Source organism: Rana temporaria, chromosome 4 (assembly GCF_905171775.1).
Source record: "Rana temporaria chromosome 4, aRanTem1.1, whole genome shotgun sequence".
Lineage (NCBI taxonomy): Eukaryota > Metazoa > Chordata > Amphibia > Anura > Ranidae > Rana > Rana temporaria.
The window spans coordinates 113,229,141-113,373,319 of NC_053492.1; the positions used below are offsets into that span (position 1 = coordinate 113,229,141).

At 44.0% G+C, this 144,179-nt stretch overlaps 2 protein-coding genes across 4 annotated transcripts in view; one reads left to right on the top strand and one right to left on the bottom strand.

The window, feature by feature from the left end:
- The first annotated feature begins 18,204 nt into the window (after nucleotides 1–18,204).
- SLC16A14 (solute carrier family 16 member 14) lies at nucleotides 18,205–84,706 on the top strand. Of its 3 annotated transcripts, none has more exons than XM_040348813.1 (5): nucleotides 18,205–18,481; nucleotides 61,338–61,605; nucleotides 65,544–65,687; nucleotides 70,096–71,055; nucleotides 82,531–84,706. In XM_040348813.1, the coding sequence occupies exons 2-5, from the start codon at nucleotides 61,344–61,346 to the stop codon at nucleotides 82,680–82,682; spliced, it is 1,518 nt and encodes a 505-aa protein (XP_040204747.1). In that variant the 5' UTR covers nucleotides 18,205–18,481; nucleotides 61,338–61,343; the 3' UTR covers nucleotides 82,683–84,706. The 3 variants fall into 3 exon arrangements, with proteins under 3 accessions (XP_040204747.1, XP_040204748.1, XP_040204746.1); XM_040348814.1 differs by having other exon boundaries at nucleotides 18,205–18,470; XM_040348812.1 differs by lacking the exon at nucleotides 18,205–18,481 and adding an exon at nucleotides 34,594–35,274.
- Nucleotides 84,707–97,257: 12,551 nt separating this feature from the next.
- FBXO36 (F-box protein 36) overlaps nucleotides 97,258–144,179 on the bottom strand; it is a 71,401-nt gene continuing 24,479 nt past the window's right edge. Inside the window, exons 3-4 of the mRNA XM_040348826.1 lie at nucleotides 131,297–131,469; nucleotides 97,258–97,829 (exon numbers count right to left, since the gene is read on the bottom strand). Coding sequence (XP_040204760.1) covers nucleotides 97,638–97,829; nucleotides 131,297–131,469 — 365 coding nt within the window. The 3' untranslated portion in view covers nucleotides 97,258–97,637. The remainder of the gene's footprint in view (nucleotides 97,830–131,296; nucleotides 131,470–144,179) is intronic.

Sequence of the window (144,179 nt, forward strand, 5' to 3'; positions counted from 1 at the left end):
CACTGTGTTGCTTTAACTGACAATGGCATGGTTGTGTGACATTGCACCCAAACATAATTTACATCCTTTTTTTCCCACAAATACTGTAGAGCTTTCGTTTGGTAGCATTTGATCACCACTGCGGTTTTTATTTTTTGCGCTATAAACAAAAAAAGACAGACAATTTTGAAAAAAAAAATATGTTTTTTACTTTTTGCTATAAAAAATATCCCAAAAAAAAAATGTTTTATCAGTTTAGGCCAATGTGTTTTTGTCTACATATTTTTGTTAAATAAAAACGCAATAATCGCATATTGATTGGTTTGCACAAAAGTTATAGCGTCTACAAAATAGGGGATATATTTATGGCATTTTTATCATTCATTTTTTTTACTAGTGGCAGTGATCAGCAATATTTAGTGAGCCCGCAACATTGTGGGGGAATGTTTTGACACTTTTTTGGGACCATTGACATTTGTACATCGATCAGAGCTAAAAATAGCCACTGATTACTGTATAAATGTCACTGGCAGGGAAAGGGTAAACACTAGAGGGCGATCAAGGGGTTAACTGTTCCCTAGGGAGGTGTTTCTAACTGTGGGCGAAGTGTACTGACAGGGAGTAGAGAGAGATGCTGTTCCTGATCACTAGGAACAGCAGATCTCTCTCTACTTCCCTGACAGAATGAGGATCTTTCTGTTTACATTGACATGAATAAGTTTAAATGATGAGCGCAAAAATAAGTGAATGGTGTATGTGCACACAATGATAAAATAAATAAGATCCCCAATACCAGGGAAACAAATGAGTGAATGAATTACGGTCTGAATAAGTACCATAAACACTCAAAGCATTGTGACTGTGATAGCAAACAGTAAAGCAAAAAGTCCTGTGTTAAATCGCATAAAATAATAATAGCAAATAAAATATAAATGAAAGTCCCAAGATGGTCAACAATAATCTTGTGCATCCAAAAAAATGTTAAACTCGATCCCACCGGCAGCTGAGCTCACGGAGCGCTTACCTTCTTGATGTATATAAACAGCATGTAGATGCTCAGATGGAGACTTAAGGACCTTCCTTCTGTTCAGACGAGCTGGTGCAGTCCTCTATCCTCTATATTTTTGCTTTATTGTTTGCTATCACAGTCACAATGCTTTGAGTGTTTATGGTACTTATTCAGACCGTAATTCATTCACTCATTTGTTTCCCTGGTATTGGGGATCTTATTTATTTTATCATTGTGTGCACATACACCATTCACTTATTTTTGCGCTCATCATTTAAACTTATTCATTTCACATTCTTTGTCGTTAGTACATTACAGATTTGAGCTGCATTTATTTATTCACTCACGTTATTGTTTATATTATTCATTCCTCACGTTGAGAGTATTGGCCAGCGCTTTAGTTCCCCCTTTTATACATGTTTACATTGACAGTTCCCCCTTCTGAGTCTCTGAGGAGCGAGCGATCGTGGGTCGCCTGCGGGCATCGTGGCCACCGGCCCCACCCCGCGTCACACTGCGGGCTCACCCCCTAGAGCTATTAAAGGGGCCGACGTAAACCTACGGCGATTTGGGCAGCCGTTCCAACCAGCCGCAGTATAATGATGGTGGCTGGTCTTTTTTACACAAGAAATTATGGAAATACTACAGAGGTGGTAAAAGGGTGTTTTTTGCCAATGAAAAATCACTTATATTGTGTCTCCTTTCACATAATAGACTGTTGGGTTTGTGTTTTGTGAACCCTAGTGAGTGAAACAGCTACAAACAATGTCATTCATGTTGAATTTTTACATAATGACTTTCTTTGTGAAACCGCAATAACAAGTCAAAGCAGGTTTCCTTTATAACCACTGAGGAAATGAATGTCAGAATTTTTGTTGGTGGCAAATATCACCTTTTGCAGATTAATAAGCAGAAAAAAAATGTCAAATCGCATGGTAAATCAGCGGCAATTGCCGGCAATGGCACTACCCGAATCAGTGCGATGCCACTGGGTACGATTTCCATAGACATCTGTGCAGCAACTCGCACAGATGTCTCTGAAATCGCCTGCCAAACTCGCACTGACATGCAGGTATGAAATCAGACGAGTTTAGCTGAACTCGCACGCTTTCATTCCCGCTGTCAATGTGAACCTAGGCTAAGTGAATTATATATATATATATATATATATATATATATATATATATATATATATATATATATATATATATCACTGAAATGTATACACTGAGTGCTTTTCCCTAACACTGTCATCTGTAAACGAAGAATGTTCCTTACATTGGTGATCAGTGGGAAGAATGTCCCTTACATTGGTGATCAGTGGGAAGAATGTTCCTTACATTGGTGATCAGTGAGAAGAATGTTCCTTACATTGGTGATCAGTGGGAAGAATGTCCCTTACATTGGTGATCAGTGGGAAGAATGTTCCTTACATTGGTGATCAGTGAAAAGAATGTTCCTTACATTGGTGATCAGGGGGAAGAATGTCCCTTACATTGGTGATCAGTGAGAAGAATGTCCCTTACATTGGTGATCAGTGGGAAGAATGCTCCTTACATTGGTGATCAGTGGGAAGAATGCTCCTTACATTGGTGATCAGTGAGAAGAATGTCCCTTACATTGGTGATCAGTGGGGAAAACAGGGGACCCCAGGATCTCCTATTGCCCGGGGGCCCCATGAGTTCTCAATGCGCCCCTGCTTACTGTTCACCATGCTTGTCCTAGGGGTCCTTTTTGAAGAGTTACAAATGTCCACACCAACACTTTGTTTCTTTTTCCTCAAGGGTTTTATTAAACAATTTCCGTCAGAGGGACGGAGGGGGTAGGGAAGATTCAGGTACCTTGCGGATCACGGGTATGATCTTGGATCCAGAGGACAAATCGTTTCCACACTGGATTCAGCAACCACCGGATAGGTCTCTCTCACTGGCCTAGCAACCGGTGCGAAGCTTGTTTAAAAGTCTCTGCCACAGACTTGGTGAATGCCGTTGAGTCGTTACACGGTCCTCTGCCACAGGATCATGTAACCACACTCACACTTTGCAAAGTTCCAAAGAAATTACACAGCTCACGGTGCCAGGATCTTTCAGCCAAGCCGGCCGAACAGTGAGGTAAATTGGCCAGGATGTGTTCTCCAATTGGATCCCAAATTGTTTGGCTTCTTCCCGCAGGCAAGACAGCACTGGACCAGTAGGCCCCCAGACACTCCCGGGCCTACTCTCAGTAGCGGAGCATCGGGCCAGCAGGCCCCCTGAAACCAAAAGGCTGCTAACACATCCCTGAGGCCAGGAGGGCCATCAGGTTCGGATCGGAAGACCCCGCCAGAACGGTGTCTGTCCCTTAAGTACGCCTCCCCAGAACATGCAGATGAGCTGCTTCTGGGCAAGAGGCACCCAATACACCCAGCCCATTGCATTTCCAACCTTGACTCCTGGTGACAGCGACACCCACAGTCAGGTGGAAGACGTGCAACGCAGCTAAACTGGATCAGAAACCCATAATTTGGCATAAAATTCTGAGCTAAACTACAGCTCAGATAACTAAATTTACAAATAGAGCCTACTCAACAGGAGCAGGGCGCTACACACTCCCCCCACCACAAAAAGATGATGTCCTCATTTGTTTATATCTTTTGCCCTTAGCCACAGCTTCACAGCTTTTCTACGCAACCTTTATTGATTTTATATGAGGTTAATCAGCACCTAAACAATTTCAATAAGGATGTTTCATTGGTGTTATCATGGATGACCTGTGTTGTCAGCAAGAAGAATGGGAACCGTATCAATGATTGTTCTCTTGGCAAAGTTGGTGTTTATCCTATGTTTATAAAACCTTGTGTCCTTTTCACCAAAACAGAGGAACCCAAATGTACGGAGCATTCAGTATGACTTCACTTCTTCATGGGTTCCCAGCTTCTTTGTCCCTCCACAGTGCACGGGTTAACAGGACACATATGCACCACAGGCTATTTTCATACACACAGTACAGTTCATCTATCATGTGCTGGCAAGTACAACCATCCAAAAAATATTATCTTTCTACTAATATTTGACTGAGTCATTAGTTTATTTTTCTAGATTATTGTATTTCATTCCCCAGGCAGAGCCCACCTTGTACTTTCTTCATGTACAGTGAGGCAAAACATTCCATTCTTCACCCAGGTGACTGACCCCGAACAGAACATATGCCAGAAAAGGGTAACAATATTCTGGCATTACATTAACATTACAGGATGTCTGAAAAATGGGAAATTCAAGATTTCTATACTGAAGAATAAAAGACATTGATTGTTCCATCTCAAATGGAACTCGCTATTATCTCCATTTTTAAGTTTTGTTAATACTAGTTCTGGAGCACTTAGTCAAAACCTTGTAAGCCAATGACTCTATTCGGGGAGTTACAATAAATTATGTTCACTACAAACTAAGTTTTTTTGAGGACAATATACTCCAACATGTTTTAAACTCAAACATAGCATTCTCTTCCATTATCAACAAGATAGAACTGTTTCGCCATATGCAGGGGGGGGGGCTGACCATTCAGGCACTGCCCGAGGGCCCCATGCCACTAGGGGGCCCCATCAGGGTTGCCAGCCTCAGTAAAATAAGGGACAGTATGTCAAAATTTGTGTTTTTTTACATCTGTCCCTGAAATGTCCCTTACCGACATTCTTTTGGTCTAAAAATCCCAAGATTATGGGCCAGATTCACGTAGAGCGGCGCAAATTAAGTTACTCCAAACGTATGTCATTTAAGTTACGGCGCCTTAATTTTGTGACGTAAGTGCCGTATCCACAGCGCATTTGCGCCCAAATGTGCGCCAGCGTAACTTATATACCGAGGCGCAAGGCGGGGTTATTGCAAGTGGGAAGGAAGTGGGAAGGAATCTGGCCCTATGTTCTTAACATTAGGGGGTAGGTTCTGGTATAGATTATATCCATTACTGATCCACTCGTTTACAGAGAATCTGATTCTGCAATAATTAATGACTTCTGTGGGAAGATGTAATTTAGCCTTTTTCTCTACATGTCTGGTTTTTGAGAGAATGTGTTTCCAAGTGAATAAAGTCATTTTAATGCTTATTAGGTTTGGGATTGTTATCTTGGGGATAATGGCGCTAGCTATTGCGAGAGAAGGGAGGTCAAAATTGTGTGTGGCTAGACGTTCAATGTTTACCCATAATTTGTCATTTGTTGGGGTAAACCAATGTTTCATCTGATCTAAGATAGAAGCACAATAATAATTTCTAACGTCTAGGAGGCCCATTCCACCGTAATATTTTTAGTAGTAAGGATCGAGAAAGCAACTCTGTTTTTTTTTTTGTTCCAGATAAATTGTCTAAGTTTGCTGTCTAGTTGTTTAAAGAACTTGGCAGGAATTGGTATGGGGAGGCATCTAAAGAGATATACAATTTTAGGTAAAGTTTGCATCTTGAAAGCGGCTATTTTACCAACCCAGGATAAGTTTCCCCGACTCAGTGGATTAAAGAATTTTAAACAATAAGTAAGTCATCCTCTTGCATTGAACACTGGGATAATGCCCAAAAAATAATTAATAGATGGTATTTAACACCATACAAGTTATCCAAAATGTATCCAACAGCATCCGACATCTGTTGGAAATGTAACGAGCAAAGGGGAAACCTCCTGCACACGCTTTGGAGTTGCAAGACTCTAAAACGTGGGGGCACAATAATCTCCTATTGCCTGGGGGCCCCATCATCTCCTATTGCCCGGGAGCCTCATGAGTTGTCAGTCCGCCATTGGTCATATGAGTAGTTTTAAAACTAATGCCACCAAATCTTAATGTCGTAACATTTATGTATTCCCTACCAACTAAAGATTGTGCCTTTCTTCAAGAAGCATTTCTGTTCCGATGGGCACCAACCTCAATTAAGTATCTGGGTGTACATATAACTGCTCAGGTTGACAAGTTGTACAAGCTCAATTATTTATCCTTGCTGGCCTCTACTCAACACAAACTTATCAGCAGGTCATCAGAGAATCACTCCTGGTTGGGGTCCTGGTTTACAAAATTGATATGCTACCTCACTTTCTGTATCTTTTTCAAACACTGCCTATTTGTGTCCCATGCCAATTCTTTTGATCCCTGCGATCCGGCCTGCTCCAATAAATTTGGCCCCAAACCTTGGCTCGGTTGCATTATGGTGAAGGGGGATTATCGCATCTCTATATTATGCTGTGGCTGTGCTGAGTAGGATTACAGATTGGTTCTTTCATAATCACTCCAAGCTTTGGGTAGAGATTGAACAATATACTGTATGTCTCCATTATCTCACACATACCTTCCGTGGATATGACTGCTATCTCATCCTCCACCACAAACCCTTCCCCCCTTTTGAGAAGAGAAGAGGAAAGAAGGTAACACAGAAGACCGGGCCCCCGCTAGTAAAAGAGCTGGAAGAAGATAGCAGAGGTGCCCGGCAGAAGTGATAAAGAACCGGACAGTGGGAGAAGAGAGCGGAGAAGTCAGAAGACCCCCAAAGTCGGAAGAAGACCACCGAAGTTGGAAAAAGAGAGAAGACCGGACCCCCGCTAGTAAAAGAGCTGGAAGAAGATAGCGGAGGTGCCCAGCAGAAGGGAGAAAAAAATGGAGAGCAGAGAAGTCGGAAGACCCCAAAGTCGGAAGAAGATCCCCGGAGCTGCCTAATAAATTAATTTAAAAACCTGTCTAGTGTTTTTTTTTCTTGACACTCCCCCCCCCCCAGGTGAATGGGTAGGGGTACGATGTATCCCATACTCATTCACATAGGGTGGGGGGCTGGCATCTGGGGGCCCCCTTATTTAAGGGCGCTCCCAGATTCTGATAAGCCCCCGCCCGCAGACCCCGACAACCAACAGCCAGGGTTGTCAGGAAGAGGCCCTTGTCCCCATCAACATGGGGACAAGGTGCTTTGGGGTGGGGGGGCCGCAGGGTGCCCCCCTGCCCCAAAGCACCCACCCCCCATGTTGAGGGCATGCGGCCTGGTACGGTTCAGAAGGGGGGGCACTAGCTCATCCCCACCCCTTTCCTGACCGGCCGGGCTGCGTGCTCGATAAGGGTCTGGTATGTATTTTGGGGGGACCCCCACGACATTTTTTTGGCATCGGGGGGTTCCCCTTGAAATCCATACCAGACCTAAGTGCCTGGTATGCTCTGGGAGGGGGAACCTATGCCGGTTTTTTATTTAAAATTTGTCATGAAGTTCCCCCTTATGGAGGCGACTTCAAGTCAAGTTGTAAGTCGCGCTGAAGTTGCCCCAAGTCGCGCTGTGATTCATACTCAAGTCGTGTCCAAGTTGCCTCCCAAAGTCACGCTGGGAGTCGTGTTGCCCCTGTGTGAATGGGCTCTCTGTTTCCCAGCTGTTGTAATCTGACAGCCTGAAGACCTCTCCGCCGTCAGCATGCACTGATCAGCATTTCTGGCTGTAGCCTGCAGCGCTGATTAAGCAGGGAAAATCTGACAGGGTGGTTGTAAAAAATTCAATCAGTAGATCAACTTCTGAACAACCTCCCTGCCCATACATAGATCAAAATTTGTCTGGCTTGTGTCTCTTTGCATCTCTTGTCTATTGACCCACGCATGTTAGGCCTCGTACACAGGACCGGATCTGTCCGCTGAAACTGGTCCGACGGACCAGTTTCAGCAGACAGATTCGGTCGTGTGTAGGCCCGACCGGACAATTGTCCGGCGGATCGGACAGTTTCCAGCGGACAAATGTTTCTTAGCATGCTAAGAAACATGTCCGCTGGAACCATGTCCGTCCGACATGTTCGGTCGTCTGTACAGACTCACCGGACATGTCCGACCGACCGCCATCCCTCGCATGCGTCGTACTGAATTGACGCATGCGTGGAAGCTTTGAACTTCCAGGGCCGCCCACGTCGCCGCGTCATCGTCGCGGCGACGGCGCGGGCATGTCCCCGCGTATTGTTTACGCGCGGATTTCTGTCTGATGGTGTGTACAACCATCAGACAGAAATCTCCAACCAGACATGTCCGCTGAAATAGGTCCGGCGGACCGTTTTCAGCGGACTGTCCGGTCGTGTGTACGGGGCCTTAGAGATTCTCGGAGGCTCTACACATGAATGAATATTTGTTCACGTGCTTAAAAGTGGTTTGGAAGTGCAGATCATATTATCACATGCACTTCTGACCCCTTTTCATGATGATGTGTACTAAATCTAATCCACATTGCAGAATAGCAACACAGCTGTTGTGCGAGTTTGCGATGCTTCATTGACATAAAGTACTTCTCAGACAATTTTATATGCTTCAAAAATCCTAATAAAACTTTATTCTTTAAAAAAATGTTTTTGATTGTTAAAATATTTTGTAATATGTCATATGAATATCAAACATTAAAAAAATTATACTGGACTTTAAACAAGCTGGCCCAGATTCTTAAAGACTTACGACGGCGTATCTCCAGATACGCCGTCGTAAGTCCGAATGGCCGCCGTCGTATCTATGCGCCTGATTCATAGAATCAGTTACGCATAGATTTGGCCAAGATACGAGCGGCGTAAGTCTCCTACGCCGTCGTATCTTGGGGTGCATATTTACGCTGGCCGCTAGGTGGCGTTTCCGTTGATTTCCGCGTCGAATATGTAAATGAGAAAGATACGCCAATTCACAAACGTACGTCCGTCGCACTTAGTTACGCCGTTTACGTAAGACATACGCCGGCGTAAAGTTAAAGCTGGTCTCTAGATGGCGCAGCCCATGCAAGGTATGGACGTCGGAACAAGCGTATCTTTTTACGTAGTTTACGTAAGTCGTACGCAAATAGGGCTGTGCGTAAGTTACGTTCACGTCGTAGGCAGTGTTCGACGTATCTTAGGCATTCTATCCGACGCATGCGCACTGGGATACGTCCACGGATGGCGCATGCGCCGTTAGTTCGAAGCGTCATTTACGTGGGGTCATGATTAATTTACATAAAACACGCCCACCTCTTCATCATTTGAATTACGCGCGCTTACGCCGACACATTTACGCTACGCCGCCGTAACTTAGGACGCTTTGTGAATACTGCACTTGCCTCTCTAAGTTGCGGCGGCGTAGCATAAATACGATACGCTACGCCCGCTCAATGTAACGCCGCCCTACGTGAATCTGGGCCACTGCTGTCTTTTACCCAGTGCAATATATACCTAGTGCATATACTGTATATAATGATCTTATCTTAGCTTTAAAACATCTGTAATTCTCTTCAGCTATTTCTTTATTCCTTTAGGGCCAACCCACCTTCTCCCAGTTTGAGACCTACTGTGTATTGAAGGAAAAAGACAGATGCAAGTACTTGGACAAATTGTAGTAAAAAATAATAATTTTTAATGGACATACAGCTACATTAAATTATTCCTTTTATAATGTGTTTAAAGTTCACCTTTGACATACCAGGCAAGGGAAAAATTTCTGGTACCCTTTCACTGATAAAGAAGTACCCTTTATTTTCTCCAAAATAACTTGACAAACTAACAAAAGTAATTGGAAAAATAAATAGTTGCGCTATACCAAGGATGTGCTACCAACAAGGAAGCACATCAAACACCCATATTAACCTGTGAAGAAAAATAGGTGCCTAAATACATAAACCTAAACAAATGATTTGAATATTGCTAACATCAAGATCATAAATACATGAATATGTCACCATGAAGTGAATAGTGTGAAACCACACATATATTATGTCCATAAAATTAACGAAAGTGCAATCAGACCATCCGTGAATGAATGGACCAATCAAAACAACTAAAAATAAATTGTGGAAAAGAAAAGTAAGTCCAAATAAATGGATGTAAGGAAAAGTTCATAAATTGGTGTGGCTAAATGAACACCCGTGTGGTTCCTATTAACGCTCCAGGCTCAAGGCTTGTTGTCTTTCTACCAAATGTGAGTTTTATACTATACTTTACTTTGTTTGAATACATTTATCCTGGTTTTACGCTATGTGAGGCTTTCCTTCTTACATGACTGGACCATTTCGAGTGATTTCTATCTGGGTTTTTGATTCAACAGCATATTTTAATAATTAAACCAAATTAAAATATCACACACAAAAATTAAAGGAGGAATAAATAAATATTTTCTTTCACAACCTTAAGGCTTCATTTCCACTGGCGTTTTTAAAAATGCCGCGGTAGCATTTTTGAGCGTTTTTTAACGTCTGGCGTTTTTACAGCTCTGCTCTGGAGCTTCAGAACGCCCTGGCCCTGCGTTTTTTTTACAGCTCAAAAACGCCTATGCCATTTGCAGCTCAAAAACGCCTATGTAGGCATGATGCCATAGAATAACATTGACAGGCGTTTTTAAGCTGTAAAAAACGCTCAGAAAAGTGGCTGTAAAAACGTCAGTGGAAATGAAGCCTTAGGAGAATTTGGGCGTGTTTTTTTTTCAGCTGCCCCCTGAACTCTCCTCTATATTATCTTATAAGTACATGTACACAGGGTAGTTTATAGTCCTTTCTAGGCAGTTGAGTTTAGAAGCATTTTTTGGAAAGCAAAAACAATGCATTCAGAATGGATGTTTAGAGGCATTTGAAATGGGAATCCCTGTAACAGCTTGTAAACGCGCGTCAACGCGGTAACTCGTGTTTAGCTGCATTTTGTTTACAGGCGTTTTTCATTTTTTACTATTTACAAAAAATAAATAAAAAGACTAAATTTGCCACTATATGTTTGTTATATTGCATAAAGGCATTATTCTGAAGACCAGTGGGAAGAATGCCCCTTACATTGGGGGTCAGTGGGAAGAATGCCCCTTACATTGGGGGTCAGTGGGAAGAATGCCCCTTACATTGGGGGTCAGTGGGAAGAACGCCCTTTACAATAATGACACTCATCACTGTACAAGGTGTGTCTAAAGTTGGTGAATGGTATCAGAAAACAAATGAAACAGAAGATACAAACAAGTTACCTTTGTTGTTGTTCAGCCATTTAGTCCGACTCTTCATAACCTCATGGACCATAGCGCGCCAGGCTTTTCTGTCCTCCACCGCCTCCCGGAGCTTGCTTAATTAAAGGGTCACTAAAGGAATTTTTTTTTTAGCTAAATAGCTTCCTTTACCTTACTGCAGTCCTGGTTTCATGTTCTCATTGTTCGTTTTTGCTCTAATGTTGCTGTAATTCTCTGTTCTGGACACTTCCTGGTTGTCTGTTTCCTGATGACCACAGTACTGGGAGATTCTAGTTTCATTTTCCAAACCATCACTGCTTTATGGCTCTTTACAGCACAGAGGCAGGATAACATGCAAAAAACGAAACTAGATGCAAAAACGAAACTAGAGGTACATTATATGATTGATTTTTATCTATTTTTAATCAATTTTAAAAGGAATCGGTTAACTATTATGTCTCTATACCCTGTAAACAGTAATTTCAGCAAAAAAAAAAAATTCCTTTAACTTCATGTTCATTATTTCGATGATGCTATCTATCCATCTTGTTTTCCGTCATCCTCTTTACCTTTTCCCTTCCATGTTTCCCAGCATTAGGGTATTTTCCAATGAGTCCTCTCTTCGCATTATGTGGCCATTGTATTCAAGTTTCAGCTTTATGATCTGTCCTTACAGTGAATATTCAGGGTTGAGTTCCTCCAGGATTGACTAGTTTGACCTTCTTGCCATCCAAGGGACTTTCAAGAGTCTTCTCCAACGCCATAGTTCAAAAGCTTGAATTCTTTGGCGTTCAGCCTTCCTTATGGTCCAACTTTCACAGCCATAGGTTACTCCTGGGAATCATGGGCGTCTGCAGAACTTTTTTCAGGGGGGCATCATTTTAAGGTCACCCATGCTTAGCCCCTTTTTGACATGTCATGAAAGGGAGGGGCTTAGTCATTATCACATAAAGCATGATAACCCTCTTTTTTTTGGGGGGGGGGGGGGTTGCAGTGGCCAAAATGTGGGAACTGTAGTTGAAGCCTCTGCTAGTTTACCAGTGGATGTGGTTGACCTGGTGTCAGTTTCTGCAATAATAATCTCCAGCATTGGTGTCAGTTTCTGCAATAATAATCCCCATCATTGGTGTCAGTTTCTGCAATAATAACCGCCAGTATTGGTGTCAGTTTAACCACTTAAGGACCGAGCTTCTTTCTGAGATTTGGTGTTTACAAGTTAAAAACATTTTTTTTTGTTAGAAAATTACTTAGAACCCCCAAACATTATAAAAAAAAAATCTAATACCCTAGAGAATAAAATTGTGGTCGTTGCAATACTTTTTGTCACCCCATATTTGCGTAGCAGTCTTACACGCACACTTTTTTGGGAATTTTTTTAATTAAAAATTAAGACAACAGTAAAGTTAGCCCAATTTTTTTTTATATTGTGAAAGATAACATTACGCCGAGTAAATTGATACCCAACATGTCACGCTTCAAAATTGAGCCCGCTCGTGGAATGGCGTCTCCATAGGCGACGTTTAAAAAATTCTACAGGTTGCATGTTTTGAGTTACAGAGAAGGTCTAGGGCTAGAATTATTGCTCTTGCTCTAACGATCGTGGCGATACCTCACATGTGCAGTTTGAACACCGTTTTCATATGCGGGCGCTGCTCACGTATGCGTTTGCTTCTGCGCGCAAGCTCATCAGGATGGGCCGCTTTAAAAAGAAAATGTGTCCCTTTAAAAGCAGTGGGTGGAAGTGATGTTTTGATGTCGCTTCCACCCTGCAATGATATGGAGACGGGTGGGGGCCATCTTCCCCTCACTTGTCTTCATGTCAGCCCAGGAGAAGGATCCGATCACCTGAGCCGCTGCCGACAGTTCCGGTAAGTGGCAGAGGGCACCGGAGAGCGGCGGGAGGGGGGACCCCTCTCCCGCTGCCAATAAAAGTGATCTTGCAGCGAATCCGCCGCAGAGACCACTCTTATCTGAAAGCAGACCGCCCGCTCTAGAAGAGGATACCGGGGTTATGGTAGCTAGCTGCTACCATAACAACGATATTCCTCTTCAAAGTAGAAACGTATTCCTGCGGTGGGCAGTCCGTAGGTGGTTAAGCATGGTGGTGGGAGTGTCATGGTCTGGGACTACATGAGTGCTGCCGACACTGGCGAGCTTCAGTTAATTGGGGGAACCATGAATACCAACATGTACTGCGACATACTGAAGCAGAGCATCATCCCCTCCCTTCGGAGACTGGGCCACATGGCAGTATTTCAACATGATAACGACCCCAAACACACCTCCAAGATGACCACTGCCTTGCTAAAGAAGCTGAGGGTAAAGGTGATGGACTGGCCAAGCATGTCTCCAGACCTAAACCCTAATGAGCATCTGTTGGGCATCTTCAAACGGAAGGTGGAGGAGCGCAAGGTCTCTAACATCCACCAGCTCTGTGATGTCATCATGGAGGAGTGGAAGAGGACTCCAGCGGCAACCTGTGAAGCTCTGGTAAACTCCATGCCCAAGAGGGTTTAGGCAGTGCTGGAAAATAATGGTGGTCACACAAAATATTGACACTTTGGGCCCACTTTGGACATTTTCACTTAGGCTTCATTTCCATGGACGTTTTTACAGCCACTTTTTTTAGCCTTTTTTTACAGCTTAAAAACGCCTGTCCATGTTTTTTTATTTTTTTAGCTGGAGCGTTTTTGCATGTTTTTGCGCATTTTTTGAGCGTTTTTTAACGTCTGGCGTTTTTACAGCTCTAACGCTGGAGCTTCAGAACGCACTGGTCCTGGGTTTTTTTTGCAGCTTAAAAACGGCTCAGCCATCTACAGCTCAAAAACATCATGGTAGGCATGAGGCCATAGACTAACATGGAGAGCTGTTTTTAAGCTGCAAAAAACGCTCAGAAAAGTGGCTGTAAAAACGTCCATGGAAATAAAGCCTTAGGGGTGTACTCACTTTTGTTGCCAGCGGTTTAGACATTAATGGCTGTGTGTTGAGTTATTTTGAGGGGACAGAAAATGTACACTGTTATACAAGCTGTACACTCACTACTTTACATTGTAGAAAAGTATAATTTCTTCAGTGTTGTCACATGAAAAGATATAATACAATTTTTACCAAAATGTGAGGGGTGTACTCACTTTTCTGAGATACTGTATATGAGTAGAGTGTACACAGATCTATGTGCTGTATACATTATATATACATAGTAGGTGTATATATCTATGGGTAGAGTGGAGTGTACACAGATCGATGTGCAGTATACATTATACAGTATATACCAGTAGAGTGGAGTGTACACAGATATACAGTGCCTTACAAAAGTATTCACCCCCCTTGGCATTTTTCGTGTTTTGTTGCCTTACAACCTGGAATTATCATGGAATGTTTGAGGATTTGTATCATTTAATTTACAGAACACGACCACAACTTGGAAGATGTTTTTTTTTTTTATTGTGAAGCAAACAACAAATAGGACAATATTACAGAAAAAGTCAATGTGCATAACTATTCACCCCCCTAAAGTCAATACTTTGTAGAGACACCTTTTGCAGCTATCACAGCTCCAAGTCGCTTTGTATAAGTCTCTATGAGCTTGCCACATCTTACCACTGGGATTTTTGCCCATTCCTCCTTGCAAAACTGCCCCTTCAAGTTTGATGGCTTGCGCTTGTGAACAGCAATCTTTAAGTCTGACCACAGATTTTCTATTGGATTGAGGTCTGGGCTTTGACTAGGCCATTCCAACACATTTACATGTTTCCCCTTAAACCACTCAAGCGTTGCTTTAGGAGTGTGTTTGGGGTCATTGTCCTGCTGGAAGGTGAAGCTCCGTCCTAGCCTCAAATCACACACAGAGTGCTACAGGTTTTGCTCAAGAATATCCCTGTATTTAGCACCATCCATCGTTCCCTCAACTCTGACCAGTTTCCCAATCCCAACTGCTGATGGTGTTCTTTGGGTGATGTGATGTGTTGGGTTGGGTTTGGTTTGCGCCAGACAGAGCGTTTTCTTTGATGGCCAAAAAGTGAAATTTTAGTCTCATCAGACCAGAACACCTTCCTACATACATTTTGGGAGCCTCCCACATGCCTTTCTGCAAACTCAAAACGTGCCATTTTCTTTTTTTGCTGAAAGCAATGGCTTTCCTTTGGCCACTCTGCCATAAAGCCCAACTCTATGGAGTGTACGGCGTATTGTCGTCCTATGTACAGATACTCCAGTCTTTGCTGTGGAACTATGCAGCTCCTCCAGGGTTATCTTAGGTCTGTGTGCTGCCTCTCTGATTAATGCCCTCCTTGCCCGGTCCGTGAGTTTTGGTGTGCGGCCATCTCTTGGCAGGTTTGCTGTTGTGTCATGTTCTTTCCATTTGGTTATGATAGATTTGATGGTGCTCCTAGGGATCATCAAAAAAATAGATTTTTTTTTAATATAACCTACCACTGACTTGTACTTCTCAACAACATTGTCCCCTACTTGTTTGGAGAGTTCCTTGGTCTTAATGGTAGTGTTTGGTTAGTGGTGCCTCTTGCTTGGGTGTTGCAGCCTCTGGCGCCTTTCAAAAAGGTGTGTATATGTAATGACAGATCATGTGACACTTGGATTGCACACAGGCGGACATAATTTCAATAATTATGTGACTTCTGGAGGTAATTGGTTGCACCAGAGCTTTTTATGAGCTTCATAACAAAGGGGGTGGATACATACGCACATGCCAATTATCAGTTTTTTATTTCTGAAAAATAGTTTTATGTACATATTTTTCTAATTTTACTTCACCAACTTAGACAATTATGTTCAGATCCATCACATATAATTCAGATTAAAAAAACATTGAACTAAATGCTGTAATGTAACAAAATAGGTAAAAAGCCAAGGGTGGTAAATAATTTGCAAGATACTGTATGTGCCGTATACCTAATATATACACAGTGAGTGCATATAATGTATCTATATATGAGTAGAGAGGAGAGTACACAGATATATGTGATGTATACATTATATATACACAGTGTATATATCTATATATGAGTAGAGTGGAGTGTACACACATCTATGTGCAGTATACATTATATCTACACATTGGGGGTTATTAACGAAAGGCAATATATGCGGTTTGCGTAAGTCGTACGTCCGGCATAACGTTAAGCCCCATATATGAGGCGCAACTCATGCTAAGGTATGGACCAGGGAACACAGCTGTCGTATTTTACGTCGTTTACGTAGTACGTGAATAGGGCTGGGCGTAGGTTACGTTCACGTCGTAGGCAGTGATCCGTCGTATCTTAGGGAGTAATTCCGACGTGATTATGAGCATGCGCACATGGATGCATCCACGGGACGACACATGCGCCGTTCATTATTCGTATCTGTCTGGCGCTCAGCCCATCATTTGCATGGGGTCACGCCTCATTAGCATGGCTCACGCCCACTTCCACCTACGCTGGCTTACGCCGAGGAAACCCAGCGTAGATTTGAGAGCGAGTGGGAGCAAGTGCATTGTGAATACTGTGCTTGCCTCTCTGCGCTGCGTCGGCGTAGCGTATATTCGATACGCTACGTCGGCATAAATATGCGCCAATGTATGTGAATCCGGGCCATTGTATATATCTATATATGAGCAAAGTGGTGTACACAGACCTATGTTCTGTATACATTATATATACACAGGGCTAGATTCAGGTATCTGCGCCCATTATTACGGCGGCGCAGCGTATCGTATTTACGCTGCGCCGCCGTAAGTTAGAGAGGCAAGTGCTGTATTCAAAAAGCACTTGCCTCCTAACCTACGGCGGCGTAGCGTAAATGGGGCCGGCGTAAGCGCGCCTAATTCAAAGATGATGAGGGGGGCGTGTTTTATTTAAATTAATGGTGACCCCGGCATGTGCCGTTCGTGAAAGAATCCCAGTGTGCATGCTCGAAAATCCTGCCGCAAATCGTCATTGCTTTCGACGTGAACGTAAATTACGTCCAGCCCTATTCGCGAACGACTTACGCAAACGACGTAAAAAATTCAAATTTCGAAGCGGGAACGACGTCCATACTTAACATTGGCTGCGCCTCCTAATAGCAGGCGTAAGGTTACGCCGAAAAAGCCTAACGTAAACGACGTAACTAAATTGCGCCGGGCGTACGTACGTGAATCTATATATGAGTAAAGTGGAGTGTACACAGATCTATGTGCTGTATACATTATATATACTCATTGTATATATCTATATGTGAGTAAAGTGGTGTACACAGACCTATGTGCTATATACATTATATATACTCGTTGTATATATATATATATATATATATATATATATATATATATATATATATGAGTAAAGTGGAGTGTACACAGATCTATGTGCAGTATACATTATATATACTCATTGTATATATCTATATATGAGTAAAGGAGTGTACACAGACCTATGTGCTGTATACATTATATATACTCGTATATATCTATATATGAGTAAAGTGGAGTATACACAGACATATGTGCAGTATACATTATATATACTCATTGTATATATCTATATATGAGTAAAGGGGAGTATACACAGATCTATGTGCAGTATACATTATATATACTCATTGTATATATCTATATTGAGTAAAGTGGAGTATACACAGACCTATGTGCAGTATACATTATATATACTCGTTGTATATATCTATATATGAGTAAAGTGGAGTGTACACAGACCTATGTGCTGTATACATTATATATACTCGTTGTATATATCTATATATGAGTAAAGTGGAGTGTACACAGACCTATGTGCTGTATACATTATATATACTCGTTGTATATATCTATATATAAGTAAAGTGGAGTGTACACAGACCTATGTGCTATATACATTATATATACTCGTTGTATATATCTATATATAAGTAAAGTGGAGTGTACACAGACAGACCTATGTGCTGTATACATTATATATACTCATTATATATCTATATATGAGTAAAGTGGAGTGTACACAGACAGACCTATGTGCTGTATACATTATATATACTCATTATATATCTATATATGAGTAAAGTGGAGTGTACACATACAGACCTATGTGCTGTATACATTATATATACTCGTTGTATATATCTATATATGAGTAAAGTGGAGTGTACACAGACCTATGTGCTATATACATTATATATACTCATTATATATCTATATATGAGTAAAGTGGAGTGTACACAGACCTATGTGCTGTATACATTATATATACTCGTTGTATATATCTATATATAAGTAAAGTGGAGTGTACACATGCTCCCCATCCCGCCACAAGAGTGTGCCTGTGAGATGTTTGCACACATGATCGTTGTTCATGTATTTTCCTGAGTGTGGAACCAGAATGAGCCGGTATGGTTATGAAGGAGTGTGGAGATGAGAGAGCGGAGGATCCGGGGATGAGGGCGGAAGACGAGGATGGAGTGAGGCGGCGGTGTCGGCTCTCCTGTCCCCCTGAACACTATGGACTCGTATAGAAGGAGCGGGGCGGCCGGGGCTGTAGCCGGGAAGATGCCGGGGACCGGAGCAGCCTGTGTATGGGAGAACATCTGAGGAGCGCGGAGCGGCCACGGGGAAGAAGGTACAGAACAGGTACAGAGCGGGTATAGAGAAGGTACAGCGCGGGTATAGAGAAGGTACAGAGCGGGTATAGAGAAGGTACAGAGCGGGTATAGAAGGTGTGACTAGCCCAGGTGAGGAGGTGGAGGGGATCAGTGTGGACACCATACCTGGATAGGTGTGTGTGTGGGACTGTCAGCCATGGGAGAAGGAAGGGGGCACAGTACCTGTATGGAGATCTCATGTATGGGCCCTTTGTGTACAGATCAGTGTGCGCTGTAATCAGATCTGCAATATACTGTGCTGGCCTATTGTTTACTAATAATATGTGGATGTTTTCCTCATCCTGCAGCTACATATGAGAATGTGCTTTGTGTGTTGTGCACATCATAGAAATCTGCATGCATACATTGCACTGTGTGTGCTTGTTGTGGATGGAGAGGTTTCCTTCCCCTCTCTGCTGATACAAGTGATTGGGACTATATACATTGTGGGAGGCTGGATCTTATAGGAAGACTGGATCTCCAGTCCCCGAGCTCTCCACCAATAGGAGCACAGCAGTGTGAGGTTACTGTCGGTTAAGGGAAGCTTTGGATACAGATGTCATTGGCACAGGGTTTTCATTGCTCTATTGTGTGCAGGGGTTTACTTCCAGGATATGAGCTGGTCATGTATCCCAGGTCATGGCCATCGTCTGTGCCAGGGAGGCAGAAAACTGGGCAGCAGCTGGTATTATCCTGCATGCCCCCATTCTACAGAACAACATGCTTAGATTGCCCCATTATTCCAGTGTCCAGGACTCAATGTGCAATCTTGAAGAAGTCTATTTTCATTTAAATGGTTACTTAGTGGGCTGGATTCAGATAGAATGGTCTATCTGTCCGCCCGGCGTAACGTATCTCAGATACGTTACTCCGCCGTAATTTAGGGCGCAAGTTCTGTATTCAGAAACAACTTGCGCCCTTAGTTACGGCGGCGTAACGTATGTGTTGCGGCGTAAGCCCGCCTAATTCAAATGGGGATGTTGGGGGCTTGTTTTATTTAAATTTGACTTGACCCCACGTTTTTGACGTTTTTTGTGAACGGCGCATGCGCCGTTCGTGAAAAAATCCCAGTGCGCATGCTCGAAATTACGCCGCAAAGCCTCATTGGTTTCGAAGTGAACGTAACTTACGCAAAGCCCTATTCGCGAACAACTTACGCAAACGATGTAAAATTTAAAAAATTTGACGCGGGAACGACGGATACGCCGCACATACCCCTCATATAGCAGGGGTAACTTTACGCCGGAAAAAACCCAACGCAAACGACGTTAAAAAAAAAAGCGCCAGGCAGTCATTCGTTTCTGAATCGGCGTAAATACTAATTTACATATTCCTCGCGTAACTATACGGAAGCGCCACCTAGCGGCCAGCGGGATTATGCAGCCTAAGATACGATGGTGTAAGACACTTACACCAGTCGGATCTTAGGGATATCTAAAAATAAAATATTGCAATATTTTTTACTTTTTGCTATAATAAATATCCCCAAAAAAGATATAAAAAAACGTTTTTTTCCCTCAGTTTAAGCCGATACGTATTCTTCTACCTATTTTTGGTAAAAGAAATCGCAATAAGCGTTTATCGATTGGTTTGCGCAAAATTTATAGCGTTTACAAAATAGAGGACAGTTTTATGGCATTTTTATTAATATTTTTTTTTTTTTTACTACTAATGGCGGTGATCAGCGATTTTTTTCGTGACTGCGACATTATGGCGGACACATCGGACAATTTTGACACATTTTTGGGACCATTGTCATTTTCACAGCAAAAACTGCTAAAAAAATGCATTCATTACTGTGAAAATGAAAATTTCAGTTTGGGAGTTAACCACTAGGGGGTTCTGTAGGGGTTAAGTGTGACCTCATATGTGTTTCTAACTGTAGGGGGTGGGGCTGGACGTGTGACGCCATTGATCATGTTTCCCTATATCAGGGAACACACGATCAATAACACTGCCACTGTGAAGAACGGGGAAGGTGTGTTTACACACAGCTCTCCCCGTTCTTCAGCTCCGGTGACCGATCTCGAGACACCGGCGGCGATCGGGTCCCGCGGCCGTGGAGCTTCGGACCGCGCGCGACCCACGGCTGGGCTTAAAGAAACACGTGCAGGTACGTTATTGTGCCCAGCCGTGCCATTCTGCCGACATATATCGGCGTAAGGCGGTCCTTAATGGGTTAAGTGGAGCTCCAGCTTGACCCATGTTTGTTAAAAGTCAGCAGCTACAAAAAGTAGCGTAACAGTAGTGTAACATTGCAAGTGTGGGCACCCGGCTGTGACAGCTTCACAGCCGGGTGCGCACTGTGCATGCACGAGTCACGCTGCGTGGCCTGAATGGCTGGGCGATCTTCTGGGACCTGTGACAAATCGATCGTGTGTGGGCCCCATCAGTTTGTTTTCCATCGATGAAAAAAAATAGGTGTTTTAAAATTTTCCTATTGATAAAAAACTGATAGAAAAAAACGATCATCTGTGTGGAACTCCATTGGAGAAAAATCCATGCATGCTCAGAATCGACGCATGCTCGGAAGCATTGAACTTAATTTTTCTCAGCATGTCGTAGTGTTTTACGTCACCGCGTTTGGACACGGTTTGATTTTTGACTGATGGTGTGTAGGCAAGACTGATGAAAGTCAGCTTCATCGGATATCTGACTAAAAAATCCATCGGATTAGATTCCATCGGATATCCGATCGTGTGTACAGGCCATACAAGTGATAAAGAGAGGGGGTTATTTACGAAAGGCAAATCCACTTTGCACTACAAGTGCAAACTACAAGTGCAAAGTACACTCGAAATTGCTCTGAAAGTGCACTTGGAAGTGCAGTCGCTGTAGATTCGAGGGGGACATGCAAGGAAAATAAAAAACAGCATTTTATCTTGCATATGATTGGATGATAAAATCAGCAGAGCTTCCCCTCATTTCAGATCAACTCCTCAGATTTACAGCGACTGCACTTCCAAGTGCACTTTCAGTGCAATTTCAAATGCACTTTGCACTTGTAGTTTGCACTTGTAGTGCAAAGTGTATTTGCCTTTCATATATAACCCCCTATGTTCTACATACAGTGGGAGCATAGGGAACAAACATAGCCACCGTCTAATAGGAATTCAGATCACAGAAAAAAAAATTGGGGGATAACCATCAAACACCAAACGAGAGCTCTATCTGTCCCAAAAAATGATAAAAATGTTGTTTGGGTGCAGCGTTGCATGACCGCGCAATTGTCATTCAAACTTACATAGTTAGTCAGGTTGAAAAAAGACACAAGTCCATCCAGTTCAACCACAAAAAAATAAACAAACAAAATAAAACACACAGTACAATCCCAACTCCATACCCACAGTTGATCCAGAGGAAGGCAAAAAACCCCAGCAAAACATGATCCAATTTGCTACAGCAGGGGAAAAATTCCTTCCTGATCCCCCGAGAGGCAATTGGATGTTCCCTGGATCAACTTTACCTTTAAATGTTAGTACAAGTGCAACAGCGCTGAAAGCTGAAAATTGGCATGGGCGGGAAGGGGGTGAAAGTGCCCAGTAGGCTAATGGTTAAGGCAATGTCTGAAACCAAGAATCATTTCCGTCCCACTATAATTCTCATAGTTGTCCCATACTGTAGGCACTTTGGCTGGGATCACATGCACACAACCACACAGATTGGTTATATACATCAGCTGTTCTCCATGCTTCAAAATGCTTTGGTTACACGCAGATTTATCAGTCTCTGTAGTAAAAAGGAGATACAGTAGATTATAAAACAGGTTTACTACTTGTGATGATGTATTCCCCCATCTGCTATGGACTCAAATCTCTGCATAGCTGTCATGTCTGCCCCAGGACTGCATGCTCAGGTTACAGAAATCCTGCTGCAAACGCTTTCCTAAAATAATCGTATACTAGGAAATCCTCATATTCTGGCTGTAACTTGTCTTTATACTCTGCAGATGGAGCAGGAAAAAAGAAATAGGAAAAAGAATCTGTTTGCACAGTTAGATTGGACCTTTGAGTTACTGAGTCTGTGTTAATGTGTCCTGTCTCCTCATCAAAGTTCTAGGTACTAGAAAAGTGTGTGAAAGGTCAGCTTTGTTTTTCTACTTTAAATTGTGTTATAAACATGAATAAATGATTATCAGGGAAAGTTTGTAAGGGCGAGTGAATCATTGGACATTTGATTGCGGGTATGCATTGAACATTGAACATTACTGTCTTCTATAGAACAATGTAGAATATACATTATATGGGATTAGAGACAAAAATGTGCAACTCTCAGCCCAGACGAGAGATGGACATTGTTGCTAGTAAAGTATAGATCAGAGTTGTGCCAGCTGTGGTTTGACAGTTAATTTTGGGCCTGACTGTAGCATATTTTTTCTGGCACAGAGAATACATTGGCCCGGATTCAGGTAGATTTGCGCATTTTTTACGGAGGCGCAGGACAACGTTTTTTCCCTGCGCCCCCGCAAATTTACTGCGCTGCCCTTGATTCACGGAGCAGTAGCTCCGTAAATTGCGTGGGCGCGCCGGAAAATGCCCGGCGTAAGCGTGCGCAATTTAAATGATCCCGTAGGGGCCGGGAATCATTTAAATTAGGCGCGTTCCCGCGCCGATCTTAGAGCGCATGCTCCGTCGGGAAACTTTCCAGACGTGATTTGCTTCAAAGTGAACGTGAATGGCGTCCAGCGCCATTCACGAATCACTTACGCAAACTACGTAAATTTGAAATTTCGCGACGCGGGAACGACGGGTATACGTAACATTGGCTGCCCCTGCTAATAGCATGGGCAGCCTTACGCAAAAAACGCCGTACGGAAACGACGTAAATTGCGTACGCAGGGCTTGCGTAACGTTGTGAATCGGCGTTAGTATGCAATTTGCATACTATACGCTGAGCACAACGGGAACGCCACCTAGGGGCCATCGCAAGAATGCAGCCTAAGATATGCGGGCATAAGAGCCTTATGCCCCGCATATCTTAGGCTGCAGTCGGCGTAACGAGGTTCCTGAATCAGGAGCATTCGTTACGCCGGGGCAAGTAAGCAATTGCGCTGTGTAACTATGGTTACACAGGCGCAATTGCTTCTTGAATCCGGGCCAATGTCATTATTGTCTTAAGCCAGGTACACACTAAGGGCCAGATCCTCAAAGAAGTTACGCTGGCGCATCTATTGATACGCCGCGTAACTTCTAGTTTGCTCCGGCGTATCTTTGTTTTGTATCCACAAAACAAGATACGCCTGAAGCTGGGCTAGATCCGACTGGCGTACGTCTTAGTACGACGTCGGATCTAAGGTGCATATTTATTGTGGCCGCTAGGTGGCGTTTCCGTCGTTTTCCGCGTTGAGTATGCAAATTAGCTAGATACGGCGATCCACGAACGTACGTCCGGCCGGCGCATTTTTTACGTCGTTTCCGTAAGGCTTTTTTCGGCGTATAGTTACCCCTGCTATATGAGGCGTACTCAATGTTAAGTATGGCTGTCGTTCCCGCGTCGAATTTTGAATTTTTTACGTCGTTTGCGTAAGTCGTTCGCGAATAGGGCTTTGCGTAGAATGATGTTCACGTCGTAAGCATTGGCTTGTTGCGGGTTAATTTCGAGCATGCGCACTGGGATACCCCCACGGACGGCGCATGCGCCGTTAAAAAAAAACGTCCTTTACGTCGGGTCAAGACGTATTAACATAAAACACGCCCCCATCACATCCATTTGAATTGCGCGCCCTTACGCCGCCAAAGTTACACTACACCGCCGTAACTTACGGCGCAAATTCTTTGAGGATAAGGAAAATACGCTGTAAGTTACGGCGGCATTGTGTATCTGAGATACACTACGTCGGCCGTAAAGAAGCGCCGATCTATGTGGATCTGGCCCTAACAGTTTTTTTTTTATGCAAGCCAGCGGGATACGCACAAAAAAAAAAAACAACTGACAGCTCTGAAAACACTGTACTAACCATGCAAGATTAGCCCAGTGATCTCCCCTGCCGAGCGATTGTGTTCTCACAGGGGACGGCCAGAACACTCCGATCAGTGCTCTTTTCCATTGGCAGAGTGCCGAACGGCCAGCTTCTGTCAGACAGACCGACGTATACAAGGGCAGAATGGTGGTCTTTTTTATTTTGAACCAGCAAATGTCTCCCAACATTGTGTAGGGGGCTTTAGAGCAAGGGTCTCCAATGGTTCTAAACAAAGAACCAGTTTATTGCCCTTCAGACTTTAGGGGGGCTGGACTGTAGCCATTGAAAGTAGAAAATGTCCTAGCATCAGTAGGAGTAAACAGTGCCCCATCTTTGGTGTCAGTGAGAGGAATTGTGCCCGATCTTTTGTATCATTGGTGGGAAGAATCATGCCCCATCGTTGGTGTCACTGGGGTAGGGTGACCAGACAACCCCCGGTTTCCGGGGACAGTCCCCGGATTGAGGACACTGTCCCCCGGGCCAAAGCTGTCCCCAGATTGGATTTGAACAGGGGCTGGGGCAATTTCAAAGACAGTTAGTGCAGAATAAAAAAAAAAAATCTGAATTGCACACCCCCGCTCCTACTAGCCGAGGGGGGGGGGGGTGTATTTTTTTCCATTATCTGTGCCCCTTTCTGATGATCATGTGCTGGTTGGAGCGGAGGGAATATTTCTTCAGTTTCGGGTGCATGCCTATTCAGCTCCGCTTGCATGTTATTCTGCCTTTGCTCAAGTCCCGGCCAGCCTGCTTATCTCTTTGCCTTCCCTGGCAGAGTGATCTTCCTCCGCTCCCCACCCAGTAGTAGCCGGGTCTCGGAGAGTGATGGGCAGAGTCGCTTGATTTCCGCCATTACTAGTAATAAATAAAAATATGTCCCAGATTTCATTTTAAAAATCTGGTCACCTTACACTGGGGGGAACTATGCCCCATTGTTGGGAGGAACTGTGCCCACACAGTGGTGTCACTGGGAGGAACTGTGCCCACACAGTGGTGTCACTGGGAGGAACTGTGCCCCTTTGTTAGTGTCAGTGATGGGAATTATGCCCCATTGTTGGTGTCACTGGGAGGAACTGTGCCCACACAGCGGTGTCACTGGGAGGAACTGTGCCCACACAGTGGTGTCACTGGGAGAAATTGTGCCCCTGTGTTAGTGTCAGTGATGGGAATTATGCCCCATTGTTGGTGTCAGAGGAAGAAACATTGCCCCAAGGGCTGGATAAAAGCAAGCAAAGGGCTGCATTTTGGAGATCACCGTCTTAGAGGAAAATAGTGTCCTGGTCCTGTGATCATTTTCCATACAATTAACATTCATCTAACCCTAACATATAACCCAACTCCTAGATTTAAACTGAACCCTTAATTTCCTCTTAGTTCCCATCAGGGCAGAAAATGCCGGTGATAAAAGTTTGATAGAGGCTCTAACCCTTCCCAAAGCTGTCTAAGAAAATACTATTTGCAGTGAAATGTAAAATAATTAGTTGCAACTTGTAGTTAAATAAGATCTGTGTCTTGTCCCAGTGACAACCTCTCCCATGTATTTCTTGTCCTGCTGTCACAGGATCAGGAAGAAAGATGAAAAGGTAAAATCCCCCCCCCCATGGTGTCATGGACAGAAACAGAAGTGATTATTCTTCCCAAATCTGCAGTAAAAAAAAAATGTTTTTGCTTGAAGTTGGCCATTAAAATCTAAGTTTAGTTAAAAATACATTAATTGAGAAATGTTTCGTGTGCTGGTGCTAGATGTCCATTGAGAAATGTCCTTTGTACTGGTGCTAGTTGTCCTAGATGAAATCATCATTCTTCTGCCAACTCCACCCCCCCCCCCCCCCCTCTCATATCTCACAACAGTAATGTTTTGGTACTTGGAGGTTCTTACAGCCACTAGATCTACCATAGGTACTTGTCTAGAGTGTAAACTATACCCCCCCCCCCCCCTCCATTCCACCCACGTCTTGCATTCATAGAGGCTGTACTATAGTAGTATTGCTTTAGTCAATAAAAATTCCATATATTTTCCAAATAGATACTAGGATGTGGCACCATATGCATACAGGGTGTTGATTGCCACCCAAGGGCACAGCAATCAAAACTTTGGCATTAACAACAAAATACATATTAACCATTCACCCCCACCCCCAAACTATTAACCCTACATACCTGCAACAACCACCAAACATTCCTATCATGGCCAATTCTCAGGCCATTCTGACAGGCAAAGTTTGGGCACATCCTCTGCCTTATGTGCATTCCTATTGGTCATTGAGACCTTCCTTCATAGTGATGGACCAGTATTTTGTTGGGGGGCCTAGCAGCAAGATCCAACACTAAGTGTTAGAGCTTTTCCCATGCCTGGACGGGTTAGGAGGATGCTGGGACACAGCACATGACATTTCCAAGCAGGGTTAAATATCACTTCTGTAAATAACACTGCACAACTTACTTACTGATTATACCCTGTCAGGCTCCTGCTTCCACCAGTTTACATTTCCTTACACTTGTTGGAACTAAAGAAGTGGCTTGGACAACCTACAAAACATCTTTAACCTGACATAACAGATCAAGTTAATTGTGACTAACATCTACTACGTAAGATCTAAAAAGTAACTTGCAATTTACTAAGAAGGGTAACAGCTCCACACACATTGATTTCTTTTAAAGGGATTGTAATGGTAAATGTTTTTCACCTTAATGCATCCTATGCATTAAGGTGAAAAAACATCCGACGGTACCGCCCCCCCCCCCGAACCCCCGTTTTACTTACCTGACCCCTCGTAGGTCCCGCGCGCATCCACGTGATCCTCTTCGGTTCCCAGCCTGGCCGTTAATTGGCTAGGCTGGATGGATTGATAGCAGCGCAGCCATTGGCTGGCGCTGCTGTCAATCACATCGGATGACGCGGCGCGCCGGGGGGCGGGGCCGAGTGATACAGTCGGCGGCTATGTTTGCCTTTAGTGTTGCTTTAACTGTTTATTATAAGAACCACATAGAAATTACAATGTAGATAGTGCACCATGGAATAGATAGAATAATGATTCAAGTCTGATTTTCCAGTGACAAATAATATATTATTACCATTACATCAAGATATAGGGCCAGATTCTCGTACGATCGCGTAACTTTGTGCAGGCGTAACGTATCTGATTTACGTTACGCCTCCGCAACTTAGACGGGCAAGTGCTGTATTCTCAAAGCACTTGCTCCGTAAGTTGCGGCGGCGTAGCGTAAATCGGCCGGCGTAAGCCCGCCTAATTCAAATTTGGATCAGGGGGGCGTGTTTTATGTAAATCTTCTGTGACCCGACGTGATTGACGTTTTTCCCGAACGGTGCATGCACCGTCCGTGGAATTTCCCAGTGTGCATTGCTCCAAAGTACGCCACAAGGACGTCATTGGTTTCGACGTGAACGTAAATGACGTCCAGCCCCATTCACAGACGACTTACGCAAACGACGTAACTTTTTCAAATTTCGACGCGGGAATGACGGCCATACTTAACATTGGTACGCCGCACTTACGCCGCCATATAGCAGGGGCAACTATACGCTGGGAAAAGCCTAACGTAAACGGCGTAACTTTACTGCGTCGGCCGGGCGTACGTTCGTGAATTCGCGTATCTAGATAATTTGCATACTCAACGCGGAATTCGACGGAAGCGCCACCTAGCGGCCAGCGTAAATATGCATTTACGATACGACGGTGTAACACAGTTACGGCAGTCGGATCTACGGGAAATCTATGCGTAACTGATTCTAAGAATCAGGCGCATAGATACGACCGTGCAACTCAGAGATACGACGGCGTATCTGGAGATACGCCGTTGTATCTCGTTTGAGAATATGGCCCATACTGTATAATACAAATCTGAATAGAATCCATGCATTTATTCCATGTTAGGCTATGACCAGCATATAGAGCAGTACCCTAAGGCAGGGGTAGGCAACCTTTGAGAGGCAGAAATCTACCTGGACAACATGAAAGAGAGCAAAGATCCCCAGGGTGCAGCACTTTAAAAAAATAAAGGTGCATTGCAAGTGCACTTGGAAGTTCTTTATCACTTGCCTGACGAAGAGGTCCTGCATGGCCTCGAAACGTTGCACTTCTTGTGATGCTTTCTTTGCATTAAAACATTTGGACGTTATATACGATGCGTGGTGTGCTGGCGAATATGTTCATTTGGTTGATTGTTCCAGTACCCAGCTGGTGATCGCTTCAGCACCCATTTTGTATTTATGAGCCGTTTCTCCAGGAAAGTGTGCGATTGGAATATTAACTACACTTGGAAGTTCAGTCGCTGTAGATCTATGGGGGACATGCAAGCTTGCACATGATTGGATGATAAAATCAGCAGAGCTTCCCCTCATTTCAGATCTTCCACTGGGATCTACAGCGACTGTACTTCCTAGTGAACTTCCAGTGCACTTCCAATTGCACTTGTAGTGCAAAGTGGATTTTCATTTTGTAAATAACCCCCAGTGTGTCACAGTGGTATTCCCTCCCCCCTTCACATCACCACCCACCGTAGAGTCCTTGCCCCCTTCACATCATCCCCCACACAATATTGTAGTCTGCCCCCCACAGTAGTGTCCTCTGCCCTCTTTCACATTACCCCACACAGTAGTATCCTTTGACCACCCCGATAATGGTGTCCTCTGCCCCCACCCAACCCCAACAGTAGTGACCTCTGCCCCCCTTTCACATCACTCCCAACAGTGGTGTTCTCTGCCCCCCCAGTAGGGATTCTGTCCCCCTTTCACATTACCCCCCACAGTAACGTCCTCTACCCCCTCCCAAAGTAGTGCCCTCTGCCCCCTCCTCCCCACACAGTAGTGTCCTGTGCCCCTCACAGTAGTGTCCTGTCCCCCATGCACAGTAGTGTCCCGTGCCCCCAAAGCAGTGACCTCTGCTTCCCCACAGTAGTGTCCCCTGCCCCCACACAGTAATGACCTCTGCCCCATAGCAGTGTCCCTTGACCCCCTTCTCATCTGCCTCTCCCCACCATAATGTCCTGTGCCCCCAAAGCTTAGTCCTGTGTCCCCACAGTAGTATCCTATGCCCCCCAAAGCAGTGTCATGTGTCCATAGAGCAGTCGCCTTCTCTGCTCTTACCTATTCAGGTGTGCAGCACAGTGGAGAGCGGGGGGAGGGAGCATATTTCTAGATGGAGGGTGGGAGCGGGAGCTGCCAGAGTTAACTTTTCATACTAACTAGCTGGTGATTGGTTATTATGACCGCCCTGAGTCCTAGCAACCAATAACCTACCAGTCAACTTAAGAAGTTAACTTGGGCAGTTCCTGCCCTCTGTCCTGAGCTGTGCAACCTCCTGATCCAATCTCTGACATGAGGGTGAAAGTGGGGGGGAAGGAGCGGCACCTAGCACAGGTCAGCAAAGCAGAGACGTGGTTGTGATCTACCCGTCACCTGCCTGTGGTCAACAGGTAGATTGCGATCGACAGTTGCCGACCTCCTCCCTAAGGAAACCATTTTTACCAAGAGCGGATTAAACTATGGTAATAATGTGAAGAGTGATTGAAGAAAAGAACAACATTTAAAACATAGGTGACACAGAAAAATGCCGCCATAACCATAGCTGCCCGTCTAGCTTTCAGAAATGGGTAAGGAGACTGTAACGGTCAGGGGTTAACGCCGTTACGATATTGAATGAATGAAAAATTTATATAGCGCGGCACATGCGAACTGAATCGCCTCTGGGCGCTTGTTGATTGTGTCTCGTGCCTTTCAGAAAAGCAGGGTCTTGATCTGCCCTCTGAAAGACAGGTGGTTTTGCTCCAACCGAATGCTGGTTGGTAAAGCATTCCAAAGCCTGGGGCCCTGGAAAGCAAACCTTCTTTCTCCTTTGGACTTGTATTTGGTTTTAGGAACCTTGACCAGATTTTGGTCGGTGGATCGCAGAATGCGGTTGCAATTGTGCGGTTTGATCTTGTCGCATAGATATCTAGGAGCCTTCCCATGGATGCACTTATGTGTCAGGCAGAGTGCTTTGAATGCAATTCTGTCTTTCACTGGCAACCAGTGAAGGGATCTCAGTGAAGGTGAGATTGATTCCCAAGATTTTTTCCCAGTCACCAGTCTAGCGGCCGTATTCTGTACGACTTGAAGACGAGCGATTTGGTACTTGGGTAGCCCGAGGTAAAGGGCATTTGCATAGTCCAGTCTGGAATTCACGATAGTTCCCACCACGACTGCTACGTCTTCTTTGGGGATAAATGGAATCAGTCTGCGTAGTAGGCGCATCAAATGGTGCGCCCCGCTGACTACTGACCCTATTTGTGCGTCCATTGTCATGAAGGTGTCAAACGTGACTCCCAGACTTTTGACTTTGGAGCTAGGGGAGATGATTTGTCCCAGGATGGGAGATGGTGTCCAGTTTGTTGTCGGTTGTTTCTTCCGACTGGCATCGAAGATAAAGAGTTCTGTTTTAGCACTATTGAGTTTGAGATAACTCTTAGTCATCCAGTTTTCTATTGAAGAGAGACATTTCTCTAATCTGAGATGATGATCCTTTTTATGGCAGATGCGAAAATACAACTGCGTGTCGTCTGCATAAGAGTGATAGAGTAGTTCATGGCTACTGATAATATCAAAGAGAGGACGAAGATAGATATTAAACAGCACCGGTGATAGGGGGGATCCTTGGGGGACCCCACATGACACCGTGCGTTTATCTGACGTGAAGGATCCCAGTTTCACTGTTTGTGATCGGTTTCCGAGAAAAGAGGAGAACCATGGTAAGGCATCTTCTGAGACTCCGGCGACTTCTGTTAGTCGTCTCAGTAGCAATTTATGGTCTACTGTGTCAAAAGCTGCGCTTAGGTCCAGCAGAACCAGGAGACACGATTCTCCTTCGTCTGCGGCCTCGAGCGCATCGTCCCATATTTTAAGTAAGGCCGTTTCTGTCCCGTGTCCGGGACGGAACCCGGATTGAAATGGATCGAGTAGGTTGTGGGTGTCCAGATGCTGTTGCAGCTGATTTACCACCACTTTCTCCATTATCTTGGACAGAGCATTTAGACTTGTTATGGGACGGCGGTGAGTTGGGTCCATAGGATCCAAATTAGGTTTTTTCAAGATCGGCAGGATTGTGCCCTCTTTCAGCAGGGAAGGCACTATGCCTTCCTTAAATGACTGATTTATAAGCTGCGTGATCGGAGGCGCCAGGACGTCGGCACATTCCTTCAGTAGCTTGGTGGGAATGATGTCATTGGGTGCTGTGCTGTTGCGCAGTGCACCAATGAATTTTTTTGTGGTATCGATGGAGATGGGTTCCAAAGTGAACTTAGTTGATTGTAGAGGCGTTCCGTCGTTGTTTTGATTGAAGAAGGGGCTGAGTGGAGTATTGTTTTGCCGAATACTTACCCGAATTTTTTCAATTTTGTTGATGAAGAAATCCGATAGTTCATTGCAGAACTCTTGGGTGTCTGAAGTGGGGACTTCTAGACATCCCGGATTCATGGTCTGGGTGACCATCCTGAAGAGTTCGCGTGGGCGATTCATTGCGTTGTTAATCACCATGGAGAAGTGAAGTTTTTTGGCTTTGAAAATTTCCTTGTGATATCGTGTTGTTACTGCTTTGTAGAAGTTGAGGCGGTCTTCTGAAGGACTTCTTTTCCAGGCGGCTTCCGCCCTTCTGCGCTCTTGCTTCAATAGCGACAGCTGGTTATTGAATCAGCTGGACTTTTTTGCCCGGCTGCGGAGTTTGCGCTTTGGTGCTGCTAAGTCGGCTGACTGTAGCAGAGCTGCATTTATGGCATCCAAAGTATCTGAGGCTGCTAGCTGAGGAGGAATAGCCCCAATTCGGTTTCCCAGGGTAGATCTGAAGAGTTCCGAGTGGAGCTTCTTCTGAGATCTAGCCCAGTGTATTGTCACCGGCTTGGGTACTTTCATGACTAGTGGAGTTCTGGGAATTATGAAGCTGATTGCATGGTGGTCTGTCCATGGCAAAGGTTCATTTCCCAAAATGTTTATTTTCAGATTTTGTCTGAAAATTAGGTCGAGTGTGTGACCTGAAGCATGCGTTGGTCCGCGTATAAGTTGTTGAAGTCCTAATCCTTCCAGGTGGTCGATGCAGGTGTCCGCGATGGGATCCTGTGAGGAGTTTGCCCACAAATTGAAATCCCCGAGCAGCAAAAGATGATTGCTGTTAAGGGAGTAGGTGGAAATGAACTCCGTTAATGCTGAAATCAACTGCGATTTGGGCCCAGGGGGCCTATAGCAGAGGAGAATGTGAACGGTCTCCTGAGAGTGAGCTTGAAGTTGAAGCGTAAGGGTTTCCATAAAAGGTAGAGGATTTTGAAGGACCGGTTTAGTGATTGCAATATGCGACTTATGAATCACCGCCAGGCCTCCTCCCCTTTGCCCTATTCTATTTTCCGTTAAGATGCGGTAGTTTGCTGGTACCAGTTCTCCGAGAATGGTGTTGCAATCGTCCGACAGCCAACTTTCCGTAATAAAGAGGCAGTCTAGATCGTTTTGTAGTAAGAAATCATGGATTTCTGATCGGTGTTTAACTGCCGATCTAGTGTTAAGCAAAGCACATGATATGTGCTTGAGCTGTGTTGAATGATTGAAATTTTTGATGATCGATCGATGATCGAATCTCAAAAGTTGATCTGATTTTAAGGCTATTGTGGTGGCGGCAGGTAATGTAGTTGCGAATTGTCTCAGACCCCAAATGGTTTCTGCAGAGTATCGCAACTTAACCATTGTTGCCAGTCACCGTGGGCGGGAGTGCGGGTGTAGGGTGAGAGAGGATTCGCAGAATCCTTGCTCAAGGGGAATTAAGTTTGGTCCAGAGGAAGGCAAAAAAAAACCTGGGCAAGCTGGCCAATGTGCTGCGGCAGGGAAAAAAATTCCTTCCTGATCCCTGAAGGCGATCGGATCAAAACCCTGGATCAAAAGACTGACGGCTATGGAGGGGGAAAGGGGGGGGGATGCTGGGTGTCACTGCTGCTGGGGTGTACCAAAAAATGGCCGCCAGGCAAAGCACAGGACCCAGGCTGGGGGGGGGGCTGTCAGCTTGGTAAAGCAATATTTTACCGATGAAGTTGCTGAACAGGGGACCTCTGGGGGTGTGGGGGTGAAAATCCAGAGCGATCTGTGCTTTTGGAAGTTAGTGTAGGGAGAAACGAACGGCGCGCCGGTAGGCCGCGGCTGAAGCCGCGGACTTTCCTAAGGTGCGGCGGCCGCGAAAAGGAGCAGGCTGCCGCGGGGGTGAAGAAACACCAAAAAACGCCGGAAATACACCCAGGGGGGGTGACTTGGGACCACCACAAACGAGGGTGGCCGTGCGGGCGATGATGCCGGCGAAAGGTTCCATTCCACCAACCCAAGACAGCTTATCCGACACTCCAACAATCCAGCAGACACAATCCATTAGAATTCCCCAGACAAACGAGACACACAGCTCTGTTTCTGGTTCCAAAACGAATGAATGCTTTAATGGTAAACTCTCAGCTTTTTATACAGTTAGAAAGCATGCTGCAGTAATCACAGGGACAATGAAACACTCCACCCAAAACATCACACAATGGGTGCTTAATGAGTTCCCCTCAATCCACATCCCAGACAGACATTCTGGCACCGAATCTACATGAATCAATTACTATAGCTGACATCAGGACTTTTGGAGTGTGTTAACTCACAACACATATTAGCATCAATAGAACTTCCACACAACACAGGGCTAGTTAGCATAGCACAATGAAATATCTTAGGAGCCAGACTCAATTAACACCTCAACAGTCTATGTACCACATTGAATGAATCACTGTCCTATTGACCTGTTGGGGTCAGAATAAACCACCTGTAATAAGTCAAGATATCCTGCAATACATGAATTATCATTACTGTCCCATCGCATGTAATCCGAGATATCATTTCTCAGTCATTAGTGAAGCTGGCACAGGAGTACCCCGCATCCTTCAAAAGTCTCTGGGTATCACGGGCCATTCCGTTACAGAGACCTAATAAAAAGAGAGTAAAAGCTTGGGTGCAAGTGGGAACATAGTGGAGCTAAGCAGATTTGTGGTTGGGAGAGGGAAATCTCAAAGGATCTGTTGCAGATAATTCCTGAAAGCAGTATGCTACCTTATAATTTAAAAAAAGAAAAATCATACTTTGGCAATAATATTAGTAAATTAGTAAAGGAAGCTTTTGCCCTAGTGGAAGAGTATGCTGTATCAGGATCATGAATAACCAGGGGCCCTTCGGAGCCTTTAAAGTGATTACTATGTTACATGTGTTTGGGGACAGCTATGTTCCCCCCTCTATGGTATTTGCTAAGATCTATGAATACATTTATTATGTTGTCCGAAAATTGTTTAGCAGACAGCAGGTTCTAGATTAGATCATTTAAGCCACACAGTAGAAAACAAGGTGCCTGAAAGCAGTTTATCTCCAGAGATAAGAGACCATAAAGTCATTTAGCTGTTAGAGACACATAAAAGTCTAGGAAATCATTGTCAATGCCTCGTCTTTCACAGAAGTGATCCTGTATCCACACAATTCATTTGCCTTTGTCGGGTGGGAGTTTGAACATTAAAATGCCAACATTTAAGACTATTACTGTGGACTTTGCATCTTGCTGACTTTGCCTTGCCAGCATTAATATCTACACCCCAGTACTGTTTCCTCAGACTTATTATACAATGTGTAAATTCCAGCAGAGGGCCTTGTGTCAACTATTGTCCATGTCCATCCCAAAACTGGGAGGATTCTGACATACTTCATCACAAGCTGCTTACTCTTCAATCACTATGTAAGATGACCAGACCAGCCTCTTAGCTCATTCCATATTATGCAGCGTCAGGTAAGTCATTGGGCAGAAATGTTCTAATGTTTCCAGCAGTAATAGATCGTAATCTGTTTTTGGTCCAATAGAAATAGAGCGCTAGGTCCAATCTCTGCCCAGTCCAGGATGATGCTTATTTGCATAAGCTGAACACAAGAATGCATTTCATCATCCAGAGTGATAATTGTCTGTGCGAAGGTCAGTATAGGTGGCAATATTTTATGGAAAGTGTTGGGTCTATTATTGGATTATTGGATTTGCATAGTTGTTTGGTTTCATATAGGCAGCATTTCCATAACTCAAGGCGCACTGCTATATACATATATATATAGATAGATAGATAGATAGATAGATAGATAGATAGATAGAGAGAGAGAGAGAGAGAGAGAGAAAGAGAGAGAGAGAGGATATGGTTGCTGACATACTATGCAGCGATGTAGGTAGGTCTGTTATGTATATGCTCTTCTAGGATTATTGATCAGTAGTAGAATGTTGTACCATGTTAAACGTTAATTAACCACTTAAGCCCCGGACCATTTTGTAGCTAAAGGACCAGGCCACTTTTTGCGATTCGGCACTGCGTCGGTTTAACTGACAATTGCGGGGTCGTGCGACGTGGCTCCCAAACAAAATTGACGTCCTTTTTTCCCCCACAAATAGAGCTTTCTTTTGGTGGTATTTGATCACCTCTGCGGTTTTTATTTTTTGCGCTATAAACAAAAATAAAGCGATAATTAAAAAAAAATGCAATATTTTTAACTTTTTGCGATAATAAATATCCCCCAAAAAGATATAAAAAAACGTTTTTTTTCCTCAGTTTAGGTCGATATGTATTCTTCTACATATTTTTGGTAAAAAAATTGCAATAAGCGTTTATTGATTGGTTTGTGCAATAGTTATCGCGTCTACAAAACAGGGGATAGTTTTATAGCATTTTTATTAATATTTTTTTTTTACTAGTAAATGTGGCGATCTGCGATTTTTATCGTGACTGCGACATTATGGCGGACACATTGGACACTTTTGAAACATTTTTGGGACCATTGTCATTTTTACAGCGATCAGTGCTATAAAAATGCACTGGTTACTGTGAAAATGACACTGGCAGTGAAGGGGTTAACCACTAGGTGGTGCTGTAGGGGTTAAGTGTTCCCTAAGGAGTAATTCTTACTGTAGGGGGGCGTGGCTTGCTGTGACACGTCACTGATCGTGTTGCCGATGACAGGGAACACGATCAGTGACAGTGTCACTAGGCAGAACGGGGAGATGTTGTGTCTACACTAACATCTCCCCATTCTATCTGTCCGTGAGACGATCGCAGGTATGCCGCGGCGATCGTGTCCGCGGGTGCGCTCACGGAGATCGCGGCGTTTGCATGCTCAAGTCCATGTAAATGTGTTAGTACATCTAATACTATCTTCTGCCCAGAATGACAATGCTGCTGTCCAAGGGTATCTCTGTTGCTCCTCCATCCAGAGTGAAGATACCAGAAGGGCCTGTTTACACCAGATGCGGTAGGACTGGATTCTTGGACATGACAATGAGCTCTCTGTACCCCAATGGCCCTCACATTCACCAGATCTCAATCCAATAGAGCATCATTGGGATGTGATGGGATGGGAGATTCACATCATGCATGTGCAGCTGACAAATCTGCAGCAACTGTGTGATGTTATCATGTCAATATGGACCAATATCTCTAAGGAATGTTCCTAAAACCTTGTTGAATCTATGCCACAAAGAATTAATGCAGTTCTGGGGGTCTAGCAAGGTGTACCTAATAAAGTGGCTGGTGAGTGTAAGCTTCAAGTGCTTTTCTGCAATCCCAGGCTTGGCACAAAGTAGAAATAAAGAGGCAAACGGAATGGGGCTGGAGGGCAACATTCTGCAACAATTCCATGTCCTATGTTGCAAGTTATGTTCACTCCTACTTGCTCCAAAGCCAGCCAGATATGGCACTGGGACAGCACAAGGACCATTCTCAGATTTACAGTTGTTTGAATGAGCAAACTCTATTAGGCATTACACAGTGGCGGCTGGTGCTCCAAATTTGGGGGGGGTGCAAAAAAAAAAAAAAACCCCATCAATTGCAGCCTCACCGTGCCCATCAAACGCAGCCACTGTGCTCATCAATTGTCGCCACTGTGCCATCAAACGCAGCCACTGTGCCCATCAATTGTCGCCACTGTGCCATCATTTGTCGCCACTGTGCCATGCCATCAATTGTCGCCACTGTGCCATGCCATCAATTGTCGCCACTGTGCCATCAAACGCAGCCACTGTGCCATCAATTGTCACCACTGTGCCATGCCATCAATTGTCATCACTGTGCCATCAAACGCAGCCACTGCCATCAATTGTCACCACTGTGCAATGCCATCAATTGTAGCCACTGTGCCATGCCATCAATTGTAGCCACTGTGCCATGTCATCAATTGTCACCACTATGCCATGCCACCAATTGTCGCCACTGTGCCATGCCATCAATTGTCACCACTGTACCATGCCATCAATTGTCACCACTGTGCCATGCCATCAAGTGCCCCCACATAAACCGCCATCCCCCCCCCCCCCCCCCCCGCCTGGTACTAAAGGCCATACACGGTTGAATTTCGAACAAATTTTCTTTTCAAAATCAGAACGTTCGTTTTTTTTGTGATCCGATGATGCCACCATTGATTTTCGAAATTTGGCCGACCAAACCTTCATGTTGCCGGGAATATTCTTTTCTCTCCGTAAATATTTGTTTCTCTCTGGGAATTTTCTTTTCTTGCACATGCACATTTTTTTTTCTATTACATTTCTCGCACGATTCTCCCATCATTGATCAGAAAATTGTTTGTTTTTCCGAAAATTTCTAACATGTCGGATTTCTCAAATTTGTTTGCCGCACGAAAATCGGCTGTTGCTGCAGCCCCACTAACAGTGCGAAATTCGTACGAAAATTCTTTGATACAATTTTCGAAAGAAAATGATTTCGAAATTCGTATCGTGTATGGCCACCTTTAACTTTCTCGGGTCAGCCATCCTCCTCCAGACCTCCACCTTCCCTCAATGTCTTCTCCCGCCCTCGATGTCGCTTCAGCCAATTAGGTTACCGGAAACCAGTCCCGGTGAACCTGATTGGCTGAGAGGCGTGTGGCTGTGCACCCTATGATTAACTATTTGGAAGCCGATTACAGCCCACAGGCTGTAATCGGGAAGCGCTGGCTCTGATAGGCACTTTCAAAACACACCCACCGCCGATCACCGCTGTAATTCAGATGGCCGGCGCTTGCCAGGGGGCCGGCCATCTAAATAGTGGGTGGCAGCAGCGCCGGTGACAATTCATACATTCATGCAATGCATGAATGTATGTATTGATTGGTGGGTGCAGGAGAAAGAGGGGGCGGCGCTCCTGTGCCCACTATGGACGCACCGCCACTGGCATTACATATTGTTCCTGTTTACTATCTAATCTGTATCAAATACTGTTGCAGATATCAATAAATATTACAAGTTATGCTGGTTATAGTAGACTTTGTTTTTCAAAAGACTTCAGTTTATCTTTCAGTGTTCCTGTCTTTTATGTGTCTGTGCACAGATAGTTTGTAACAGTTTGCATATTATATACATTTGTTGTATCAATTTGCATACTATGTACTTTTTGCCCTTGTGTTGCCTTGCTAATCTGATTGTGTTGCTGTACTTTTTGGAAGAGATAAGCTGCATGTGTGATTCTGTATTTAATGTATGTCTGGTGTATATATGGACCTATAAGGCCTCGTACACACGACCGAACATGTCTGCTGAAACTGGTCCGCGGACCAGTTTCCGCGGACATGTTCGGTCGTGTGTAGGGCCGACCGGAAAATTTTACGGCCGACCGGACAGATTTCCAGCAGACAAATGTTTCTTAGCATGCTAAGAAATATGTCCGCTGGAACCATGTCCGTCGGACATGTCCGATGGTCAGTACGACTCATCGGACATGTCCGCTCGGCCAAAATCCCTCGCATGCGTCAAAGTGATTCGACGCATGCGTGGAAGCATTGAACTTCCAGGGTCGCGTACGTCGCCGCGTCATCGTCGCTGCAACGTCACCGCGTATCCTGTCCGCGGGGAATTTGGTCTGATGGTGTGTACAGCCATCAGACCAAATGATCCCAGCGGACATGTCCGATGAAAACGGTCCGCGGACTGTTTTCATCGGACATGTCCGCTCGTCTGTACGAGGCCTAAGAATGTCAAGCTGGCAAAATGAATATGTGACTGACTGCAGATCCTTGTGGACTTTATCCTGTTCACTTTTAGAATATTTACACACAGTTCTATAGCTGATTCCACCTGTTCGTTGTCTTATATTATAACAGGAATTATAATTTCTTGAAGAGAATTGTTATCTAAAAGGACATTTCACAATTGTATTTGGTCTCAGTGTTCTTGTGTGGATGTACAGGACAATAAACCTAATTATACCATCCAAATGGAAACTTATCAGGAGAAATCTACAAATAACCTGTCTGGATGTTGATGAGAACACAAGTTTATAGGACTGCGTAATACTTATGATGGCCATAAACAGGAAAATCCGTCTAAAATTATGATTTAAAAGCTAAACACAGTGCTTAGTGCTTGTAGCAACGTCTGCATCTGAGGTTTCTCTATCCAGCTTAGAATCTTCTTCCCAGCACTATTTTTATAAAATGATACCATTCATGTAAGGAGAATGATCACATATTATCTTTATTTTAACATTTTGCACAGCACTTTACAAAACATAGGCAGACAGTACACTTGCAATACAATTCAATCTGAGAGGGATCAGAGGGTCTTGTTTCTAAGAGCTTTAACTATTGAAAAGGGAACGTAATAACTAGGGTTGTCCCGATACCGAGCATTTGCCCGAGTACTCGGGCAAATGCTTTGATGCCTAATCCGATACTTTGTAATACTTTGTCCGTGCTCTGCTCTGCTCATGTCCCCCGCCATGTATCCCCCGCTGTGTACCGCTCCTGTCCCCCGCCATGTACCGCTTTTGTCCCCCATGTACTACTCCGGTCCCCCTCCGTGCTCCGCTCCTGTCCCCCATGTACTGCTCCGGTTCCCCTCGGTGCTCCGCTCCTGTCCCCCGTCAGTGCTCTGCTCGTGTCCCCCATCGTGCTCCGCTCGTGTCCCCCGCCGCGCTCCGCTCCTGTCCCCCATGTACTGCTCCGGTTCCCCTCGGTGCTCCGCTCCTGTCCCCCGTCGTGCTCTGCTCGTGTCCCCCTCCGTGCTCCGCTCCTGTCCCCCATATACTGCTCCGGTTCCCCTCGGGGCTCCGCTCGTGTCCCCCGTCGTGCTCCGCTCGTGTCCCCCGCTGTGCTCCGCTCCTGTCCCCTGTCGTGCTCCACTCCGGTCCCCCGCCGTGCTCCACTCCGGTCCCCCGCCGTGCTCCACTCCCCTCTGTGTACCGCTCTGGACCCCTGCCATGCTCCTCCACCCCCTCTGTCATCGATCTCTCAGAAGAGAGCGGAGGAAGGAGCCCTTTACCGAAAGAACAGCCATTGATCACTGACTGTCCATTCATAACTGAGCATAGTAACTGTGTTACAATGTCTCAGTTTATGAATGGAGAGGAGCCGCTGTGTCCTTTACATTCATCTACAGTGCAGCTGAGGCTGCAGAGAAAGGTACTGGGGAATCTGTGTTCTTAGTCTCTTTCTCTGTCTCAAAGAGGAAATATCAGGGGTCTGTCAAGACCCTCAATATCTCACCAACAAAATAGGGGATCGCGCCAACAAAATAGGGGATAGATTTATGTTTTTTTGGTTTTTTTTACTAGTAATGGCGTCGATCTGAGATTTTTTTTTGTCAGGCCTGCGATATTGCGGCGGACATATCGGACACTTTTGACACAATTTTGGGACCATTCACATTTATACAGTGATTAGTGCTATACAAATGCACTAATTACTGTATAAATGTGACTGGCAGTGAAGGGGTTAACACTAGGGTGTGAGGAAGGGGTTAAATGTGTATCCTGGGTGTGTTCTAACTGTGTGGGGGGAGGGGACTGACTGGGGGAGGTGACCGATGCTGTGTCCCTATGTACAAGGGACACAGATCGGTCTCCTCTCTCCCTGACAGGACGTGGAGCTCCTCTCTCCCTGACAGGCGGGAGACATAATCCGATGGTGCTCATGGGGGGGGGGGGTAATGTAATGTATGTAGGTATTTTTATTTAAATATGTATGGAGATGTCTTTTTATTTTTCCTTTGTCATTGTTATTTGTTTATGTCTCTTCTTTTTTTTTGTGTATGTGGTGTAATTCGTTATAATAAAGAAAAGAAGCAATTATAAAAAAAGAATGATTTACTAAAAAATGAGCGTGCAAAATCTGGTCCAGCTCTGCATAGAAACCAATCAGCTCTAGGTTTTATTGTCAAAACTGAATTGAACAAGCTGAATTTAGAAGCCGATTGGCTACCATGCACAGCCTCACCAGATTCCGAGTGCACTAGTTTTAGTACATCTCCCCATGAACTCCAATAAATTTGATATCATTCACCAGGTAGAGCTTTCTTTTGATGCAATTTAGTAATCACTGTTAGGACAACACAAGCACCCCCATAATGGCTCCTTTTTGGAAAGTAGACTCCCAGAGGTTCACTCATGACTTTTGACACAATAATTTCGGAAATCAAGAAATAATTGGTTGTCGGGGGACAGACTGGAGTTTTTGTTAAATGATTTCAACCCAGTTTGTTTTGTGGTTGAATAATTCACATATGGTGACAGAATCTGTAAACACTGTGGAATAAAAAGATTGCCTTGACATTTGTTGGGATAAGATATCAGCTGTACAGTGCATTGTTTTCAATGAGAACCATTTCATAGGCTTGCCTTGTGAATAGGAACAATAACGCACAATTATTGTGTAGCACTGGAAAGCATCAGGCAGGACCTACAAATAATACGAGAAAATATGGTTTAAAAAGGCACAAGCGATCCTAGGTCTTTAGATACAAATGAGTAAGCTCACAAACACCTCATAATCCTCACAAACAATCTTTGTGAATGTTATATAAGGTATGATCAGCATTACAAACTTTAGTACCATAAATGTCTTCTAGTACAAAATATAAATATCAGCATTTTATTGGACTACAGCAGACCTAGAAAGCCACCCCATGCTAGCCTGCAATCTATACTATATACACTCATGTAATAACATACCTCCCAACTTTTTGAGATGGGAATGAGGGACACCTACCAGAAAAAGTATGCAGGCATAGGACACACCCCTTGCCACACCCCCTTAAAGGAGAATTGTACAAAAAAAAAAAAACAAGATTAGTTAAACCCACAAGTGCTTGTTTTACCATTACTATTCCTTTATATTGGCTTTTGGAATTTACAAATACAGCAATTTAGAGATCAGATGAAAGGTTTAGCTCTGGGAAACACTTTTTGGTAGATAAAAAGTGCATTTTATATACATCTGTATAGATCAGACCAAAATGAGGGACAAATGAGGAGGAATGAGGGACAGAGGGACATTGCTCCAAATCAGGGACAGTCCCTCAAAATCAGGGACCGTTGGGAGCTATGTAATAATGTATCTTTTAAATCACTTATTCTGTGTAAGAAAACTAGATGCAAAATATTTGTTGCCTAGAAACTTGCTGAAACATGACTTTGTGGCCTGGTTTGGAGTTTAGACTCCACATCTTGGAGACTGTAGATGCTTCCTTCTTGACTCATAGATCATCTACAGGATCCCTGCTACCACATGTGCTACCAAATGCGAACTAAAGCGCCTTAAGGTGATTTAGTTCGCATTTGTAGCGCTATACAAGTTACTCACTCAAGACTACACAAAAATTGTATAATAACTACGTCCAGGCTTGGACATCCATAGGTAATCACTTGTGTGTGGCTACATATGAACAGCAGAAGCCGCTGTCAGCATGTCATTCATTTATATAGGCTGCTGCTATTCGCATGACTCTGTCATCCTTGCTGCAAGAATCTCCTGCTGAGATCCAGTGGCGGCCCGTCCATAGGGGGCGCCCGGGAGCCGCCCCCCTCTTGTAATCATTAAAAAAAAAAAACGGGCCCTTTAAGGCTTTTAAAATGTCATTCTGCATTGCATGAGTGTATGTTATTGTGGCCAGCTGCCGCTGGTCTATTCAGATAACCAGACATAGGGCGCCGGCTATCTGAATAACGTCAGCTGGTTGGCTGTGCGGAAGTGCCTATCAGAGCCAGCGGTGGTGTGGGCACAGTGGCTACAATTGATGTGGGCACAGTGGGGACAATTGATGTGGGCACAGTGGGGACAATTGATGTGGGCACAGTGGGGACAATTGATGTGGGCACAGTGGCGACAATTGATGTGAGCACAGTGGCGACAATTGATGTGGGCACAGTGGCGACAATTGATGAGGGCACAGTGGTAACAATTGATGGCATGGCACAGTGGCTGCGTTTGATGGCACAGTGGCTGCGTTTGGCATGGCACAGTGGTGACAATTGATGGGTGCAGTGGTGACAATTGATGGGCACAGTGGTGACAATTGATGGGCACAGTGGCGACAGTTGATGGCACAGTGGCTGCGTTTGATGGTACAGTGGCTGCGTTTGGCATGGCACAGTGGCGACAATTGATGGCACAGTGGCGACAATTGATAGCACAGTGGCGACAATTGATGGCATGGCACAGTGGCTGCCTTTGATGGGCACAGTGGCTGCCTTTGATGGGCACAGTGGCTGCCTTTGATGGGCACAGTGAGGCTGCAATTGTTTTTTTTTTTTCATTTGTTTGCCCCCCCCCCCCAAAATTTTGAGCACCAGCCGCCACTGCTGAGATCCAAAGGATGCACCTGACAGGCCTTATAAAAAGGACCTAATTAGTATGAAACACTTTTTAAAGATGTTATTTACCTGACAGCAAATATAAAAAAACAACAACCAGTAGGCACTAGAGCTGCACGATTAATCGTTAAGAATCAAAATCGCAATCTTTTTCCCTTCCCGATCTTCAAAACAGCATGTCACAATCTTTCTAAGGGCCCTTTCACACCAGCGTACCGTTTGTCCGTATTTCATCCATCCGTTTTCAGATGAAATACGGACATACATGTATCCCTATGGGATTGCGGATGTCAGCGAATGAACATCTGCTAACATCCGATTTCATCGGTCCCCGCTATGGTCCGTTTCTGCAGACAATCCTATTTTCCTGACTGGCTCCATGGCAGCATACGTGTGGTTAGCCCCGCCTCCATAACTACCCAATAGGACCCCTCCCCTATAAATCTTAGCTGTGGGCTCTCAGCCTTGTTCCTTTTTTGTCCTCCTCCGTAGGACCATGTGTTTGGTTCTTCTACCCAAAAAAAAAAAAAAAAAAATTTTATAACATATACACAACTCATCCTTTGATCAAGCTCGGCCAATGAATTCTCCAATAAGCCTTGTCTGTTAAGCAGGGTATGGAATGCATGGAATAGCGCTGAAGTTATGGAGTCTATTGCGCAAGATTGGTATGCCTAGCGGTGCAGGTAGCCTTCTTTTATCTAAAGACCGGTGTATGTCCCTGGCCGAACGGATCACGGTGGTGATGGTGAGCAGTATCGTTTCTTTTTTCATGGCAGCAGTGTTTATGTTTGTGGTTTGTTTTTTCCTCGTTTGTTAAGTCTTACTTGCCCTGTGAGCGTCTGGTTCCCTTGCGTTCCAGCCGCCGCTCCCTCTGACTTCCGGGTTCTGTCTGCGTTCTACACAGACAGACCAGGACTGAAGCGAGGCCTGGCTCACACGCGAGCGAGGCCTGGCTAGCGCATGCGCGAGACTCGACTCGCGCATGCGCACTGGTTACGGCTGACGCGGTCATGGTGTCATACGCCCAGCCTTTAAAACAGAGCGAGAGACATGTGTACACCGGGGGCGTGCGTTCGTACGGCGGTTCCCGGTGTACTGTCCTGTCCACATCTAGGTAAGTGTTCTGGTGCGGTTTTGGGCTAAAAACCTTCCTCATGTTTCTACTTGACAGCTTGTCACTTTCCTGTTACAGTGTCTATCCAAGGCTGCATAGACATCTCTTTGCCTCTCAGTGGCCAGCCCTCCCTCAACAGGTATGGCTAAGGGGAAAACTATGTTTTTCTGCACCTGCTGGGGGGGAAGTGAGTGGAGTATAGGGACATAGTGTGACTATTTGTGTTTCTTCTTCTCTTTATCTCAGCCCTTCTAGGTCTGACCAGCAGCATAATGAGTCCCACGGTCACAGCAGGTCTTCTAGGTCACATCACCGGCACTCATCCTCCAGACACCATAGTTCATCCAGAACTGGTCATGCTAGTAGAAGTACTCCTCATCTCTCCCCCCATGATGAAAGATTGGAAAATTCTTGCTGGGGGTGCAAGGCTTCGTTATCTATTAACAAATCCCTTTGTGATCATTGTTTCTCTAAAGTAGCCAATGAAAGGGGAGGTGTAGATAAACACCTGGAAGCTCTTGTCAAGAGGGTCGTGGATAAATCCCTGCAGGAGAGAGATACTATAATACAGCAGGACTCTCCTATAGACCCAATGATTCCCTTATTGGATCAGGGACATCTACATGAGGTCTTCGCAGCCACTCAGGCCAGCCAGTCGGCTGCTTCTCCTTCAGAAAGTGGTTCAGAATTGGAGGATACAGTAATAGGCTTTGATTATGCCTTAGTCCCTGCCTTAGTGAAAGCTATTAAGGAAACCCTGAATTTGGAGGATCCAGCTACTTCCCCCCCTAAACAGAGAAAACTCTTTAAACAGCTCAACAAGGAGCGACATTATTTCCCGTTTATTACGGAGATAGGCGCCATTATTTCCAATGAGTGGAGTAAACCTGATAAAAAAGGCTCTATGCAGTCGAAGATAACAAAATTATATCCCTTCAAACAAGAAGACGTGATCCATCTTGAAGCCGCCCCGTCAGTGGACGCAGCGTTGATGCGTTTGGTGAAGTATGTGACCCTTCCCTTGGAAGATACAGTTTCTTTTAAAGATCCTTTGGAAAGACGGATCGATTCGGACCTAAAGAGAATCTACTTGACAGCAGGGTCCGCTTGTAAACCCATTTTGGCTATAGCAGCTGCCTCAAAAGCCTTAGAAGCCTGGTCTGACAGTGTTAATGATTCCTTGAGAAGCATTTCTGAGGACACAGCTAAGAATTCTCCTATCCAGGAAATTAGGCTAGCGTCTGCTTTCTTGGGGGAGGCCTCTATTGATATTACTCGCCTAGTGGCCAGGGTGATGTTGTCGGCAGTCACTGCCCGCCGTGCTTTGTGGCTCCATCCATGGTCTGCGGATGCAGCCTCAAAGCAGGCTTGGTGCCGTATTCCCTTTGAGGGCGGGTCCCTCTTTGGCAATAAACTCGATAGTGCCATCTCTCGGGCCACGGGAGGTAAGTCAGGGTTTCTCCCTCAAGACAGGCGTTTACAGAATCAAAAACGCACCTTCTTCAGACCACAGAATACAGATCGCTGGAGGGATGCACGCAACTATAGACCCGGTCGTGAATTCTCTAGACCATGGAGGTCCAGACAACCTCCCTTTAAGAAGCAAACTAAAGGCACTACTTCTAACAGCCAGGAATCTACGAAGTCTTTTTGAGGTTGGGCCCGCCCAAGCATTTCAAGTGGGGGCTCGCCTTTCCCACTTTCGGCATGTTTGGGCGGCCTCTATTCAGGACTTCTGGACCATCAATACGGTCTCGTCAGGCCACACTTGGATCTTCAACAGCGTCCCCAGGCTCAGGTTTGTTCCCACGAACCTTCCAGGCACAGAAGAGAAAAGACAAATCCTTTTGGCCTACGTGAACTCTTTATTAATTCAAGGCGCAGCTGTCAGTGTACCAAGAACAGAACGAGGCGAAGGCATGTATTCCCCTTTATTTCTAGTGCAGAAAAAGAACGGTACTTGGAGACCAGTAATAGACCTAACTCATCTCAACCGGTTTATTCGGAAAGAAAAATTCAAGATGGAATCTCTGTTAACCATCCAACAGTCGGTCCATCCAGGGGATTGGTTAGTGTCAATAGATTTGAAAGACGCTTATTTTCATGTTCCGGTGGCAATAGGTTTTCAAAAATACCTCCGCTTCTCGGTAGGCGACCAGCACCTACAGTTCACCTGCCTACCCTTTGGCCTCACGACCTCACCCCGGGTGTTCTCCAAGGTCCTGCTAGCTGTCGTAGCCCTTCTGCGGGTGAAAGGAGTTCGTCTTCATCATTATTTAAACGATCTATTGCTACTAGCCCAAGACAGAAATCATCTGATAGAACAGAGAGATCTAGTAATTACCACTCTGCAAGAGTTCGGATGGCTAATAAATGTGGAGAAAAGTCATCTAGTCCCATCACAGACCCTAGTGTTTTTGGGTGCCCTCTTCAACACATCAATAGGCACCATCTCATTACCGGAGGAAAAAGTTACCACGATCAGAGGCAGGATCCGCAAAGCATTCGCTGCTCCTCAGCTATCTGCCCTTCATTGTCTGAAGTTAATCGGTACCATGTCAGCCACAATTCCAATGGTGAAGTGGGCCCAGTGGCATACTCGTCCATTCCAGAAAGGATTTCTCCAACAATGGGTCTCCTCCAGGAAGAGTCAGCGCATCACGATCACTCAATCTATGAGAGGATCTCTTCTATGGTGGCTTCAGGGGAAGAATCTCCGCAACTGCCATTCAATTCGTCCCATCACTTGGGTTACAATAACATCAGATGCCAGCAATCTGGGCTGGGGCGCCCATTGCCTTTCAGAGATAGCTCAAGGCAGATGGAGCACACCCTCTCACGGAATTGTTTCCAACATACTGGAACTACGAGCCGCCTTTCAAGCACTCCTATCCTTCAGCCATATATTAACAAAATGTTCAGTGATGCTCAGGCTGGACAATACGACTGCAGTGGCCTACATAAGGAAACAGGGTGGAACTCGCAGTTGGACCCTACTTCGAGAAGTGGAACCAATTATGAACTGGGCCCAGAAGAATCTGGCCAACATCTCGGCAGTATACATTCCGGGGATTCAGAATGTTCAAGCGGACTTCTTATCTCGAGTCCAGTTGGACAACAACGAATGGTCCCTACACACAGATGTGTTCAATTGGCTTCTAACCTTGGGAATATCCCCAGAAGTGGATCTATTTGCGTCCGCGCGCAACCACAAGTTGATGAAGTATTATGCGAGGGGCAGGGATCCCCAAGCCTATGGGATAGGCGCTCTCACGGATCAATGGAGATTTCAAAAAGCTTACGCCTTTCCACCAGTCCCTGTGATCTTTCGGTTCCTTCACCGGCTCAAATCAGAGAATGCGGAAATCCTCGCAGTGATCCCCTTTTGGCCAAACAGGCCCTGGTTCTCTCTCCTATCGCTCCTCAGCTATCGGGACCCAATTCCTCTCCCCCCCAAACCAGATCTTCTCTCCCAAGGCTCAATATGGCACCCATGTCCAGCTCGTCTGCACCTCAGGGCGTGGTTCTTGAGAGGGGAAGACTTAAAGCACTAGGTTGTCCAGAAGAAGTCATGTCAACCCTGCTTAACGCCAGAAGAAATAGTACTAACAGAGTGTATGAACGTATTTGGTCAAAATTTTCAGACCACATGTCGTCGAGGTCCAACCCTCCTAGCTCTCCAGAGGGTCAAGATATCCTTAGCTTCCTACAAACGGGCTTGGTCTTACCTTTAGCAGTCAGTTCTCTCCGAGTGCAAGTCTCAGCCATCTCTGCGTTTACAGGGATCTCTTGGGCTAACCATTCCCTGGTTCGCCAGTTTTTCAAAGGTGCCATTCGGCTCAGGCCCCAAAGAAAACCGAGGTTCCCCAAATGGGATCTACCTCTTGTTCTGGACTATCTTACCTCGATCAGCTCTAATCCGGATAAACCTCTTTCAGCTAGAGACCTTACTCTCAAAACCATCTTTTTAGTTGCAGTCACTTCAGCTAAGAGGATCTCCGACATAAGAAATCTGGGTTCAAAAGAACCATTCCTGACCTTCTTTCCTGACAGAGCAGTATTAATTCCTATGCTGGGCTCAAATCCTAAAGTGACATCCATTTTTCATGAAAATCAGGAAATTGTCCTGCCCACCTTTGGGCTGTCTGAAGATCAAAGTGTTCATCCCCTTGATGTAGGACGCACATTAAATCTATATCTAGAAATGACAAGTTCTTTCAGGCAAACAGACTTTCTTTTCGTCCTTCTCCATGGGAAGAATAGAGGGAAGCGGGCATCAATCAGATCCATCTCAATTTGGATAGTTCAGACCATCCAGAGGGCATATAAAGAGAAGGGCCTGGCTCCTCCAGAGGCAGTAACTGCACATTCAACTAGGAGCATCTCGACTTCTTGGGCAGCCTCACGACATGTCGCACCTGAAGTTATATGCAGAGCGGCTTCGTGGTCTTCAATTAATACCTTTGTCTCTCACTACTGTATTGAACCGGCTGCTTTGTCTTCCTTAAATTTTGGTTTACAAGTGCTGTCGGTGGACAGTGTTAAATAAATTTATGTTCTCAGCATTTTTTGCCCACCCGGGTTTCTTTTTGTGAGTTATTTCCCACACGTATGCTGCCATGGAGCCAGTCAGGAAAAAGGAAAATTTATTACCAAATACTTACCGTAATTTTCCTTTCCTGATAGGCTGCATGGCAGCAGGAGTCCCTCCCAAAATGCGTGGAGTAGGATAGTTACGGAACAAGGCTGAGAGCCCACAGCTAAGATTTATAGGGGAGGGGTCCTATTGGGTAGTTATGGAGGCGGGGCTAACCACACGTATGCTGCCATGGAGCCTATCAGGAAAGGAAAATTACGGTAAGTATTTGGTAATAAATTTTCCTTTTTTCCATCCGTTATCGGATTGGGTGAACACAGACAGGCGGTCCGTGTTCATCCGATCCCCCCCATAGAAGAGAGCGGAGATCTGAGAGGGCGGTCACAGTGTGCAGGGACCGCCCTGTCATCTGCCGGCTCAGCAGGGATCAATGGAGCGATCCCCGCTGAGCAAGCGGGTGATAAAGGTACGGATCCTCACGGGATCCATACCTGTGAAAGGGCCCTAACAAGTGCAGAGAGTTCTCACAGCTGGAAAAACAAAATCCAGGCAGTCTGCCATGTAAATAAATAGAAATTTTCATTCTTTGATCAAAGGAAATAACTTGGTGTGTAGATGAAGGAAGTTTAACCATTTAAAGACCAAACCTTTTCTGACATTTGTTGCTTACAAGTAAAAATCATTATTTTCTGCTTGAAAATTACTTGGAACACCCAAACATGATATATATATTTTTTTTGCAGAGACCCTAGAGAATAAAATGGTGGTTGTTGCAATATTTTCTGTAACACCGCAGCGGTTTTTCGAATGCAATTTTTTTGAAAAAATACACTTTAATAAATAATAATAAAAAAAACTAAACAGTAAAGCCCAATTTTGTATAATATGAAAGAAGATGTTATACCGCGAGCATTGTACAAGCTGATATCCTAAATAAAAAATTGACTTGTAATTGTAAGAGCCGGTTCACACTGGGGTGACCTGGAATCCGAGTTCAAGTCACCCAAGTTGCCCCAAGTCACGCGGTCGAGAAAATGAATGGGAGTCGTCTTAATGTACACTACTGAAGTCGCTCCGACTTCAGAAAAGGTTCCTGTACTACTTCAATCCGACTTCTAGGCAACTTGTACCCATTGATTTCAATGGAAGTCGCCTCAGACGTCGGATCACTGTCTTAACTGAAGCAGCAATACAGGAAGATAACATACATTTCTCAGGCAAACCCCTCCCTCCCACAGAGCTGATTGTTGTTTGATTGGCCACTGGAAAGCCTCCGGTCCTGGAGGCGACTTGAATTTGCCTTGTACTGTCCTGGAGGCAACTTGCCTTGTAAGTTGCCTGATGAAGTCACGAGACACATGACGTAACGACGTAGGGATTCGGGACCACGTGACACCACTGCAAGCTGGAGGCCATCAGAGATACGTAAGACTGTGCTGTGAACGCCGCGTCCCATGTTCACTTTTTGCCTATGTCACTTTGACTAGACGTAAGAGTTCATTTTTATACCTGAATAAAGCACCCCCCCCTTTTTCAACTTACTTCAACATTGGAGGCATCTGTTTTTCTCTCTCTCTTCCCCCCCTTGCTCTTGTTGAACATTGAGCACCTGCATAGATCTGCCATTTATTCTGAGATCAGAGTCAGCTACAGAGGCAAGGGACCACTAAAGAGGATATTTTTGGGAAGCATTCTGATGCTCATTTCTGGATACGCTTACACCTATGCTACATGCCTATATCCTACTTCATTAAGGTGATAGTTTTGAGAGACTGGTTATGGATATCTCTGTATTTTTGTACTGTGATTCACTCACAGCCATTTTCTTGAAGATTATCCATTGGTGCCTATTATAGGTTTCCTCAGTTAAAGGACATTTTCTCTACATTTAGGACATTGTTCATCTCCATTTATTCATTGGTTCTCCTGTTTTTTTTTACCGCTTTTGCAACCACATTATTATTTATTGATTTATTGTTTCATCAGTCATTACTGTTTATTTTATGTGATGTCACATTCACTAGTCTATACTAGTTGTTGCTAGTTTGGAAGGTTATTGTGCTGTTCACTTTATTAGCCTTGTCACAGTGTGTAGCGCTTATCACTTTTTTTACATTAAGTTGCCTGATGATTCATACTCAAGTCGTGTCCAAGTTGCCTCCCAAAGTCGTGCTGGAAGTCATGTTGCCCCTGTGTGAATCGGCTCTAAGTTTGCCTTATTATTTAAAACCGCTCAAAATAACAGTTTCATGCCCTCTGAGTGCTCACACATGTTACACTGCTGTTGCCACTTGTATACACTGGTCATCATCTAATGCTAGTGTTTTAGACATGTTTGCCAAAAGACTGGACATTGTATACTGTATAGGTATAAAAAGGGAACTTGTGACTCTAAATGTGCCAAGTTTGGGAAGATTGGACATTTTTTCCCAAATTACCACTCACCACGGTCAAGGCTCTCCTGATACAGCTCCCCTCCGCGGCTTCCGTGTTAACCCGGTCTTTTCGGTTTCCAAATCTTCAGCCTCCAGATGCCGGAAACTGGAAGTGACTCAATGGTGAATATTGATTCGCTAAAATCACAAGTGGGAGGGTTTGGGGCGCAAAGCACAGAGGACATTCTAAAACAAGCCAATTAGAGCCTTGGGCTCTAATCACATGATTGTACAAAAATTATGGACCTAATAGAAACACATTAATCCTGTGCTGCACACATAGAACGATTGATTTTTTAATAAATGATAATATGAATAACATCTTTTAACTTTAAGATGTTAAAAAATGTTAGTCATATCATCAGTTACAATGTGTAGATTGTCAGTGCTATATATATATATATACACACATATTTAACCTCATATTTTGTTATTATTAATACACAGGTTTTATATAGCACCAACAGTTTTTGCACAGTGCTTCACAATTTAAAGGGGGACAGTTCAAGTCCAGACAGTTAGGAGGACCCTTCTTGTGAGAGCTTACAATCTGGATGCTATACACCTTATGACATCGGCATTATTTTCATAAATGTTTAACTACTTGCCGACCTGCCGCCGTCATTCTACGGGGGCAGGTTGGCTCTCCTGCGCAAGAGCCCGTAGCTCTACATCGGCTCTCTCGCAGGTAACCAGGGGCCCCCCGTTTGCTCCCGACCCCGTGCGCGTGCCCGGCAGGCACACGCAATCGCTCATTACAGAGCGGGGACCGGGAGCTGTGTGTGTAAACACACAGCTCCCGGTCCTGTCAGGGGGGGGGGGGGGAATGCTAATCCTCTGTTCATACAATGTATGAACAGAAGATCAGTGATTTCCCCTAGTGAGGCCACCCCCCCACAGTAAGAACACACTAAGGGACATACTTAACCCCTTCCCCGCCCCCTAGTGTTAACCCCTTCACTGCCAGTGGCATTTTTATAGTAATCCAATGCATTTTTATAGCACTGATCGCTATAAAAATGCCAATGGTCCCAAAAATGTGTCAAAAGTGTCCGAAGTGTCCGCCATAATGCAGCAGTACCGGAAAAATCGCTGATCGCCGCCATTACTAGTAAAAAAAAATATTAATAAAAATGCCATAAAAATACCCCCTATTTTGTAAACGCTATAACTTTTGCGCAAACCAATCAATAAACGCTTGTTGCAATTTTTTTTTACAAAAAAATATGGAGAAGAATGTGTATCGGCCTAAACCGAGGAAAAAAATAGTTTTTTATATATTTTTGGGGGATATTTATTTACAGCAAAAAGTAAAAAATATTCATTTTTTTCAAAATTGTCGCTCTATTTTTGTTTATAGCGCAAAAACTAAAAACCGCAGAGGTGATCAAATACCACCAAAAGAAAGCTCTATTTGTGGGAAAAAAAGGACGCCAATTTTGTTTGGGAGCCACGTCGCAGGACCGTGCAATTGTCAGTTAAAGCGACGCAGTGCCGAATCGCAAAAAGTGCTCTGGTCTTTGACCAGCAATATGGTTCGGGGGTTAAGTGGTTAATGCTAAAAGTTATATTTGCAAATTATAGCTATTTTTCAGTTAATACCATATCTTTATTAGGGATTTGCCATTCCTTTGCCTACCCTTTCTGTAGATATTCCTTTTTCAGGGAGCTATGTATTATTAATATATTAAAGTAATTGTAAAGTCTTGTTTTTTTTTTTCTCTAAAAATAACAAACATGTTATACTTACCTGGTGCGTGCAGTGTATTTGCACAGAGTAGCCCAGATCCTTCTCTTCTCAGGTCCCTCCTCTGTGACCCTGGCCCCTCCTTCCTATCAAGTGCTCCCACAGCAAGCAACTTACTATGGGGGCACTCGAGTCACAGCTCTGTGTGCCCATTCAGACACGGAGCCCCAATTCAGCCCACCCTCTCTCTCCTGATTGTCTGATTGACTTTGATTGACAGAAGTGCGAGCCAATGGCATTGCTGCTGTGTCTCAGCCAATCAGGGGGAGAGTCCCGGACGGCCAAGGCACTCATGGACATCGCTGGAGAGAGATGGGGCTCAAGTAAGTATTAGGGGGTGCTGCTGCACACAGAAAGTTTTTTTATCTTAATGCATAGAATGCATTAAGATAAAAAAAACTTCTGACATTACAACCACTTTAAATTCCCATGATTATGCCACAAAAATAATTCTCTTTGAAGGAATTCTATATAAAGATATTTTTCTGTGTGTGGCATAAATAAAATGGATTGTTACAGTATACACTTACTAAAGAGTTTTTCTAGGAAACACTGTGGATAGTTATATTTTAATTTGGATCTATGATCCACAATTCAAAAGACTCACCACCAGCTAAAGCCAACGTTGCATATAAATCACATGCAGCATCTCTCAATAAATCCTCAGTGTAAATGAATTTTTCCACACTAGTTTGTGCCCCACCCCATGTAGCCTTCATTTAAACTGAAGTTATTTATTGATTGCAAATGATGGAGAATCCATCAGAGTAACTAGATACTATTGCTTTTCTTTGTAGTCCATGGCTGCTCAACAGAACGGGGTATCCCAACATGTGAGTTATCTGAACTGAAACACCAGTTTGAGGAGAATCCTTTATTTAACCACTTCCATACAGGGCACGTATACACCTTCCCGCCCAAGCCAATTTTCAGCTTTCAGCACTGTCGCACTTTGAATGGCAATTGCGCGGCCATGCTACACTGTACCCAAACAAAATTGGCGTCCTTTTTTCCCCACAAATCGAGCTTTCTTTTGGTGGTATTTGATCACCTCTGCGATTTTTTTTTTTTGCGCAACAACTAAAAAAAGACTGAAAATTTTGAAAAAAAATACGTTTTTATTTTTTTCTGTTAAATTTTTTGTAAATAAGTAAGTTTTCTCTTTCAATTACGGGCACTGATATGGCGGCACTGATGGGCACCGATGAGATGGCACTGATGGACATGGATGAGGTAGTACTGACGGGCACAGATGAGGTGGCACTGATTGGCGGCGCTTGTATGCAGCACTGATGGGCACACATAGGCGGCACTGATGGGCACACATAGGCGGCACTGATGGGCACACATAGGCGGCACTGATGGGCACACATAGGTGGCACTGATGGGCACACATAGGTGGCACTGGGCACTCATAGGCGGCACAGATGGGCACTCATGGGCGGCACTTATGGGTGGCACTGATGGCTACTTATGGGTGGCACAGATGGGCACTGATAGGTGGGCACTGGGCATGGATGGGCACTGTGGCGTGGCACTGATGGACACTGTAGGGTGGCACTGATGGACACTGATTAACCTATGTTGCCAGTCAGTGCCCATTTGTGGGCACTGAGTGGCATCTTTTTTTTTGTAATGCTTTTTTTTTTTTACAGCCTTTTTTTCTTTTTTGAGCCTTTTTTTTTTTTATCTGCCCTTCTTTTTTTTTTTTTACAGCCTTTTTTTTTTAGCCTTTTTTTTTGGATCTGCCCTTCCCTGGTGGTCCAGGGTGGGCTTCCCTGGTGGTCCATGTGGCGATCCGAGGGGGGGCTGCGCTGATAAACAATCAGCGCGAACCCCCCCTGTCAGGAGAGCAGCCGTTCGGCTCTCCTCTACTCGCGTCTGTCAGACGCGAGTGAGGAAGAGCCGACAACGGCTCTTCCTGTTTACATCGTGATCAGCCGTGATTCGACACGGCTGATCACGTGGTAAAGAGTCTCCGTGAGAGACTCTTTACCGAGATCGGTGTTGCGGGGTGTCAGACTGACACCCCGCAACAACGATCGCCGCAATGCGCGCCCCCGGGGGCGCGCAGCGGCTCAGAATCCTGAGGACATCATATGACGCCCAGTCAGGATTCTACAACCACTTTGCCGCCGTCAATCTGTCATTGGCGGGCGGCAAGTGGTTAAAGGGGTTGTAAACTTATTTCCCCCCCCCCCCCCAAATAGCTTCCTTTACCTTAGTGCAGTCCTTCTTCACTTACCTCATCCTACGATTTTGCTTTTAAATGTCCTTATTTCTTCTGAGAAATGCTCACTTCCTGTTCTTCTGTCTGTAACTCCACACAGTAATGCAAGGCTTTCTCCATGGTGTGGAGTGTCGTGCTCGCCCCCTCCCCTTGACTACAGGAGATGGATGGACTACAGGAGATGGATGCCGCACGCAGAGAGAACACACGTAGAAGATGCTCGCTGCAGTCGGTAGCATCTTCTACGTGTTCTCTAATGCTATAAAAATGCATTGATTACTGTAAAAATTTCACTGGCAGGGAAGGGGTTAACACTAGGGGGCGATCAAGGGGGTTAAAAATGTTCCCTCATTGTGTTCTAACTGAAGAGGGGGTGGGACTGACTAGGGGAAATGACAGATCGCTGTTCATCCATTGTATGAACAGACGATCAGTCATTTCTCCCCCTGAAAGAACCGGGAGCTGTGTGTTTACACACACAGCTCCCGGTTCTCGCTCTGTAACAATCGTTCGCAGGTGCCCGGCATTGATCGCGCCCGCCGTGCACTCGGCACCAGGGGCGAGCAGGGGGGGCGCGCGCCCCTAGTGGCCGCAATGCAAAATCATGTAATATTACGTGATTTTGCGCAGCCGAGCCGACCTGCTGCCGTAAAACTACGGTGGGCGGTCGGCAAGCAGTTAAATGGGCATTAAATACCTGATATTGCTCATCCCAGTAGACTTGAAAGACACATCTCCTTAAACAATACACTGCTCATTTGTAAAAATAACACTGGGCTGGATTCAGGTACGACTTGCGCCCTCTTACGGAGGCGCAGCGTACAGTTTTTACGCTCCGCCTCCGTAAATTCCGTGCACTACGCTTCATTCACGAAGCAGTAGCTCCGTAATTTGCGTGTGCGCTCCCTAAAACTGCCCGGAGTAAGGGCGCGTAATTTAAATGATCCCGTAGGGGGCGTGGATCATTTAAATTAGGCACATTCCCACGCCGAACGTAGTGCGCATGCTCCGTCGGGAAACTTTCCAGACGTGCATTGCGGCAAATGACGTCGCAAGGACGTCATTTGCTTCAACGTGAACATAAATGGCGTCCAGCGCCATTCACGATTCACTTACGCAAACAACGTAATTTTCAAATATTCCTGACGCGGGAACGACGGGTATACGTAGCATTGGCTGCCCCTGCTAATAGCATGGGCAGCCTTACGTAGAAAACGACGAACGCAAACGACGTAAAATGCGTACGCCGGGCGCGCGTACGGTTGTAAATCGGCGTGAGTATGCAATTTGCATACTCTACGCTGACCACTACGGGAACGCCACCTAGCGGCCATCGTAAGAATGCAGCCTACGATACGACGGCATAAGAGCCTTATGCCAGTCATATCTTAGGCTGCAGTCGGCGTAACAAGCTTTCTGAATACAGAAAAGTCGTTACGCCGGCGCAACTAAGCAATTGCGCTGCGTAACTATGGTTATGCAGACGCAATTGCTTACTGAATCTACCCCACTGCTAATAAATTGACACATGGAGATATTTTAGCTTGGATGCTGTAACATTGCTGTAGCAATTCTCCCTAAATGCGTATACATTCTACAGAACGTAGTTAACATCACATTACAGTACAGCAAAAGTTAACGGACAACTTGGATAACAACCAAACAAACTCTTCTGACTTCCCCCTTAACAGGATATCCTGGTGTGCATACCACATTCACCTTGCCTTAAAACAGCATCCCACTATTAGCATATCCCTTGATACATGTTCTACAGCCCTTACAAAATATGCTATTTCCTCAAAGGAATTCCTCCTATACTCCATTGTGGACAATCCAAGGTTTGTCCTTGATTCCCTTACTAGCCTGTTCTGTCCCATCTTCTTAAAAAACAATAATCAGAGCCCCATATTTCACACTTGGCTTAGCATAAATGAATTAACAAAATGATATGGCTACTACAATCTTGACCTCTGGAAAGCACTCTTGCTCAGACACATAAACTCATAGACAACTCTTCCTCTAATTAAAAATATTCATGCCAGGGACCTTAAACTCTGCAGGCTATTCCTACAAGACCGAACTGTTTCTCAAAACGGTAACCTAATTTTTAAGTGCTCTTACACATTGATATATCAAATTTTTTTTACATTCATTTTGTCATCTGGAGCATACATTCCCCACTTTCTCACAATCTTTACAGGGAACAAACAGTTGTGTACCCCAAATTCTTCCATTGTTACTGTCACGCTTACCCAGGGGAGGGCTGGCATGGGGGGCAGGGTGAAAATCTCCCCCTGTGCTAGTGACACTATGCACAGCCACCGGCCACCACTACCAAATGCTGTTCTTGCAGAGCAGGAATATGCCTGCTGTAGCTCTGTTAACACAGGTCACGGCCGCTGCTCACCTCCCACTGTGAAGCCGTGCCTGTGTCAGCTCCGAGGTAGATGGCTGCAGAGCTGAGCTATGTCTCGTCTCACACATAGCTCAGCCTCAGCGCACACCAGCGCTGACATCCCCTTCTCTCTCTGCACAGACACGAGGAAAGATAGAGCTCATCTGCTCCTTCTCCTTCTGAGTCTGCCCTGCCCACACTCCCCGGGCATGTGTGGGCACTGGACAGGAAGTTTGAACCCAAAAAAGCATCAGACAGCCTGCCTTCGCCTCAGCCGCCATCCTGGAAAGCTCACCCTCTCTGGTCTCTCCTGCCTCCCAGTGTATAAAAAGGGGTGCTCTGTGGACTTTGTTAAAGGGGAGGGGGGCAGGCTTTGGTGAGCAGAGACCCTCTTTACACAATAGTCCACAGCATGCACCCTTAAATTAAGTTTCCCCGAACACCCCTTACATCAGATCTGATGTATATGGGGTCTGTGCGGACTCTGATGTAAGGGGAGGCCTCTGTGCGGACTCTGATGTAAGGGGGGGGGCCTCTATGTGGACTCTGATGTAAGGGGAGGCCTCTGCGCGGACTCTTGTGATCATGAAAAATCTTAGACTGTTTTCCTCGATCCATCACTTTTCCACGCTCTATGGGCCATTTGACTGGACTTGCCCCCCAGGCCTAAGGCTGCCAGCCCTCCCCTGTGCTTACCCCTAAGGCAGGTGGTCAGGCACTATAGGTAGCTTCTGTGTTCTTCACCTATAGCAGCCCCCTTTCCCAGTACTCGGTTGCCCCGAGGACTTGTACATAATGCTATAGTGTCTGGCTACCACACCAGGGCATGCGTGAACTGAGCAAAGCAAAGAGGTATTTGTGGTTGGCAGACAGACAGAGTGGTCTAATGATAGTCCCGGGACAAGGCAGGCACAATTCAGAATAGTGGAGTCAGTCCATACTCAAAAAGCAGGTAGAGTTCAGAGAATAGTAGATATCCGATCCGAGGTTGTCAATGAGGAAATCCAGTCTAGCAGAGCAGGTCAGGCAAATGGGGAGCCTGAAACACGTATTTCATACGCTATCACAAGCATGAGACTATGAGACTGAAGGTTTGGCTGGCTTAAAAGGATTGTAAAGGCAGAAGGTTTTTTATCTTAATGCATTCTATGCATTAAGATAAAAAGCCTTCTGTGTACAGCAGCCCCCGCAATATTTACACAAGCCCCATCTCTATCCAGCGATGTCTACGAGTCCCTCAGCCGTTCGGACTCTCCCTCCTGATTGGCTGAGACACAGCAGCTGCACCATTGGCTTCCGCATCTGTCAATCGAAGTCAGTTAGCCAATCAAGAGAGAGGGGGCAGGGCAGTTCAGTGGTTGCTTGCTGTGGGGGCATTCAACAGGAGGGAGGGGCCAGGAGCAGCGAAGATTGACCAGAGAAGTGGAGGATCCAGGCTGCCCTGTGCAAATCCACTGCTCAGAGCAGGTACGTATAATATATTTGTAATTTTTTGTTTTTTAAACAAGACTTTACAATCACTTTAAATCAGGTTTGGTCCCCACCCAGAGACTGACCACATTAATCACCTTTCAGGTGGACAGATAGACAGGAATGCATCATAGCCAAAACCAGAATGCTGGAATGAGACCAGCAGCAGGAGCATTACACGTTCCTGACAGTTACGTTCTGCATTTTGTTCTGTACTCTGAAATGTATATAAATAAAGAATTTGAAAAAAACATGTTAGAGTATACATCATTTCTGGGATAGAAAAGGCTTTCCCCTCATGTTATGGTAACTTATGGGCAATGCCTAGAAGTAGTTGCTGTAAGCTGCCTCTGGTCTGGGTGGCTACGACTCATAGTATGATAAAACAAGAGATGTTTGCTTTGCATTTGTCTTCCACCGTCTTTCTTTCTTTCTCATCTGATCATTGTCAGCCACATTCCGAGATATGTTCTTTTTAGCTTTGTTCATTAAATACATAGAGAATAGATAGAATTCTGAGAACATGCTTCAAGGCAGCACAAACAATATCATAACAAAGGACTAATACATCTTACTGTTACAAATCCTAGTATCAGTAATACTGACATTCAACGATTCCCTACCCAACTTCGCTATTAGTATGTATTTTACTCCTTTTTAATAATTATGTATTTATTTATGTAGGTAGTGTTAAATTGTGTAATATTATCAGAAATGATTTTGACCTATCCATTGATAAAGATTGTTGACAAGCATCAATCATGTTTTTCTAGTTTAGCTTCACATAATTATGGATGTAGAGAACATGGATCTGATAGATAAGACCCAGAAAATGCTGCTGGGTAAAGACAAACCAAATTCCTTAAAGTTTAACAAAACATGCTGTTTTTGGTTTGGGTAGAGTAACAAATGCTTAGAACCTTATTGTGGTTCTTTTTTTTTTACCTGTATCTAATAGAGCAGATTTTCCTATCCTTCCTGTTCCAAAGGCTCAAAAGCAAAATAAGAAGAAATTGAAGAAAATCCCCTCCTAGAGAGTTGACACCGTAACAGGTGTCCATTGCAAGAATTCTCCTCTACTTTTGCAGAAATCTGTAAATTTTAGAATTTTCCACCACGTTTTGGTGACAATAGTCGACCTGACAGAGAGGGCATATCTCCCTTAGCATGGACTTAGTCCTTTGTAAAAAATTATGCAGCTGAAATGTGTTTATTTATTAACCCGTTTATTTTATTGACTCTTTAATACAGGCCGGGATGTGCAGTGAAGGAGCAGATATGGAGAAGGAATTGGACAGGAAGCTAAAGGGCCGGGGAGACACACAGAAGGGGAACACTAATATTGATGGAGGCTGGGCATGGATGGTGGTCTTGTCTTCTTTCCTTGTCCACTTGCTGGTTATGGGATCACAGATGGCACTGGGCATTCTCAACATGGAATGGCTGGAAGAGTTCAATCAAAGCAGAGGTCTGACAGCATGGGTCAGCTCCTTGACAATGGGCATCACCCTAATCGTAGGTATGACATTCCAATAGAAGGACCTGACTCTTTTATACATTTCAATTACACTAAACAATGTTGTCTTTTTTTTGCTTAATCTGACTGACCCCAATCTGAACATTTGGACACTCTCAATGGCTGTTTATGTCACCTAAGATAAACTTTTCTCTTGATTTTTCCATTGTCATGTCAAGCATTTGTGTCTATGAATAGATCTGCTTTCACAAATGCCAAAAGGTTCTCTTTATCCTATGTATATGTGCTCCCATAAGGATATGTAAACAGAAGTGCTGTTCTTATTCCCACTGTATATGTACACTGAAAAAGCAATACACATGTATATACACAGTAAACATAAAAGAGAGGCAAACTGCAATTTTTACAGTTAAAGTGTTACTAAATTCAGGACCCTACATTCAATATATCTGGTCTCCCGCAGTACACAGAACATGAAAATGCAATCAATTTAGTAAATATAAGCTGCTAAATACCTTTTTCATCAGTAGTTATAGCATGCCTGTGACTTGCATCACTGTCTTCTCAAGGCTTGTAGGAGGAGTTTTCATTCTCCCATGATCCTCTGTCTGGACAGTGCTGATTGGCTCTGTGCTGATCACATACACTCTTCCCAAAAAAATACATCTAGCAATACACAACAAACTGAGCATGTGCAGTTTGACTCCTAATGCCTTGTCATATGAAGAGATGGATTGGAGTCAGTTAAAGAAGAGGAGGATGAGAGAAGACCGGATCACACAGCCTTTATGCAGAGGATTAACCCCTTAGGTTCAATGGTCAGTGGCAAGCATGCTTTACTGCATATACAGACAGATTTTACTGTTGTGGGTTTAGTAACACTTAAAATTTTAGTCAGTACCCACTGTTGTTGTTGGTATACCCTGCATGCTTAAGTCTTGGCTCAGGTTTATTCAGTAAGCATTAAAGGGTACGTTCACCTTTACAGAAAACTCTGTAAGCTGAACTTACACAGGTCCCCTTTCTCGATGTCCAATACATCCAACGTCAGGAGGGATGTTTTGGAGCATTCTAGTTGGTCAGCGCCATCACATAGGCGGTGCCGACCAATCAGCAGTCGCATAGCCCGTTATGTCAGCTATGGAGAAGACGCGTGGATGCAGAGGATTTCTAAGCCCTGGACTCCTTGCGCGGAAATACCGGGACTTACAACCAGAGATTGCAGCGGTCCAGGTCAGCGGGATCGGGGGGGGGCAAGGAGGGGGACCTGTGTAAGTTCATCTTACAGATTTTTCTGTGAACTTACACTTTAAACTGAGATCAGGTCAAACATACTGTGAATACAGGATGAGCACAAATGACTTTTGGGTAATGGATGTTGAGTCACTCGCTTTTCCAGAATTAAACAATTAATCAATCTCCACATGACAAAGCATTTCAACTTTAGTAACAGTTTAAAAAGAAAGCTGTTTAAAGGGGTTGTAACCCCTTGTGTTTTTTCACCTTATTGCATCCTATGCATTAAGGTGAAAAAACACCTGGCAGTGACCGGCCCCCCAGCCCCCCGTTTTACTTACCTGAGCCCTGGAATCTCACCTGGAGGAGACTCACTCTTCCTCTGCCCGGAGTTCTCGGCTCTTGATTGGAAAGATTGATAGCAGCCCAGCCATTGGCTCCTGCTGCTGTCAATAAAATCCAATGACATGGGGGTGAGGACCGAGGTCGGCATTCGAGTCAATGGATGCAAATGCTGGACTCGGGAGCGCGCCCGTAAGGTAACCCCCCAGGAGAGCGCTTCTCCTAGGGTGGTGATAAGAGGAGGAGCTGCGAGAGCCGCAGAGGGACCCCAGAAGTCGAGGATCGGGGCCACTCTGTGCAAAACGAGCTGCACAGTGGAAGTAAGTATGATATGTTTGTTATTTAAAAAAAAACTGAAGTCTTACAATCACTTTAAGGCAATTTCCTACTTCAACAAAAGATTTAATTAAAGTGGAACTAAACTTTTCTATCATTTTCAGCCATCTTGACATCTGTTTGATCTTCAACTGTCATGATGCTACACATGTTATTACACTAGGCTTTTGATGGTTTGACAGTTTGGTTGCAAGCACAACCAATGTGACAGTTACATTCCAGGAATCATTTTTTTTAAACTGTTAAATCAATGAGTTTAGTTCTGCTTTAAACCTTTTTGTGAGGTTTTACCTTTAGGCCCCATTCACTCCATACGTGCATAAAAACTGAGCAGATTTCACTTAGAGAGACATGAGTTTTTCATCAGTTTTCATGCCCATTTCAGTGAGTTTTTATGTGTGTTGACAGTTTTCATGCGCGTCTTTTATGCGCCCTGTTCACAACGCAATTGTTGGTGTCAGTCAGTTTTTTTCACGCAGAAAATTGCATACCCATTACAGATTCCTGTGCAGAAAAAAACTGCACATGATACCAGCTTTGTGGTGTAAACAGGGCACAGAGAGAACAATTGTATTCTTTGCGCCCTTAGAATGCGTGCAGAAAAACTGACGTCTGCACATGGTGTGAGCAAGGTCTTAGGGCCAGCTCACACTAAAAACACACTTCAGATCCGTTCTGGCTGCATTGATGCGTTCCAGTGTGTTTATGCATTTCTGGATGCATTCCAAAGGCTTTTTTACTTATTTTTTTCTGGGGTTTGGTGTGTTTTTGATGCATTCCAGCACGATTTTTATGCATTTTTCTGCGTTCCAGTACAATCCAGTAAAGGAAAAATACAGCACATTCTACTTTTTTTCTGGAACTGGAATGCCCTGTAACTGACCACACTGATGTGAACTATGCCATTGGAAACCATATAACCTACTTTCCATACATTTTTGATGCAGAAAGAAATTAACTGGACTGCATGTGGTGTGAACTGGCCCAAAGCCCCCATACACACTATCAGTTTTCCTGCAGGTTTTTCTCTTCAGGTTTACCAAAACCATGTAGTGCAAGGGCCTGCCTGATTGCATACAAATTGAAACTCTAATGCCGCGTACACACGATCAGTTCGTCTGATGAAAACGGTCCGATGGACCGTTTTCATCGGACGAACCGATCGTGTGTGGGCCCCATCGTTTTTTTTCCCATCGGTGAAAAAACGTAGAACCTGTTTTAAAATGATCTGATGGTTAAAAAAACGATAGAAAAAAACGTTCGTCTGTGGGCAAGTCCATTGGTTAAAAATCCATGCATTCTCAGAATCAAGTCGAACTTCATTTTTCTCAGCACGTCGTTGTGTTTTACGTCACCGTGTTCTGACACAAACTGATTTTTAACTGATGGTGTGTAGGCAAGACTGATGAAAGTCAGCTTCATCGGATATCTGATGAAAAAATCCATCGGTCCGTTTTCATCGGATGAACCGATCGTGTGTATGTGGCATTAAGGTTTGACCTCATATTAGATGGTTTTGGTAAACCTGAAGCGAAAAAACCTGCAGGAAAACTGATAGTGTGTATGGGGCTTAAGAGTTAACAGATAAGGGTACTAATTCTTGCAGAATATCCAGTCTAACTGGACCCATAAATTATTTTGTGTTCCTCTGCCAGAGGGAGCTTCAGCTCAGCATAAATAGATCATAGATATACAGTATACAGGCATGCCTCCCACTGTTTGCCAATAGCTACTACCTAGCAATACATACATAAATATTACCAGGCTGCAATGACCCCTAATGTATCAAAGGCAGTAAAAAATGTTTACCTTCAGAACATCTCATGCAGATATACATGGTGCAGCCAGAGGCAGTTCTTAGGCTGCAGTTAGTAATACAAATGGGCTCCTTTTGTGTAACTCATTTTATTATAGCCTAATTTAATAAACAGCATTTATATTACAGTATAGTAGCTCATGCATGTTGTGTTTATGAAAACAATGTGATTAAAGCTAAACTTCTCCTATAAGACAGCATATGTTGCTTAAAGTGACCTGGTTAGTTGTCATGTTGTTTTATTCTCCAGGTCCTTTTATTGGTTTGTTCATTAACACCTGTGGATGTCGGAAAACTGCCATGATTGGAGGGTTCCTGACGTCTCTTGGATGGGTGCTAAGTGCTTTTGCCACCAATGTACATTTTCTGTTCTTTACGTTTGGAGTGATGGCGGGTGAGTGCAATATTTGTCATCTCATAGAACAGCCTTTCTTGACATTTTAACCATGTAGAGACCCTTAAAATAGTTTCCAAGACTCAGAAAACCCTCACTAAAATGATCGGGCCTACAGCTTGTGCTGGATACAATATAGAAAACTGCTGCACCGTAGTACCAGTATAAGAACATTTTTATTCCATAAAGTGCACATTGTTAGTGTGAAACGCGTCAACCTTCAATACTTGACTGTGTCTCGGTGTCAGTTTTTTTGCACTTCATGGAATAAAAATCTTCTTGGACTGGTATTGGAGTGCAGCCGTTTTCTCTATTGTATCCAGTCTTCACAGAAGCAAGCCAGGTTCACTCAGTCCATCTGGAAATGACACTCACCTGGAGCGGCATATTGTCTTGTTTCCTGTGTCTACAGCTTGTGCTACATTAGCGTGATCAGTATTAATAATGGGCAGAAAAGAAATACAGACAGTAAACTGAAGTGACTTGTTAAATTGGTGCTCATTGTAGAAGTGACCACTAATATTGGTGATCGGTGAAAAAGTAACACCTTACAGTAGTGGTCAGTGATCAGTGTAAAAGTGAAAATAAAAGAAATGTTATTACAGTGAGGCTGTTGCCTCTTAAAGTGTCAGACAACACTCAAGAAAAATATGTATTATTTATGAAGTTAAAGCACTTCACCAGAAAAAAATGTGCCATGACCATTTAACACAAAATACACAATAATAACCACACAATAAGGCTCCATATACGCTAGCAGCTCCTAAACTTGAGTTTAGGAGCTTTTGGCATATTTTTTTTCAAAGCTCCTAAACTCAACTCCATAAATCGTTTAGGAGCTGCTGCGGTTAGGGGAGGTTCAACTCCCCAGTAGGGTTCAACCTCCCTCTACGGAATGCGGAAGAATGGCGTGTGCTCCACAGACTGTAATGTCTGCCAGCCGGAAGTGACGTCATAGAGGATCCTGAGGAAGCTGGAGGTTTACCTTGCTACATATTTACCAAGTCGTTCTTGGCCATTGCTGTCTGGTATGGTGTTGGGAGAAAATTAATATGCTTATGGACACTTTATGAACTATTTATTTGATCAATGTTGACACAGTTATATATTTAAAGCTTTTCATTGTGTGGTTATTATTCTGTATTTTTTGTTGATTGGTCAGTGTACATTTTTTTCTGATGAAGCGCTTTACCTTCATATATACCGTGTTCCCCCGAAAATAAGCCCTACCCCAAAAGAAAGACCTAGTGCAATTATCAGGGCGGGCTGCATTATAAGCCCTACCCCGAAAATAAGCCCCATCAAAGTTTACAAAAAAAACCTGTAATCTATTACTGTATACTGGTGCAGTGTCTCCGTTTATTACAGTTTAATAATATGTTTTACAGCCACTGGAGGTCCTCTTTTCTCGTCCCGGCTGATGTCTGCAGCCCCTTTCTATTCAGTGTACGAGCGGGCTGACGTCAGCGGGATCTTGGCTCTTATCTTTCATCCTCTCCTCCCCGCTAACGTCAGCTGGATCTCTGCTCTTCTCTCTTATCCTCTCCCCCGCACTGATGTCTGCAGCCCCTTTATCTTCAGTGTATGGAGCGGGCTGACATCAGCGGGATCTCGGCTCTTCTCTCTCTTCCTCTCCCCCCACTGATGTATGCGGCCCCTCCCTCTGCAGTACACGGAGGGGGCTGACGTCAGCGGGGATCTCGGAGAAGAAGAGCAGATCACACGTGAATGCCCAGGGGAGCTGTAAAAGGTATTTTTATGGTATAAAACTGTGGACAGTGGATTAGTTGACACACTAATGTAGGTACCAGTATAATATTGTTATTAAAAGTATTTGATAAGGATAAGATGTTTTTTTTTTTATAATTAAATGGACTTCTTACCTGACAGGGGGAGGGGTGGGGAGTGACACAGGAACTTTTTAATTTCTTTTTTTTTCCGACTTAAAAGTTTTTTATTTGAAAATAAACAAGACATAGCATACAGCAGATAAGGCACTCAGTAAACATGACAAGCAAGATAAGGCATCTTGAAATCAACAGACTTCAGTGAGCTGTAGTTATAATAATAATAATAGCTCAATAATGCGAACTGCTGACCAAAGTCTGTGACAAACAAAAGTCATGAATACCATATGGGTAGTAACTAGTAATGAGAAAAATCAAATTAAAGAAAAAAAAATGACAAAAATAAATCACAGAAATCACAGAAAGAAATAATATAATATATAAAAAAATAAAAAAAAGATGAGAAACAAACAAAAACCAATCTATGGTTGATCTGAGATGCGATGCAAAAACCAGGGGTACTTTTTAATTTCTTATTGATGTATTCATGATTGATTTTTAGAACATGGAGAGGGGTAAATGATGCAGCACATGCACTGTGCTATCTATCATGCTTTAAAAGCAACTGTTTTTTTTCGTTTTGTTTTTTAGGGTTACAACCACTTTAATGCTGTCATTAAATAAGCCCTAGTGTGTTTTTTGTAGCAAAAATTAATATAAGACCCGGTCTTATTTTCGGAGAAACACGGTAATATACATCAGTGTAAAAGTGACATTCTGCATTGTGGTCTGTGATCTGTGTAAAAGTGACCCTACATTGCTGGTCATTGTAGATATGACTCCTCACATTGATGGTCAGTGTAAGCAGGAGAGCATTTACTGCTCTTTTCTGAAGGAACCCCTAACATCCTCTGAAGGAGCCCTGGGGTTTCACAGAACCCTGGTAGGGAAAGGCCGTTTTAGAGACTATTCCTATAATATGAACAGGAAAATTCACACAACCTAACCATACCCAAATTCTGGCCTTTTAGATCCCATGCTTTTTCACTTGTGTTAATATAATGCTCTGTTGTTTTAGAGAGATGGTCATGGAAATATATTCACTGAAGTCCAGTGTGCAGAAGCAGAGAGGGGAGTAAGGAAAAATTAACTGAACAAGACATTTTTGCCCTGTACACACGATCGGTTCATCTGATGAAAACGAACCGATGGATTTTTTCATCAGATATCCGATGAAGCTGACTTTCATCAGTCTTGCCTACACACCATCAGTTAAAAATCCGATCGTGTCCAACGCGGTGACGTAAAACACAACGATGTGCTGATAACAATGAAGTTCAATGCTTCGGGACATGCGTCCACTTGATTCTGAGCATGTGTGGGTTTTTGACCGATGGATTTCCCCACAGACGATCCTTTTTTTCTATCGGTTTTTTAACCATACGAAAATTTTAAAACAGGTTCTATTTTTTTTCACTGATGGGAAAAAAAATGATGGGGCCCACACACGATCGGTTCATCCGATGAAAACGGTCCATCGGTCCGTTTTCATCAGACGAACCGATCGTGTGTACAGGGCATTACAGTTTTAGGTCTCCTGACATCTCTTCAGTGCATGTCATATGAGAGTGAATAAAGTGAATACAAATACGTCAAACTCATCTTATACTTACACTTAGTAGAAACAACAGTGAAACAGCTAAAAATTCCTTTACTCACAATTAAAATTTCTTACCATTGTGGGTATTAAACAACAATTATCTCATCATTATTTGTAAACTGAACAGAGGCTTAAAGGGGTTTTAAAGGTCCGTTTTTTATTTTCTAAATAGGTTCCTTTAAGCTAGTGCATTGTTGGTTCACTTACCTTTTCCTTCTAAATGTTTTTCTTTGTCTGAATTTCTCACTTCCTGTTTCTCCTCAGTAAGCTTTCCACCATCATCCAGCTTTTCCAAGCTTTTCACCATCATCCGAGCGGTGGTTAGTCAGCCAGAACAGCTTACTGAGGAGGAACAGGAAGTGAGAAATTCAGACAAAGAAAACAAAGAAAAAAAACATTTAGAAGGGAAATCAAACCAACAATGCACTAGCTTAAAAGAACCTATTTAGAAAATAAAAAACAAACCTTTACAACCCCTTTAACCTTATTATCTAAAGCAGCCCAGGCAAAGAACCAAGAGGCAGCATAGATTTGGGATGTAAGTTATGTGCGATTATTAACCCATTACTAGGAATTGGAAGTGGAGCTTACAAACCACCTGAATAATTGGAAAAAACAAGGGCAGTGTCTGCCTTCTCCTCCTTCCAGTTGAAAGCATATTGTTGACTTTAAGCTGGTCATAGACGGATCGAAATTCAGATGGTTCAGCAGGGATCTCCCAAATTATAATCCATTTATGGCCATTTATGCTCAACAGAACCCAATAAACCAATCTACTTCTGTCAAACAGGACTGTTGGGAAATTTTCATTGGATCAGCGGATGCAGCCAAATGGCTGCATTACTGATCAGTGTATTATGACCAATATATGCCCAGCCTTAGAAAAGATTTCACTCACACACATGGAGATGTTTTAACATGGACACATAAATGTTACTGTGCATGCTTGTTGTTTTCTCAGGTATCGGGAGTGGGATGGTGTACCTGCCTGCAGTGGTAATGGTGGGTCAGTATTTTCAGAAGCGCCGTGCACTGGCACAGGGACTGAGCACCACTGGGACAGGGTTTGGGACATTTCTGATTACGGTGCTGTTGAAGTACTTGTGTGAAGAATTTGGCTGGAGAAATGCCATGATAATCCAGGGAGGCATCACGCTAAACCTGTGTGTGTGTGGAGCCCTCATGAGACCCTTGGACCTTATAGAAGAATATAGCGTGGAGAAGACTGGCGCTCACAAAACAACTAGAGACATTTCCCTGCTGGAGGCTGATGTTGGGAAAGCAAACAGCAACCTACCTGAAGAGGGAGAAGACACTGCAGCACCATGGTGTAAGGAAGACTCCAGCAATGGCATTGTTAAGAACGATATTAGCAAACTGGGAATCCTAAAGTCACTGACCCGCATGACTGTGACTGTTAGATGTGGATTTTGGGCCTGGTACTCTAGCTACTTTGGGGCAGCCTCCCTCTTCACCAACAAGGTCTTTGTAGCATTTGTGGTTTGGGCACTTCTGGCCTACTGCAGCTTTGTGATTCCCTTTATTCACCTCCCAGAGATTGTGGAGCTTTACGGCATGACAGAGCAAAACAACATCTTTCCACTCACCTCGATTATTGCTATTGTGCACATATTTGGGAAAATTTTCCTGGGTTATATTGGTGACTTGTCATGTGTCAGTGCCTGGAATATTTTTCTTGCTTCCAACTTTACCATGGGTATCTGTATCCTGATCCTCCCACTTATGCAAGTATATGCCGCCCTGGCTGTGGTCTGTGCTCTTATAGGGTTCTCCAGTGGCTACTTCTCCCTCATGCCTGTTGTTACAGAAGATTTAGTGGGCATCAAGCAGCTGGCAAATGCCTATGGGATCATCATATGTGCCAATGGGATATCAGCGCTTCTGGGACCTCCATTTGCAGGTACAGTAACAGCTAGGTTACCTTCATATACCATGGGGTTGATTTACAAAAGAAACCCTGACCAAAATTAAAGTGATTGCAAACTTCTGAAATTAAACATGAGCAAGGAATCTCCTTCTATAGTGTATACTTGCCTTAATCCAAAGCACCTAGTGTGATTTCTGTCTGCATTGCCTTCCCTCTGCTACCTGCATGAGTCACTTCTGATCCATAATGCTGACACCAGAGAATTCTGGGGGACATGCTCTCCCCAAGCACACAGCTTGTTTTTGACATCCTAACCTTAACGGTCACTGATAAAGCTACTTTTTTGTATTTTTTTTTTAAATATAAAAGTAAAAGAGGCTAACATAAAACTAGTGAGATATTTGACACTCTTTTTGATAAGCTAATGCACCAATATCTGGTTCGATGGATTTAGTGGCAATTCTCAATGAATTCTCAGGCTGGGTTCACACATATGCAAATTGGATGCAGATTCCCCACATTCAATTCGCATTACAGGCGAGTTTGACCGCCTCTCAATGGAGTTGGTTCACACAACCCCGGGGCGGCCGCAGTCTGCATTTTAAAAGGGACCTGTGTGTCTTTGCCTGAATTCACACCTGAATTGGAACCAAACATCTAGACCTGATTCGCACCTGAACCAGTGAATAGGGACACATGCTGTGAACTGTGTGTGCAGCATATATTAACCCATTCTCTGCTTCCGCCAGCAATCCGCCCCTCCACTCCGCCGCTATCTCCATGCAGAGCGGGGATTATCATCAGTAATTACTTGTATGACACAGCAGGGATCTCCCACTGTGTCAGGTATTGTTATGAGAACACGATCGCTGATCTCCCTCCCCCCGCCGTTATAGGAACATTGCGCTGTCAATCTTAATAACAGCTAGGGGCGGGGCATCAGCGATCAGTGTTCTGACATACAATACCAGACACAGTGAGAGATCCCCGATGTGTCATGCAAGTGATTTCTGATAATAATCCCGGCTTTACACTGGTGGTCCCGGGCATTGTGGTCCCTGACAAGCGGCACTGGTGATCCCTGACATGGTGGTCCCTGACAAGCGGCACTGGTGGTCCCTGACAAGCGGCACTGGTGGTCCCTGACATGGTGGTCCCTGACATACAATGGTGTACACTGATAAGCTGCACTGGTTTGCATTTATATTAAATGCATTAAATGTATTAATTTAATTTACATTTAATTATTAAATTCATATTATATTAATATGCATTTATATTAAAATGCCTTGCATTTATAAGGCTGTAACCTATCATACTGTGTGTTATTTATGGCTTGCTGGCTGCAGAATGAGGGGTGTGATTTATGTTGAAGTGGGCGAGTTCACATTTACATGTACAAGCCTAGTGTACCTCCCACATTCACTCCCATCCCAATGATTTATGGGAAATGTAGGCTGATTACAATTTAGAGAGAGACAAAGGATATAATGCAATCACTGTTCTAAGAGATCCTCCCTGCCAGAAAAGATGATGCATTTTTTGAATCACAGAGCTGACTTCCTGAAAATTCAATCAGTCATATCTCTTAAAGACTTAAACAGTAAGAAATTAATAACTGTTTAGTGTTTTGTGTGGTGGGGTGTGTACTAATGGGGGAAAATCCCAGAGTTCTGCTTTAATGATTAAAGACGAGGCTGTCAGAAAACATTTGTTCTGCTGTTTAAACTCAAAATTCTAGCAATGAGAAAGTGAGACGACATGTACTGCTTATGCTTGTTCAGTACATCACTCACATGCACCGATCACTATACACATGAGCTTAGCTGATCATTGGAGGTTATTTCATGAACATTTTTGAGAATTCTAAGCCCCAGCCATAGTTATTCTGCAAGGAGGCTAACACTAAACAATCATGGCTGCTGTTTCTGCATTGCTGCCCACAATTCCCTGATTTTGCATATGCAAGGCAAGGCCATTACTAATGCCGCAGCGTCAAGTACCGATAACATTAAGTAAATAATGGAGTGCAGCCAACTCTAACCAGTTTTTACTTGTTGCTTATTACAGTACCTAAACACATTTTGTTATTTTCTAATATTGATTAGAAGGAAGTTTGTTAAAATGACAAGAGAAACATGTGGGTTGGTATCCGAATAGGGAAACGTTTTATAGTGCACACAGTTGTACGGGATAGTGAGAAAAGTTAAACGACATAATCAAAGATTTACCATTACCAAATATCAATACGTGTGAAGCGGTGTGCAAGAGTTTCTCTATTGAAAATCACCTGATCTGACTTGTATATTCTGCAGTCTGGCTGTTCTTTGATTGGCCAGTGTTCAAAAACTTTTTATACAGGTCTAAACAAGTATAAATGTACTTGTGTGCTGTAGATACAAAGCCAAGATAACTCTGAACTTGGTATACCTGTTTTGTATGCATGAATTAAAGCTGAACTCTAGGCAGATATAAAATGGCAAATTAATAACGCAGCTCTGCAATTATTAAAGAAGAAGTGTGGGATATGTAAAAAAACAAACCTTCATATATACCTCTATGCTACAGGATTAGTGCCGAGATGCAGCTGTCCCATGACAGCTCTAAGGCCCCGTTCACGCCTATGCGAATTGGTTGCGTCTTAAACCGCATCCAATTCACATAACATTATAAAATACATTGATTTTAATGAGGCTTGTTCACATATGTGCGATGGATTTGCATTGCCCAAAAATGTGTGCATTTTTTAGGCATTGCGGTGCAGCTCAGGTGCGAATTCAGGCCCATTATCTTCTATAGCATTGCATCTGATTCGCAGATGTGTTCAGTTCTCATCAGGATTTCTCTCCTTCTCCTCAATACACTTCCCCCCCTCTCCCTCCCCCAGGTCTCCAAATTCGCAGCTAAAACAGAGGTGATCTGCTGAACAGCTCTCTTATCTCATTGCAGAGATAAGAGAGCTGGAACTTACACCGCACAAGTGTGAACCCAGCCTAAGGCCCCATACACACGAGAGGATTTATCCGCAGATACGGTCCAGCGGACCGTATCCGCGGATAAATCCTCTCGAGGATTTCAGAAGATTTCTATGCGATGGCGTGTACACACCATCGCATTGAAATCCGCGCTGAAATCCTCTGGCGATGACGTGTCGCGCCGTCGCCGCTATTATGACGCGGCGACGGGCGCGACGCTGTCATATAAGGAATTCCACGCATGCGTCAAATCATTACGACGCGTGCGGGGAATCCCTTTGGACGGATGGATCCGGTAAGTCTGTACAGATGAGCGGATCCATCCGTTGGAATGGATTCCAGCAGATGGATTTGTTGTGCATGTCAGCAAATATCCGATCTGCTGGAATCCATCCCAGAGGAGATTTCTCCGCGGAAATAGATCCGCTGGCGTGTACACACCATAGGATCTATCCGCAGAAACCCATTTGCTGGGATTTATCTGCGGATGGATTCTATCGTGTGTATGGGGCCTAAGAGTAAGAAGTGAGTAATCACATGACCACTAATTGCTCAGTTCTTGATCTGCTCCGAGCAGAAAACAGTGACTGTCACTCGCCACTGTCTGCTTTGCTGTTCTAGCACTCACTGGAGCGCTCGGCTGGGGAGGGGGTGGGCACATCTGGCTCTCAGCCACCTGCTGAAAGGCGGGGCTACCTGTCAGTCAGATGAACCCCGGAAAAAAATTGTCTGGACCCTTCAAGAGTCTGCCCTGGTTGTGCCCTGTCAGCTGATAATGTGCAACAGTATGCTATCATCTGACACTGGATCACAGGAGAACTAATTAAATGTACTCCTTTGACCCAAAAGAGAAGTATAAATAAAAAAGCATTGACCATACTTCTCTTTTAATACATCACTGCATGATTATTATTATTATACAGGATTTGTATAGTGCCTACAGTTTGAGCAGCGCTTTACAATGTAGAGGGGGGACAGTACAAATACAATACAGTTTAATACATTAGGAATAGGAGGGCCCTGCTCATGAAGCTTACAGTCTAAGGGAGAGGAAGGTGGTACAAAAGGTAATAACTGTATTTTTTAAATGCAAGCAGTGTAACTACCTGAATTCGACCTGGCCTCTTGCATCCCCTCTGTAGCAGGGCTGAGGTGTGAGAGGAGAAAGCAGAAAAGGAGCCAACCAGTACATCTGCTGACAAGAAGCATGCTAATAGGAGGAGAAAGCAGTGTGACTGAGAGATGACCATGTACTGTTTCTTCTTTCATTGTTCAGGCTTGGGTGGGTCCAAGATGACTTAATAATACTGGCCAGACTGAGGACACCTAGTGGCAGAAATAATTTATTGTGGGAGAAATCTCTGGAATGAAGCAGAATATTGCAGCAAAAACGGAAAATGTATATCAAATACTTACCGTAATTTTCCTTTCCTGATGGACTCCATGGCAGCCTATGTGTGGGTTAATCCCGCCCCTAATACCTCATAGGACCCTTCTCCCATAAATCTTTGCTCTGGACAAGAGGCCGTGTTCCATAATTTAGCCTACTCCAGCCACTGGGAGGGAACTCCTGCTGCCATGGAGTCTATCAGGAAAGGAAAATTACGGTAAGTATTTGATATAAATTTTCCGTTTTCCTGACAGACTCCATGGCAGCCTACGTGTGGGAAATAACTAGCCATACACACCCAAGTGGGCAGAGTGCTGGACAAAAGAAAAAAAGGTTTAATTGGCACCATCAACAGACAAGATACGTAAACCAATATTAACAAGGCTGGCTCTACGCAGTAGTGTGTCTTGAACGTGTTAATTGAAGACCACGAGGCCGCCTTGCAAATATCTTCTGGAGTGACGTGACGCCGCCCATGATTAAGACACACTTCTAGTTGAGTCAACAGTCACCGTTTCTGGAGGTGCCAAGCCCTTGGCTTTGAAGGCCCACTAAATGGCCTGAACAATCCATGCTGCGATAGATCTGGAAGAGGCACGCATTCTCTTATTCTCCCCATAAAAAAAAAAAAAACAGGTGATCGGTCTGACGGAAAGAAGCTGTAGCTTCAAGATACTGACTCAGAGCTTTTCCAATATCTAAGTGATGAACACTGGAATCCTCTGTAGATCTGAACGTTGGAAGAGCAGTCTCCTGATTGTCATGAAACACAGATACCACTTTGGGTTTTAAACCCAACATAGGAATTATAAAGGTCAAAAATGGCTCCTTGCACCCCAGAGAGCTGATTTCAGAGACCCTCTTGGCCGATGTTATAGCCACCAAGAAGGCAACTTTTAGAGAGAGAGTCATTTGATAGAGGACTGATCTTCATGTTCCAACTCTCTACCTGAGAAAAAATCCAGGACAGGGGGAAGATCCCAATTAGAGAATCTTGTCTTTTTCTAAGGTCTGAGCTTTATTGCTCATCTAAACAACTACTGAGTAAGAGGGTGTCTAGCCCAGGAAACACCCGTAAAGGCAGAGATTGCAGAGACTTGGACTCGCAGCGAGCTGACTGACAATAAGATCCAAGCCTAATTGTAGGAAGCCCAGGATATCATGTATCTTTGGGTTATTGCAAGAACCTGCAGTGGAAGTGGTGTAGTCTGCAAACTTTTTACAAATCCTCTGGTAGACCCTGTTGGTGCCTGCTCTTCTGGCATTTAATAATGTGGAGATGGCCCTACTTGGACAGCCTATGGTCTATAACCCTCCCCTCTCAAGAACCAGATCATCAGATGTAGATGGGCCAGGCATGGATGTAGAATTGCCCCTTGTGATAGGAGATCTGATCTGAAGGGTAGAGGAACTGGGTCCCGGAAGCTGAGTTGCATCAGCAGTGGAAACCATGGCCAGTACAGGACTATTGCCACTATCCCTGCTCCTTCTATCCTGAGCCTCGACAGAAACCGGAGAATGACTGGAACTGGGGGAAAGGCATAGGCCCTGTGGAACCGCCAATGGTCTGTCAGAGCATATACTCGAAAGCCTAGGGATACCGAGACCTCGTGTAGTATCTCTTTAGTCTGAAGTTGCACAGGAAGGCGAACAAGTCTACTTCTTGAATGACTCCCAGGGACAGGACCCACCTGAAGACTTCGGGGGGGAAGTCCACTCGTTGTCCAGAGAAATTCTCGACACAAAATCTGCCTGAACTTTCTGGACTCCAGGGAGGTAGACAGCTGTCAGGTTGACCAGGTTTTTCTGGGCCCAGATCATGATGGGCTCTACTTCCTTCAACAGGGAGAGACTGAGTACCCCCCTGTCTCTTGATGTATGCGACTGCCGTCGTGTTGTCCAGTCTTAAGAGGACTGAGGCTCCTGCTGTTAAGTGGTGAAAGGCCTACAGAGCACAGAACACTGCCCGGAGTTCCAGAACATTGGAAACTATCCTGTGAGGGAAAATTCCATATGCCTTGGGCTACTTCTGTCAGCCCCTGTTGCTGGCATCTGTAGTGATGGTGACCCAAGACACAGGTGCAATGGAGTGACAATTGAGGAGGTTCCTCTGTTGTAGCCACGAAGGAAGGCTCTCCCTCATAGATGAGATTATTTGGATAGAGTGATCCCGAAGCCCTGGGTTCCACTGCTGAAGGAAACCCATCTGGAAGGGCCGTATTTTCCACTGAGCCCACTTTACGATGGGTGTTGTTGCCACCATGGTGCCGATGATCTTTAGGCATTGAGAGGCTAGGAGATGAGAGAACGACATTGCAAGCCGAAATCTGTCCCGGATCACTGTGACTTTTCCAAGGGTAATGAGATGGTGCTCTTGTTAACGTTGACGTGTGCCCCGAGGAATACCAGGGACTGCGTAGGATCCAGGTGGCTCTTTTCCAGATTCAGAAGCCAACCAAACTCAAGTAGAGTGGAGATGACCTGGGGTCTGTGGATTAGCAACTGCTCCCTGTCCCGAGATAACAAAAGCAGGTCGTCTAGATAGTGATACAGACGGATACCTCTGGTCCTGATCAGAGCCACGACAGCCAACAAGAGTTTTGAAAACACACAAGGCAATGTCGTAAGCCCGAAGGGGAGACAAGTGAACTGCAGATGGATTTGATTGACAGCAAAGCAAAGGTATTTCTGGAATTCTGACGCTATCGGAACATGGAAGTAGGCATTTTTCAGGTCTATAGACACAAGCCAATCGCCTGGTTAGATTGCTTGACTGATCATGAGTAGTATCTCCATCTTGAACTTCTTCTTGATAAAATAATTCAAGTGGGTTAGGTCTATAACTGGCCTCCAGGAGCCATTTTTCTTCAACACCATGAAGAGGGGCGAGTAGACCCCTTGAAACCTTTCATTGGCTGGAACTGGAATTGCAGCGCCCTGAGCCACAAGACAGTCTGCATAGGACAGGAGAATTCGCTTTTTCTCTTCCGAGAGAGGCGAGGATGCCGACTCACTCTGTCTGGGCAGGCGCAATATCATAAAGACTTAGGGAATTCTTGTCCACCGGAAGATGCCCCTTTTGAAAACTTCTGGCCTGAATGCTATTTTTTCTTCCAGGTCTTCTTGAACTCATGGCCAGGCCTATAGTAGCGAGCATCCCTTCCTCGATCTGAACCTTGCCTGGGCTGTGTTCTCTTCTGGTTTAGCAGACAGCGATCCTGGGGAAGGAACCCCGATTTGCCCCCTTTGGCATGGGTGATGGCACTGTCCAATTTGTTCCCAAAGAGGGACGAACCTTCAAAGGGAATCCTGCACCATGCCTGCTTGAAAACAGGGTCAGCTACCCATGGGCGCAGCCACAATGCACACTTAGCCATGACAGATGACAGCATGATCCGAGCCACCAGGTGAATTATGTTTAGGGAAGCCTCACCCAAAAAAAAGCCAGCGCCAACCTCAGCCCATTAATAGATGAGCTCCTGGCCAGTTCTTCTGAGATGCTCCTCAGAGAAGCATCTATGTCGTCTGCCCAGACTTCCATCGCTTTAGAAAGAGCTGTGAGAGCTAGAGCTGGTTTGCATCTCATACCCGCTGTAATGTACATCCGCTTGAGGTCGGTCTCAATTTTCCTCTCCAGGCCATCCCTAAAGGAAACAGTATCCTGCAATGGGAGTGTGACGTGCCTCACCATATTCATTAGGGCTGCATCAATGAGAGGAGCCGACTCCAGGTGTTTTACATCTTTGCTTTTAAATGGGTACATTTTTGACACCTTTGTTAACAGGCAATACTTCCTTTCAACACCACCACATTCATCGGTAATTATTGCGCCGAGTTCACCAAAAAAGGAGAAATTAGGGCGTTCTTTTTTGAGGCGTTTAAAATATTTCCTCTGTTTGGAGGGTACCCCCACTGGCTCTTCTTATCTCAAAGCTTCTTTGACAGCTTTGACCAGTTGTGGTAATGGGGCAAACCTGTATCTACCTCCACCCCACTGTCTGAGGCTTCAATTGAGGAATGGCTTGGCTGTGAAGGGCCTGGGGCCTCGAGATCATCCCTAATAGGGACTAACATAGTGTTGCCAGCAGGGTTGTGGGTATGACCAGAATCCACTATACTCAGGGATTCATGGACCACCTTTCTGACCAGTGCTTCCACTTGTTGGTCTCCACCCTCTCTTTTGCCACTTTAGAAAAGCATCGCTCGCAGAGCAATTTACCTTCAGGAACCTGGGCCCCGCATACCCAGCAGGCTTTCCTCACAGAGTGGCTGGAGTGGTGGTGAGAGTGTGGCCCAGATGTGGTTTTAGACTCCTTTCTGTGGTACCTAGATCTAAAGGGAGATCTATGACGTCTGGAGTTTGAAGAGGAGTGATGACGTTGAGACCTAGGATGATCTTTGCCATGCTTTGGTGTTCAGACCTAGAAGTGCTGTGTGAAAAATAAAGAGTTAATAGCCCCTGAATGAGTGAACCCAAGCATCACAGGCAGAAAATAACTAAATCCTATCTGCAGCGCAAGGGTTGGCCACAGGAGGGCGGTGACATATCCATGGCAAGGCAGTTTGAAACTGAAATGAACCATTAAAGCCTTATGAGAAACAGGAGTGACAACAGGCATGATAGAACACATAACAAACATAGCCAGCACCTAGGGAGCCTGCAGCAAACAATTTACCTTGTAAACCAGAGACCAGTGCCTAGGGAACCCGCTGCATAAGCCTGCAAGTCATCCCAAGGAATAGCTGCTTTGACAGATTTTTAAATCTGCCGCCGATAATGATGTCACCGCCCCACAGCGCACCTGCGTTTGAAAAAACGTTGCGACCCGGTGGTGACCAATCGCATGCGCAACCGTGCCACCATTTTGGCGAAACCGCGCCTGCAAGAACCAAGCACGGAATCTTCGTTCGTGGCTTGCAGATGCGCAGACAGGTCCTGGCGACTTCCTGAAGCAGCGAGCTGGAACGCAGCTGCGCTCCAGCCGCCATGGCCACTCACTGGAGTTTGATAGAAAATAAGGAGACAAACAAAACACAGAGATACGGCTGCCATATAAAACGAATATCTTTGCACCAACATGGCACGATCCGGACCAGAACCAGGGACTGGGGAGCTGTTCGCTCGACCCACTGCACGATCGGGCGTTTACAAGGCCTCCCTCTAATAGCTGTGACGTTTGGCCGTATTGTCCCTTGCCTGCCAATGGCCAGGTTAGTAAGCTCTTTATGGTATCGCATCATATCATGTCCACCTGCTAATAGCTAGGATTGCTGGACTGCAGAGAGGATCACCGCTAACCACCAACGTATCGCCGTGCACACCACCAGGCCTGGATTACAGAAAACTTCATGAAAAGGTAAGACTATATCTTGGTCCTAGGAGGAGGACAAAAAAAGAGCAAAGATTTATGGGAGAAGGGTCCTATGAGGTATGAGGGGCGGGATTAACCCACACGTAGGCTGCCATGGAGTCTGTCAGGAAAGCTAAATTTATTTGATCTTTTACTGAAATATTTAGTTTTTGATTTTTTTGCTTTAAAAGAGGTTTTCAACGTGTCTGAAAAAGTGTGAATTCCTTTAATAGCAGCATGCCATTTGTTATGTTTACCATTGAGAAGAACAGGTTGTGCTAGCAGACTAGACTAACACACTTATATTAATTTCCTCATCCTTAGGGCAGCTTTGCAACTTCAGCTCCTGGGTTCATTCTGTACCTTTCTAGATAAAACCTATTTCCTTTCTTGCACATACACGAGTGCCAGACTGGGGAAGAAAAGCAAACCTTTGTTATAAAGCACACTACCCCACATTTTGATGGCAGACTTTGTTACACCATAGAAATACAAAAAAGTTTATACGACTGGCACAACTGACAGTTCAGTACAGTTTTGGGCTCTAAGTAAAGAATATGTCATTGACGAGAGCTGAGCAGCCCCAATAGCTTAATGGCACTCAGTGAAGGATTATGCCGCGTACACACGACCGTTTTTCCTGTCCTGCAAAAAAACAACGCTTTTCTCAACGTGATTCATCACGATTCCTCTCAAGCCTGCCTTGCATACACACGTTCATGAAAAAAAAACGGTCGAGCAAAGAGCAGTGATGTACAACACGTACAACGGGACTATAAAGGGGAAGTTCCTTTCAAATGGCGCCTGCTTTTTGGCTGCATACTTGATTCTGGGCATGCACGTTTTTTCCCCCCTCTGAAAAGCATACACACAAACGAATTTCGCAACGGGAAAAAGAACGACGTGAAAAACGACGAGAAAAAATAGAGCAGGTTCTAATTTTTTTGCGGGCAGTTTTTTTGTCGAGAAAACTGCTATGGAGCATACACACGACCGGTTTTCACGACCAATCTAAAAAATGGCAGTTTTCTGGCCATGAAAAACAGTCATGTGTACGCGGCATTAGGCTCTGTTCATGGCATGTCACTTTTCATTGTGCTAAAATTGCAGGAGTATTAGGAATGCAAACAACCTCTATTCAACAGGATTGCAAAAAGTCTTTATACAATAAGCATAACCTTTCCCCAGACACTGTAAAAACGTTTTGCAATCCTGTTTGTGAACTGTACGTAATACTCCAGCAAGTTTAACACAATGAGATTTTTTAAGGGAAAAAAGTCTTAAAGTGATAATTCACAATGTTGCAGTACTTTAGAGTGCTTGTACCTCGTTTGCTGTGGCATGTATCCTGTGTTTTTCATTTTACAATAAAAGCAACAAGTTTTGGAGCGTGGCTGTCCAGAAATCCTTCCTTCATGTTGCAGTATTTTAGCTCATGTGCATTAATGCATGTTACGCCACTAGCCAACATGTGTTGCGTTAAGACAGTCCGTTCCTAATGCATCAAAAAAGATGCATGTACCATTTCTGAAAGTGCCAGTGCACCACAACACGTGTTAGTGCATTGCCCCTGATTGCACTGCAATGCACGTTTATTGGCAAGGTATGCTGGGGAGATATTCAGAATGAATGACTCTCCATCGCACCAATGAAAGTAATATGCGTTATCACAACGCAGTAGTGTGAATGGACCCTGAAAGAACTGAAATGCTTTAGGGCATTACATCCTTTACAGGTATTGTGCAGTGTGATAGATGTCTTCTAAGCTAAACCTTTCACTTCCCTCTTGCAGGCTGGATCTATGACATCACCCAGAAATATGACTACTCCTTCTACGTGTGTGGCTTGCTGTACATGGTGGGAATGATCTGTTTGCTTATGGAGCCCTGTCTGCAACCAAAGGAGAATAACACTAAGAAAACTATAGACATTCCTGAATCCTGAAAATGCAATAAGGATGTTTAAGGACATTTGCTATGTACCCTGAAACCCATATTATGGAAAATAAGATCCTATGGCTAGTCAGCCCTGTACAAATACTTCTCCGGTGTTTCCTGCCTGGCTTGGCATAGCAGGATCTGTATTTTTACACACACCCAGCCATGTGTTGCCTTTCCTATATTTATGTCTTTTGCAGTTTTCTGCTTAAAAAATGTAAGATGACTTAGAATATAAAAAGAAAATTTGGTTTGTTCAAAAGCTTTAGAACCACATATAACTGATGACTGGTGTAAATGTCTTCAACTTTTTATACATTTACACCAGTTCGCCAATAAATGAATCTGCCAGTAAATGAAAATCACAAATTGGATCATGTAAAAGTAAAGAAACATTCATAAATAAGAAATACAGGTGCCTTTCTAGTACAGATTTTATTCTTCAGGGACCCTCTGCCCCCCAACATTTTGGGGATGTTCCTAGCTTTCAGCTCTCTGGTCATTTTTGTTGTCGCCTTAATGGAGAAACCCAGATGCTCTTCAAAATCCTTTTTAGCTCTGTACCTCATCTATACACTCCAGTGCATGAACTCCTGTAACTTCAGCAAACGATTCTTTTACACCTTTTTAAGCAGGGTGCAGAACTGAGAAGATTTGGAGAGTTGCCTTATGGGGGCAGACAGGCTGCACAGCAAAGATTGCTAGGGAGCTGCATTTTAGGTGTGTTTTATCACAAGAGAGTTCTTAAATCCTCAGCAGACAGATTTACTGTATATGATAACTTTATATCTGGCAAGCATAATCACATGCTGGCCTCTTAAAGACTTTAGTAGTAATAGGCCTACTAGAATTACTACTAGAATTCCCAAGCCTGGTTGGCTGCAGTACCTAGTTCTCTGCCTGATTCTGGTGCCACAAGCCTCTGATGGCTTCTACATGGCTGTTATGGCCTTCAGGGGTTAGAGCAGAGGCACTGCAGAAAAATGTCACCACTGGCTGTCCAAAAAGTATAGGCTGCTTGCATTAGGCTCTGTTCACATCTGTGCACTGCAAGAATGCATGCATTGGAGCTGATCAAAATAATAAAGTGCATGCACTGGGGCTAACTTGAGGCCTGAAGTACATAAATTGGTGTTGATCTAAGGTACATGCATTAGGGCTAAAAAAAAAAATATTTTAGGTGTACTGCAAGTGCCATTCATTCTCAAAGGCACCTCAATGCACCTTGGTAATGCACGTGCGTTACAGCGCACTATGACATTTGATAACCTATTGCCATTTATTATGATGTGCTGCATTTAAAAAACAAAAAAAGGTACATGCATTTCTTTGGTGAGATGTCTATGTGTTGGGCTGCACATTTAAGTGAATGTGCAACAGTGCATGCTTATTACCATATGACATAGAGGTGAATGTTGCCATAATTTGCCCGACTATTATTCAATGTTGCCCTTTAAATTCCATCTGAATCAACACTTGAAATACATTTTAACTTCGCTCTCTTTATAAGCAGTGGAGTCTTGGATAGTGTTAGCCATTGTTTAACGCAGAAATTGGCAGTTAATTTGATGCCTTTTTTCCGGCTAACCTAATTTATTAAAGATGCAAGCTTTCAGGACCTTCCTTACTGTATGTCCTTTGCTCATGCTTGAGTAAAAGACAAAGGTTTCTAAAGGCCGCATCTTTAATAACATCATTTAGGACCAAGGACTAGAGACAAGAGTGCTGATTGATAGTTTGCAGTGATGTATTTTCCAGATTATTTGTGTATTGTACATTATGAACTATTCATTGAGAGAATGTAACTGACATCAGTTGGCTGTAAAGGCTGCTACTGACAAATGTATTTTTGGTGGAGATATTGTGCTTCTGGTATTTTTGAGGGTGGTGAGGAATCAGTATGTGATTGCCAACAACCACTCACAACTGAGCAGAGGGTGAAATTGACTCTTTAAGCAGATACTTAAGTAATAATACTTAGTAATTCAGAATCTGCTAATTTAATAAATGGCGCCAGTAACTTGACCAGCATTGTGGTGTTGGTGGTCATGTGTTTTTTCTTAAACTGACTTGGGGGTCTTGCTCAGGTAGAGGTCAACGCCTCTGGTGAACAGTGAGCCTCCATTTTAGTAAGTATAATGTGACCAATGACCTGGAAATTATCATGTGCCCAGAACTATATATATATATATATATATATATATATATATATATATATATCCAAATTTCTAAAGTTCTCACTGCCTTTATTAATATTTATTAGTTTAACATGATTTGTGTAGGACAGAATTCGATTTTTACTGTTCATTTTAAGAGGTCAATGGCCAAATCTCTAAGAATGATCCAACTTTTCCGAATTCCAATATGAATAAAGAGAGAAGAATGCCAAATGTGTATGCAAGTTGTTAAAAAAACGTTCTTCTGGTATAAAAGGGCTACTTAGGAAGTAAGTTCTTACAGAATAAAACAAATTGTATCTACAAATTGAGAGGTGTCCTTTTCTCCTATAAAAGGCTAACAGATTGCAACCAGCCCTTGTGAAACATTTTGCAGCTAAGACAGTGCAAACATTGCACAATGGAATCTGATGCTGTTGCTACATTTCGTACAGGTCAGCTGGCAACTGCAAAATATAAATGAATAGATTAATGTGGATCATGCAGAATTTCCTAGAGTAATTTTAGAACTCAACTGACATTACATAACCAATCAGTATCCTTCTTTTAGCCATTTCGCTCCTTTTAAATTTCAATGACTGGTAGCCTTATGTATTGAGGAGGCTGAAAGAACTGTCTGATGCGCCACAACATCAAGTCAATGCAAGATAAACTACCCAGTACAGGTTGAAAACACAAAGAATAGCCTGGTGGTTATGTGACAATAGAGCCTTTATTTAAGGCCTTATGCATAAGGGCATACATTTTTTTTTAACGCCCCTAAACACAGTTCTACAATAGCCTACAAGGCCATACACATCAGGTGTTTAGATCAGTATTTAGGAACAGTGTTTAGAGGGAAAATAAATGCACCAAAGCTACATTTAGAGAGGAGCTTATGAGCATAATTTACAAACGTAAGTGCACATAAATGCATACATATGAAGGTAAATGTATTACAATGGCTAGAATAAATAATTATTTTGGCTAGTAATTTCCATATGCCTATAAACATGTGTCCATACATGCATAAATGTGCATTCATGCGCATTAATGGAGATTTTTTTTCTGCCCCAAAAAAAAAAAAATCGACCATATTTTGAGCATAAATTGATATGCCCGTGTGCATGAGACTATAAGACCACCTACCAATAAAGTCAGAGAGTACTAAGATGCTGCATACCTTGACCCTCCCCCCCCCCTCCAAAACACTATCAGATGACAATGTGATACATTTATAATAATTAAGCTAGAACAAAAATACAAAACAGATCTGCACAAAGTGCACATCTGACCATAGCCATATTTTTTATTTCAGTTTTATCTTTTTGGCATTGCTTATGGTATGTTCTTGGTTGATGTATTGGACTTTGTATTAACAGTTTGCCACAAGACTGAGCAGATTATTTCATTATTTTACTGTGACTTCAGTGATAAACAGAAGGCACTCTTATTTGTTCCATAATGGTGCATTACCAGAATGCAAAAAAAAAACAAAAAACAATTATGTATTTCTTATCTGAATAACAACCTGGTAGTTTTAAGGGCACGTCAACTAAAGCCTTGTACACACGACTGGTTTTCCCGGCAGAGCTTTTGGCCGGGAATCTCGGCCGTGTGTATGCTCCCTAGCAGTTTTCCCGACAAGAAAACTGCCGGAAAAAAATAGAGAACCTGCTCTCTATTTTCCCGTTGGGATTCCCAGCAGAGTGTTTCCTGCCGAGAAAACCGGTCGTCTGTATGCTTACCTGAAGGGCAAATAAACCGCGCATGCTTGATAACAATTCAACGCATGCGCGGTAGCATAGAACGTAATTTAGCCGGCTCGTTGTAGTTTTTGACGTCACCGCGTTCTTGCCATTCAAAAGAACGGCGGGTCTTTTGTGTGGCCGCGTGTATACATGGCTTTTCAATACAAGCTTGGCAGGAATCCCGTCTGGAAAACTGACGGTTTTCAAACAGACGGGATTCCTGGTCGTGTGTGTACAGGGCTTAAGACTTTAGTCCCCAAAGTCTCAAAAACTCAATACATATATTTTGTATTATTTACTTTTTATAAGCTTGAATGTGATAGCACATTGCAATGCTGTTGATGACGTCTCTTCAGTGTATGTAAGTGTAGGATGCAATTTTGAACAGGAATGTAAGTGTAGGATGCCATGGGGTAGATCTATGATGTACTGCACTCATAGAATGCCCTCAGTCTTCTGGGTTGAATGACTCATGAGGACATGTGGACATCTATTGGTGGAAAGGAATTACTGCATGAGTGAGTATTGCAGCCAGAACTGCTTTTTTGTTTTGAAAACATGCTGGGTACCCTAAAAAAAGAAATATATATATATATATATATATATATATATATATATATATATATATATATATATATATATACACACAGACATCTATATATACAGTACGGTGCAAAATTTTTAGGGCCCTTTCACACGGGGCAGATCAGTAATGATCCGGCCCGTGAACCTCCGCTTGCTCAGCTGGGATCGCTCCGTTGATCCCCGCTGAGCCGGCGGATGACAGGGTCGTCCCCGCACACTGTGCAGGGACCACCCTGTCTTTTCTCCGCTCTCCACTATGGGGGGATCGGATGAACATGGACCGTCTGTCCGTGTTCACCCGATCCGATCCGTAGACGGATGTAAAAATAGGGTTTTCCTCCGTCTGCAGAATCGGAGGAATGCAGAACCGGATGAGACCCGCGATCTCATAGGGATCAATGTATGTCCCTTTTTCATCCATACACCCGTGTGAAAGAGCCCTTAGGCAGGTATAAAGAAATGCTGCAAAGTAAGAATGCTTTTAAAAGTAAATATTTATTTTTTATCAATTTACAAAATGTAAAGTATCTAAATTAAATCAATATTTGGTGTGACTACCCTTTCCCTTCAAAACAGCATCAATTCTTCTAGGTACACTTGCACACAATTTTTGAAGAAACTCGGCAGGTAAGTTGTTACACACATTTGTGGCTAGTTCTCCAAGATGTTTGGATCTAGGCTCCCTCAAATCCTTTTGTCTCAATCCTTTTCTTCAAACAGGCTCAATGATGTTACGATCAGGGCTTTGTTGGGGACAAACCTTTTCGCATTTCTTTGCATCAACTGTGGGTGAAGGATTGTGTATATGGGATTTTTTTTCTTCTTTTTTTTTTTAGATGAACTAGATGGACTTGTGTCTTATCTCAACCTGACTAACTATGTAACTATGAATAATTTTTTCTTCTTTAGGCTGAAGATAGTTCTTAATGACATTGGCTGTATGTTTGGGGCCCTGGTCCTGCTGTAGAATACAATTGGGGCCAAACACATGCCTCCCTGATTGTATAGCATGATGTATAATGATCTGCCTGTATTTCTCAGCATTGAGGACACCATTGATCCGGCAACATTGTGGACCATAGATGCAGTCACATCATGCTTACTTCCCTTCAAAATCTGAAGTCCAACAGTGCCATCAGCACAGAATTGGCGGAAACCAGTGGGACCCAGGTTAGGGTTGCCACCTTTTCTTCAAGTCAAACCCGAACACTTTGGCGGTGCACAGCATTTTTTTAATAGTGTAAACTATACATATATTTTGCAATTAAATAACGTATAAATCAAAAGCCTTACCTCCAATGTGGAAACAAGGCTAAGCAACTCAACTATACATGAAAACATAGGGTGCAGAAAAATGGCAGCAGGTGCTCAGGACTGATGAGTCTAAATGTGAAATATTTGGCTGTAGCAGGAGGCAGTTTTTTGCCAAAGCGCTGGAAACCGGTACAATAATGAGCATCTTCAGGCATCCGTAAAGCATGATGAAGGTTCCTTGCAGATTTGGGGCTGCATTTCTGCAAATGGAGTTCTAGATTTGGTCAGGACCAATGGTGTATCAATGCTAAGAAATACAGGCAGATATTTATCTATTATGTCGTAACATCAGGGAGGAGTGTGATTGGCCCCAAATGTATTTGCAGCAGAACAACGGCCCCAAACATACAGCCAATGTAATTAACAATTAGCTTCAGTGTAAAGGAGAATAAGGAGTCCTGGAAGTGATGGTTTGGCCCCCACAGATCCCTGATCTCAACATTGTCGAGTCTGTCTGGGATTACATAAAGAGACAGAAGGATTTGAGGCAGCCTACATCCACAGAAGATCTGTGATAGATTTATAGAATGTTTTATTATTTCGCTGCAATAGGGCCATCCACACCTGGTTAACACTTCTATTTCTGAAAGCATTCTTAATTTAAAGCATTTTTTCCAAAAGTTTTTGAACAGTATTGTATACACCCACACATACAGGCAGTCCCCGAGTTACATACATCCGACTTACAAACAACTCCTACTTACAAATGGAGAGAGACAACAGGAAGTTAGAGGAAATCTACACCTAGGAAGGGAAAATTTACTCCTGTGAAGCCTCGTACACACGATCAGTCCATCCGATGAGAATGGTCTGATGGACCATTGTCGTCGGTTAACCGATGAAGCTGACTGATGGTCCGTCGCGCCTACACACCATCGGTTAAAAAAAGATCGTGTCAGAACGCGGTGACGTAAAACACGATGACATGCTGAAATAAACGAAGTTCAATGCTTCCAAGCATGCGTCGACTTGATTCTGAGCATGCATGGATTTTTAACCGATGGTTGTGCCTACTAACGATCGTTTTTTTCCCCATCGGTTAGGAATCCATTGGTTAAATTTAAAGCAAGTTGGCTTTTTTTTAACCAATGGTTAAATAACCTATGGGGCCCACACACGATCGGTTTTGACCAATGAAAACGGTCCATCAGACCGTTGTCCTCTGTTTAACCTATTGTGTTTACGAGGCCTAAAGCCCTGTACACACGATCAGTCCATCCGATGAGAACGGACTGAAGGACCTTTTCATTGGTCCAAACCGATCGTGTGTGGGCCCCATCGATCAGTTATCCTTCGGCCAAAAAATTTAGAACTTGCTTTAAAATTGAACCGATGGACGCCTAACCGATCGGTCAAAACCGATGGTTAGTATGCAAAAGCATCGGTTAAAGGTCCACGCATGCTCGGAGTCGAGTCGACGCATGCTTGAAAGCATTGAACTTTGTTTTTTTCAGCACGTCGTTGTGTTTTACGTAACCGCGTTCTGACACGATCGGTTTTTAACCTACGGTGTGTAGGCACATCAGACCATCAGTCAGCTTCATTGGAGAACCGATGAAACGGTCCTTTAGTCCGTTCTCATCGGATGGACTGATCGTGTGTACAGGGCTTTAGAGTTATCATGGAAAAAGGTGTCTCCACTGAAACTTTATCACCAATCCTTATTTCCACAACAACCCAAAATGTTCAAAATCTAATTGTCACAGGGATAGAAAGTGAGGTGAAATCTTAACAGGGGCTGAGACAACAAAACAAACATTACAGGGGTGTTAAGCCTTCCCGATGCTATCCAAAAAACGTTTATATGTTCTGACTTACATAGAAATTCAATTTAAGAATAAACCTACAGAATCCTTTTTGTTTGTAATCCGGGGATGGTCTGTATTAGCAGAATTAGGCTTTAAAGTAGAGCTACAGGCAAAACTATTCTTTTCATTATGGATAGAGTAAGGGAGGGTTATAACCCTCGTTGGTTTAGTTTTTGCCATCTGTGCCCCATTGGGGAGATTTCTTGTCACTTTCTGTCCTATAGACAAAAAAGGAAGTAAAAGGAAATCCCTTGAGGACGCCAGGTCACCAGAACGAGTGTCCCCATTGGAAGATTTCCCCTCTATTACTTTTCTGGGGACAACCCAAAATGTGGGATTTTTTACTTTCAATGATAATGGTAAACAGGACAAAGAGAGAGGGGGGATCTCCTTAATTGGGGCACAGACAGCAATTAAAACTGACAGGTGTTCTAATCCCTCTATATTCTGTCCAAAATAAAAGAAAAAGCTTTGCCTTTAGTTATACTTTAGGTACTATGTAGCACATAGTACTTCATGTAACATAGGTCAAATAGCCAATGTTTCAGGGCCTTGCAGGGTCCCTTTCTTAGCATGAATCAGTGATCCTTGAGTCACCCTGAAGAAAGGACACTAAGTTCCTGAAACACTGGATATTTGACCTGTGTGACATGAAGTTTTTAACAAAAAATCATTAAAAAGAATATATTGGAGTGCTGGAAATTTCTATATCTTGTTTTCTGTTGGATCAGGGATCCTACACACTTCCAGGAATGTTGGATCCCTGATCCCCTACTGTGTTTTGTGATTCCATCTAGGCTTTTCATCGCTACTTCATCTTGTAGTGACATACAAGCCGTCTGATGGAGCCATAACATTGGTATACCCAGCATCCTATGCACACTGAAGTGTATACAATAGAGAAGATTCTTCAACAGCTATTGATTCTAAAGAAAACAAGGACAGGAGCCACAGGCAGTGAAGAAGTAAGGACAATGGTTCTTCTTGTTCAGGGACCTTATTTTGGGTGACAACTGTATGGCGTACTGTTATGAGTTGTACACACTCATAACTGAATTTGCGTTGGGATAAACTCAGACGGAATTCCGTTCAAGCCGTCTTACATACACACTGTCACACCAAAGAATGCGGTGACGTACAACACTACGACGAGCTGAGAAAAATGAAGTTCAATGCTTCCGAGCATTCGTCGACTTGATTCTGATCATGCAAAGTTTTTTTATCAGTCTCCATTCCATACAGACGGAATTTCGGTCTGGAAAAAAAGAGAACGTGTTCTCTTTCTAAGTCCGTCGGAATTTCCGAAGGAAAAACTCAGATGGGGCGCACACACAGTTGGAATATCTGATGAAAAAATTCCGTCTTACTTTTTTTCATCGGAAATGCCGATCCTGTGTACAAGGCATAAGTGCTACCACATAAAGGCCTACGTTTTTTTCCCAAGAAAAATAGGGTTGGTATTATGTTTGTAATTGAAACCAGAGGCCGGCAGTTTAAAGTGCAATAAACAAGACATTTAGGCCCCATGTCCCATACTTGCTTTGGACCCAATTTTGTTGAGCTGGTCTGGGTGAGGATGGGAAGATGCATTATTGCTATAGAAATGTTAGTGTAGTAGGAAAAGTAAAATAATCGTGTCATTGTTTTAGCTCACTGTAATTAGTGAACAGAGAAAATTATCATGGTCATGATCTCAATTATGTTATGGACAGAAAAGGTGGCACAATAAGGATGGTATAAAACTTTTGACTGCTGGTGAGGGTAAACCATAGTACAGTACTCCCTTCAGTTATACCACTGTGATTGGAAATGATAGACAAGTAATACTACCTAAAGTAACTAAAAGGTGTCTACTGAGTATCTTAGATGAGCTTTCAATTGAAGAAACTTCTAAACAGGCTTTTTCCAATGTCCTCTTCGAGGCCAGTATACTAATTTTTAGGCACTGGAAAGCTTAAACCCTCCTACACTTAAAGAATAGATCACTCAGACAGGGGAAACCCTGTGTATGGAAAGGTATATCTTCCAACATAGGGGACGCCAGAGCAAATCCAACTAACTATGGAACCCATGTTCGGATACCCCAGGCCTTTCCCCAGTAGACTTGGTTATAGAAAGACTGCTGTTGTAAACCTATTGTCAATGTGAATTAAGATGATAGGTGACAGTATACTGCAGACTTGAACCCAAGGTGGGGTGCTTCTGTTAGGCCCTGTAGGCAGGTGTGTGCCTCTTGGTACTGGTGTATGGAACTGTGTCAAGTTAATGTTTTCCGTATGTTATCTGGGACCTGTAAATTTTCTTTTATACATTGTTAGCCAAATTCACGTAGACGTGCCTAACGTTAGGCAGGCGTAGCGTATCTCATATACGCTACGCCGCCGTAAGTTAGAGGCAAGTGCTGTATTCACAAAGCACTTGCGTCCTAAGTTACGGCGGCGTATCGTAAATGTGCCGGCGTAAGGGCACCTAATTCAAATTGGGAAGAGGTGGGCGTGTTTTATGTCAATAAGGCATGACCCCGCGTAATTGACGTTTTAAACGTACGGCGCATGCGCCGTCCGTGGACATAACCCAGTGCGCATGCTCCAAATTACGCCGCAAAGACTCATTGGTTCCGACGTGAACGTAAATTACGGCCAGCCCCATTCACGGACGACTTACGCAAACGACGTACACATTTTAAAATTCGACGCGGTTCCGACGTCCATACTTAACATTGGCTGCGCCATCTTTTTGGTGGTTTATCTTTACGCCTGGGCAAGCGTACGTTCGTGAATAGGCGTATCTCGCGGATTTACGCATTCTAGGCGTAAATCAGCGTACACGGCCCTAGCGGCCAGTGTAAATAGTCAGCTAAGATACGACGCCGCAGGCGGTCGTATCTTAGCAACATTTAAGCGTATCTCAATTTGAGAATACGCCTAATACGCGTAACTCTACCTGAATCTGGCTATGTGTTTCTCAATAAGCTTTTTTTTTAGATAAAAAAAGTATAGCTAAAGGCAAAACATTTTTTTGTTATGGAAAGACCGGAGAGGGAATAGAACACCTGTCAGGTTTTATTGCCGTCTGTGACCCCATTAGAGAGATTTGCCTTCTGTATTTGTCCTGTTGACTGTTATCAAGAGTGAATTTGAAAAGAATCCCAAATTTTGAGTTGTCACCAGAACAGAAATAGAGGGGAAATCTTCCATTGGGCTCATTGGTGACCCTAGTGATAACTAATGCCGCGTACACACGATCGAAAATTCCAACAAGAAAACCGTGGAATTTTTTTCCGACTGAAACTTGGCTCAAACTTGTGTTGCATACACACGGTCACACAAATGTTGTCAGAAATTCCGACCATACAGAATACAACACTACAACGAGCCGAGAAAAATGAAGTTAAATAATTCCGAACATGCGTCAAATTGCTTCCGAGCATGCGTGTTACTTTGTGCGTCGGAATTGCATACAGACGATCGGAATTTCCGACAAGAACTTTTCCCGTTGGAAAATTTGAGAACCAGCTCTCAAATTTTTGCTGTCAAAAATTCAGACAGAAAATGTTCGATGGAGCCTACACACGGTCGGAATTTCCGACCAAAAGCTCACAGAACTTTGCTTGTCGGAAATTCCGATCGTGTGTACACGGCATAAGGTTTACCTCACTTTGGAGGGATTTCCTCTTACTCCCTGTTTTGGCTATGGGACCAGGGGTGAAGGGAAATCGATGGCAAAAACCTGACAGGGGTATAATCCTCCATTTTTCTATCCAAAATAAAAAAAGAATTGCCTTTAGTTCCACTTTAACAGTCAGTTTTGCCACTCTAATTGATGAGAGGAGAAAGTGTTATGATAGTCTTTTCAGTTATTTCATTGATTTGAGGGAACTGGTAGTAGACATTTATGTCAATGTGGTTGAAGTGAGACAAAAACAATGACAGTCAACTGTTCACTTATATCAGTTATATAAAAATAAATATAAAAATAACTCAAAGAGGAACTTGGACTCAACAAGCTTCCCTGAAACTGGAACAAAACAAATAGGAATCGATTATATGTTCAGCATGTCATTTTTTCATAAAAGATACCACTACAGAACTTTTGTTTTATGTTTTGCGCAAAATAAAATACCTGATTTTATGTAGATCTTCGTTGTGTTTGATTTATGTGCATGTATGTATACACTGATTTATCTTTCCCAAGGGACTGCTGTAAAATTCATTTTGAAATGCAATGGAGGGCATATGGATTTGCTGCCTTATTCGGTTAGGCTCTGTTCACACCATTGGTTCCGTATGTCACATGTAAGGCAGCCCATTTATTTCAATGGGCTGCTCAAAACAGGAGAAACGTCCAAAACAAAGTGGTGCTGCAGCACTTTGTGTTATGGCATCAGTCCGATGCTGCATCTGTCCCCAGCTGCCTCTAAGACTGAGAACTGAGTGATCAAACACCGCTGATGACTCAGTTCTCAGTGCTACGTTAGCAGAGAGCTGGTTACTGTCAGTCAGCGCTGTCTGCTCTGTGCCCCCCCCCCCCCCAGGTCTAAGTCTGGCACTGATGGTACTTTATAATGAACTGCATCACTAGCTATGAAACATATATACAGCTTACTACTTGGAGGAGGCCAGCTGGGAACCCCAGAAGCCAGAGCTCTGCATGGGAGTACCTAAACTATGAAAAGGCAGTGAGTAATTCAACTCATCCATCCATAACTAAACATTATATAGTGGATTGACCTTTTAACCACAAGCTTATCGCCGCACGCAGATAAACGTAGGCAGAATGGCATGGGCAGGCACAAGGACATATATATAGAAGAAGATTTTCACCGCTCCAGGTGAGCCCTATAGACAATCAGGGACGGTCGGATTACCAAGGTGCTGGCAATGCATGTAGCAGTAGCAATAAAAGGAAGGAGATGGACAGCCGCACTCCGAAATAACTTTTCAAAAAAGTTGTCTTTTATTTTCAAGCAGGAACATGCATAATCACCACAACCATAAACCAGGACAGCCGACTAGTTTCGCACTCTTGCTAGTGCTTAATCATGGCTCAATCATGGCCTTTAAGAAGCGGCATTGTGGATGCGTACGTCCGCCGCAAGCTCAGTGACTCCGACCGCGGGTCCCACGGACTTGATGTCACGGTGAGGAAGAAGGGGGAAATGCTTATGTAAACAAGCATTTCCCCAGTCTTCCTAGTGACAGGACAGTGTACACAACTTCCTGTAATCAGAAGCTGTGATCACTGTCGTGTCACACATAGCCCATCCCCCCTACAGTTAGAACACAGCCCTAGGCACACTTAACCCCTTCATCGCCACCTAGTGGCTAACCCCTTCACTGCCAGTGTCATTTTCACAGTAATCAGTGCATTTTTATAGCACTGATCGCTGTAAAAATGACAATGGTCCGAAAAATGTGTCCGCCATAATGTCACAGTCCCGATAAAAAATCGCTGATCACCGCCATAACTATTAAAAAAAAAAAATTATTACTAAAAATGCCATAAAACTATCCCCTATTTTGTAGACGCTATAAATTTTGTGCGAACCGATCAATAAACACTTATTGCGTTTTTTTACCAAAAATATGTAGAAGAATACGTATCGGCCTAAACTGAGGAATTTTTTTTTATATATTTTTGGGGGATATTTATTATAGCAAAACGTAAAAAATATAGATTTTTTTTCAAAATTTCGCTCTGTTTTTATTTATAGAAAAAATTAAAACCGCAGAGGAGATCAAATACCACCAAAAGAAAGCTCTCTTTGTGGGGAAAAAGGGACATCAATTTTGTTTGGGAGCCACGTCGCACGACCGTGCAATTGTCAGTTAAAACGACGCAGTGGCGAATCGCAAAAAGTGGCCTAGTCTTTGACCAGCAAAATGGTCCGCAGCTTAAGTGGTTAACCACTTCCGGACCGCCGCATGTACATTTACGTTGGCAGAATGGCACGGACAGGCACATCCACGTACCTGTACGTGCCTGCCTAGACGTGGGTCGGGGGATCGGGACCCCCCCGGTACATGCGGCGGTTCCCGTGGCTTCAGGAGCGATCCGGGACGACGGCGCGGCTATTCGTTTATAGCCGCCCCGTCGCGATCGCTCCCCGGAGCTGAAGAACGGGGAGAGCCGTATGTAAACACGGCTTCCCCGTTCTTCACTGTGGCGGCTGCATCGATTGAGTGATCCCTTTTATAGGGAGACTCGATCGATGACGTCAGTCCTACAGCCACACCTCCCTACAGTTGTAAACACACACTAGGTGAACACTAAATCCTACAGCGCTCCCTGTGGTTAACTCCCAAACTGCAACTGTCATTTTCACAATAAACAATGCAATTTAAATGCATTTTTTGCTGTGAAAATGACAATGGTCCCAAAAATGTGTCAAAATTGTCCGAAGTGTCGCATAATAATGTCGCAGTCACGGAAAAAAAAATCGCTGATCGCTGCCATTAGTAGTAAAAAAAAAACAAAAAAAACTATCCCCTATTTTGTAAATGCTATAAATTTTGCGCAAACCAATCGATAAACGCTTATTGCGATTTTTTTTACCAAAAATAGGTAGAAGAATACGTATCGGCCTAAACTGAGGAAAAAAAATATTTTTATATATATTTTTGGGGGATATTTATTATAGCAAAAAGTAAAAAATATTGCATTTTTTTCAAAATTGTCGCTCTATTTTTGTTTATAGCGCAAAAAATAAAAACTGCAGAGGTGATCAAATACCACCAAAAGAAAGCTCTATTTGTGGGGGGAAAAAAGGACGCCAATTTTGTTTGGGAGCCACGTCGCACGACCGCGCAATTGTCTGTTAAAGCGACGCAGTGCCGAATTGTAAAAACCCCTTGGGTCATTTAGCAGCATATTGGTCCGGTCCTTAAGTGGTTAAACAAATCTGTTAAAAAATGATTTAACTAGTATGCATTCTTATACGCACCCAAATAAAGACGCTCAAACGTAACTATATTTCAGCTTTTAATCGCACTGATGCTTCTGGTACAAAAGCATTGTAATGTAAAAAAAACAAATACATCAGAAAATTATTTTGGCACTGTGTTTAAGGCACAAATATTTAACAGAATAAACCCTGAATAACATCTGCAGTGTACATAACATGCAAGAACTCTGGCCATAAGCAAAATCATATCACTGGGTTAGGTGAGGGATCTGCTGTCTAAAGCTTCCTTCCTATGTGGAAGGACTGTCTATGTTCCCCATAGCAATTTATAAAATATACAGCCAATGGGTGCTATGGGCAATACAGACAGTTCTTCTTTCAAACATGTTCCTATATTGGAAGTAATGAGGAGACGTGACTCCTTTGTACTTGATAATTCGGCTGTCATTCCATGACGATATCTTGACTCTCTTCCTGTTTCTTCCTCCATCTCCGGAGCTGGAGCTGAAGCTGCAGTTTGTTGGTGAAGAAGAACTGCTTCCAGCCAATACTTTGGGCTAAAGCTCTCATCTCTGGGGTGACGGTATCACAAGATCTTTCCACAATGTGCTCCCATAGCTTGTCCGAATTGCAAAGCTGAAAAATAAAATGTAAATGCTGGTTTATATATAAAAAAAAAAAGATGATCTACACTATATTGCCAAAAGTATTGGGACACCTGCCTTTACATACATGAACTTTAACCACTTCGTTACCGGGCCTATTTTGGCACTTTTCTCCTTTATGTAAAAATCACAATTTTTTTGCTAGAAAATTAATCAGAACCCCCAAACATTATATATTTTTTTTAGCAGACACCCTAGGGAATAAAATGGCAGTCATTGCAACTTTTTTTCTCACACGGTATTTGCGCAATAATTTTTCAAACACCTTTTTTTAGGGAAAAAAACTGTTTCATGAATTAAAAAATAACAAAACAGTAAAGTTAGCCCAATTTTTTTGTATAATGTGAAAGACGGTGTTACGCCGAGTAAATAGATACCTAACATGTCACGCTTTAAAATTGCGCACACTCATGGAATGGCGCCAAACTTTGGTACTTAAAAATCTCCATAGGCGACACTTTAATTTTTTTTACAGGTTACTATTTTTGAGTTACAGAGGAGGTCTAGTGCTAGAATTGTTGTACACGCTCTAACGCACGCCATGATACCTCACATGTGGGGTTTGAACGGTGTTTACATATGTGGGCGGGACTTGCATGCACGTTCGCTTCTGCACGCGAGCGACCGGGACAGGGGCGTTTTAAAAAAATGTTTTATTATTTTATTTTATTTTTTTACTTCATTTTTTTATTTTATATTTTTTTTTGATCACTTTTATTCCTATTACAAGGAATGTAAACATCCCTTGTAATAAGAATCACTGTGACAGGTCCTCTTTATGGAGCGATGTGGGGTCAATAAGACCCTACATCTCTCCTACAGGAGGCTTACAAGCATGAAATCAGTGAAAAAAAAATCATTGATTACATGCCGACAGCCGCGACAGCGGCTTTGTTTACTTCCGGGTACCGGGCGTGACGTCATAACGTCGCGCCCGGTCCTCCGACGGTCATAGAGATGACTGTGACCGTCTGGTCACCAGTCATCTCTATGCTTCACCAACGAGCGCTGGCCAATTCACTCTCCGGGCCCCCGATGGCACGGGAGAGCCCGGAGAAGCACCGGATGGCGGCGGGAGGGGGGGCGTCCCCTCCCGCTGCCTAGAAGAACGATCGAGCGGCGGAACCGCCACTTTGATGGTTCTTCTGGTGCACAGAATCGGCGGCTGAAGACGGCGATATCTGAATGATGCCTGTAGCTGCAGGCATCATTTAGATATCACCGCACAAAGCCGAGAACGTCCCAGGGACGTCCTCTGGTCTGAAGTGGTTACTGGCCTCCCGGTCTTAGTCTATAGGGTTCAATATTGAGTTGTCCCATCCTTTGCAGCTATAACAGCGTCAACTCTTCTGGGAAGGATGTCCACAAGGTTTAGTAGTGTGTTTATGGGAATGTTTGACCATTCTTCCAGAAGCACATTTGTGAGGTTAAAATGAGTTGTAAAGGGAAAAAAATATTTTGCTGAAATGACTGTTTACAGGGTATAGAGACATAATAGTTAACTGATTCCTTTTAAAAATAGATAAAAATCAATCATATAATGTACCTACAGTTTCAGTTTCGTTTTTGCATGCTGTTTCCTGCTTGTGTGATGTACAGAGACTCAGAGTCAATACAGGGCAGTGATGGTTTGTAAAACTGATTGGTGTTGAGGGGTTTTAGACACACAGTAATCGCACCTCCTTGAGTAGTGACCACAGAGAGAAAGCTCCCATGACTTTTTTCATCAGGAAACAGACAACCAGGAAGTGTTCAGAACAGAGCGGAATTACAGCAACATCAGAGCAAAAACGAACAATGAGGACATGAAACCAGGACTGCAGTAAGGTAAAGGAAGCTATTTAGCTAAAAAAAAAATTCCTTTAGTGACCCTTTAAGCACTGATGTTGGACGAGAATGCCTGGCTTGCAGTCTCTGCTCTAATTCCTTCCAAAGGTGTTCTATTGGGTTGAGGTCAGGACTCTGTGCCGGCCAAATTCCTCCACCCCAAACTCACTCATCCAGGTCTTTATGGACCTTGCTTTATGCACTGGTCCAAATCATTTGGTGTGGGAGGTTGTGGTGTGGGGTTGTTTTTCAGGGGTTGAGTTTGGTCCCTTAAGGCGCTAGCACACCAAGACATTTTGGACAATTTCATGCTTCCAACTTTGTGGGAACAGTTTGGGGATGATCCCTTCTTGTTCCAACATGACTGCACCCCATGGATATGAATGAGCGAGTTTAAGGGTGGAGGAACTTGACTGCTCTGCACAGAGTCCTGACCTCACAGAACATCTTTATGATTATTTGGAGCAGAGACTGCGAGCCAGGCCTTCTCTCATCCAACATCAGGGCCTGACTTCATAAATGCACTTCTGGAAGAATGGTCAAACATTCCCATAGACACACTCCTAAACCTTGTGGACAGCCTTCCCAGAAGAGTTGAACCTGTTATAGCTTGAACCCTACAGGCTAAGACTGGAATGCCATCAAAGTTCATGTGTGTGTAAAAAGGAATTGTCCCAATACTTTTGACAATATAAAAGTTTGCAAGTACACAAACATTATATTGAATTGTTTCTGATTGTATTGATACGAGAACGTTACTTTTTCACTGCTAAAACTGTCTGCTTCAGATATGTCCGTTTTCAGGAAACAGGGTTAGTTTATATGCTAACATTGGCCCAGATTCAAGAAGCACTTGCGCCCGCGCAACCATAGGTTGCGCGGCGCAAGGGCTTACTTGCTCCGGTGTAACGAGTGCTCCTGATTCAGGAACCTCGTTACACCGACTGCAGCCTAGGATGTGACAGACATAAGCCTCCTTATGCCTTCACATCCCAGGCTGCATTCTTGCGTTGGCCGCTAGGGGGCACGGCCTTTGTGATCGGCGTGTAGTATGCAAATTGCATACTACCACCGATTCACAAAAGTTGCGCGGGCCCTGCGTACGCAAGGTATGGAGTTTCCGTACGGCGCCTTTAGCATAAGGTTGCTCCTGCTAATAGCAGGCGCAGCCAATGCTAAAGTATAGCTGCGCCTCCCGCTCGCGACGTTCAAATTTCACGTCGTTTACGCAAGTGAACCGTGAATGCCGCTGGACGCCATTCACGTTCACTTACAAGCAAATGACGTCCTTGCGACGTCATTTGCCGCAATGCACGTCGGGAAAGTTTCCCGACGGAGCATGCGCTGTTCGCTCGGCGCGGGAGCGCGCCTAATTTAAATGATTCCCGCCCCCGGCGGGATCATTTACATTAGGCAGCCTTGCGCCCGGCTGCTTAGCATATTGCCCGCGCAATTTACGGAGCAACTGCTCCGTGAATCGCGGGCAAAGCGCAATATTTGCGTGGGTGCAGAGAAAAAAATTTGCTCTTTGCCCACGCAAATATTGCGCGATTCTACTTGAATCTGGGCCATTGAAATTAGAGGAGACCCTCCCTCTCTGGGGTCCTAAAAGTGTGGAGAGAACAAGTCAGAGCACTGGATTTCAAAAAGCTTTAAGTATACTTCAAATCATGCAGCAAAATTAGGATAACACCCACTTTATATTTGTTAATGTTCTCATTTACATAGCATACATATTAAAAATGGCTACTTAAATTTTACTGAAAACTCCAAATCTGAGGAGGCTGGGCAGTGAATGTTTAACATAATTGACTGTGCCTGTATTGTCCTGGCAGATCTCATTATCATTATCAAACTAGATTTGATTCACTGTCTGTGAGGGTTAAAGATCTCAGGCTTGGATTTTTCAGTGTATGTTAATGAGGGGAAACGCCCTAGTCTTTGTCCGGGGACAGACTCATTACAAAATAGTTCCAAAGAATTGTTCCAAAGAATCATCTAAAAAGTAAGACTTTAAAAAAATACATTTTTAGGTACGCTGTGTCACTCGGAACACACAAAGATATAGCAGGGTTTTCTCAAACTTGACTGCAAAAGTGGAAATACACTGTGATAGTTCGAGGCTCCGTCACTAGGGAGATGGCCAGAAAAAAGACACATCGGGCCGGATTCACATACCTGAGCGCATCTTTATGCTGGCGTATCGCATCTCATCTGCGCTACGCTGACGTAACACAGAGAGGCAAGTACAGTATTCACAAAGCACTCGCTCCCAACGTTGCGCCGGCGTAACGTAAATTCCTAGGCGTAAGCCGGCCTAATTCAAAGTAGGTGGAAGTGGGCGTGATACATTTAAATGAACCGTGACCCCATACAAATGATGGGCCGAACGAACGGCGCATGCGCCGTCCCGTAGACGCTTCCAAGTGCGCATGCTCAGAATCACGTTGGAACGAACGCCTAAGATATGTCGAATCACTGAACGTAACCTATGCCCAGCCCTATTCACGTAGTACTACGTAAACAATGTAAAATACGATGGCAGTTCCGTGGTCCATACCTTTGCATGGGATGCGCCTCCTATATGTGGAATAACTTTGCGCCGGACGTACGCCTTACGTAAACAGCGTATATTACTGCAACGGGCACAAGTACGTTCGTGAATCGACGTATCTCAGTCATTTACATATTCGACGCGTAAATCAATGGGAGCGTCCCTTGCAGCCACCGTAAACATGCGCCCAAGATACGCCGGCGTAGGAAAGTTACGTCGGTCGGAGGAAGCCTATTTTCAGGCGTTTCTAGTTCTATGGGCACGGCGCATAGATACGACGGCGCACATTTACACTTAAGCGGCGTATCTGTAAATACGTTGGCGTAAGTGTTACGTGAATTCGGGCCATCATTTTCATGTCTGCTGACTGCAGGGCTACAGAGCATAGATATTGAGTGGAGAAAATTGCTTTTGCAGCTTTCTCCAGATCTTAGGATATTCCTGGATTGGGGCTCTGTAATTTGGAGATTCCTAAGAGTCTTGGGTGGGATGGGATCTGCCACCCAGTGTCCAGGTGTTGTGGACAACCTGCAGGGTGTGTGCCCAGTTGTACACAGCCCTTATAACGATGGGCTGGTTAGAGCAGTAAGTGTTGGGATTTGGAGTTATACCTGGTGGACACTGCAGCCCATGTGAGGGGGATTCTGGGCCCAAGGCCTGGGAAAGTCTGGCCAATGCCCAGAGTCTGGGGGAGACCAAGAGAGGGTCTGGGGAACTTGGGAAGCTGTGGAAGCCAGTGAGTCCAGGAGGGCTGGAGAGAATGTGGAAGTCTCTGGTGGAAGTACTGAAAAAACCCTGTCAAGAGGCCACGTGGGCCTGAACAGCAAGGTGCTGTCATCTAGGCTGAGGGAGAGCCTGAATAGCAAGTGGTCTGGGAGACCGAAACAAGCAGAGGTACTGCTGACCAGAGAGCCAGGCGGCTCAGTATTTTTCATTTGTGTTTGCTGACGAAGTTGAAACTCCTGCATGGGAATCCTGGATGGACTTTTGCTTTGTTTTTTTCTCTTTTAATAAAAGTGGGCTACCAGGCCCTTAACTATAATGCCTGTATGATGTGGACTCACTGTACAAAAAACACATCTACCACTGAGCTAAATATCCCCCATATCACAAAATGTGTCATTGTTCAGTCTGGGTGAGCTGACATCCACACTATAATCAGTGTAACCACACATAGGCCCCTTTCACACCAGGGCGGGAGGTGCGGTGGCGGTATAGCGCCGCTATACCATTGGAATTGTGGCGGTATTCGGCTGCTAGTGGTGCAGTTTTAACCCCCGCTAGTGGCCAAAAAAGGGTTAATACCGCCAGCAATGCGCCTCTGCAGAGGCGCATTGCCGGTGGTATAGCCGCGGTGTCCCATTGTTTTCAATGGGAAGGAGCGGTGGAGAAGCGGTAAACACACCGCTCCTCTCACCGCTCCAAAGATGCTGCTGGCAGGACTTTTGGAGCGGTCCCGCCAGCGCATCGCCTCAGTGTGAAAGCACTAAGGCCCCGTACACACGACCGGATCTATCCGCTGGGATTTATCCACGGATCAGTTCCAGCAGATAGATCCGGTCGTGTGTACGGCCTAGCGGACATTTTCAGGCGGATAAAAATAAAGCCGACGGATTTTCAGCGGATAAAAATGCTAAGAAATCTATCTGCTGGAATCCTGTCCGCCGGACTTATCCGGTCGTCTGTACAGACTCACCGGATAAGTTCGTCCGATCCCATCCCTTGCATGCGTCATAATGATTCGACACATGCGTGGAAGTATATACCTTCCAGGGTCGCGCACGTCGCCGCGGCGACGGCGCGGCCACGTCACCGCGGATGTATTCCGCTGGGATTTTGATCTGATGGTGTGTACAGCCATCAGATCAAAATCCGCCAGAGGATTTATCCGCTGGAAACGGTCCGGCGGACCGTTTCCAGCGGAAATCCTCTCGTGTGTACAAGGCCTCAGGCTTTCAGATTGAGACTGCAGGGCAGGAGTTTTTCAGGCGGTATTTAGGCACCATTTTTAGCGCTAAACCGCCTGAAAAACTCCTCAGTGTGAAAGGGGTCTTATGTACAGGGCTGCTGATAAGGCAGGATAGCCAGCTTTCCTATATGGAGGCCTGGGCCCCATCAGTTGAACAGGGGGACTTGGGCATCTGCACAGCAGAAGGGCCAGCTTTACTGCCTTATTGCCAAAACCAATCCCCCTGTAGCCCTCCCCGCAGTGCAAGCAGTTTCTCCTCCTCTCCCTTTCGCTCGTTTTCGGCTGCTGCAGAGGGAGCTAGAGGGGGATCGGTTCCAGAATCTGTTTAGACCTCTGATAGATCACCAAGACCATACCACAAGGCTGTTAAAAATATAGAAATAAAAATAAATAAAATTGTAAAATATAATAAAAAATAAATAAAAGGCTCATTCACAAACGATAAACCCAGCGATTTCTAAAAGCAGCCTTGCTTAGATTATTATAGTGATAGCAAAACATCACCCAGATAAGAGAGTATTGTAAGGAAATCATAAATGATCATCATACTGGACCTGGGCTGATATAGCTACAAATTGTTCCAGGTCATGTTTTTCCAAACAGAACACAACAGATGGTTTTTCTTTTGAAAGCAAAGCAGCAATATAATGACTGAGTGATGTCGGTTGCATACTATCCATTTACGCCATATGTAAGCAGCAATTGCCGTCTTCCGTACACAGGGCCTAAAGCTAATGTATTAGAGCACACGCACGAAGACTTGTAGGAATATGTAGTACAAGCTCATTACCTGCTGAATGAACAGAAAGTACGTTTTTCTTTTGGGCTTTTAAAAGTCATTTCAGGCAGGGAGCGTTTATTTTAAATTAGACAACTGCAAGAATCATTATTAAGGATTGAAAAAGGAGTGAAAAGAAGATAATAAGACAACCTAGATGACGTGTCTTTAATGAAAGAGACTTTCCGTAAATGAGCTGTGAACTGCTGCCAGGAAACTTCTAGTGAAAGCTTGGGGAGTACGATGGAACATGGCCAATGACGATACAACACTGCAAAGGAGATGGCCGCTTCGGAGACCAACTCTTTTATCAAGTAACACAAAGCCTCAGGAACTCACACTCATGAAGCCCCAGCAATAGAATCCGCTTCACTCCTATGTTCATTTGCTCCTGGGCGCAGTGCAATTTTTACCAGTGACAACTGCTCTCAATGTTTAGTGACATTGTTCGAAGGCCCAATGCACACGGGACGCCGGTGCAAACTCTGCCAAACACACGTTTTTAAATGCTAAAACCGGCGTTTAAAAACACCCGTTTTGCCGCGAATTTTGCGGCGTTTTACCGCGTTTGCGTTTATAAGTGTTTCGTTAAGAAACATCACAAGACATCAGCCATTTTGTGAGACCAGAGTGAGTAGCAGCTGAGAGAGCAGCAGTGTACTTGTATTTAGCGTGTCACTTGCCACATCACCTGCCACAAGCTGTGGATTGTCCACTTGCCACGTCACCTGGCCACAAGTTGTGGATTGTCCACTTGCCACGTCACCTGGTCAAGTCACCTGCCACAAGTTGTGGATTGTTCACTGGCCACATCACCTGCCACGTCACCTGGCCACAAGTTGTGGATTGTCCACTTGCCACGTCACCTGGCCACAAGTTGTGGATTTTCCACTGGCCACATCAGCTGCCACGTCACCTGGCCACAAGTTGTGGATTGTCCACTTGCCACGTCACCTGGCCACAAGTTGTGGATTGTCCACTGGCCACGTCACCTGGCCACAAGTTGTGGATTGTCCACTTGCCACATCACCTGGCCACGTCACCTGGCACAAGTTGTGGAATGTCCACTGGCCATGTCACCTGACCACGTCACCTGGCAACAAGTTGTGGAGTGTCCACTTGCCACGACACCTGCCACAGGTTGTGAATTGTCCACTTGTCACGTCACCTGCCATGTCACCTGCCACAAGTTGTGGGTAGTCCACAATGCAATGCAAGCAATTACATTTTTTTAATGTTTTTTTAATGATTTTTCATCATTTGCCATCATTTTTGAGATTTCTAATGTAAAAAAATAGGTCACCTTTAAAAACGCCTATAAACGAAATTTAGCGGCGTTTTGCGTCTGAAACGTGGAAACTTTTGCGTCTGAACCCATTTTTTTGCTTCTGAAAAAACGAGGATAAACGTAACTGCCGAAAAACGCTGAAAAACGTGACTGTGTGCATGGACACATAGGATAACATTGAATGTGTTCAGGGGCAGTTGAAAAAGCTGTCCGACTGCCTCTGAACACGCGTTTACCAGCATTTACCAGCGTCTCGTGTGCATGGGGCCTTACTCCTCAGCTCAACTTGACAGCATACACTTCTTAAGCACATTGCAACTAGAAATCATCAGTGGAAACCTGTCATGAGATATATATAGGGCCTGCTATTATGGGTCAGTGACTGACAGCCAGACAGCTAGTATTTCCAGAGTGGTCAATGGCAGCCTGCATGTTTTTCTTAGTACTGCTTTATTGTAATGCAAACGTTTTAAATGGGTTAAGAGAGAAGCATGGGTTTCTTTTTTTTTTTTTGCAGATTTATACTTACCTCGGTGGATGCAGCATGGGTCCGATGCTGCATCAGTCCCCCGGCGCCTCTGCACTGAGAACCGAGCGATCGAACGTTTGGTTTTCACAGCTCCATGACTGTCAGCCACAGCTCTCTGCTTTTCTCTCTCTGTGCTCATTGGAGTGCTGAGTTGTGGAGGGGGCAGTCATCTCAGGCTCCCAGCAGTTTTCCGAGAGGCTGAGACGGGTGTTAGTCCAGGCACCTGGCGGATCCAGACTTCCATTGTCAGGATGATGCAGTGCCTGGCATGATGTCAGCAGAGAGCGGAGAACAGGAGTGTAAAATTAACTGCACTCCTGTGATCCATAGGAGGATCCCAAGCAAAAATTTGCATTGGCTGGACTTCTTTAAAGGGGTTGTAAAGGTTAATTTTCTATTTTCTAAATAGGTTCCTTTAAGCTAGTGCATTGTTGGTTCACTTACCTTTTCCTTCGATTTCCCTTCTAAATGTTTTTTATCTTTGTCTGAATTTCTCACTTCCTGTTCCTCCTCAGTAATCTTTCCCCCCTCATCCGAGCCGTTCTGGCTGGGGGTTAGTCAGCGTGCTCGCCCCCTCCCTTGGGACTACATCCCTGTGGGGAGACGCTCTACTCACAGCGTCTCCCCCGGACAAGTTCCCAGACAAGTTCCTAACAATCAGTCAAATAGGCCAAACACGGCTTTTGATGCCTAGCAACTATAAAATAGAAGGTAAAACACCATATATGTCACTGCCTAAGGAGGGGTGCTTGTCTTGCATGATGGGTGGCTTGTCACCTAGAGGCAGGGTCGCTGATAGGGGGGACCACCAGCCCTCCTGTAGGGGGCCCAGGCACATGGGGGCCCGGACAGCAGGAGGATCGGTGGAGCAGAGAATGAAGAATGACAGCGTCTCTCACCCAGCAACTTAAATCTGGTTTCTCTCCATCCCACCGGCTTTCATCTGCTAGGTGAGAGACACAGCGCTGGATTTAGGGGATGCTGGAGTGGGTTGTTGTACCCACATTTCAGTTATGCCCTCCCTGGCTGGCCACTGCTGAGCTCCTTCCCCCGCCCCCTCCTCCGCCCACGCGCATAGCTGGGACAAGGAAATGGCAGCTTGGAGGCTGGAGCAGTGAGAGAAAACATGTCAGCGAGAGGTGTGCTGTGTTCTGTTCTCCCCTCCCTGTCAGAAGGGCGCTGGTCTTTACAGTACATGAGACTGGATCGCTCTTACTGTAGATTGCATGGCACTGTACACACACACACACACACTCTGCCCCTATCCACATTTTCTGATGCCGGGAGGTGAGCAGCTTTTGGAGGAGATGGGGGTGTACAGTGCAATGCCTCTCTACCCTCTCTACGCAGGGGGCTGGCAGCGTATGGATGGGGAACTTCTCTCTGGGGTGGGGGGCGCTGAACAAAGTCTTTGCCCTGGGTGAAAGAAAGCCAAGATTCGCCACTCAGGGTACCCGATTGCTTAGTGATGGTGAGAGCCCTGAAAAGGGGTGAGGTGCAGAACCTAAAAGGTCCTGCTCTTAACCAGTTCCTAGAGATGCAGATGTTAGGCTGCAGGCAATACTCAGGTTGTGTATTTTCAACTCACCAGAGCAGGCCACAACAGAGGATGGGAAACTTCCTTGCAGTGCTGGGGCACTGGATTCACTAGGCTGCAGGTAAAACAGGGGTGACAACAAGAGTGCACATGGATACACAGAGGCACTGAACAGGAACACAGTGAATTCAGTGTTTTATCATAGCTATGATTAAACACTGAATACAGTGTGAAACGTGTCAGCTCTGCTGGTATGCTGTGACATGTAGTGCTGTTTTTCTATCTTGGATTTTTACAATAAAGGCAACTTTTGTTCGGAGTGCGGCTGTCCAGAAGAATCCTTTCTTTTGTTTTGTGATCTGTGTATGGCCAGAGCAACCATCTGTTTCTAGGGGCGCCATGCAGGAAGAGGTATAGGGATCCTGTATGCGATGTGGGCCCCAGGCAGAGAATTGTGTACTCATACTGTGGTACTAGTCCTGACTCCTGGTGAGGCGAAACAAAAATCTGGGGGCCACAGGTCACCTTATCACTCTAGGTCTGTCTCTCTTATGTGGTCGGTCGCTATCCAAGGGGATTAGTGAAGAGTTATGGCTGACATGGCTTGTTCTAGGAGTACCCAGGCCTTTATTTTGCGAATGTATGCTTCAGTCTACTCTTGTGACTACTTTTCTAAGAAATTGTCTCCTGCAATTACGAGATTGGGGACAGAGAATTGTTAGCTATCATTTTAGCTCTTAAAGAATGGAGGCATCTCCTCAAAGGTACCACTGTGCGCCGGTTCTCATTTTGACTGACCATAAGAATCTCACAGAAGGGCGTGATGGGCTCTTTTTCTGTTAAGCTTCAATCATAGAGTCTTATTCTTATCCGATACTAAGATTGTAAGGGCTGATGCATTGTTGCAACAGTTTTCTACTGCTTCCAAGATGAAGGTGGTTCCTGCTCCTGTGATACCACCTGATCGTATTCTGGCCAGTGTTCGTACCAGGCTCACTTCACCTTTCGGTGACAGAATTCTTGCCGCTCAGATCCATTCTTCTCCTGAGAAACCTTGTGACCGCTGCCTTGTATCGCGGCCGTGAGGCCATGGACCCACCTGTCTATACATTTTATTGTGGAGTTACCCAACTCCCAGGGCAGATTCTTATAGTGGTTGCCCAGTTCTCAAAAATGTCACATTGTATTGCACTTAAGAAGTTGCCCACATCCAAAGAACTGGCATCCATTTTTGCTTGGGAGATCTTTTCGATTACATGGGCTACCCAAGGTTATCATCTCGAACAGGGGTAGTCAGTTTGTCTCCAGGTTTTGGCAAGCCTTGTGTACACAGTTGGAAATTCAGCTTTCCTTCTCCTTTGTGTATCACCCGCAGTCCAATGGGGCCGCAGAATGAGCCAACCAAGCATTGGAGCAGTTTTTACATTGCTATATTTCTGACAACCATAATAACTGGTCAGACCTTGGGTGGAGTTTTCTCACAATAGTGCTGTCAATTCTGCTTCCCGTTGTCTCCGTTTATGGCGAATTATGGTTTGCAACTATCCATGTTGCCTGACTCATTTGTTCCTCAAAAAATGTCTGCATTAGAGGAGCATCTCCGCGATCTTCGTTGCACTTGGGTATAGATCCAAGAGTCTTTGCGACGTGCTAGTGATAGGTACAGACTCCACGCTGACCACAGATGCCTACCTGCACCTTTTGTACCAGGTTGGGGAGAGTGTCTGGCTGTCATCTCGCAACCTCCGACTCCATGTACCCTCACTGAAACTGGCACCACAGTTTATTGGGCCTTTACGTATTCTCCGTAGGATTAACCCAGAGGCTTAAAGTGGATTTTGAATGTATTCCATGTCTCCTTATTATAAACTTTTGGTGTGCAACCGCTTCACCACCTTGGTACCACGTTGTCGCCCGGTTCAGGTTGAGAACCATGAGAAGTACGAAATGCAATCAATCATTGACTCCAGTAGGTTCCATGGGCGCATACAGTATCTGGTTCATTGTAAAGGGTACGGTCCGGAGGAACACTCTTGGGTCTCATCCTCGGACATACATGCTCCTGTCCTCCTCCGTGCTTTCAATAGATATTATCCCCTCAATCCTGGTGGCCCTCTGAGGGGGAGGGGTCATTGAGGTGCGGGTACTGTCAGGGCTGGGCTCAGCCCTCCCTTCTCAGTGCTCAGCTGTCGATAATTGCCAGCACTCATAATACCACAGTGGCTCACCTAGTGATATATTCCTGCTTATCAGCCAGCTCCTTCTGCCTATTTAAACTGCCTGGTTCATTCCTTCCATGTCTTCGCCTTGGTCAAACACATCTGGAGATTCTCTGCTGTGTTCCTGTTGAAGACTTTCCCTTCTGGTTCCTGATCTGGTCTGCTGCCTCCGACTACGCGGATCTCTGGCTTCCTGATTTACTGGCTTGTTCTGACTATCCATTTTGGCTAGCTATTATGGGGCACTCGGCAGGGGGGAGGAGCATACATCACCATCGGGGGAACCAAAAAGAAGAGGATCGGGGCTGCTCTGTGTAAAACAATGGCACAGAGCATTTAAGTATAACATTGCAGTAATATTTTTATTAATATTTGTACCTTGTTATAGGGGCAGTCTGAAGGCAGAAGGAGCCGGAAGCCCTGATGGAAGACCTCAGAAGAGGAGGATCAGGACTGCTCTGTACCAGATCCAACCTCTATTTTGTTCTCTAGCCATATAGCTGGTTATTTATATTTAACACTGAATATAGATATTCAAGAATACATTTTAAAGCTTTTTATCTGATTAATTGAAACAATAATCGGCCAACTAATCGATTATGAAAATAATCCTTAGTTACAGCCCTAGTTACTAAAGTTATAAAAATTCTCGCACAACAGAATACAACATCAGAAGTGATGTAATGTATTGTATTGTAATGTATCCTTTTTTTTCTGAGCATACATGGTGGCAGGGCTTTTTTCAGGGGGAACTTGGGGGAACTCAGTTCCACCACCTTTGGCTCAGATCCTTTGGTGCCTGTTCACCACAATCACTTGTAAACACAGAAGTCCGGTTTCTGTGTTTACAAGTGCCAGCTTTGTAACCCCCTGAACTCTGCACTTTGTATGTAATGCAATTCTGGTATTTAATGCCCCTTTAAGACCCTTCTACTGTTTGTGAAATCTGAACGGGTCGTGGTTGAGTTCCTGCACCTATTTTCTGAGAAAAAAAGCTCTGCATGGTGGGTTTTTTCCCATACAAATACCATACTAATTACACAAAAATCATTTGTTCTGTTATAGCATAAGAACATTTTTCATGCTTGCTCCTTCAGATATTTTTGCCTGAACTGTCGTGATCAGCTCTAGAAATCTGTGTACTAACGATCAGATTATCGGACTATCGCACCAAAAGTGGAATTTTTCGTCCAATATTCTGATCGTGTGTACTAGGCATTACAATATGTGATTGTAAAATAAAATAAGGAAGCAGTCTTGTTTTATCTAAGTGTGAATGTCAGGCAGTTCTGCAACAAAACGGTTTCTTGCTCAAAGGTTCCTTGACTTGCAGGAATTTTTGGATTTCCTAACTCATGACTCAAAAGCTTCCGATTAAGTGTTTGGATATAGAACAAAGCTTATAATTTAGTCATTTTACCCAAAAGTCCCTGCTCTTTCAAATTCAGAACTAAAACCTGGGATTTCATGTACTCTACAACTACAGCAGGATTGCCACTAATCTCTTTAACACTTTCTCAGCCAAAAAGTCTGCCAGTTGCTGGGATTTTTTTTTATTGTGTATGTTGCTACCTGCTGATGCAAATATGAAAGTTGATGTGGCAGAAAGCCTCTTGAAAACCAGTCAACCCCTATTGAATTACCCTGAATAACCTGGAAACAGGAAAAGGTCTTGAGATGTTTTAGAGATACTGTACTATTTAGTCGCCCTCTGCTGGCTGACATAAAAAAAACAAGATGTAAAAAAATAAAATCTACGTGCACATACTAGAACTGCAATACGTTATGATAAAATTATAACATACATTACAACAAGAAACACTTTGCAATAGCACATCCTCCCAAAAGAACTCACAACATATAGAAAGAAGTTCTGTCAAATATCCAGACAGCTGCCATATCACCAGACTACTGCCATGCAACCACATGGACGTCTCTGAGAGCATTGCCAAAGAGACTGCCATTTAAGTTGCACATTGCCAGGGAATATGCTATAGAAGTAGCACATTGCCACAGAATATATACTATATACAGTATCTCACAAAAGTGAGTACACCCTCTAATTTTTGTAAATATTTTATTATATCTTTTCATGTAACACTGAAGAAATGACACTTTGCTACAATGTAAAGTAGGGAGTGTACAGCTTGTATAACAGTGTAAATCTGTTGTCCCCTCAAAATAACTCAACACACAGCCATTAATGTCTAAACCGCTGGCAACAAAAGTGAGTACACCCCTAAGTAAAAATTTTCAAATTTGGCCCAATTAGCTCCCCCCCCCCCCTGGTGTCATGTGACTCGTTAGTGTTACAAGGTCTTAGGTGTGAATGGGGAGCAAGTGTGTTAAATTTGGTGATATTGTTTTCGATCTCTCATACTGTTCACTGGAAGTTCAACATGGCACCTCATGGCAAAGAACTCTCTAAAGATCTGAAAAAAAAAAGAATTGTTGCTCTACATAAATATGGCCTAGGCTATAAGAAGATTGGCAAGACCATACAGCGGTTTAACAGGACAGGTTCCACTCAGAACAGGCCTGCATGGCTGTTGTCCCAGAAGGAAGCTTCTTCTAAAGATGATGCACTAGAAAGCCCACACACAGTTTGCTGAAGACAAGCATACTAAGGACATGGATTACTGGAACCTTGTCCTGTGGTCTGATGAGACCAAGAGAAACGCATTTGGTTCAAATGGCATCAAGCGTGTGTGGCGGCAACCAGGTGAGGAGTACAAAGATAAGTGTGTCTTGCCTACAGTCAAGCATGTTGGTGGAAGTGGTCTGGGGCTCCATGAGTGCAACCCTATTGAGCATATGTGGGGCATTCCCAAACAGAAGGTGGAGGAGCGCAAGGTCTCTAACATCCCCCAGCTTCGTGATGTCGTCATGGAGGAGTGGAAGAGGACTCCAGTGGCAACCTGTGAAGCTCTGGAGAACTCCATGCCCAAGAGGGTTAGGGCAGTGCAGGAAAATAATGGTGGCCACACAAAATATTGACACTTTAGCCCCAATTTGGATGTTTTCACTAAGGGGTGTACTCACTTTTGTTGCCAACGGTTTAGACATCAATGGCTGTGTGTTGAGTTATTTTGAGGGGACAGCAAATTTACACTGTTATACAAGCTGTACATTCACTACTTTACATTGTAGAAAAGTGTCATTTCTTGAGTGGTGTCACATGAAAAGATATAATAAAATATTTACAAAAATGTGGGGGTGTACTCACTTTTGTGAGATACTGTAAGCTGCACTTTGGCAGAAAGAGCAAGTCATAAGTTGCATATATTGCCAGAAGGTGCAAACTACATACTGCTAAAAGAGCCGTGCAAGCTTCAAGTTATCAAATCTGTTTACAAGTTAAAGGAGTTCTCTGAGCTAAAACTTTTAACCCCCGCTGTGCCCGGGCTGTAAAACTATACAAAATAAACTTTCACTTACCTGCCTACAATCCCCCGTTGTTCCGATATCGCCGTCCCGTTCTCCGGTCCCGGTCTCTTCCACTTCCTGGGGGTCGGTGACTCACAGTGCGCTCAGCCTATCAGCGGCCGCGACGGGACATTGCTGCGGCCGCTGATAGGCTGAGCGCACTGTGAGTCACCGACCCCCAGGAAGTGGAAGAGACCGGGACCGGAGAACGGGACGGCGATATCGGAACAACGGGGGATCGTAGGCAGGTAAGTGAAGGCTTATTTTGTATAGTTTTACAGCCCGGGCACAGCGGGGGTTAAAAGTTTTAGCTCAGAGAACTCCTTTAATAAATACCAAATATATCTTAATAAAAAGTAAATGGTGCTGTGCTGCTTGCGAGTAAAAATAAATATAATACTTTTGTACTATTGGAAAAAAAAATAGAATATATGTGCAACCTCTGCAATGGTATATGTGCAAATAACTCAATAACGGTAGTGCAGTTACCTATCTATATTAAAGTTCATATGGATGAAAACGTTTCTGATATTCTTTCTTTCCCATCACCTCTATATATGTGATTTTGCTTCTGTGTTGTCTGTGATTATAGAACAAGAAAGAAAAAGGAGGGCACACCAGCCTTGTGCATTATCCTAAGCAAATTTATTAATAAAACCATAATAAAATACTACTCACAAACATGTGGAGATAAAGCTCTTAGTGTAGCCACCTGATTGTGGCGATCAGTCCAGAACCAATAGTGTCCAGATAGCTATGGAAAAGACATCAGGGCTGCTGACTGACTGACGCGTTTCAAAGTCATAACTTCTTCAGAGCCTAGCCCAGTATTTGTGTATTTTTTTAAATTCGTTTTAATTTTTAGGCTAAAAATTCGCACTTACAATATTACAATTTTCATATTTGTCAGGTCTGCCAGGAGATTCCAATCATCACTCCGGTTTCCTGACCGGTAGTCTTGTTATCCCAGTATCAGGTGGAGGGACAGTTGAGATCCTGCAGCCAGTATTTAGGGACCGCAATAGATGGTGCAAAAAGCCTAACAAGGAACACCAGCAATAACCCATGGTTAGTAGAGGCTGAAGACAGGAACCCTGTGGGAGAAAGGACAATACAAGCCTCAGCTACAGCTACTCTACCAGGAACGTCAAAAATATTTCCTTAAAAGGGTTTTCATATGAGGCAGAGGCATTTTTGCGTGATGTACCCATCCCCAAGTTAACTAGTGACCATGTAGATTTGATGGAGGCAGAATTCACTACGGAGGAAATTGTGGCGGCCATTAAGTCCTTGAACCCTTTCAAATCGCCAGGTCCGGATGGGTTTTCTGGACACTATTACCGTAAATACACTGAAATCCTAGCTCCACGTCTATGTGCCTTTTTTAATGGGTTGCGAAAAGTTCTCCCTCTCCCACCGCAGGAGAATAGGGCATTTATACACGTCATCCCTAAGCCTAATAAAGACCATAGTGATTGTACAAACTACCGCCCATTTTCGCTGATCAATGTTGATCTTAAATTACTGACAAAAATACTGGCCACCCGAGTGAACTCGTTTCTAGCATGATATATTCATCCAGACCAGGTGGGGTTTGTACCCCACAGACAGGCCCCGGATCAGACTAGAAGAATTATTGACATCATATATGCGTTAAATTTGGGCTGGGATGGCGGAGGACAGAGGGGAGCTTTGCTGCTCTCGTTAGACCTGCAAAAAGCGTTTGATTCACTGTCCTGGGACTACCTTTTTTTTATACTAGAAAGATATGGGTTTGGTACAAGTTTCCTGACAACACTCCAAACGATATACAGCGCCCCTATTGCAAACTTGCTGGTCAAGGGCTATAAGTCTCGGGATATTTGCATAAATAGAGGTACCCGACAAGGATGCCCTCTATCTCCTTTGTTGTTCATCCTGGCTTTGGAGCCCTTGGCTACCAAGATTAGAATACATCCTGATATATTGGGGGTCCATTGTGGAGGGCGGGAGCACAAATGTGCGCTGTTCGCGGACGACATATTGCTGCTCCTCTCCTCTCCGGTCACCTCGTTGCCTACTCTAAATATAGTACTGGGACATTTTGCGGTGTTTACTGGTTTACGGGTCAATCACTCCAAATCTCAGGCTCTCGGCATCTCCCTACAACCCCACAGAGTTCGAGCTCTGCGCGGACAATATTCCTTTAGTTGGCAGGAGGAGGCACTTCCTTATCTGGGCATTTATTTAACTCCCACCCTTACTACATTGTATCAGAAGAACTATCCCCCATTGTTTCGAAAGTTGCTGGAAGGCCTTTCAAAGGTGGTCAAACAAACCCCCGTCGTGGTTCGGCAGGCTGTATTCGGTCAAGATGACCATTTTACCAAAGGTGTTATATCTATTCAGGACCCTCCCAATAGCCATAGTTGGTGCGGACCTCAAGAGGTTCCAAGCTAAATTGCTTGACTATATATGGGACCATAGGAGGCCTAGGGTGAACAAGAAAACACTATACTCTCCTAAATTGGGCCGGCGGTTTGGGCATACCAGACCTTCTCAAATATTTCCATTCAGCTCAATTGGCCCAGTTGATCCGATTTCATACAGGCCGGTCCAGGCCGCTCTGGATGGGATTAGAGTCCTCTCTGAACCCAGACATGGAGGTCAGTCACCTGATGTGGCTGAGGGGACGGGATAGACCATCTGTGCTATGCCCGTCTTTGTCGTTCTCCCTGAGCCTCTGGGATCACTTGACAAAAACGTACAGATTCAAATCGCCACACACTCCGATGGCGCCCTTATTCCACAATCCCCTGTTCACCCTGGGTCTCCGCCCCCAGGACTTCTCTTGGTGGACCAATAAGGGTCTATTGAGGATAGCAGATCTATGCGATCATAAGGGAGCTTTGTCAAAAACGGTTCTACAGGAGAAATACGGCCTTCCGAACTCTGAATATTTTAGATATGCTCAAATTGCGCATTTTTTTTAGAGACTTTGAATCGCACTTCTGATCTCTCTACATCTACGGCTATGGAACAACTTTGCAGAACCTTTGACAAACACTCCGGTCACATATCATTGATTTATGGCTTATTGTCTTCCAATACCCAAAAGATGGTTTATATGACTATGTGGGAACAAGATATTGGCACGGAACTGGACATGGCGGACTGGAGTAAGCTGGTACAGGGAGCTTCTAAGTAATACTTAACACCTCTTTAATAGAGGCTAACTATAAAGTGCTAATGCGTTGGTATATGGTCCCTGCGCGTATCGATAGTTTTGTCCCGGGGGCGTCTCTGCGGTGCTTCAGAGGGTGTAATGTGGACGGTACTATGTAGCACATATGGTGGACGTGCCAAAGGGTGAGACGATTTTGGATACGCACTTAAAACTTTATCTACTCTTTAACTCAGGTAAATCTTGTTAAGTCGCCTCTGCATGCACTGCTGGTACGCCCGGTGGAGGGAACATCAAAACATTTGAGAAAACTGATAGCTTTTATATTTGTGGCAGCCAGAATCTCCATTGCTAAGTCTTGGAGGTCCCCCACTGTTCCCTTTTGTCTGCTGAAGTCTAAATTGTCATGGATTATGGTGAACGAGAGGATGTCGGCCATTTTGAACGACAAGGTGGCGGTTTTTGACAGGGTGTGGGACCCTTGGATCACCTATCTCACGACTATCCATTGATTTATGTCAACGAAAGGGCTTTTATTATTTTGATATCTCCCTCTTTTGGCCAGGGTAGGGAATAGGGATGCACCATCCTTTCTTCTTCTCTCTTATTCTTTCCCTTCCTCTTCCTTTTTATCTTTCCTTCTTTTCTCTTCTCCCCTTCTTCTGCATTTATAAGGCTGTTTCTCATGGTTACTACACTGAATCAGCTTTAATTGATTGTTATCTGTTGGCCCCTCGGGTCTAGATAGTGCTTCGAATGACAGACCCTGTGCTGGGTCTGAAGTTCTCCATTCTGATAGATAATTGCAGTAGGAGCACTCAAGGACATAAGTTATGTTAATGATATATTTTTGATCTGCAAAAATTTGTATCTATATGCTAGTCCTCCAGATGATGACTATGATCGTTTTTCCCCCTCCCCTCCTTTTTTTTTTGTATACCCTATTTTTGTTTTGTAAAACGTAATAAAAAATATTGGAAACGAAAAAGGTTTTCATAAACGTGGGGTAGTCAGTAAATATAGGGGAATCTTTCTCAAGAAGAGGTGACACCCAAGACAAAGCTCTGCCCTTCAGCAAGGAAATAATAAATGTCACCTTGGCTTGAGCAAAGGCTAACACAGAAGGTTGATTTCTAAAATGCAACCGGCAATGGTTGAGAAATCCCCTACAATCCAAGGGGTTCCGATCATACTTATCAGGGAGAGGTATCTTAGGAGCAGGAGAACCCTGGGGGATAGACATGACAACAACAGATTCTCCAGCCCCAGACTCATGGCGATTTGATGCAGCAGGACTAGAACGACGTGCAGTAGACAAAGAGGATAACATAGTCATGGTAGCATCTAATTTCTGCTCCAATGACTGTACACGATTGGCCTGCTCACCCAACAGCTGTCCCTGAAGAGAAACTGCATGCACCAGCTCGCTAAGGTCCATCTGGCCCTAGTATAATGTCAGGTCTGCCAGGAGATTCTAACGGTCACTCCGGTTTCCTGACCGGTAGTCTTGTTATCCCAGTATCAGGTGGAGGGACGGTTGAGATCCTGCAGTCAGTATTAAGGGACCTCAATAGATGGTGCAAACAGCCTAACAAGGAACACCAGCAATAACTCACGGTTAGTAGTGGCCGAAAACAGGAACCCGATGGGAGAATGGACAATCCAAGTCAGCGGACCAAGGCAGAAGTACACAGGGGTCAACCAGAAGGCAGTGTCGGAAACAGGCAGGGTCGGCAACAAGTTCAGCATAAATCCAAGGGGTAATCCAAGAATTGGAGACAGGAACAAGCAAAGTCAGCAACCAGAAACAAATAGCATCCACCAAACAAACAGAAACCTATACTAGGGCAAGGACAGGATGGGGAAATTAAGATTTATAGGGTCACTGATCAGGTGACTACCAACAGCCAGTCCCAGGGTGGAGCAAACATCCAAACTGATGGAGCAGAACATAACCAGGATTCTCCCATAAAGCAAGTTCCCTGGTGGATCAGGCAATAGGAGACCATCTACAAACACCAGGTCCAGGATAAAATCCTGGACATGGCTTGACAATATTGCATAAAATGCCACGAGTACTGTATTGCGCTTCCGCGTGGGTTACTTCCGGTTTCCAATCTGACTCAGCTCACGCCCTACACGTTATGCCACCATCACGTGACTTCATCGGGGATAAGCGGCTGCCGTACTAAATGTCACCAGTTCAATACTTTCCACCCTTCCTGCCCAAGTGTCTTGGTTATGCAGTAATGTTTGTCTGTCAGCTTACCTCCTTCATATGTCCTGCTTTAGAGGCCAGCCACTCTCACCTGGCTGTTTAAGTAATCTATCCTCTAAGCATGGCCCCACCCCAGGTCTTATCAGGGAACACTATATTAACCTGTGCACTGCAAGCCAGCCATGCTGATCAACATTGTTTGTTTGTTTTTTTAATCATTGCAGCAGTTCTTCCTCTGTAAATCCCATGCGGAAGAGAGAGCTTACTTTAATTGTCTGGGGACTTTATTGTCTGGGGACTCCAAGGCCTGCAGGGGGTTCCTTAGCCAATGCACTATTCATTTTGAGCTCCAGCCCCAAAACTTTCTGTCTGATCGGGCAAAGGTAGCCTATATCATTTCCCTCCTCTCCGGTGAAGCTTAGCCTGGTGTGTTTGGGGGGTCCTATCCGCTTCCAGACCCTCCCTGTTAAGATGTCAGTAGGGACACTCCACCAGGAGTGGATATCCCTCCTTATCTTACCTAAGGCCTTAACTCCTATCGTTTTGGGTCTTCCTTGGTTACGGCTCCACTCTCTACATGTTGACTGGACTACTGGACAGATCCTGGCTTGGGGTTCCTCCTGTTCCTCGTCCTGCCTAATCAAGGTTGTCCCAAAAGAGAAACTTCCTGCTGCCACCATCCCAGTATCTTTTGCTCTTCCTACTGCATATAGTGATTTCTGGGATGTGTCCTGCAATAGTCGGGTTGATGCACTCTCTAGGTCGTGTGGCACTCTGAATGAGGAGCCCACCTGTGAACCTGAGCCGATCATTCTTTCCAGTTTGCATAACCATTTACCGTTGTTTGTCCCTAAATACCCTTGGACCACAGCCAGGCTAGCTTGTCTGCAAGTTCAGCAGTCGCTACGCCTTGCGATGTGATTCAGGTAGTCGCTACACCTGACCATGCTTTTCACTCGGCCTCTGAACTAGTTATACCACTCCAGCCCATGCCCAGTGAGCTTCCTACTTTTTCTTATTCAGGACCTTCTGCAACTTCGCTTCACCCTAATACTGTTACGTCCATTCAAACCTATCTAAAGAGTTCTATCATCCTCATTCTGCTTGTCTTTCAGATATTGAGCTTGACTCCTGTGATTTGTCACCTTCTAACCAACCTGATCTCAGGGTTCCACTGACCTCTGCCCAGTCTGATGGTCCTGTGCTAGATGCTCAGTTCATCTTTAAGGGTCTGAGGGTCCCTCCTCAGATTCCTGTTGATTCTCTCATGCCCTTGCTTATTCCTAAAAGATCTTTGGTCCTCGATAAATCCTTTCATTCTCTCCCTACCTCGGTTCCAGTCTCTGAGGATAATCTAAAGTACGAGGTTAGTCAAGTTATGGATTCTTGGCTCTGCAGAGGCATTCTTCAGTACCTTGTGCATTTGAGAGTGTTTCCTGAGGAGGCGTCTTGGATCGCTACATCTGAGGTCGTTGCACCTCGTCTGTGGAGGAGGTTTCATCTGAGATTTCCATTTAAGCCTGGGCCCAGGTGGGGGAGGGGGAGGGCCCATAAGAGGGGGAGTACTGTCATGGTTATGCAGTAATGTTTCTCTCTCAGCTTAAAGTGGTTGTAAACCCACTATTTGGACTTTTACCTACAGGTAAGCCTATAACAAGGCTTACCTGTAGGTAAGGAGAATATCTCCTAAACCTGCACGGTTTAGGAGATATTCCCCCCGCAATGCGGGCGGCGCATGCGCAGGGGGGAATCCACGGCTGAAGGACCGGCATCCGCCGGACCCTGCCGATTTTAAATCTCCCGCGCGCACGCGCGGGAGTAACGTCATCGCCTCTCCAGCCAATCACAGCGCTGGAGCGGCGATACCCGGAAGAAACGACGGAGCAAGATGACATCCTGCTCGGCGTGGACCAGGTAAGTGGTACACACCTCGTTCCGAGGTAAGTATTTCATAATAGGCTAGTATGCGGTGCATACTAGCCTATTATGCCTTTTGCATTGCAGGTTTGGGGAAAAAAAAAAAAAGTTTATGCGGTTTACAACCGCTTTAACTCCTCCATATGTCCTGCTTTAGAGGCCAGCCACTCTCACCTTGCTGTTTAAGTAATCTCTCTTCTAAGCATGGCCCCACCCCAGGCCCTATCAGGGAACACTATATTAACCTGTGCAGTGCAAGCCAGCCCTGCTGATCAACATTGTTTGTTAAGCTATTGTTTGTTTGAGTTCCTGCTTGCCATGTGCTACGTCTGTCTCTGTTTTACCGAACTTGGCTTGTTCTCGACTATCCCTGTCTGCTTGTAACCTTGACCTTTGGCGTGTCCTTTGTTTATCCTTGTCTGCTAGTCGCTCCGACCTTTGGCTTATCCCCTCACTATCTCTTGTATCCATGAGGACATATACAGCATATACGTACAATGAAGTGGTTAATTGTGTGTGTTGGAAGTGTGTGCTTGTAAAACCAATCCAAACTACAATACCCAAAATTGTGTAGCGCAATACTGTAGAGATTTGCAAACACGTGTGTGTGTGCGTGTGTGCGTATACAGTATATAAATATAAAGGGGAGGAAGGGGAGGACTTAAAGTAAGCTCTCTCTTCCACATAGGATTTACAGAGGAAGAACTGCTGCAACAATAAAAAAAAAAGGCATGGAGTCCCCCCCCCCCCAAAATCTATACCAGGCCCTAATTCGAGCATGCAGCCTGGCAGGTCAGGAAAGAGAGGGGATGAGCGAGCGGTCCCCCCTCCTGAACCATACCAGGCTGCATGCCCTCAACATGGAGGGGGGGTGCTTTGGTGCATTTTGTTTGGTGAATGAGTAGGGTTACTATGTAAAACCTCCGGCGCCACATTTAGCACATTTCAGGGGGGCAGTGGGTACCCATCCCCACTTCCGGGAGATCTTTTTGCGGCAAGATCACTCAGAAATTTGTCCTCCCTCCTCCTTCCCCTTGCTGCCAGGCCATTCAGAAAGTGCAGCGCCCTTCGCGCATGCGTAGTAGGGAACTGGCAATGAAGCAGAAAGGCTTCCCTGCCGGTTTCCCTTACCACGAATGGCGGCAGCAGCACACAGGAGCGGGTGGAATTATTGGCTGGGGTGCCAACATCGTTGGATTCCAGGACAGGTAAGTGTCCCAATATTAAAAGTCAGCAGCTACAGTATGTGTAGCTGCTGACGTTTATTTTTTTTGCTTGGGGGGAGGGGGGGGGGACTCCACTTTAACAACCAGCTAGTGTCAGCCTGTGGTAAGACGCCATCTACCGCCAGCAGTAAATTACCACAGCCTTTCACTACCAAAATACAGCAAATTCATGCAGTATGTTATCAGCGCTTTTTATTGAATGCTACAAAACTATTTAAAAAATGCTATGCAATAGCTTACTACATACTCAAATGCGGTAAGATACTGCTTTGTGAATGGAGCCCACTATGTTCAGTACAACTCCCCCATTGGCTCCACACAGTTTGGGGTTCATCAGACCTAATTATCATCACTGTTGCTTCACTGCTGCACTCTTATCAGTTAGGCTGTTTCTAGGTCTCTCTGGACTACAGGACACATCCCATTGATGTTACGAAAAGAGGAGAGGGGAAGATGTTCTGTAGTCCTTGTCCTAGGGTGATAATGGTGCTTCAATACCGTGAGAATATTTTCACCGTAGGACAAAAAGTGTTATTCTTAGGACAACCAGGCAAAAAAGGCTTAATACTTAATGCAGCCACTGCATCTACATATAAATAAGCTGCCATGTCTTTTCTGGCATCTTCCCTAACTCTTTGAAACATGCACTAGTCAGCCCCATACTTAAAAAGCCCTCACTGGGCCCATCCAATCTTGACAACCTACGCCCCATCTCCTTGCTCCCCTTTTTATCCAAACTCCTTGAACGTCTAGTCTACAACCAACTGAGCGTCCACCTTGCTCAAAATAACCTCCATGATCCCCTTCAGTCTGGATTTCGTCCTCAACATTCCACAGAAGCTCTCCTAAAACTAACAAACGATATACTAACAGCCAAAACTAAGGGACACTATTCTGTGCTCCTACTCCTGGACCTCTCTGCCGCCTTCGATACGGTTGACCACCCACTCCTCCTCAAAAAACTCCACAATTTTGGTCTCCGTGACTGTACTCTTCGCTGGTTCTCCACCTACTTATCCAACCGCACCTTCAGCGTTGCTTACAACTCTACTTCCTCCTCTCCTCTTCCATTCTCTGTTGGGGTCCCCCAAGGTTCTGTTCTTGGACCTCTCCTATTTTCTATCTACACCTCCTCCCTGGGTCAGCTGATAGCCTCCCACGGCTTCCAATACCATCTTTACGCTGATGACACTCAAATCTATTTCTCTACCCCTCAACTCACTTATTCATTCTCCTCACGTATCACTAATTTACTATCAGATATATCAGTTTGGATGTCGCACCACTTCCTCAAACTCAACCTATCCAAAACGGAACTTATAATTTTTCCTCCCCCACGTGCCTCTTCCCCTGATCTCTCTGTCAAAATTAATGGTACAACTATCAGCCCATCCTCACATGTCAAGGTCCTAGGAGTAGTCCTGGACTCTGAACTCTCCTTTAAGCCTCACGTTCAATCACTGTCCAAATCTTGCCGCCTTAACCTTCGCAACATCTCCAAAATACGCCCCTTTCTAACCAATGACACCACAAAACTCTTAATTCACTCCCTGGTCATCTCTCGCCTCGATTACTGCAACTCCCTCATCATTGGCTTACCTCTGCATACTCTATCACCCCTTCAGTCCATCATGAATGCTGCTGCCAGACTAATCCACCTTACCAACCGCTCTGTCTCTGCTACTCCCCTCTGTCAATCCCTCCACTGGCTTCCGCTCACCCAACGAATTAAATTCAAAATACTAACAATTACCTACAAAGCCATCCACAACTCTGCCCCCAGCTACATCACTGACCTAGTTTCTAAATACCAACCTGTACGTTCTCTTCGTTCTTCTCAAGACCTCCTGCTCTCTAGCTCTCTCATCACCTGCTCCCATGCTCGTCTCCAGGACTTTTCTAGAGCCTCTCCAAACCTATGGAACTCCTTACCCCAATCTATCCATCTATCTCCTTCTCTATCAGCTTTTAGAGGATCCCTGAAAACCCTCCTCTTCAGAGAAGCCTACCCTTCCCACACATAACTGTATTTTCATTTGAGTCCATCTGATCATCCCCCACAGCTAACTACCCTTTGTTCCACTTGACCCTCCCTTCTAGATTGTAAGCTCTAACAAGCAGGGCCCTCTGATCCCTCCTGTATTGATTTGTATTGTGACTGTACTGTCTTCCCTGATGTAAAGCGCTGCGCAAACTGTTGGCGCTATATAAATCCTGTATAATAATAATAATAATAATGTATTCAATTTTTCCCTAGGTTTAGATATGCTTTACAAAAACAACTGTGTAGGAAGGTGGCTAAGTGGAAAATGCCCAATACATGTATTATTAAACCTGGCATAGTCATTGCCATCAACACTTAAAATTTCAACAAATCTTTGGAAAAATATGACCAGTGTTACAGAATGAGTTCCAAGTTGAATGCAGTATTTGTACAGATAGAGTGGCTTGTAATGGTTTCATTCTAGCACATATTTACCACCCACTGAAGTGTAAATCTTTGCAGAATCTGTGATTTATGAGGGTTATCACTGCAGTGCACAAATCTAACTAAGTAATGGATCTCCAAAGGCAGCGTGTACAGCAATAAGCCAGACATGTAGGGAATAATAGCTTTCATGCATAATAAATTATAAAGACTAAAAGAGAAAATAACTCATACTTACAAATATAACAGGGCTTAGTTTGTGCATGCTTCAATAGGGGGAACTTGGGGTGATTCTGTATGCTCACAGAAAACACCCTGATTTGGTGTAAAAATGGTTGAGTTCTAAAAAGCTCAGTATATACCAACGGTCCATGACATCTTCTCTTCCATTGTGTCACAATGCCCCCCAACACTACTTTCAATACACTTCCTATCCTAATTCAAGTTCATGAGCACTCAGCCTAAAGCACATGATCAGATTTTTGGACGATCGAACGTCCGTTTTTTGTGGCATGCTAGTCTCATGTCAAAAGTGAAGAGGTTACTCACCATACGAAAATTCTCGTACGATAGAATGCAACTTCAGAAGTGACGTCATGTGTTCACTAGTTTTGTATGTATTCTTTGGTTTCTGAGCATGCGTAGAAACAGTACATACTGTATTAGAAACTGTGTACAGCGCCTGTACTGTATTAGAAACTGTACTACAGCTGCACTGTATTGTGTACTGTGTACACCACATGAAGTGTGGTAGAAACTATACACATAGTTACATAGTTACATAGTTACATAGTTAGTCAGGTTGAAAAAAGACACAAGTCCATCCAGTTCAACCACAAAAAACAAAATAAAAAAACACAGTAAAATCCCATACACCCAACTCCATACCCACAGTTGATCCAGAGGAAGGCAAAAAACCCCAGCGGAGCATGATCCAATTTGCTACAGCAGGGGAAAAAATTCCTTCCTGATCCCCCGAGAGGCAATCGGATTTACCCTGGATCAACTATACCTACAAATCTTAGTACTCAGTTATATTCTGTACATTTAGGAAAGAATCCAGACCTTTCTTAAAGCAATCTACTGAGCTGGCCAGAACCACCTCTGGAGGGAGTCTGTTCCACATTTTCACAGCTCTTACTGTGAAAAAACCTTTCCGTATTTGGAGGTGAAATCTCTTTTCCTCTAGACGTAAAGAGTGCCCCCTTGTCCTCAGTGATGACCGTAAAGTGAATAACTCAACACCAAGTTCACTGTATGGACCTCTTATATATTTGTACATGTTGATCATATCCCCCCTTATTCTCCTCTTCTCAAGAGTGAATAAATTTAGTTCCTCTAATCTTTCCTCATAGCTGAGCTCCTCCATGCCTCTTATCAGTTTGGTTGCTCTTCTCTGCACTTTCTCCAGTTCTCCTATATCCTTTTTGAGAACTGGTGCCCAAAACTGAACTGCATATTCCAGATGAGGTCTTACTAATGATTTGTACAGGGGCAAAATTATATCTCTGTCTCTGGAGTCCATACCTCTCTTAATACAAGAAAGGACTTTGCTCGCTTTGGAAACCGCAGCTTGGCATTGCATGCCATTATTGAGCTTATGATCAACTAAAACCCCCAGATCCTTCTCCACTACAGACCCCCCCAGTTGTACTCCCCCTAGTATGTATGATGCATGCATATTCTTAGCCCCCAAGTGCATAACTTTACATTTATCTACATTAAACCTCATCTGCCACTTAGTCGCCCAATCAGACAGAGCATTGAGGTCGGCTTGTAAATTGGAGACATCCTGTAAGGACGTTATTCCACTGCATAGCTTGGTGTCATCTGCAAAGACAGAAATGTTACTTTTGATCTCAGACCCAATATCATTTATAAATATATTGAAAAGTAAGGGTCCCAGCACTGAACCTTGGGGTACACCACTCATAACATTGGACCATTCAGAGTAAGAATCATTAACCACGACTCTCTGAATTCTGTCTTTCAGCCAGTTTTCTATCCATTTACAAACTGATATATCCAATCCTGTAGACCTTACCTTACACATGAGCCGTGTGTGCGGAACTGTATCGAACGCTTTTGCAAAATTCAAATATATCACGTCCACAGCCACGCCTCTGTCCAGGGTTTTACTTACCTCTTCATAAAAGGAAATCAGGTTTGTCTGACAACTTCTGTCTTTCATGAATCCATGTTGTCTGCTGCTTAAATAGTTTTTTTCCAGCAAGAACTCATCCATGTGGTCTTTTATTAAACGTTCCAGTATCTTCCCAACTATAGAAGTTAAACTAACAGGTCTATAGTTACTTGGTAAAGACTTTGTTCCCTTTTTAAATATGGGCACCACATTGGCCCTGCGCCAATCCAGTGGTACTATTCCTGTCTTTAATGAGTCCCTAAATATTAGATACAGTGGCTTTGAAATGACAGAGCTCAACTCACCTAGGATCCGTGGATGGATGCCATCAGGTCCAGGTGCTTTATCCACCTTTATTCTGTCTAAATATTTCTGGACCATATCACTTTTGAGCCATTGTGGATTTGGGGCTGTGTCACTCCCACCCCCATTTTGGACATGAGCTCCCCCATGCTCCATTGTATACACAGAGCTGAAGAAAACATTTAGTAAATTTGCCTTCTCTTTGTCCCCAGTCACCCACTCTAGATTATTTTGTAAGGGGCCTACATGCTCAGACTTCACCTTTTTACTATTAATATATTTAAAGAATTTTTGGGGGTTTGTCCTACTATCTTTTGCAATCTGTCGTTCGTTTTGAATTTTTGCATCCTTGATTTCCTTTTTGCATATCCTGTTATATTCTTTGTAACATTTAAACAACACTAGTGTTCCTTCATTTTTATATTTTTTAAAAGCTACTTTCTTATTGTTTATAGCTTTTTTAACTTTGACCGTGAGCCACATAGGTTTTATTTTTAGCCTTTTAAACTTATTGCCCATGGGAACATACTTTGCAGTGAGGTTCCACACAGTTTTTTTGAAGAATTCCCATTTCTGTTCTGTGTTCATCTGTGCCAATAGTCCCTCCCAGTCCAAGTCCTGGAGAGCAGCCCTCATCCTTGGAAAATTTGCTCTCTTAAAATTTAGTGTTTTAATATTTCCTGTATGTATTTCTTGCTTATAGTTAACATTAAATGAAATCATGTTATGATCACTGCTACCCAGGTGTTCCTGTATCTGAACATTAGTAATAAGCTCTGCATGGTTTGAAATTATCAGGTCCAACAGAGCATCATTCCTAGTTGGGGCCTCAATAAACTGCACCATAAAATTGTCCTGCAATAGGTTTTTAAATTTTTGTCCTTTAACTGTCCCAGAAGTGCCATTAATCCAGTCAATTTCTGGGTAGTTAAAATCCCCCATTATTATCACCGTCCCAGACCTTGCAGCCATTTCCATCTGTGCAAGGAGCTGAGTCTCCACCTCCTCATTAACATTGGGTGGTTTATAACAAACTCCAATGATTAATTTTGAACTACGCACATCTGTATGCAGTTCCACCCATAATGCTTCAGCCTCATCACACTCACCATCAACCAGGTTCTCTTTCACGCACTGTATTAGATACTGTGTACACCACCAAATTAATAGTAGAAACTGTACACACTGTATTAGATACTGTGTACACCGCCTGCACTGTAGAAACTGTACAACGGCTGCTCTGTATTAGAAACTGTACAACAGCTGCACTGTATCTTATACTGTCTACACCACCAGGAGTGTAGTAGAAACTGTACACACTGTATTAAATACTATATATATTTATTATAAAGCTGTTGGTAATTGATATATGACCGCCCCTGATACCAAATACCACCACTGCACCTGTGAAAATTCAGAAATAACAAAAAGCTGCCACTTGTGAGTGCGTTTTTTAAAGGGAGAGGAGTCACTTGCACGTTGGTGTGGTGGAGGAGATAAGAAGATTTAGCATTGGAACACAATCAAAACATTTTTGCATATGAGTTTATAGACTATTATTAATGTGTCAGGTCACTGGGTGATAATTATAGTATTCACGTTATTTATATTCATTGATTCAGTGTTGTCACTAATATTCATTGCAAATGATATGCTATTGAGCCCTTCTATTTTTCCTGTTTATTCAATTACTTGTTTAACCACTTCCCGACCTCCTCATGTACATATACGTCAGCAGAATGGCACGGACAGGCACATGTACGTACCTGTACGTCCTCTGCTAGACGTGGGTGGGGGGTCCGATCGGGACCCCCCCGGTACATGCGGAGGTCGGGTCCGCTCTGGGAGCGATCTGGGACGACGGCGCGGCTATTTGTTTTTAGCCGCTCTGTCGCGATCGCTCCCCGGAGCTGAAGAACGGGGAGAGCCGTGTGTAAACACGGCTTCCCCGTGCTTCACTGTGGCGGCGCATCGATCGGGTGATTCCCTTTATAGGGAAGACCCGATCGATGATGTCATTCCTACAGCCACACCCCCCTACACTAGTAAACACACACAAAGTGAACACTAAATGTTACAGCGCCCCCTGTGTTTAACTCCCAAACTGCAACTGTCATTTTCACAATAAAGAATGCAATTTAAATGCATTTTTTGCTGTGAAAATGACAATGGTCCCAAAAATGTGTCAAAATTGTCCGAAGTGTCCGCCATAATGTCGCAGTCACGAAAAAAATCACTGATCGCCGCCATTAGTAGTAAAAAAAAATAAAAAAAATAAAAATAAAAAAAAAACTATCCCCTATTTTGTAAACGCTATAAATTATGCGCAAACCAACCGATAAACGATTATTGCGATTTTTTTTACCAAAAATAGGTAGAAGAATACGTATCGGCCTAAACTGAGGAAAAAAAAAAATTATATATGCTTTTGGGGGATATTTATTACAGCAAAAAGTAAAAAATATTGCATTTTTTTCAAAATTGTCGCTCTATTTTTGTTTATAGCGCAAAAAATAAAAACCGCAGAGGTGATCAAATACCACCAAAAGAAAGCTCTATTTGTGGGGAAAAAAGGACGCCAATTTTGTTTGGGAGTCACGTCGCACAACCGCGCAATTGTCTGTTAAAGCGACGCAGTCCCGAACTGTAAAAACCCCTTGGGTCTTTAGGCAGCAATATGGTCCGGGGCTTAAGTGGTTAAAAGGTGAAATCACATATATTTATTAATACACTGCCTGCAATGACTGAATATCGAGTAAACACTGAATATATAATATATACTAAATGCAGAGTGTATATATATATATATATATATATATACCGTATTTATCGGGGTATTGCGCGCTCCGGCGTATAGCGCGCACCCCTAATTTTGACCCTAAAATCATGTAAAAAAACATTTTATTACATTTTACTACTTACAGTTTTGGTGTCTTGCCCGGCGTCCATCGGCGGCCTCGTCCGGTCCGGCATCCGTCTGCGGCCTCGGTGGTGTCCTGCCGGCTTCTCCCGCGCTGTCTTCATGTTGAATCCCCGCTTCCCGCGCTCAGTTTGAAGCCTGCGCCGACGTATACCGAGCGCAGTACACTCGGGTATATTCGGCCAGGCTCGGCTTCTCACGCATAAACGTCACAGAGCATGACTACGAGCGAAGCCGAGCCTGGCCGAATGTACCCAAGTGTACTGTGCTCGGTATATGTCGGCGCAGGCATTCAAACACGGCGCGGGAAGCGGGTATCGACGTATATAGCGCACCCACGATTTTGCCCTGATTTTCAGGACAAAAAAGTGTGCGATATACCCCGATAAATACGGTATATATATATATATCAAATACACTGCCACTAACTGAATAACCTTAGCAGAGCACGTGATTGGCCAAATCATGCAGGTCAGGTGTATGCTTTGGCCAATCATACAGCAATGCACTGCGATCTTGCAGTGCATTATGGGGCATTCTGCTGTGCTCAGATTTTCCGCAAACGCCCCACAATGTTCGCTGTTCAGCGAACACCTGATGCTCGAGTCGTACTTATGTTCGACCCGAACATCGAGCTCATCCCTAGTCCTGATTATCAAATTCAGGACGGCTAATGGAGGAGTTTTCACCAGGACACTGAGGTTAAGGTAAGGCCTTGTCTAGGACAAATAGAAAGCTTTCTCTTTTTTTGCAAAAGAGGCAAAATAATGGTATATTGGGTTTAGAAATTTAGAAAATTTAAAAAAAAAAGGCAAACTTAGCCTTTAAGGAGATTACAACATGTGCGGTAAGCTTTGGACATATTATACAGGATTCAACAATCACACAAAATGCAGTCCTGTAACTGACATTTATACCTTTTCAGTGTAAAACAGAAATTTTGCTTGATCAGTTCACTAATAGTCAGCAGATACAGCCATATACAAACATTACCTTTTGAAATGTATGAGAGACCTGGGAAAGCTGAGCAATGTCCTCTAGGTCCAAGAAAGTCAGGAGGTAGAGTATCAATGACTCGGAAAGGCGCTCCAAGAAATCATACTGACCCCGGCATAGGTTAATGACGTAACTCAAAACCTTCTGGCCAAACACTGTGTCGATCTGAGCTGCAGAGGAAGAACCACAGTTACTACATCAATTCATATTCTCAATATAAAAAATAAAAAGCAATCTCAATCTGTTTCATTAGATTATATATAAAATAGGATCAAAGCAAAAATGTCAGTTGTTTTGTGGTATTACCCCTTTACACATTATACGAGTGTCGCTACACCTCTGAATACATTTTTAGCAACAATACAGTAAAAACATCAACGTACTCGCAATCATATTATTTATTTTACCTTTTAACTCTATTGTCTGTTTCAAAAAGATTTCTCAATTATTTCTGATTTCTTAATAAATGCAGATTGATTTAATAACTGCAAAGAGACCCAAATTACCGCATTTCCTCTTCACTGCCTTTTCACACAAAGCAAGGCCCAGCCTGTCTTACTTAGACCCCATTCACACTTTGTGTAGCTGGAACTCGCATTCCTGCTCTCGATTTTGTGTGGACGATTTTCACACGATTCTACATCTCATGCATAAGGCAGCCCTTTAACTGCATTGGCTGCCCTATGCACATTTGTTCGCCAAAATAGCTCCTGCTTCTTTTTGGTTGACAAGCTTCACCTGATTTTTAAAGGCACATTTTGCTGTGATTGCAGCGCGATTCTGTCGTGCGTCAATCATGGCAAAATTGCACTGCGTTTGGGGTGCCATTTAGAATGAATGTCACCCAAACATGTGCTGCACATTTTGCAATAATTGCCACTGTGGGTTTTTGGATAAATCCAATATTTTTTTCTTACGTTTTTGAAACGGATTTACATCTGTTTTTCCTCTATACACAATCTTAGATATACAAAAAATATTTAATACGTGACAGAGGATTTTCAGAGCACTATGGGTTAGCTAACGAAACAGCACAGCAGTCATTGCTGATGGGTCATCCAATTAAGTATGTAAACAAGCTTTACAGCAGATGACAGCCTGTAAAATGCGAGAAGTAGCCACCGGTTGATATAAAATTAGAATGCAAATTATTAACATGCAACATGTGATATTTATCTGGCATTTTTTAATGATTTTAATTTAGAAAGAATGTTATGTATGAAACCCAGTATACATTCTCCTTTAAAATCAGTGGGACGCAGATGGCAAAAAAAATAATTACAAGGGTTATATCCCTCCCTAAGGTCGGGTTCACACTGCACTTCTATTTCCAATCCGACTTGCATGAATAGGATAAGATTTTGCTCCGACTTTAAGATAGTCTGCCCTGTCCTTTGACCAATCAAAACAATTCCAGTGTGACATAAATTCATTTTCCTGCTGCTGTAATCACCATGTCAGGATGGTTAGGACAAGGATCCGACTTCCATCCGACTTCAATGATATTCAATGGGCTGAAGTAGGACCAAAGTCGGACCAAAGTAGTGCAGGAACCTTTTTCAAAGCCGGACCGACTTGTGTTGGCCCAATTAAGACGGCTCTCATAGGGAATCACTGATTTACACACGTCATGTGACATGTGCTCTCAAAGTCGGAGCGTATGTCGTACCAGTGTGAACCCGGCCTTAGGCTCCTTTCACACGGGCTGTCTGATCAGGTCCGTCTGTCAGTTTTTCCGGCAGACCTGATCAGACCCTGCATTGTCCTCTATAGAGCGGCCGCCATCCGATCCTATCCTGTCCGCCAAAAACAGATGGTCCTATTTTTTATTTGTCCGGTGGATCAGATGGCATCAGATGGAAACGGACAGGCAGTCCGTTTCCATCTGATTGCTCTATAGAGGAGAGCGGGACATGGTCCTTTCCAGGGTTGCCAACCTACCGCAGCATTTTTTATTGACAAAACATAGAAACATTACTGGGGGAGCACATTTTTTAATGGCAACCTGAGAAATTACAGAACTCCTATTGAAAACGAGCACTGTGAATATTTGAACAGTATAAACATGATATGAACTGCAAAATATCACAAAGTGCCAAAGTGCCAAAGTGCATAAAAGCTAATCTCATAGGCATAAACTCCAAAGGTATAAAGCAACTAAAATATATAAAACAGTCCGATGGTGATATCAAAGTGCAACATGCATACAGAAATTGTAATAATAGTCTGAGTGTACACTGGTGTACATAAATTGTGCAAACTTGCAAAATAAATGTGCAAAATCACAAATTGGGTTCCTGTGCAAAGTGCCAAAAGCTAAGTGCAACTGTAATAAATGTGCAAAACAAGCTGAGATAAAAAAAAAAAAAAACTTGTGCAAACTGCAGTAAATAAAGCAAAGTGCAATCAAGTCCAAAAATTTGCAAAATTGCAATCAAGCTGTGAACACAACAGCAATTCTTTCTTCAATGTGCAACTATTCCAATGTGCAAAAGGTGCTGGAGAGATGTAAATCTCCTCTTTGTGCAAAAAACACTCTGGTGGGAGTGGCCCCTTACCTTGAGGTAATTAGACAACCGCATGTATATATATATATATATTAGGGCTTTTACTGATTAAAATTTTCATGTTCGATTAATCGATTTTTTTTAAACCGATTAATCGACTAATTTCGATTAATTATAATGCATATACATTTTTCGGATCATCACCATATATAGTCCCCACTGTAATATCCACAGACATCTCCCCCTCTGTAATATCCACAGACATCTAAGCCACTGTAATATCCACAGACATCTCCCCACTGTAATATCCACAATCACTCCCACTGTAATATCCACAGACATCTCCCCCACTGTAATATCCACAGACATCTCCCCCACTGTAATATCCACAGACATCTCCCCCACTGTAATATCCACAGACATCTCCCCCACTGTAATATCCACAGACATCTCCCCCACTGTAATATCCACAATCTCCCTACACTAATATCCACAGACATCTCCCCACTGTAATATCCACAGACATCTCCCCCACTGTAATATCCACAATCTCCCTACACTAATATCCACAGACATCTCCCCACTGTAATATCCACAATCACTCCCACTGTAATATCCACAGACATCTCCCCACTGTAATATCCACAGACATCTCCCCACTGTACGATCCACAGACATCTCCCCACTGTACGATCCACAGACATCTCCCCACTGTAATATGGTCCACATCTCCCCCACTGTATAGGAAGATTAGTGCTTGCTTAGTCTTGCCAGAGAAGCCAGCCTAACACGAGCAGTTGAGGCCAGGTAAAGACGTCAGCGCGCCGCTCTAGGCTCACCTAGGCCGCTGCCGGATCACGAAAACATTTACGATCCGTTGCACCACTAGTACCGATCAAAAGAATTTTGATCGATCAAAAAAATGTACGATTAAATCGAGGAATTAATCTTTAATTTTCACAGCCCTAATATATATATATATATATATATATACATACATACATACATATACACACACACACACACACACACACACTAGGGGTAGCTGTTCCTCCCTTGTGTTCCTGAGCCAGGTGTGGGTCTTGGGCTTTGTCTTTGTCTCTCAGTGGAAGCAAGGATATTAAAAGAAAGGGGGTTCTGGATAGTGTAGTACGTTTAAACAAGTATGGATTTTATTAAAATAGTCAAGGGTACATAACATAAAAAGAATGAACAGCTATCTCCTACAAGTGGCGAGCTCATCAGCCTACATCTGTCTGCGTGCCTTTCCGTCCCTACGCGTGGCATCACTAACATGTGACTTCATCAGGGGGTGATGGGAAGGCACAAAACAGGTCTTTAAATAGTCTTCCCATTAACAATCCACTCCATTTTTTTTAAGCAAATGACCCATGTTTTATCGTTACTGTCCATTACATCAGGTGACTGTAACTTATGCATACATTCCCTGCTGTCGATAGTGTACTCTCATGGCCGTCCTTATTACCATCTATTTAATCTATGGTTTTAGCCTCATAGTGATCATAACTTTGTGTCACACAATCTTGAAATTTGGAGCACCATACAATAAAATTTATGGACGTGCCCATAGAGCTATCTTTGTGTCATATGGCTGCGCTCCGCAGTATAGTGATAACCCAGAAAATGGCCACGCTTACTGACACACACGGCCTCTAGGAAAATGGCTGCTATGATGTTTTACATTGAACTACAGGAAAATGGCCGCTCCATTATTGTTAATGGGAAGACTATTTAAAGACATGTTTTGTGCCTTCTTATCATACCCTGATGAAGTCACATGTTAGTGATGCCACGCGTAGGGACGGAAAGGCACGCAGACAGACGTAGGCTGACTAGCTCGCCACTCGTAGGAGATAAGTGTTCATTGTTTTTATGTTACGTTAGTACCCTTGACTATTTTAATTAAATCCATACTGGTTTAAACATACTACACTATCCAGAACCCCCTTTCTTTTAAATTCCTTGCTTCCACTGAGAGACAAAGGCAAAACCCAAGACCCACACCCGGCTCAGGAACACAAGGGAGGAACACAGCTACCCCAAGTGTGTATATATATATATATATATATATATATATATATATATATATATATATAGAGAGAGAGAGACACATACATATGCGGTTGTCTCATTACCGCAAGGTAAGAGGCCACTCCCACCAGAGTGTTTTTTGCACATCTCTCCAGCACCTTTTGCACATTGGAATAGTTGCACATGGAAAAAAAAAATGCTGTTGTGTTCACAGCTTGATTGCAATTTTGCACGTTTTTTAACTTGATTGGACTTAGCTTTATTTACTGCAGTTTGCACAAGTTTTTTTATCTCAGCTTGTTTTGCACATTTATTACAGTTGCACTTAGCTTTTGGCACTTTGCACAGGAACCCAATTTTTGATTTTGCACATTTATTTTGCAAGTTTGCACAGTTCATTTATATGTTCTTTTACCTATAGTAGTATGTTGTCTACTAGGAACAGTGCAGCAGCCACCCCCCCCCCCCCCCCCCCCACACACACACACAAGTTTTCCCCTCGGAAACCTGTGCGGTTCTCTTTTTTTCCAGGGAGTTTTCCTGTCAGAAAAACTACGATGGAGCATACACACGGCCGGTTTTCCCGGCCAAAAGCTCTCATGGCAGTTTTCCCGACGGGAAAACCGGTCATGTGTACGAGGCTTACGTGTTAGCGCACAAATAATCACACATTGTATAAACATGATATGGAAACACTGACAATAACTATAGCAAAGTAATTTGCTTAATTTACACTTAAAAAGTCAACACAGCATGAAAATTATCAGTCCCTGATATTTACTGGCAGTTGTAAAAAAAAATCACAGATTTTTACAAACTGTCAGTAAATTTACCGGCGGTTGGCAACCCTGGTTCTGTCATCCGCCTGCTCAGCGGGGATCAGCGGAGAGATCCCCCCAATGAGCAAGCAGATCCCCCACAGAGCAAGCGAATAAGTGCACCCAAGATCAGAGGAGGGTTTCTAGGTAGCATGAGGCACTTGCAATTTTAGATAGTCTTATTAGTTTTTAAACATTTAAAAAGACTAAGAAATACATTTTAAAGGCAAAAATCTATCCATCACTATTTCCCCCATTAGTAACAATAAGGCATAACCCCTAAAAAAAACCTGTCTCATTGCACTGTGTTTGTCATATTAGATCTCACAGGGCCACCTACAGGCAAAACCTAATATCACAGTATTGCCTCTCATAATGGCATTCTATGTCAGCTAGAGTCCTCAAATATGCCTAACAGGCCATGCTTTCAGGATCTCTCAAATTTTAGGTGGTTTAACATGTATTGCTGGATTAATGATTACCATAGTCGATTAAAGTCCCATCCACTCTTGTGAATAGAGCTGTTTACTAGGGATGAGCTTCAAGTTCGAGTCGAACTCATGTTCGACTCGAACATTGCCTGTTCGCCGAACAACGAACAATTTGGGGTGTTCGCGGCAAATTCGAAAATCCGCGGAACACCCTGTTAAAGTCTATGGGAGAAATCTAAAGTGCTAATTTTAAAGGCTAATATGCAAGTTATAGTCCTAAAAAGTGTTTGGGGACCTAGGTCCTGCACCAGGGGACATGTATCAATGCAACAAAAAGTATTAAAAACTGCAGTTTTTTCGGGAGCAGTAAATTTAATAATGCTTAAAGTGAAACAATAAAAGTGAAATATTCCTTTAAATTTCGTACCTGGGGGGGTGTAAAGTAAGCATGTGAAATAGCGCATGTTTCCCGCACTTAGAACTCTCTCTGCACAAAGTGTCATTTCAGAAGGAAAAAAAGTCATTTAAAAACCGGACTCGCGGCTATAGTGAATTGTCGGCTCCCGGCAATTCAGAGAGAATTCATTAATAAAAAAAAAAAGTGGGGTCCCCCCAAATTCAATTACCAGGCCCTTTATGTCTGGTGTGGATTTTAAGGGGAACTCCACCCCAAATAAAAAAAAAATGGCGTGGAGTTCCCCAAAAATCCACACCAGACCCCTTATCCGAGCACGTAACCTGGCCGGCCGCAGAAAAGAGGGTGGACAGAGAGCGCCCCCCCCTCTCCTGACCTGTACCAGGCCACATGCCCTCAATATGGGGAGGATGTCCCCATGTTGATGGGGACAAGGGCCTTATCCCCACAACCCTGGCCGGTGGTTGTGGGGGTCTGCGGGCAGGGGGCTTATTAGAATCTGGAAGACCCCTTTAACAAAGGGGACCCCCAGATCCTGCCCCCCCCCCTATGTGAATTGGTAATGGGGTACATTGTACCCCTACCATTTCACAAAGGAAGTGTAAATAGTTGTAAAAAACACACCGGAAAAAAGTCCTTTATTAAAATTAAAAAATTAAAATAAAAATCCAGCGGTGGTAATCCACTCGGTCCCGGCTCCCCACTCCAACGTTGTCGGTATCCAGCGACGGGTGATCTCCTCTCCGGTCCAGCGATGAGAAGATCGTCCGAGAGCGCAGCATCGCCGGCCGCCTGTCTCCACCGGACACAGCCGGGTGAATGACGCTGCTGAAGCTGTGATATTTCTTTTATAGGTGAGGCGGGGCCACCCGTCACGTGACCCCGTCCCCCTCTGACGCACCCTCTGCTACGTCACTGGGGAAGCCCAGGCTTCCCCCTTGCTCAGAGGGGGCAGGATCATGTAACGGGTGGCCCTGCCTCGCCTATAAAAGAAATGTCACAGCTTCAGCAGCGTCATTCGCCGGGCTGTCTCCGGCGGTGGAGACAGGTGGCTGGCGATGCTGCGCTCTGGATCCCGCACGATCTTCTCATCGCTGGACCGGAGAGGAGATCACCCGTCGCTGGATACAGACAACGTTGGAGCGGGGAGCTGGGACCGAGTGGATTACCACCGCTGGATTTTTTTCTTTTTAATAAAGGACTTTATTCCACGGTGTGTGTGTGTTTTTTTACAACTATTTACACTTCCTTCGTGAAATGGTAGGGGTACAACATGGGGGGGCCAGGATCTGGTGGTCCCCTTTGTTAAAGGAGTCTTGCAGATTCTGATAAGCCCCCCGCCCGCAGACCCCCCACAACCACCGGCCAGGGTTGTGGGGATGAGGCCCTTGTCCCCATCAACATGCCCTTGTCACCATGTTGAGGGCATGTGGCCTGGTACGGTTCAGGAGAGGGGGGGCGCTCTCTGTCCCCCCCTCTTTTCTGCCAGGTTACGTGCTCGGATAAGGGGTCTGGTGTGGATTTTTGGGGGAACTCCACGCCATTTTTTTAAAAAAAATTGGGGTGGAGTTCCCCTTAAAATCCATACCAGACCTGAAGGGTCTGGAATGGATATTTGGGGGGAACCCCATGTGATTTTTTTTTTAAATTGACGACGGGGTTCCCCTTAATATCCATACCAGACCTGAAGGGCCTGGTAATTGAATTTGGGGGGACCCCACGCTTTTTTTTTTATGAATGAATTCTCTCTGAATTGCCGGGAGCCGACAATTCATTATAGCCACGAGTCCGGTTTAAATGACTTTTTTTCTTTCAGAAATGACACTTTGTACAAAGACATTTCTAAGTGCGGGAAACATGCGCTATTTCACATGCTTACTTAACACCCCCCCCCCCCCAGGTACGAAATTTAAAGGAATATTTCACTTTTATTGTTTCACTTTCAGCATTATTAAATTCACTGCTCCCGAAAAAACTGCAGTTTTTAAAACTTTTTTTTGCATTGATACATGTCCCCTGGGGCAGGACCCAGGTCCCCAAACACTTTTTAGGACAATAACTTGCATATTAGCCTTTAAAATTTGCATTTTAGATTTCAAACGTTCGAGTCCCATAGACTTTAACGGGGTTCTAAAGTTCACACGAACATTTGGTGTGTTCGCAGGTTCTGGTGCGAACCGAACAGGGGGGTGTTCGGCTCATCCCTACTGTTTACGATTAGCTGCGGGTGGAAAGCCCCATTAAAAGCAATGGGAGGCTGACAGCTCCTGACATGGCCGATCGCATGTAATCGCTCGTGCAGCAATAACCTGTGGACGTTCAGCGATGGATGCAGATGGTCATACGCAGGTAATAGCTGCATGAGTGAATACAGCTCTCCATTGCTTTCTGCCTTCAGTTAATTGCAGGGAACCCCTGCTGGGTCTCCCACAGCTAATCACAAATGGCCCCAATTCGCAAGTGTGAAGGGGCTTACACAATGAGATCCACAAAACAGGATCAGTTGGTTGGGGTACTTGGGCTTTAGGAAACTGCTATATGCTAATGGCCATACGCCCTTAAGATGTATACCTCCTATCCTGTAATCACAAGATAGGCCTCATACACATACACAAGATAAACCTAAACATAACACACATATAAAGTACTATAGGAACTGCAAAGTTTTTTTTGCAATGCATAACATGTTAACCAGGCAGAGTAGAGCTTTATTTGTCTGAAGCCCTGTACACACGGCCAGGAATCCTGTCAGAAAAAAAAACGTTGATTTTCCTGATGGGATTCCTGGCAAGCTTGCCTTGCAAAGCCGTGTATACAGACGGCCACTGAAAAGAACCGCCGTCCTTTTGAATGGCAAGAACGCGGTGACGTCATTGACTATGACGAGCCGGCGTCTCGTCACATTTGATTCCATCGCCGCTAATCTTGCTACACCCCACACGAACTTTGTATGCTACCGCGCATGCGTCAAAGTGTTATCGAGCATGCGCGGTTTCGTTACCCTGCAGGTAAGCATACAGATGACCGGTTTTCACTCTGCCGGGAATCCTGACGAGAAAATAGAGAGCAGGGAAAACTGCTAGGGAACATACACACGGTCGGGGGTGGCTGCGGAAATGGAAAGGGGAGGCGGCACTTGTGCGCCCTTAATGGAGGGGGCCGCTGGAATTTGAAATCCCCGCTCTTCTCCCTCTTCTTTCCTTTGTGACGTCAAGACAGATCACAGCTATTCCGATCGATTAAAGCAGTCACGTGGCCAATCAGAATCACTCTGATCTGTCCCAGAAGCCCTAGAGAAAGAAGGGGGAGAAAAGCAGGGCTTTGAAATCCCGGACTGTTTTTGGTTCTTGTAGCAGCATGGGTGTCAAAGTACGCATCCTTTTTTAAAAATACCCTGAAAGAATTTATGAAATTTATATATTAAATAATTTCATGAACTGGAGACATCATTTTGATCTTCTGATAAAAGGAACAAGATAAGAATTTAAAGTAAAATTATAGCTGGTCAAACTGAAAAAAAATCTTCTTACCTTTAAGCAAATTAAATAATAAAACAGGAAAATAGCATTGTATGTCCCCAAAAAAACAATAATGTATCTCTTCTGTATTGTAAGTAATAGCAGAATCATTGACAATATGAATAAGCGCATAGCTACAATGAGTTAGGGGCTCAACTAGTTAACTATTCTTTTATCCAAGTGGAGAAAAGTACACACTGAGCAGGTAGGGTGATCAAGCTGGACAAGTCCAGACGTGTTAAAATTATTTTAGCTACTAATGTTGGTCACATATTTCAAGCGATTTTGATCTTTTATCCGGTGTGTTCGATAATATCAGCAAGTTTTTACATATACACACCTCTGAAATTGTACATACAAATTTAGTTATGTGATATATAAAGCGTACCTACACCTACACTCAAATATGAATATAAAGCTTTTGTTGAAAGCATTATTAGTTTCTAAAGATAAGGAGAAATAGAAGTGGACTGCACGTGGTGTGTGTAATGGTTTAAGGTTCTGAAGCTATGGTCCTTCCTTAACTGTTACATATGATTGTAAAGGGGTTCAGGCCTTGTACACACGAGCAGACATGTCCGATGAAAACGGTCTGCGGACCGTTTTCATCGGACATATCTGCTGGGATCTTTTGGTCTGATGTGTGTACACACCATCAGACCAAAATCCCCGTGGACAGAGAACGCGATGACGTAGAAGACACCGACGTTCTCTGACACGGGAGTTCAATGCTTCCACGCATGCGTCGAAGCAATTCGACGCATGCGCGGGATTTCTGGCCAGCGGACATGTCCGATGAGTCGTACTAACCATCGGACATGTCCGACGGACAGGCCAAGTGGACAAGTTTCTTAGCATGCTAAGAAACTTTTGTCCGCTGGAAACCTGTCCGCTAGGCCGGAAAACTGTCCGGTAGGCCCTACACACGGTCGGACATGTCCGCGGGAACTGGTCCGACGGACCAGTTTCAGCGGACATGTTCAGTCGTGTGTAAAAGGCCTAATGCCGCGTACACACCATCACTTTATGTGATGAAAAAAAAGACGTTTTTAAAAACGTCACTTTAAATGACCGTGTGTGGGGGAAAACGTTGTTTTTGTCTTGTGAAAAACGAAAAAAAAAAATTGAAGCATGCTTCAATTTTATGTGTCGTTTTTCAAAACATCGTTTTTTACTTCACAGAAATTGACCGTGTGTAGCAAAAAACGACGTTTAAAACGACGTTTTTACACCCGCGCATGCCCAGAAGCTAGTTATGAAGCGAGCTTCAATGGAAAAACGTGGTGAACGTAACCTCGCTTTGCTAGAGCATTGTGAAAAAACGATGGTGTGTAGGCAACTTCGTCTTTGAAAATTGAAGTTTCAAAAACGTTGTTTTTTACTTCACAGAAAATGTCGTTTTTTTTCATCACATAAAGTGATGGTGTGTACGCGGCATTAGAGTTTCAGAGTGAATGTTATTTCACTCATTTTAGTAGAATTCTAAAAGGCCTCACATACAAAATTTCTTGTAGTTTTTATCTCTGAACAAAAGATTATACATGCGAAACATTCCTTATTAATTGCTAGAAATGTATCTTTCCTTTTTGTTATTGTTCTCACAGGTGTTGTTTTTATATAGTCTATTACATGTGAGACATTCCTTATTAATTGCTAGAACTGTATTATATTTTTTATCTATATTTTCCCTATCTTGTACTTTCCTCCTTTTTCAATTATATTATGCAGCTGTTGTTTTTCACTTACTAAGCCTTTTTAATGAATAGAAGTCTTTTTTTAACGAGTAAGCCATAATAACTTATCTTTACAGAACACGTAGTATTTGTATTAACCAATCACATATTGCCAACATAATATTTCTTTATTGCTTACCCAAATTAATGTATTTCGTCCCCTCCCCTTTTTGTAATGCATATAATTGTCTTAATATTATCAGTAAAGTCAGAGAATGATTCCTGTCTTTACTATTCCTGTGCTGAAATCTCTCTCAACGGGGGGCCACCCGAACAAACACACTGGGACTGCCTAAAGTCAATCAGCGCCAGTCTGCACCCTTACAGTGTGAACTGGACCTTAGATCATATAATCCCTGAGAATCTGAACACCCTTTTCTGCAGAAATCTGATCAATAAATATATATATTCCTTCATGCATGTGAGCAGCACTAAAAAGAAACATGAGCAGTATTTTCTCCAGGAAAGATAATCACTTCAGCCCTTCTAATGAGGTGTCTATTTAGAACAAAGTTTCCAGTACATTTAGATCCATTATACACTGGGGCGGGGCGACGTCGGCGGTAAAACGGCGCTATTTTTAGCAACGTTTTATTAACGTTTTTGTGGAGCTATTCAGCCGCTAGCAGGGCGCTTTTAACCCCCACTAGTGGCCGAAAAAGGGTTAAAACCACCCGCAAAGCACCCATTCATTTCAATGGGAAGGAACGGTGTATAACACCGCTCCAAAGATGCTGCTTGCGAGAGTTTTTTTAACGTCCTGCCAGCGCATCCCCTCAGTGTGAAAGCCCTCGGGCTTTCACACTGAGACTGCAGGGGGCGTTTTTGAGGTGCTATTTTTAGCCCAAAAGCGCCTGAAAAATTCCCCAGTGTGAAAGTGGTCTTACAGTAATCTGCTGTCAGTTTTGTCAAGCTTATGTCAGTTTAGAACATTTTTAATTGCTTTATCATAAATGTACAAGCAGGAGCCATATATGCTCGTTTCACATGCACTTTGCACTTTCTGCTTAGTAGTCCCTGAAAAAGACTCTGCATTAAGGCCTACTACGTCTTCTGCATCTAAAGTGTAAATCTGGCCATACATGGTATTGAAATTTGCATGGTTCATCAGAGACCGGCCAAGTTTCGATCTATGTATAAGCAGACGGATTGTGCCCAAGTCGATCCATCAATCCACTTGGGTACAACCAGCCTGTTGTCCCTCAGTCCAATTCTGCATATGTCCCGTCCCTCTAAGGCCGCGTACAGACGAGCATACATGTACGATGAAACCGGTCCGGCGGACCGTTTTCACCGTACATGTCTGCCCGGGGATTTCTGTATGGTGGCTGTACTCACCATCCTACAGAAATCCGCGCATAAACAATACACGGGGCGTGTCCGCGCCGTCGCCGCGACGATGACGC

Coding starts and splice junctions, on each gene's coding strand:
- SLC16A14 (XM_040348812.1), top strand. Junction 65,688..70,095: donor TACGTTTGGAGTGATGGCGG/GTGAGTGCAATA, acceptor TTGTTTTCTCAG/GTATCGGGAGTGGGATGGTG. Junction 71,056..82,530: donor TCTGGGACCTCCATTTGCAG/GTACAGTAACAG, acceptor TCCCTCTTGCAG/GCTGGATCTATGACATCACC.